At 39.6% G+C, this 144,179-nt stretch overlaps 7 protein-coding genes across 13 annotated transcripts; 3 read left to right on the forward strand and 4 right to left on the reverse strand.

Annotated features, from left to right (window-relative positions):
• Nucleotides 1-5,024: 5,024 nt before the first annotated feature.
• On the reverse strand, nucleotides 5,025-27,399 carry LOC124275082. Its single transcript, XM_046710560.1, is given in 18 exon segments — nucleotides 5,025-6,563; nucleotides 7,642-7,846; nucleotides 8,696-8,844; nucleotides 10,118-10,400; nucleotides 11,334-11,538; nucleotides 12,680-12,890; nucleotides 14,354-14,505; nucleotides 15,046-15,211; nucleotides 20,076-20,123; nucleotides 20,126-20,197; nucleotides 21,749-21,822; nucleotides 22,455-22,722; nucleotides 23,617-23,823; nucleotides 24,074-24,239; nucleotides 24,551-24,678; nucleotides 24,680-24,747; nucleotides 25,497-25,645; nucleotides 26,512-27,399. Coding segments are annotated over 17 exon segments (2,778 nt in total). The 5' UTR covers nucleotides 25,621-25,645; nucleotides 26,512-27,399; the 3' UTR covers nucleotides 5,025-6,311.
• A 5,619-nt stretch (nucleotides 27,400-33,018) lies between these two features.
• Nucleotides 33,019-42,605, forward strand: LOC124275086 (heterogeneous nuclear ribonucleoprotein D-like). 4 transcript variants are annotated; one of them, XM_046710567.1, is made up of 10 exons: nucleotides 33,019-33,288; nucleotides 35,350-35,390; nucleotides 35,557-35,684; nucleotides 37,693-37,845; nucleotides 38,515-38,646; nucleotides 39,401-39,500; nucleotides 40,577-40,768; nucleotides 41,444-41,482; nucleotides 42,135-42,228; nucleotides 42,431-42,605. In XM_046710567.1, the coding sequence occupies exons 1-9, from the start codon at nucleotides 33,110-33,112 to the stop codon at nucleotides 42,203-42,205; spliced, it is 1,035 nt and encodes a 344-aa protein (XP_046566523.1). In that variant the 5' UTR covers nucleotides 33,019-33,109; the 3' UTR covers nucleotides 42,206-42,228; nucleotides 42,431-42,605. The 4 variants fall into 4 exon arrangements, with proteins under 4 accessions (XP_046566523.1, XP_046566525.1, XP_046566524.1 ...); XM_046710568.1 differs by having other exon boundaries at nucleotides 33,021-33,288; nucleotides 39,401-39,464; XM_046710569.1 differs by lacking the exon at nucleotides 41,444-41,482 and having other exon boundaries at nucleotides 33,020-33,288.
• A 2,923-nt stretch (nucleotides 42,606-45,528) lies between these two features.
• LOC124275059 (E3 ubiquitin-protein ligase RNF181-like) lies at nucleotides 45,529-55,315 on the reverse strand. The gene is made up of 6 exons (XM_046710532.1): nucleotides 55,303-55,315; nucleotides 50,427-50,547; nucleotides 49,786-49,874; nucleotides 49,257-49,372; nucleotides 47,195-47,269; nucleotides 45,529-45,818 (listed from the first exon to the last, which is right to left on the reverse strand). Exons 1-6 carry the CDS (start codon nucleotides 55,313-55,315, stop codon nucleotides 45,759-45,761), a joined length of 474 nt encoding a protein of 157 aa, XP_046566488.1. The 3' UTR covers nucleotides 45,529-45,758.
• Nucleotides 55,316-57,825: 2,510 nt separating this feature from the next.
• Nucleotides 57,826-61,485, forward strand: LOC124275087 (biogenesis of lysosome-related organelles complex 1 subunit 2-like). The gene is made up of 4 exons (XM_046710571.1): nucleotides 57,826-57,960; nucleotides 58,129-58,248; nucleotides 58,816-58,920; nucleotides 60,938-61,485. Exons 1-4 carry the CDS (start codon nucleotides 57,849-57,851, stop codon nucleotides 60,967-60,969), a joined length of 369 nt encoding a protein of 122 aa, XP_046566527.1. The 5' UTR covers nucleotides 57,826-57,848; the 3' UTR covers nucleotides 60,970-61,485.
• Nucleotides 61,486-64,625: 3,140 nt separating this feature from the next.
• Nucleotides 64,626-85,717, reverse strand: LOC124275088 (core histone macro-H2A.1-like). 3 transcript variants are annotated; one of them, XR_006898201.1, is made up of 9 exons: nucleotides 85,459-85,717; nucleotides 83,979-84,085; nucleotides 82,007-82,267; nucleotides 81,437-81,532; nucleotides 78,984-79,074; nucleotides 77,478-77,567; nucleotides 75,153-75,327; nucleotides 71,511-73,078; nucleotides 64,626-71,453 (listed from the first exon to the last, which is right to left on the reverse strand). XR_006898201.1 is itself a non-coding variant. In XM_046710574.1 (8 exons), the coding sequence occupies exons 1-8, from the start codon at nucleotides 85,628-85,630 to the stop codon at nucleotides 72,916-72,918; spliced, it is 1,155 nt and encodes a 384-aa protein (XP_046566530.1). In that variant the 5' UTR covers nucleotides 85,631-85,717; the 3' UTR covers nucleotides 64,626-72,915. The 3 variants fall into 3 exon arrangements, 2 of the variants coding, with proteins under 2 accessions (XP_046566530.1, XP_046566531.1); XM_046710574.1 differs by having other exon boundaries at nucleotides 64,626-73,078; XM_046710575.1 differs by lacking the exon at nucleotides 75,153-75,327 and adding an exon at nucleotides 75,797-75,971 and having other exon boundaries at nucleotides 64,626-73,078.
• A 17,716-nt stretch (nucleotides 85,718-103,433) lies between these two features.
• On the reverse strand, nucleotides 103,434-113,554 carry LOC124275089 (pre-mRNA-splicing factor RBM22-like). The gene is made up of 9 exons (XM_046710576.1): nucleotides 113,479-113,554; nucleotides 112,672-112,725; nucleotides 111,828-111,990; nucleotides 111,038-111,138; nucleotides 109,477-109,652; nucleotides 108,836-109,036; nucleotides 107,495-107,739; nucleotides 106,737-106,892; nucleotides 103,434-105,495 (listed from the first exon to the last, which is right to left on the reverse strand). Exons 1-9 carry the CDS (start codon nucleotides 113,530-113,532, stop codon nucleotides 105,314-105,316), a joined length of 1,332 nt encoding a protein of 443 aa, XP_046566532.1. The 5' UTR covers nucleotides 113,533-113,554; the 3' UTR covers nucleotides 103,434-105,313.
• Nucleotides 113,555-113,780: 226 nt separating this feature from the next.
• LOC124275090 (WD repeat domain phosphoinositide-interacting protein 4-like) lies at nucleotides 113,781-133,484 on the forward strand. Of its 2 annotated transcripts, none has more exons than XM_046710578.1 (12): nucleotides 113,781-114,021; nucleotides 115,951-116,045; nucleotides 116,958-117,032; nucleotides 118,259-118,363; nucleotides 119,686-119,785; nucleotides 120,675-120,769; nucleotides 121,240-121,313; nucleotides 123,097-123,219; nucleotides 123,983-124,068; nucleotides 124,408-124,509; nucleotides 125,488-125,606; nucleotides 133,159-133,484. In XM_046710578.1, exons 2-12 carry the CDS (start codon nucleotides 115,994-115,996, stop codon nucleotides 133,263-133,265), a joined length of 1,038 nt encoding a protein of 345 aa, XP_046566534.1. In that variant the 5' UTR covers nucleotides 113,781-114,021; nucleotides 115,951-115,993; the 3' UTR covers nucleotides 133,266-133,484. The 2 variants fall into 2 exon arrangements, with proteins under 2 accessions (XP_046566534.1, XP_046566533.1); XM_046710577.1 differs by having other exon boundaries at nucleotides 115,965-116,045; nucleotides 133,159-133,483.
• Nucleotides 133,485-144,179: the final 10,695 nt, after the last annotated feature.

Genomic DNA, 144,179 nt, shown 5'->3' on the forward strand with positions numbered 1-144,179 from the left:
GTCTTTGCGTATGTGCCTTTGATGCCTCGCCTGAAATCATTTAGGCATCTATATCTGTGTTTGGCTTAGATATTTTACCACACGAACTTTGAAACTTTCCAACCTTTTTGGATTTTTTTTACAGCGAACTTCAGCCAAATATGGAATCATGTCCAATTTATTATATACCTAAACAAATTGTTATTAAACGTGACCCATGGTGGCACACAGATGTCATTTTTACTCTGTACCTTATTATGTCAAACCAGGGATAATCTACAACAATCCTTATATAGTCTCCCTGGTCAAACGTATTTTCTGGCTGCAACTGTCACCACGACACACACGAAAAACATATTATCTATAATTAGAGAATAATGTTATCTATTTGTTTGTTGTTTGTGTTGCAGTATTCCATCTATGTGTATCTGACGGCAGTCTGTAAATAATAAGCGAGCCAAAAGGGACAATCATGCGTATTGATCTATAGTCTGCGTGACTGGGATACAGTGCTATGCATCAGCCAAGTCAACGAGCCCAAGCCCGTTTGTCGCTTCTTTAAGAAGAGCATGGGTTGTTGAAACCCAGTTATAGGCCTGATGCCCACTGGGGTAATGATGAACCTGAAATACACTCAGGATGGCCATCGATAAGGACACTAAAGTACTGTCGGAGAAAAAGACAAAAAAATGTTTTTAGGCTGGTACACTGTATCCCTAAAATTTGCACAATTGCAAATAGCATATGTCGAAATAACCCACATCGGCCTAACTGGGCGTTCAGGGGGATGCGTAATAGGATATCATGAAAAAGCATGTTTACTCGTAAATTCGGGCAAATCATAGAAAAAAATACGAATAGCTGCTGAAAACAATAGATGAGACTATAGATGGCAATTAGGTCGCTCAACCAGATATGACGACGGACCATCGACTCACCTGGCATGGAATGCGCGTGCTGCTTACAGGTACAAGGGGTCATCGCAAAGATATTTTATGCTTTTTCTTGTGTGTTGAATATGTCTCATCTATTGATTAACATCTTACGTGTCTTTCATTAAGTTTATGTTCAGATGTGTAAAAGAGTATGATACCCGTAGAAAAGCATAATCAGTCATCGTATTAAATGTCTCAAAATATATAGGTGGCATGACCACCCGAAGATCGACAGGACTGGATATTATTTGTAAATTGTTATGGCATGCCGTTTACTTCCCCAGTTTAATTCCCCTGAAGAATTATCTTATCTTAGCTGATATCTCCCTTTTTACACGTGTCAGCTATTGTTTAGAATGAAGCCAAGTCTAATTTCAAAATGGGTGTTTAAAAAGTGTCCTTTGGTATACAATATCATCGCCCTCTAATTTGCATAAAGCCATGGTCTGTTCCAAAAAAGTCGATTTGGACTAGAAAAAAACGCATGCTCATTTGTGCAGTAATCTCTCCTCGGTAAAGTCCAATTTTAACGTTTCCATTCTCCGACTGAGACTATAGTTAGGCTGAACTTAGTTTAACAAATATTTCACCTTTTCACATATTATCTACAAAAATTATAGATATAAATGTGAAATAACAGTTGTTGTTTTTTTTCTATTCCCGACAGTACTTTAGTGCATGTTCTCTAAGTTCTGATAGATTCCCCTGCGGCGTCGGATGTTCATCATGGCATCAACCAGTGGTATTCTGGTTCGTTATATACAGGTAGTTGTCCAAAATATGATATAGTGCTAAGAGTAAAGCCAACTATAACTCATTCTGTTTCTGGAAGAGAATGCATATAATCTATGATTTTATGCTTGTGGCCTGGCTGGCTGACCATCTATCACCCGAAATGAACATATATTACATATTTCCTCAGTTCGTCGTCGTCATCATCATCATCATCATCATCATCATCATCATCATCATCATCACCTTTATTTCCCCCAAGTGTGGAAATGTATGTATGTGTGTGTGTGTATATATATATATATATATATATATATGTGTGTGTGTGTGTGTGTGTGTGTGTGTGTGTGTCTATGTGTGTGTATGTGTGTGTATCAGTTTATGAGGTTATAGGTAAGGTTATAGGTAAGGTTATATGTTATGGAAGTAACAGTCTTTTACAAGACATCACATGAGGTCTGGTATACTGTATCACAGTCTGTTGTACACAGAGGCAGAGGCCATCAGGAAGCTGGATGTGAGCTTCAGGAACTCACTACGGCAGGATGAGTCTAGGTCGGTGGGCAGTGGCGTCCCCATCATGTGGATGAAGTTGGTTTAACACTGGGGACACTTTGTCATAACCAGGATGAAGTTGGTCTAACACAGGTAACACCCTGCCATTACAAGGATGAGGTTGGTTTGACTCTGGTGACACCCAGCAGTGGCGCCGCTTTCAAAATGGTAACATCTCCTCGTGCAGGAAGTAGATGAAGCGTGCTTAAACCCCCATAGAGCATTCAACCAAGACTGGTGCCTTTTTTAACCAAACATTTGTCATTACTTCCTTGAGAGATCTTCTCACTTGATCAAAGAGATGGTCATGAAAGAAGATCCTGCACTGAATGGGTTAAAAAGCGTGTTGCAATGTTAACACGTAGAGACTATTTTATGTTTTATTTACACAGCATGTACGTTAAAGAGTGTCATAAATCATTCGGGAACTTTGAAGGATACATACATGCTCATAAACAACATTTGTACTGACGGTACTGACAACATGCATTGGTACATACAGCCTTCGTAGGGCCTAACTGCGAGCCGGGGCGGTGGGGTAGCCTAGTGGTGAAAGCGTTCGCTCGTCATGCCGAAGATCCGGGTTCGATTCCCCACGTGGGTACAATGTGTGAAACCAATTTCTGGCTTTCCCCGCCGTGATATTGCTGGAATATTGCTAAAAGCGACATAAAACCCAACTCACTCACTTAAACGCGAGCTGGGGCGGTGGGGTAGCCTGGTGGTTAAAGCGTCTGTGATGACGGACAACTCCTGCTCCTCGTCATAGCAGGGTGTCACCAGTGTTAAACCTACTTCATCCTCGTCATAGCAAGGTGTCACCAGTGTTAAACCAACTTCATCCTCGTCATGGCATGGTGTCACCAGTGTTAAACCAACTTCATCCTTGTCATGGCAGAGTGTCACCACTTTTAAACCAACTTCATCCTCGTCATGGCATGTCTTACCAGTGTTAAACCTACTTCATCCTCGTCATAGCAGGGTGTTACCAGTGTTAAACCAACCTCATCCTTGTCATGGCAAGGTGTCACCAGTGTTTAACCAACTTCATCCTCGTCATGGCATGGTGTCACCAGTGTTAAACCAACTTCATCCTTGTCATGGCAGAGTGTCACCAGTGTTAAACCAACTTCATCCTCATCATGGCAAGGTGTCACCAGTGTTAAACCAACTTCATCCTCGTCATGGCATGGTGTCACCAGTGTTAAACCAACTTCATCCTCATCATGGCAGGGTGTCACCAGTGGCATCCTTGGGTGTCACCAGTGTTAAACCAACTTCATCCCTCATCATGGCAGGGTGTCACCAGTGTTAAACCAACTTCATCCTCGTCATGGCAGGGTGTCACCAGTGTTAAACCAACTTCATCCTTGTCATGGCAGGGTGTCACCAGTGTTAAACCAACTTCATCCTCATCATGGCAGGGTGTCACCAGTGTTAAATCAACATCATTCCCATCATGGCAGGGTGTCACCAGTGTTAAACCAACTTCATCCTCGTCATGGCAGGGTGTCACCAGTGTTAAACCAACTTCATCCTCGTCATGGCAGGGTGTCACCAGTGTTAAACCAACTTCATCCTTGTCATGGCATGGTGTCACCAGTGTTAAATCAACATCATTCCCATCATGGCATGGTGTCACCAATGTTAAACCAACTTCATCCTTGTCATGGCAGGGTGTCACCAGTGTTAAACCAACTTCATCCTCGTCATGGCATGGTGTCACCAGTGTTAAACCAACTTCATCCTCGTCATGGCATGGTGTCACCAGTGTTAAACCAACTTCATCCTCATCATGGCAGGGTGTCACCAGTGTTAAACCAACTTCATCCTCATCATGGCATGGTGTCACCAGTGTTAAACCAACTTCATCCTTGTCATGGCAGGGTGTCACCAGTGTTAAACCAACTTCATCCTCATCATGGCAGGGTGTCACCAGTGTTAAACCAACTTCATCCTTGTCATGGCATGGTGTCACCAGTGTTAAACCAACTTCATCCTTGTCATGGCAGGGTGTCACCAGTGTTAAACCAACTTCATCCTCGCCATGGCAGGGTGTCACCAGTGTTAAACCAACTTCATCCTTGTCATGGCAGGGTGTCACCAGTGTTAAACCAACTTCATCCTTGTCATGGCAGGGTGTCACCAGTGTTAAACCAACTTTATCCTCGTCATGGCAGGGTGTCACCAGTGTTAAACCAACTTCATCCTTGTCATGGCAGGGTGTCACCAGTGTTAAACCAACTTCATCCTTGTCATGGCATGGTGTCACCAGTGTTAAACCAACTTCATTCCCATCATGGCAGGGAGTCACCAGTGTTAAACCAACCTCATCCTTGTCATGGCAGGGTGTCACCAGTGTTAAACCAACTTCATCCTTGTCATGGCAAGGTGTCACCAGTGTTAAACCAACTTCATTCCCATCATGGCAGGGTGTCATGAGTGTTTTACAAACTTCATATTCCACATGCCAATGTGTTACAACCGTTTACAACAGCTTCACAACAAGGAGTTACCAGTGTTTCAGCTGCATGTATATGTTCTATGGCATGGTGTTATTGCTGTTAACTTATGTATATGACAAGGTGTTATGGATGTTTCAGCCAATTTCTCAATGTGTTTAAGAAAGTGATTGAACAATAGTACACTTATATTCAGATGTGTCCTCAATGTGGAAGGAAGCACAGCATGTTCCAGGTCTCAGATATTTCTTCAACTTCCTCTAGTCAATGGCACAGTGTTACCAGTGTCTGTTTGCAGATTACTCTTCTCCATGGCAAAGCAGTACAAATGTTAAACACAAAACATTAACCAGTTTGGCAGTACATTTGTATATTAAAATTTATTTTAAACCATGTATGTGAAATATGTACATCTCTATATCTCTGTAGTAATCATCAGTTTTAAAGCAAACCAGTAACGGGGTAGAGCACTACTCAGCAGTTCATTCTAATACTGTATGTTCTGAACAAAGGGCTGTGCACCTCTTCCAAGGTTCTGGAGATGCATACTGGACCACAAGCACAAGCCTCATGTCAATAACTTTATTATTGTGCAGCATATTTTAACTGCTGTCGGCAAGTTTATCCATGTTCAAACTGTACCCACTGTGATTGAACAACGGAATATTGACATTAATGCTGAAATGATTTATAAAAATAATTAATTATTGAAACACCATAACAATTAATACTTCCGCTGGAATATAGATAAAACATCTCTGGAACATCAATCACAGGCATATCATATGTAAAATAATGTGTAAAATGAGACATGTATTATGTTTAATAAAATAATTTAACACAATGTATTAAAATATTTAGAATATCAACCTTGCAGTCAAGCAACATTTTCATAATGCTCTTTGTGATAAATGGTGTGGAAAATAATTTGTAGAAACTTCACACTGAAATATCTCATATTGGTTTTGGTTTGATAAATACTGAATGTCAGACAAATTTACAAACTCTGACATTCTTCTGGCTTCATGTTTATAATACTGTTCACAGAATATTAAACAAGCAGAAGAACCGGGTCTTGGCAACATGTTTTAAATACTGTTGAAGGACATAAAGTAAACCCTATCAATGTCTGTGTATTTTAAACACTGGTGCATGATAAAATATCTAAAATATTGTCAATATTTAAATACTATGCAAGAACTAAAATAATATACAGGTAAGTGATCGGAATGTGACATTAAAATCATACTTCCTGTACTGTCTGGAAGGCAAAATACTCCAAAGAATTTATAAAATGTATTTACATCTGAATACTGTGTACAAATGAGACGACATCCTGAGACATGAGATAAACTTATTAATGTCAGCAAATCCTGAATACTGAGACAATAAAGTATTTAGAATACTGGATAGTTAGTGAGACAAAAAGCCTTAAAACTGGCGGCAGCAGTAATTACTATGTAAGGAATGAGACAACAGCATACATGAGATGTATGGATAGTATCCCTGATACTCAAACATCACATCTCCATGGTTATATACAAACATAGTTCATCTCCTGACCATCATTAGATAGTCAATAAATAATACTTCTTTCCTTGTGAAAAACAATCACATGTAAAAGTTTCCTTTGTAAATTGATGTCACTCTAGGGTTTTCTTGGTTCGAAGCCGGCGAGTTTGTAGATGAAGTCACAGAATGCAATGTAGTTGACATCATCCTTGCCGCCTATCTTGATGTCAAACTTCTGCCACAGAAGCTGGAACTCCTCCTGACTGACCATGCTGCCCAGCTCCAGTTCTGTGAGAACTCGGCGGAACTGGGATCGGGAAACGGCTCCATTGTGAACACGGTCGTAGTCCTCAAACAAGGGAAACAGCTGCATCCTGTGCTTGCGTACCTAACACAGATAATGTTCCTTGTTCAATATTTGCTCTTACAGAATTAAAAGGCAGATAATATTCATGATGCTACACCATCCTCGATTATCCAGGGCATTATGTCTACATGTGAATCATCCTCGATTATCCAGGGCATTATATCTACATGTGAATCATCCTCGATTATCAAGGGCATTACATTTCCATGTGAATCATCCTCAATTATCATGGGCATAATATCTACAGGTGCACCATCCTTGATTATCAAGGGCATTATATCTACATGTGAATCATCCTCGATTATCAAGGGCATAATATCTACAGGTGCACCATCCTCGATTATCAAGGGCATTACATCTACATGTGAATCATCCTTGATTATCAAGGGCATAATAATCTACATGTGAATCATCCTCGATGATCAAGGGCACAATAACTACATGTGCACCATCCTTGATTATCAAGGGCATTATATCTACATGTGAATCATCCTCGATGATCAAGGGCATAATATCTAAATGTGAATCATCCTCGATTATCAAGGGCATAATATCTACAGAATTACAGTTATGTCACCACATGTCAGCTTCGAGGAAAGCCAGAAGTGTTGCTTGTCTCGGACATTTACTACTTTGGTGAAACGCACGAGCATAGGTCTGTTGTCAGCAAAACTAAACTGTAATCAGGATTCATACCTGTAAGCAGATGTTTCTGACATACCTACATCTCTACAAAGCAAATTGGGGTGCTTCAGACCACTGGGCTAATCACACACACCCCCACCCCCCTTCAAGGGATGACTCAAAAGCCTGTAAATTAAGCCACCAGCTGATGTTCCAAATGGCTCTGGAAGGCTCTGAGACCACTATAGAATCCCCCTGTAGATTAACGCTTAGTTTCTGAATATATATATAATTTTGATAGAAACAAATCCTTTAAAATTGAAAAGGGGGGAGATTCTGAACCTGAGGAAATCTAGACTTTTTCATTTAAGGCTTTAGCACAACAGAAAGGGCTGGGAAGAAGGGGAAAAAATGCTGTTCAGGGACTGCAAGACAGACTCAACCCCCCTGCTGTCTATGTCAGCCTCCAACCTACCTTCTCTGCCACCTTGGCCATGCAAGCCTGAAACTTGGCCTCGCTGTCTGCTGGGAGAGAGTTGAGCTCCCACTCCACTGGTGGCTGGAACTGGACTGTTTCTTGCAGTGGAGCCTTCTCCAGGTTCTTTACAGTGAAGATGGACTCCAGTTCATCCGAGAATGCCAGGTAGTCAATGTAGTCAGGATCACGTCGGCTCTCGTACCTGAACAAACATGTAAACATGAGCTGTTGTTTCTTAGTAAGTGGAAACTATTAGTCAGTGTCTCAGAAACTGAATGACAATTTGTAATTTTGTAAATTCAGTTGATTTACCATGTCTTATCACAGGCATTCCGTTATATATACTATTCACTTTGCTTTGGGATCAAATCATAGATTCAACAGAAAACTATGATGTGGGGTCAAATTTGGTTTAAATATCTAAGCTTATTGTAAGCATGGATCCTAGGTTTCAGTATGTCACTGCATCTTGTGGATCCCATACCTGGTATTGACATGGGTTGTTTATTTGTCAATGACTCATTCCATGATTTGCAAAATGGTTGATTGGTGCCATGAAAACCATTTTTATGGTTACTTGTGTATCAAGTGCATAAGGTCATCTTAAAGTGACTATTTGCCTAAAGAGGGGTTACCATAATATTAATCATCCAGTTTTAAATGGATACAATTTCAAATTATAAATCTAATTTTAAGTAAAGTTGTGAATTTTTGTGATCCTTAGCAAAGTGTGAGTAGTATATACAGGATATATTTTTCTCTGTTTGTGTGTCTGTGTGAGGCTGTGTGTCTGTGACTTCTGCCTTTCATTGTCTCCCCCCCAATATCAACCGATTGCAGTGATGTCATCAAAAGTATGCATCTGGGACTCTATTTGACCAAGACAGCAAGACTGACCACCTGATCCTGTTAGATGTCTTTTACGACAAGCATGGTTTGATGACATTAACTCTAAGGCAGATCTTCTCAGGCCTCGCTATGTTAGTATATCTAAAGGTTGACGTGATAAGGACGATGGACTTATTTGAGTTTCTACCACTGCTGTACTTACTTGTCTTCCAACATGGACACTTCAGACTCCTTCAACTCAAACCCAGCAAGGTCCAGAGCACGGCGGAATGACGTCTTCAACATCCGCCCTGACCGTAGCTTGTCATAGTCTTTCAAGAAGTCCAACACCCTGAGTCTGGCTTTGAACACCTGTAATGTAAAGGAACTGACTCAACACACAAGTCAAGAGAAAGTATCAGCTGTAGAGACTGACCATATCATGAGAGAATCATTCTGATTTTTAAACAAGTGTCAGAATTGTTGTAGTTCCTGAGCTTGTCAGAAGATAATACAATAAGTTCATAAATGCACTGTGAAGCTTATATGTCATAAAGATTTATTATGAATATTTCATGATCATTTCAAGTCAGCAGGAATGTTTCTATGTTGTAAACTTTATCATTAAGCCAAGAGTTTCAAATAGTTATCCTGGCATCATTACAATGTCATATATGTCATGTCTACCGTGTATTGTCATCAGTGGTGTAGTGTTGGGAATTGGTTAACATCTCATAATTGATGATCAGTCATCAGAAATAATTGGTTAGCGTCATTTATGAATTTTTCCTGGTTATTTTTGTTAATGCACAAGAACATAAAGAAAAAAACATGTAGGTCTTTGGGTTTTTCTTGGCAATTTTCAGATCTTAAAAGGATGACTAGTAAGTTAGGAACATAAATGTCCTGAAGTCTTTAAGATAAATTCAATCATGACTTGGAACGAGCTTTTAGTGCTTATGAAATGTAACTGACAAAACCAACCTTGTGAAAAATATGTTTAATGCAAAAAGTGTTCCAGAATTGTTTGTGTTCGATTATGAGAAAACATGACCGATTGCTTGGTCGTTTAGTCACTGCGACCAATCTTCGATTATTTCAATTAATCGGACCACCACTACAGTGGTGTCACAAAGTTGAAGGGCCATGATTACATGAGTACTATGGGTTTTTTTCATGCCACTTAACTTTAACAAATATTTAGACAATAAAAAATTGTTGTTCCTTTCACCAAAAATGGAAACCAGTCCGGTAAAAATAGCTAATAACAGTCCAATTACTAACTTTAAAATCTACTAAAAATTAGACGTTTGGTCCTTTAACTTGATGGGACTACAATATTGATAAGCTAATGATTAATTATGTAGCAATGATGGCTGGTAACACTGCAAATGCTTTTTGGATCAGGACCTAGACTGATAACACAAAGTATGTCCTGAAAGGAGAACTGAATACTGTGTATCACTGTTTTTCCAGCTCTGTCACAGTGGCCTCTATATAATAAAGTCTCGAGAACAGCAGTGACAGAAGGCCTGAACAAGAGTCTACATAATTAATACATGATGACATCCACTTATGCAAAAACTGACCACTGGGGACAGTGGTACCTGTGAAATTCCTGGGGTCACATGAAAGAACCACTGACCTTTGTCTTGAGTTTGAGTAGGACCTCCTCCAAGTCTCCAGCAGGATTGAGTTCGGGGAGTTTGCCCTTCTCGTTGGTGAGTCGTAGTGTCTTCAGTCTCTCCACGTACATGAGCTGTGGCGGTACTGGGGGCTGCAGCTCATCCAGGAATGCCTGGTAGTTGAATCCCACATCATTACAGAACCTGGCCTCCAGAGCTGCAACCTCGGCCTCTGTGGTGTGGAGTTCCAGCATGGTGAGGCACTGTCGGAACTGCGAGCGGGTCACGTGGTTGTTGTTGTGCCTGGATGGATTAAGTTGGTTTAGTCACACATGGGTCTTTGAGCACAGTTTGGAAACCTTCCTTCACTGTCAACTGGGATAGATTGTCCTTTGTTCAAAATTGTTATTTTTAAAAAGTCCTTATTTCTCAAATGCAGGGTATTTTGACATTGAATTTGCTTTTACTCAAAATCATGTACAACTAATTGAAGCCTCCTCCTCTATGTTGATCCTGTTATCAATGAAATACAAGTTACCTCTGAAAATCCATAACATCAGTTATCACTGTGACAGCCAACTTTAGGAATGTTCAAAATGTTTGATTTTTACTGACTTAATCCTGACATTTGCTGCAGATTTGGGGCTGAATATTGGCAGGTGCACCATATACAAAACTATGTGGTATTGTCAATGCAGGTATAATGACAAACAAACTGTAGGAATTATCAACACTCACTACAGTATTGGTCTACCCCAAACACTGACGTTCTGTCTTCAAGAGAGTATTTGCTTTGTTATCAGGGAATACAAAGATGTGACCTTTTTCCGCACTATATAATAAAACACACACAAGCAAAGTATAACCATTCTCCCACGTCACATGGTGCCTTATATTTCCCAGTATTATGGTGTTCAGAATATTCAACATAACCTTGTAAATAATGTTACCATGGCAGACGCAATGGTGGCTTCATGGGGTTTGAACAAATTTTGAAAATCATCTACTGACCCCAATGACATGACCTCAAAGTAATATATTCATGCCACTGGAATACAGACAACTTTAACAGAATCCAATTGTCTCTGTTGAACCCCCTTCATTGAAGCTAAGAATTTACACTTTAACACAGGTTAACTGCTAAGAACTCTCCCCAAGCCATGCCCACTTTAAATAATCCCATACTAATAGCTCCCTATATTCCCTCCGTTTTGTGTTTTCACAATGCTGTCCTACCTGTCAAAATCCTGGAACACTGGTTTAGCCAGGAGCCTGCGCTGCCCAGCTCTCTGTCTCAATCTCTCCATGGTTTCTTCATACAAGCTCTTGTGGTCATCGCTGGCAGTCTCCCAACTGATGCTGCCTGGCTTGGGTACCCGGAATGTCTCTGAGGGCGGAACTTTATACGTGGGGCTCTTTTCCAGATTCGGTTCTGTGAAAACTGCAAATACAGTGATTAGATAAATAGATGATGCATCGTGAGTATATCTTATAAGTAGTGCAACCATGTCTATATGTTACTGGTGACGAAACAATGTTTTTGCATTACAGGTGGTGCAACCATGTGTATACATGTACAACAGGTGATGAAACCATTTATTTATCTTTTAGGTGGTGCAGCCATGTCTACATCTTTCAGGTGTGCAACAATGTCTATATGTTACAGGTGATGAAATCGTGTGTATATCTTACAGGTAGTGCAAACATGTCTACATGTTACTGGTGATGAAACAACGGCTATGTGTTACAGGTGGTGCAACCATGTCTACATCTTTTAGGTGTGCAACAATGTCTATATGTTACAGGTGATGAAATCGTGTGTATATCTTACAGGTAGTGCAACCATGTCAACATGTTACTGGTGATGAAACAACGGCTATGTGTTACAGGTGGTGCAACCATGTCTACATCTTTTAGGTGTGCAACAATGTCTATATGTTACTGGTGATCTTACAGGTGGTGCAACCATGTCTACATCTTTTAGGTGTGCAACAATGTCTATATGTTACTGGTGATGAAACAACGGCTATGTGTTACAGGTGGTGCAACCATGTCTACATCTTTTAGGAGTGCAACAAAGTCTATATGTTACAGGTCATGAAACTGTGTATATCTTACAGGTAGTGCAACCATGTCTACATGTTACTGGTGACGAAAAAACGGCTATGTGCAACCATGTATATATCTTTTAGGTGTGCAACCATGGCTGTATGTTACAGATGAAACTATGCATATATATTGTAGGTGTGCAACCATACCTATATGTTACAGGTGCATCCCTGTATATATATTGTTGGTGTGCAACAATGCCTAAATGTTACAGGTGGTGCAACCATGTATATACCTTTTAGGTGTGCAGCCATGCCTATATTAGAGGTGGTGCAACCATGTATGTATGTTTTAGGTGTGCAACAATGTCTTTTAGTTACAGGAGATGAAACTATGCATATTTCTTTCAGGTGGTGGAACTATGACTACATGTTACAGGTGGTGGAACAATGCCTTTATATTAAGTTGATGAAGCCATGTATGGAAGCATGTACCTTAATTGAAACCCAAAGCATGTGTATATGTTTACTGACCACTCTCCACATCGTCCATGAAGCGTGTCCAGTACACCTGGTCTGTCTTGGCAGGGTTCTGGTAGATGTCGCACAACAACTTAAACTGGCCATCTATCAGGTCATGAGCCCCAAGCTTGCTCAACCCCAGCAGGCCGAGGCCCCGTCGGAACTGACTCTTGCTAATGCAGTTGCTCTGGAGAGGGTCGTAGTCCTCAAAGTACTCTTTCACCTGGCAGGAACAAAACAGGGAACTGGTAAAAAATGTACTATGAACTTTGATACAGACAAGTGAGTGAGTTAGTTTGGCTGAAGGGATCGTTGTCAGCACGGGTACTACAGATATGTACCCCAGGTACATTTCTGTATACAGATACGTACCCTGGCCATAATGAGAATACAGAAACGTACCCTAGGACAATTCCATTCTCATTGTGTCGTATTCTTGATCGGAACTGTCATGCTGTTGTATTAGATACATTTGATTGCGTTATGTAAGTAATGAGAATACACAGTAACAGATATTTCACAATGCATATGAATACCACTTGCAATCAGTTGAACAGGAACACCTAAATGCGGTTTCGGTTTGGGATTGCGGAATATGGACTCGTCCGCCTTTTAGGGTAGCGGGTACGTTTCTGTATTTTGACTTTGTTTAGGGTACATATCTGTATACAGAAACGTACCTGGGGTACGTATCTGTAGTACCTGTGCCGACAATGACCCCTTCAGTGTTAGTTTGGGTTAACACTGCTTTTAATAGTATCCTTGTCATGTCCCAGTGTGTCAGCTCATTGTCAAGCCAGGTATCCACTGTAAAAGTTGTAAAAGCAGTTGTTGGATGTTGTTGTAAATGATGATGGCAGATACTTTTGAAATTGACAATACAAGTCTGTCTCCAGGTCCACATGGTTTTATTGTGAACTCCCTGCTCCCAGTTTCAACGTGATATACAGAATACTGCACTTGATATACTGTACATTGCATGTGATAAATGATGCAGGTCTCTACCATTTCAGTCAAAACCTACAAGCATGGGTATGGTGCTTAACAAATGAAGAAATACCTGGGCGAATGCTGATTCAAACCAACACAAAGCAAAGGGACACAACTCTGGACAACAAATTGAAGCACCTTAGACAACTAGGCCACTAGTGGTCCACCCAAACCCAAATACAGAAAAGAACTGAAGAATGGTGACAATTTTTATGGATATGCAACTTCTTTTATTCTGTAAGGGTGACGTTTCGACATAGATTCTAATGTCGTTGTCAAGCTTGTTTAAGCAAAGACCATATGATATGGTCTCTGGTTTAGTGCTTGTTTAAGTGCTTGACAATGACATTAGAATCTATGTCGAAACGTCGCCCTTCACAGAATAAAAGAAGTTGTATATCCATACAAATTGTCATCATTCTTCATCAACTCAAATTCTAAAATGCCCATCAAAGAAGCAGAAAAGAACTATTAAGTGTGTAGGCGAATGTCCACAATATTACATATCTGACAAATGAATTCCTGTCTTTGTAGGTTCTTAAGACAAGCATAAGATACTGAGGGCATAATTAATCCAGAATCCCTGAAAAGGATTTGATTACATTACAAGTCATTATTACTTAATTGTTTTGGATACAGTAAGAACAAGTTATATTTCAAAATTTCTGAGACTGATGACCATGAGGGACAACCTACCCTCAGCCTGTTGGTGAGAACATGGTGTCTGATGCGAGCCATCAGGTCCTCGAAGCTGACCTCACTTTCCTGCACAGGTTGATCAGGGACAGGCTGGTTGGTACGCTCCTCATCCTGGAGATTCACGTTCTCCAGGGTGTGTCCCACAAACTCTGAAACACACACACACACACATGGTCAAGCCAGACACTTAAGGGACTGTTCATGATTTATGGCCTCGGGGATGATGATGATTTTTATGGAGAAGCATGTACAAAGTGACCCCTATGCATGTCATGCACAAAATCAATGATATACTTGTACTTGAAATGAAAATCACCATCACTCGAGTCATTAAACGTGGAAATCTATATAAAGACAATAATTAACAAATTCTTTGACCAAGAGAATACACAGTTAGAGGTTCAATAGATGTTGGGAGTGGGATGGGGAACCTATTCATCATCATCATCATCGTCATCATCATCGTCATTGTAGTCAATATCATCATCGTCATCATCATCGTCATTGTAGTCAATATCACTATCATCACATGATGCCCTACGTTACTTCATTAGAACACTTACCTGGCCAAAACATGTCTTTCATAAATGCATAAATACCCTTCAAACACCTTTAAATATGCAACATGACTTGACATGGTATTTTACAATCAACATAATAAATAAACATCATTATTCAGGAACACCAACCTTGATCCACTGCCTGCACAAAAGCAGGGTAGTTGACATCCCCACTGGTGGGATCTTCAAACTTGCAACACAACAGCTTGAGATCTTCAGGCGCCACATTGAGACTTAGGAAGTGCAGGATACGCCCAAACTGTGTCTTGGTCACGACTCGAGTGTAGGCAATGCCCTATGAACAAGAAACACGACAGTAATCTCATGCTGTACTTTGTAATAAATCACAGATTAATTTGTTTCGCCTACAGGTAACAATCAGTATGATGATTGAGTATGTGACACTCACCAGCCCAACCCATCATCAGTGTTCTGTTTACAGTTAACTTAGGGGCGGTGGGGTAGCCTAGTGGTTAAAGCACTCGCTCGTCACACCGAAGACCTGGGTTCGATTCCCACATGGGTACAATGTGTCAAGCCCATTTCTGGTTTCTCTCCCCCCCCAAAAAAAACCCCCAACAACCTTACTCACTCATTTACTTTTAGTAACTAAACAGAATGTTTTGTAAATATGTGTTGGTGGAGATTGCAAATGCTCATATTGGATCTTTGCATGCCTTTGATATCAGTTGCATACACAATTTCCCAACCATGTATATTTCACTAGTTGATATTTTTGAGATGCAGAAAGAAGAATACCATTATCATGATATTGAACAATTTCAGAGGGAAGAATCTATAGAGACATTGTTTGATGTTCAGTGACAAACTTGAACACTTTTCCAACCACAATATTAGAAATATCATTCAAAACATCCAGGCTGGATATTCAACCTATATTTTTTAGCACATGTATTTTCTTTAACATCATAATTTGTAAAATGTACCCAAATTTCAATGCAAATTATTGAAATATAGGATAAGATAAATCAATGAAAAGTTTCAGATGTTCAGTAATATGCCTACTAATGTTAAGATATATCAATGAAATAATTTGAGATGTTCAGTAATATCAGTATTAGTTTTAAGACTAATCAATAAAACAGTTTCAGATGTTCAGTAATATGCCTACTAATTTTAAGATATATCAATATAATAATTTTTAGATGTTCTGTAATATCAGTACTATTTATAAGACAAAACAATGAAAATGTTTCAGATGTTCAGTAAAACCAGTGATAATTTTAAGACAAATCAATGAAATGTTTCAGATGTTCAGTAAAATCAGTGATAATTTTTAGACAAATCAATGAAAATGTTTCAGATGTTCAGTAAAACCAGTGATAATTTTAAGACAAATCAATGAAAAGTTTCAGATATTAAGTTTAATGTGAATTTTTTTTAGCTCTTCTAAATGAAGAATCTAATCCACAGGTTACTGGGACTTGTAATTATATATCAATGAAATCAGTGTTTAAGAAGTTTAATTCTAAGAATAGCCTTCTAAATAAGAATCTAATCCACAGGTTACTACTTGTAATTATATATACGAAATCAGTGGTTTAAGAATATTCTAAGAATACCTTCTAGTGACAATGGGCACAGTATTTACATCAAAGTCCACACCAATGATACATTAAACTGACACAAAGCATGTGGTGACCTGCTAGTTGCCCCAACTCATCCTTGTCTATGTACCCCACACGTAAACACATGTTCCCTGTTACATCACACACAACAACCACGCAAGCCCAAGGAGGGGACAGGATACCCTTCATCTCAGCATCAAAAGATGCAAACAGACATGCATTTATGGCTGACAGTAATTGCTGGCTTAAAAGCATAATAAATGTTTTGCAACAAAGTACAAATGTTACATCATGTTATGTCCCCCACACATGCCATTGTTGAAAGCTAACACTTGAATGGCTGACCCTAACAGCCTGGCTGATTGCAGTGAGACCCCCTTGGGGAAATAGGTTGTTGTGTCAATGAACTGTTACATCACAACCAGCAGTTTCCCCACCCTAACCTCCCTCTAGAACCCACCTTAACCCCCCTCTACATCCCCACCCTAATCCCGCACCCACATTTGTCTATCCAGGAGATACGCTTCAGTACTCACATACCCTCAGTTGGGGTGTTGGTAAAGGTGCATATGCACTATACCTGTTCAAGGGTGACATATTATCACACATGTCACAATCTCCATGATAAAGAAAATAACGAGGACACTATGCACTAAAGGTTCTAAAAGCACAGAGGATAGTTATAAGGACTTCTTTTCCCTCTGACAATGGTTTTCATTTCCCTCAGATAAAAAAGCAATATTAACAAAACAAAGTTAAATTGGACAGCCTCATATTATTAAACTTTGTCAAGATAAAGACTGGTGTGAAGTCAATTGTTGGAATTAAATTCAGTAATCAGCTTGATCACTGGCTCACAAACGCAAACATGACCAAATAAATAAAGTTACCCAACTTAAGAAAAAGATATTAAACTTTAATGAAAATATTACTTAAACAAATAATAAACCAATGTTTTCTTTATAAATGCTCTGATCTATGTGACTATCCAGCTAAAATTTAATGGGTTTCAAGAAGTATCTTATTATATAAGCATGATGATCATTTGAACTTATAATACTGCTTGTGTCCTCAAGATATATCCTTTGATTCCTTAAATGAGTTGTAATTTTATATCATGCAATACACCCTGTAATTATAACATTATATGGCCATTGACATGAATAAATAGAAATCTGAACAATATCTGTACATTTCACTTGTACAAGGTTGACATAGTCTGTCTCACAGTCCCTGAACCACATTATTTTCCCTACTGCCAAGCCCTATCTGCAGTGCTAAAGCCCTTAATAAAGCAAGTCGAGATTTCCTGAGGTTCTGGTCTCCCTGGGGCTCCTTTTCTTTTTAAATGGGCTTGTTTGTTACTATCAAAATTATATATATTCAGAGACTAAGCTTTAGTCTAAAGGGTGACATTGACAGGTTTCACTCATGTGCCTTATCTGAACTTGTAGGTAGTTTGATAATATTTCTGCAGTTTCATCTGCTACCACTTAACTCATTATTTTGTTGGAAATGAGAATAAAGTCATCTTTCCTCATTCTTGTTTATTTATTATCTAAATTCAATTATCTAAATATGTTTTTCAAAATGCAATATGGGGTCAGTGAATGAAATATAAATACAAGTTGAAAACACATTATATTCTTAAATCTAATATTCTGAAATAGTATTTACATGAAGGAAACACGTAATTGGTAATGATTCATTAATTTAAAAGTAATAAGCCTTGGTTAGTGTACTACTCCCAAGTGTTCATTTATTGCTACATTATATAACTAGACACAGAGACCATGATTTGTATAAGGATTTAAATTATAAGGAAAGGTTTTGGCGAGGGGAAGGGAGTGTCTCTCAGCTGAGTAATGGTAACCTCAGCCATACATAACAAACTATCCTCCTGCTAATACACATGAAAGCTACCAGTAATATAACAATTCTAAACATTTTCTACAAAATATATGATAAGTTCAGGAAAATTGTTTCTAAAAGTTTGTTTCTTCAAGCCAGACATTCACCCCTACTCATAACAATACCCACATTTATTGAAACCTAAGATTAAACAAAATAACAATGGTGACCTTTTAAGACAGAAATACTTGTCTTTGTGTAAGCATTTGGCATCAGAACAATGAGTGAATTCGTCACATGGCATCCACATGTCAGAGTCAGCACCACCTAGGTCAACATGGGAAAGTAGGTCATCCCAATCAGCAGTTTGCCCTGTACAGTGCTATCTAGCAGGCCTACATCAGCACACAGTGGCCCAGCTAGCTTATCTCACAGTCCCTGAACCACATTATTTTCCCCACTGTCTAGCCCTCCCTGCAATGCTGAAGCCCTAAATGAAGAAATTGTAGATTTCCTCAGGTTCTGAATTTCCCATTTGACTGGGGCTACTTGTCAATGTAAATGAGTTTAATTGTTTCTATCAAAGTTATATATATTCAGAGACTAAGTGTTAGTGTATGGCCCAGCTATCTCAACAGCTTGGAGACGCAGTAACCTACATAGCCAATGTTCACAAGACTATATAACCATTCTGAACTTGACTTGACCCATTCTGTTTACAAAATACAGTACAATACATATGTTTACCAAGTTAATATCGGGAATTATAAGCAATGATACTGCTGGTGATATAACAAATATATCTGAAAAACCATGAAATTATGAAACAACAAAATTGAACAGACTATCATGTAACAGTAGAACAAAATGCAACACCATCCCGTCTTTCCAAGTTTGTTATTTCAGAATATTCAAGAATACTGTATTTTTATGTCATGGATGGCAATGGGAAAATCTATTTTTAGCTGAAAATTTAATATTGTGTCATCGAGTTGAGTGTTTCTCAAAGAATTTAGACGATTTACAATTGAACAATTTGAAATAAAATCTGCGGATCAGCAGAAATTTGCCATCCCTGTTATCTTGAATTTTTACTTCACCTACAGACTTTTATGCATTTATCTCTTCTATATTTGTCATTATATGAGTGCTTTTCAAAGTAATGATGTTATGTACAAGATTTATATTTTAAAGAACAGGCTCCTGTCTTTCAAAATATTCATGTAACCACTTAGTGTCATTCCTAATTATGTCATGGGCTCAAAAATACCTGACTGATTCCTTTTTGCTCTACACATGTGAAAAAATGATACAACCTGAAAACTACCAAATTTGAAGAGATTGTGTTTATTGATTGCATGTAGACATAATATTAACAATAACTCTCCTGCAGTGAATAATGCACAAAGCTGCAACATCCTGTCCATTGTAACTATGACATGCATATTGCTGTTGTGAGCACTTGAGGCAGAACATGAACAGATGCAAATTATCGTAAATGCATTTTAAGCAGAACTTTAAGAAAAGATGGTACTGGAAAATGCCCCAAAAGAGTAAAATATACTGAATACCCATAGAAAACTATCTATACACACTGTGAATGATAAATAATCACTGGCCCATGGTCGTGTGGACCCATCTTGAACAAACAGCTTTGATGTGACAAGAATCACATGACCATGAACTGGGCTACCCATGATTGTGGGGTGAGACACTCACCCTGTCGTAGTCCTTGAAGTAGGGGTACATCATTAGACGTCGGCTCGCCTCACGTTGTCCGACAGTTCACGCAACACCATTTCCACACGTTGGTCTTCCTTCTCACTCAGTGCCTTCAAACCCTGGTTACACAGAAACATAATGATTTAATATCAATGTCATGTTATAAAAAAATACCTTTAGTGGGGTCACCCATACTGGCAACCTTCAGTGGTCCTTACAACATGGTCAACACCACCTAGCCTACCAACCCACAGTGGGGTCATCAATACTGGCAACCTTCAGTGGTCCTTACAACATAACCAACACCACCTAGCCTGCCAACCCACAGTGGGGTCATCAATACTGGCAACCTTCAGTGGTCCTTCAGTGGTCCACCACCTAGCCTGCCAACCCACAGTGGGGTCATCAATACTGGCAACCTTCAGTGGTCCAACATAACGTTCAACACCCTAGCCTGCTGCCAGTGGGGTCATCCATACTGGCAACCTTCAGTGGGTAGCCTGCCAGCCCCCACAGTGGGGTCATCAATACTGGCAACCTTCAGTGGTCCTTCAGTGGTCCACCACCTAGCCTGCCAGCCCACAGTGGGGTCATCAATACTGGCAACCTTCAGTGGTCCTTCAGTGGTCCACCACCTAGCCTGCCAACCAACAGTGGGGTCATCAATACTGGCAACCTTCAGTGGTCCTTATAATATAACGAACACCACCTAGCCTGCCAACCCACAGTGGGGTCATCAATACTGGCAACCTTCAGTGGTCCTTCAGTGGTCCACCACCTAGCCTGCCAGCCCACAGTGGGGTCATCAATACTGGCAACCTTCAGTGGTCCACCACCTAGCCTGCCAGCCCACAGTGGGGTCATCCATACTGGCAACCTTCAGTGGTCCTTCAGTGGTCCACCACCTAGCCTGCCAACCAACAGTGGGGTCATCAATACTGGCAACCTTCAGTGGTCCTTATAATATAACGAACACCACCTAGCCTGCCAACCCACAGTGGGGTCATCCACACAGGCAACCTTCAGTGGTCCTTACAACATGATGAACACCACCTAGCCTGCCAACCCACAGTGGGGTCATCCACACTGGCAACCTTCAGTGGTCCTTACAACATAACCAACACCACCTAGCCTGCCAACCCACAGTGGGGTCATCCACACAGGCAACCTTCAGTGGTCCTTACAACATAACCAACACCACCTAGCCTGCCAACCCACAGTGGGGTCATCAATACTGGCAACCTTCAGTGGTCCTTACAACATAACCAACACCACCTAGCCTGCCAACCCACAGTGGGGTCATCCACACAGGCAACCAACAGTGGTCCTTACAACACAACCAACACCACCTAGCCTGCCAACCCACAGTGGGGTCATCCACACAGGCAACCTTCAGTGGTCCTTACAACATAACCAACACCACCTAGCCTGCCAACCCACAGTGGGGTCATCAATACTGGCAACCTTCAGTGGTCCTTCAGTGGTCCACCACCTAGCCTGCCAACCCACAGTGGGGTCATCCACACAGGCAATCAACAGTGGTCCTTCAGTGGTCCACCACCCAGCCACAACCGGGTCCTTCGTATACAGCCAGCCAGACCTTTACCCCAGGACACTGAACTTCTTATCCATTTCTTGTAATTTGTCTCTCCATGGACCATAAAACCTACCCTGGACAAGGCTCCCTTTGGTGGTCTCACAGCTTCTTGGGTCGGCTTTTTGTCCAGATCAGGAATGTTAAATGCTGAAAGAAATACCAGCATACAATTATGTTACCATTCACATATGCTACAACGAAGATTCAAAGATACATATTGTCGTGATGTTATGATAGAATTATTTCATTAATCAACTCATCTTGAGATATGTGTCAGGCAATGAACAATCTCTCACAATACTCAATTTCTACTGAATGTAACCAGAGACAAAGAGATCTTCAATTTTACTGTATTGTGTTACCTACTTGCGCTACTGGTTATTTCTAATTAGTTATGCATTCCAATTACGCATTTTGCTTCATGATATGTGGTAAGATAATACTAGCTATCTGGCTATGTTATTACAAATGTTGCACACAGTAACACTTTATTTGATAATGCTAACAGAGTAATGACATGAATTGATAATGAAATGTATTGTGTATTGTATGATCAGGTATAAAGTGGTCTCAAGGGGAGACTACTCTAAATATCATCATACTGATGGATGAAAACCTCCTTCATATGTACTGTAGACAATCAGTCTCAAATCTCTAAAGTGTAATACAAATTAATCATAAAGTGACAAAAGTAATATTATCATTATAGTTATATGTATCAAATTTTCACATATATGTTAAATATCTGTAGCAACATAATCTCCAAATAAGAACTGTACCATTTTCCATGATATCACAGAATTCCTTGTACTTGATCCTTCCATCAGGCTGGCGGTAGAACTCAACCACCTTCTGTATCTCGGGGCGAGACAGCTGGGCTTCCTTTCCCACTGCCAGTGCCAATCCACAAACAAACTGATTCTCTGTGATCACCCCGCTCCGCAGCTTGTCATGGTCTTTGAAGAACTCTATAGTTCTGATGCCGCTCTTGTACACAGCGACACGGATCCTGTCAAATATCTGGTTCAGAGTGGGGTCAGCACTCACCTGGGGAAGGAAAAAAATGAAGGTCAACAGTTGATTTCCTTTCCCCATAGATCTTAATGGATTCCATTACAGATCCCAAGGCTTGCTCCACTGGCCGTAATGGCTCTTCTTGTCATCTTCTTTACTTGCCTAATGGGCCTCAAAGACCTCCTGTTGACCTTATGGGTTTCCTGATGGGCCTAAAAGACTTTCTCTTTTGGCCTTACTGCCTGCACCTATTAGCCACATTGGCTTCCCCTGTTGGCTGCATGACTTCCCCAGTTGACCTTATGGGTTTCCCTATTGTCTTCACAGGCTTCCTGTATTGGCCTTAAGGCCTTGCTCTATTGGCCTCAAAGGGCTTCCTCTACTGGCCTTATGGTCTTCCGCATCTGTTGTTTGGAATTTCCCTATTGGCCTCAAAGAGTTCCCCTATAGGCCTTAAAGTCTTCCCCTGTTGGTCTTAAGGACTTCTGTTTGCCTCAAGGATCTCCTCTTTTTACCTCAAGGATACAATCTCATAATATTCAAAGCATTTACTCCTATACGGTTCAGCTGTACATGAAGCTCTTGCATGGATTTCTTATGAGAAGAACCTTCTCACCAACACCAGTGAACAGAAAATTTATTCCAGTATATCTGATGTCTGTTTTGAAAACAAACCCCAAATCACTATTTCTGAGTGTAAATAGAACAAGACCATGTCATAATATGTTGACACTTTACAGATCCTGTCACATAAAGCTGTTAACATCTGATTGACTGAGGATCCTTCACAAACATTAGGCAGGGAAATTTAGTTCAGGATTCCTCTGACTTGACATTTTATGGAGGTGCTGACAGATCTTCACGTAGAGACATATATTGGATTAAAGATGTGATTTCAATGAGATTGTCTTCAATAGCCATCCCTACCGTAAGTGGAGTGAAATCAATGAAAGACATCTGGGGCATTGGAGGAAGCTGGGTCTCCTGTGCTTGCACCTGCTGTAGGGAAGTGATGTCCTTGTGGAGGTTGAGGTAGTTGATGACGCCGGGACGCTCAGGGTCACGGTATTTTGTTGCCAGTAAGTTCATGTCTGCTTCCGACACATCAGGGGGGCCCGGAAAGCTGCGATAAAACTGTGTACCACAGGAAACATAATGTCAGGACAATGTAGCTACACTTGCATAAAACATAACATTTCTTGTATTCATGAATTTGATCACCAGGCTCTGCACAAATAATAAGTTCAGCATTTCCTTTTCTTACACATTCATGCTCTTATAAAATAATCTTGCTGAAAATGTGCTATGATGGAGATAAATTTTGGCCAAGCTTACAGGAAGACATTTTACAGTGACTTAGCTAGTGTCTAACACATTAGTGTACCTGGCTCTCTGTGATGACTCCGATGTGATGGCGGTCAAAATCCTCGAAACATGTTCTCAAGTTGATGCCATGGTATTCATAGAATTTCATCATGTGCTTCAAGACCTCCACTAGTCGTGTCTCGGAATCGGTGCTCAATGGTCTCACTGACCGGATAGTGCCGAGACTGTGGATGTAAACGTTTCGGACAATGTACACGAGAAAGGTCACCTCTGTTTTTGTCTCATAAATTTGCATTTTATTACCTAACAAAGTAAGAAGGTTGAGATTTTTCTCGTTTTTAAGTCCCTTTCAGCAGTAGCCAAGGTATACAACATTGGCCTTTAATAAGGGGTCAACATAAATGAAAACGGGAGTATGTCATCAGGGTACTATGATATCAAGCACACAAATCTGAGTCTTAACAACAAACCAATAAAACAGTGAAACAGTGGAGAGAACCTTTAGAAGCCTCCCATGGTAGCTTGTTAGACTTACAACTCCAGTGGCTGCTGGGGGGCTGGCCTCTGTGTCAAGTCCCCTGGGTTGAATGTGCCATCAATCTCCTGACAGAAGTGCTTGTAGTTGACCCGCCCACTTCGATAGAGGTCATACTTCTCCCCTAAGAGCTACTTCTTCATCAGGGTTTAGCTGAACACCCAATGTCTGCCACAGGCAGCGGAAAAACTGTGGTTCTACAATAGTTGGAAGCAACAATGTTATGAAGAATATTACAAATTTGTTTTGTCACCCCAGGTAGGGTTAGCATAGTGGCATAAAGTGTGGCATCCAAGGGGAATACACATGTTACATGCGCCCTCAGTCAATCCTGTTTGTAACTTAGATATCATGTGATTGCAAGCCTTTTTCAAATATCTGAATTTGTCATCATGGCATAGCATGATTTGCAGAGTTATGTCCCTTAGCCATGCCACTCTGGTGGTTATGTGCCCTGATAAGGATCCATGATCTGCCAGCACCAAACATGAATTGAAGGGTTTGAAAATAATGGTAATTAATGTTGATTAACATCTTACACCTGCTTTCTGTCTTCCTTTCAGTTTCCCTGTCATACCACAAAATGAAGAGAGTGAGTGAATGTTCTGGTGAGGTTAAGTTAGAGGCACAATCGGCTACATACCAGAATAATAATAATGTCTGGACAGGGGAAACTACTGACTGAAAGCATGAGCAGTGTGCAATGCTATCAGTGCACAATGACACACACTCTGCTGAGTCACTGATAACGCCATCCATGTCCATCAACTCTACAATAAGCATAGACTCCAGCTGAATTTTTAACAGGAAAAATTCAGTAGAATCTGTTTATAATACTCTTTGAACCAAATCCAGCTGGCTGTGTTGAAAGCTATTCATTCTGTTAACTTTCAAATGCATAAAATGTCTAAGAGTGAATGAGAATTTTCCTTTGAATACTATGTACCTGTAATGTACCCCGAACGCAGTTTGTCAAAGTCCTGAAAGAATTCTGTAACCCGGATACGCTTTGTCTGTGCCAATGTTCGGAGGTTGTCTTCAACTCTCTGTGACACACTTGCTGCAGCCATTGTGATATTTGGGCTATATCACTACCTAAAGACAATGTACAATTGTATAATATGAAATATTTGCAGAACCTTTGAAGTTCATAATTGTATATTTGGTCTGGGTTTAAAGACACATGATAAAAACTATAAAATAACATTCTTAAATACATGAAATAATATTAAAAAATACATCATAGCAAACCAGTGGTTGACAGTGTGAACAATGATTAAAAAAAATGAATCTTCATTTGTCTACCCAAATGCATTTGTTATGACAGAATATTATTTATATGGTCCCAAACAACTTATTATGGAATATTAGTTACATCGTCTAGAACATGGTAATATAAATTACATCTAGCAAATGTATTAGAGTATAGAACGTTAGTTACCTATGCTGTTACACTTACAGTACCATGTGATAATATATATGAGAGGGAAAACACAAACATAAAGTTGAACGAAAGCAATGGGAAAATATCAACACTACCCAAGAGATTCTCTAAAACTCTTGTACAGATTCAGTTATATTTCGTTTGATACTACTGACCGAGAAAAGGATGATTTTTAAAATCTCAAGACGACTCTGGCAGAATGATCGCATGTTAGTCGGTGTTAAGATCGTGTTTGGAAAAGCAGCTTATACACTTATGGGCAAATAAACAGCAACGAAGGATACCTGCTTGGTTTACTGATGAACCTACATTTATAATTACAGCATATTCATAAGAAAAGAAGTAAGTCCTCAATCAAAAATACAAAAAATGTCGACAACGAAAAAAGTATACAATATTTTTCCAGGGAAGACGATGGATTCAACGCATCAAATACACAGATCTGAACTGACAATTCGCTGCCTACATTGCAAACAACTGAATAAATCATACAGTATAATAGCGGTGAAGTTACTACCTTTCAGGTGTTGCTGCTTAGCCTTGTAGCCAAACTTTTCCCAAGTCACACAATCAAGTGACAGCAAATTGTTGAAACGTTGCTATGGCTCGGGGTCGTGTTTGCGCACGCGTATTGAAAACTTCCGTGTCATAAATGGACTGGTTACGTCCTCCTGCTTTGCGTACTATAGACAGAACACAGTCAAGGCAAGGCGCATTTCATGTGATGAGATTATGTGGCGCGTTAGACAGGTTTAAGTACTGAGAAATAAATTACTGCCACCATCCACACTTACACACACCATTCCATCACATATAAGGTGTCTTATACGCGTTATCCGGAAGGAGTTTCAAATAGTCAATAATGTTACCCTCGTACAAAATAAAATTGCACTGCAAACAATTCATACTTACCATTGCTTAATAAAGGTCACAAGATAAATATGTTGGATTCGTTACTTTATGGTGAGATTTAAACGCTTCCTATACACGCTACAAGTTATATAAGCTAAAAGGCAAGAGGCATGCACACATGCCTATCAACATGCACACACATTGTGTGTAATCAACAGTCGTGGCACAGCTAGATTTGAATGTAAACATATTCCATGTATTACCCAGATTACGTAATGACCTCTCGCTATCAATTCCAATATATAGTCCACTTATATACACCATAAAACGAAATATTGTCAAGTAACATTCGATTGTAGGACATAAACGAAATGTTGATTTCATAAATAGCTACTGATATAAAACATTCGAATTCATGATGCTAGTAATTATTTTTTCATGATAAACAATGTGTTTTGGGATCTCTCTCTATATATAGTATCACAATATTAAAAGCGAATTTATGATACGAGCGAAATTAAGTATTTTTATACGCAAATCGGATCTGTTGACGGGTTATCAAATGGCAACCCGTGAAGATCCGGGTTAGAATTGATCTTCAGCAACCCATGCTTGTCGTAAGAGGCGACTAACGGGATCGGGTTGTCAGGCTAGCTGAATTGGTTGATATATGTCATCATATCTCAGTTGCGTAGATCGATGCTCATGCTGTTGATCACTTGATTGTCTGGTCCAGACTCGATTATTTACAGACCGCCGCCATATAGCTGGAATATTGCTGAGTGCGGCGTTAAACAACAACCAACCAATTAAATGGCAAAGTATCTTCAAAGGTAAAATCAATTTTGTTCACACATCCACAAAAAATATTTCCATACATAGCAATGCGTGATAGTCGTCCCAGAAAACTAAATTGTGTACCTGTAACTTGTATAATTTGTTATGACCCATTAATGAATGTATCGATGTAACAAATTCGGTATTTAGATATCAAGAATTGCTTTTATGATAGAAAAAATATGAAGGTGTGTGTATATACGTCATATTTTGAGATCACTAGTCTTTTTACATACACCTTTAAATAATTCCAACAAGGTCGTTTGTGATTTCAGTGAGAAACCGACCATTCGCAAACAATATTGAGCCAGAAATACTAGAGAAAAGTCAATGCTTTTTTAAAGAATGCCTGGATGTCTTTACCAAGGTCATACAGTGCGAGTTATGGTGGTTGTTTTGGTTGTTAATATTTAGACTCATGGTTATACTGTATTTTTTTAAAATATGGTATTGTAGCTGTCTGAAAACACATTCCGTGGTTAGTTCCTGTCCCTAAGTAGATTTGGTATATAATCTCACTGCAGCGTCTTCTAACATAAATTACATTGTATATCAAAACGGGTTGATAAAAGCAGAGGTCATATAATAGATATGGTCTCTGATAAAAGATACAAATATCTTAGGCTTTGTATCAACGAATGTCGGTGGATTTGTGCTTGGAAGGTATGAGTTTCAGATTCAATTTACCACCCACGTTTATCCAACTTTCTCAGTTTTGTAAGTCAGTGCCATCAGTTGCAGTGAGATTAGGGATGTTATACTATTGTGACGTCATGGTAACGATTACGTCACAATGGCTTGCGAAGCAATGTGATGCAATGAGAATCTCATGATGAAGGTGGTCTCATCCAAGCCTTATCTCCGTTGAAGGTTTTGTGTGGTGGAATAGCTTGATGTGGAAGCAAATTGTATTTAAGTTGACCTTGTAAAATACCCAAATAGCTAGTTATGAAGGTATGTGTTTATCATGTTTTAGAAATATACATATATTGACAGAATTTCCTCGTTATAAATGTTTACCGATTGACCCTAAACTCTACAACTGGAAAGAAGTTGAACCAAATCCGATTCCTTCATATTGCTATAAAAAAATCTGTCATGACATGGTAAAGAAAAGAGGTGGAAAGGATTGAGATGGGAGAGTCAGAGAATGATAATATCTGCATTGGGGCTACACGTGCTGGGGGTCAGGGTTCAGGGAGTGTGGTAAAATAGTCTCGTAATATAGATAATTTTGATAGTAACAAATTTAATCCCATTTAAATTGAAAAGGAGCCCCAGTGAGATTGGAGAACCTGAGGAAATCTAGACTTACTTAAGTCAGGGCTTTAGCATTGCAGGGGAGGACTAGGCAGATGGGAAAATAATGCGGTTCAGGGACTGTGAGACAGACTAGGAGTGTGACACAGACTCCCCACCCAGGCATATTTGCCCAGGACAATGTCCGGCAACGACTAGAGAAAATATGAAGAGAACCAAGCAGGCACTCGACCGCCATCCGACATATTTCTCAGTGTTGTGTTTTGACTGGATGCCACAGGGCTTCTGGAGGCAAAGTCTCCGAAATAGAAGGAGAAAGAAAGTTGATTAAATATAGTGCGATTGGAACGCTGGTCTATCTTAACTGTACTACTGTATGTTAAGAGTACGGGAGTTAGATTATCGTAGCACTAAGATAGCTTCATGCAATAGACATACTTTGAATATACATTATTTTGTTAAAAACAAATAATTCCATGTACATTTCAAAAGGACTCCCAGTGAGATACCTGAACCTGGGGAAAATCTAGGCTTGCTTCATTTAGACAGGGACCCGTGAAGGTCCGGGTTAGAATATTGGCCTTCAGTAACCCATGCTTGTCGTAAGTGGCGACTAACGGGATCGGGTGGTCAGGCTCGCTGACTTGGTTGACACATGTCATCGGTTCCCAATTGCGCAGATCGATGCTCATGCTGTTGATCATTGGATTGTCTGGTCCAGACTCGATTATTTACAGACCGCTGCCACATTGCTGGAATATTACTGAGTGCGGCGTAACACTAAACTCACTCACTCATTTAGACAGGGTGGGGGAAAGGGAACATAATGTGGTTCATGGATTATGGGTCAGACAAGTGGCACCGGGGCTACTGAACCTGGACAAACTGGGTCAGCATGATAGTATGTCGTGATCGCCGTATACACTCCCAGTTCCAACAAGAGCCTCATATAACCAATTTTAAGACCAGTCTGTCATTAATTTTCTTTTGCATCTTAGAAGGGTTATACATAACCGTGTGTAGTAACTTTTTCAACTACAAAGCTTTAATAACACTAACATTTGAACTAAATTTGACCTGAACCATTCGATTCCTGTCATTTTTTGGCGTGCTTATTGTTTAAAGCCGCACTCAGCAGTTTTCAAGCTATATGTCAGGACCAGACATTCCATAGATCGATATCCTGCATGAGTATCGATCTACGCAAATCAGATACGATGACATGTGTCAACCAAGTCAATAAGTCTGACCACCTGATCCCGTTAGTCGCCTCTTACGACAAGCATGGATTACTGAAGACCAATTCTAACCTGGACCTTCAAGGGTATCTGATAACAACTTCAGCTAGTTCACAGAAATCTTTGCGAGTATACTTTGCTTATCCGCTTTCTTGAGTATTACCAGTGTATGAAATAAGGCCCGTCCGACCGCCCCAGACGGTCTAGTGAAACTTTTAGATGTTCCATACATCTGCGTAAATTCATCATATTTGGTGTGGATAAATCCATTTTGGGCGGGTAACATTTTGAAGTTACCGGCCCTGGTGTCTGGCTGGACTTTTGGCTTATTTCATACACTGGTATTACATGCTAAATATAAAGCACAAAAAATATTAGCAGGTATACTAAGGTATACCAATATACTTGGATGAATAAGCTAGGCTTCTTTCTTCAAAAATATTGGAGTGAAGCAATACCTTTATATGAAGCAGAAATATTGACACTTATGTCGTTTTAAGACAAACACAAAGAGTACACTTATTTGACTGACTGACTGACTGACTGAGTTAAGTTTTACGCCGCTTTTAGCAATATTCCAGCAATATCACGGCGGGGGACACCAGAAATGGGCTTAACACATTGTGCCCATGTGGGGAATCGAACCCGGGTCTTCGGCGTGACGAGCCAACGCTTTAACCACTAGGCTACCCCACCGCCCCACACTTATTTGAATGTAAGACAAGCATTGATGTAAAGCATTACACCTAACACCATGATATAGGTTGATTATATAACCTAACATCATGATCTATTTGATTATATAACCTAACATCATGATCTATTTGATTATATAACCTAACATCATGATATAGGTGAATCAGATAATCTAACAAATGATATATGTGAATCAAATAATATATCATCATGATATATATGTAAAGCAGATAACCTATTAGCATGATATATGTGAAGCAGGTAATCCAACATCATGACATATGTGAGGCCTAATATCATAATATATGTGAAGGTGGTTAAGATGACAAAAATATATCTGTTGTGAAAGAAGTGTTGTAATATGAAGTTACTGATTGGTCTACAAGTGTACAAGACTTTTGGGTAAATTTGGCAAAGGACAGACTATTGAATTCCACGCAGAAATATATTTAAAATACTGTGATATTGATCAATATTACACTAAGACTAAAGTACACATGTCTACAAAACTGGAAAAAGCACCCGCTTCAAGTAAATATACTAACAATATAATACAGTTATATATGCACAAAGCTCTAGAAGTGAATATAAAGAAATTAAGTGTAAGTTTATGTTTTCTATATATGTTTATTCCATATAACCTATTAGCATGGTATATGTGAAGCAGGTAATCTAACATCATGACATATGTGAGGCCTAATATCATAATATATGTGAAGAGTAAAGATAGAAACATGTTGGAGAAAAAGGCATTCTGTTTTTATTTATCTATGTAATATTTATGACTGAACACCTGTACTATTTTGGACATTTTGTGCGTATATATACATATATATACATATATATATATATATATATATATATACATACATATATATACATACATACATACATACATACATACATACATACATACATACATATATATATATATATATAAAGGATGAATATAAATTTAAAGGATCGGTGAATTTGTCTTTCTCCTTGTTTATCCAGCTCTCACAATGTTAACTATTAGCTACATCAAACAGTCCTATTATGTTTATCGAATGTTTAAACACTGTAGAATTGGTCTACGTTTATTTGGCATGCAGGTTTCATAAAAAGAGATAAAGCACTATAGTAAATATACAACTGTTATGTCTTAATGTTTGTTTTTTAATCTATCAATATCTATTAACAATCGACCCAGTTTGCCATTTTCTAGATTCCCCGGGTAGCGTTTTACAAAGCAAACTCGGTACTATCGAAACTTGTTCTGAAAACCTACCGTATTAGAACAAAATATGTCAACTTTGTAATGTAAGATAATTTTATGTTACTTCCGTATGTGTGACCAGTTATCTTGTGAGATTATCACCAGATTTTATGCAGACGTGTGATGTTATAATTTGCAATGTGATGAATAGTTTATGTTATGTAGTAAAAATAATATTGTTAAACTTATGATGTGTCAGGAGTGTGATCAAGTGAGGTGAAAGATGAGTTTATCCAAGGGGTTGCATTACTGCACTTATTACAGTAAATGTGCAATATGTAAACTAAAACATTATGAATATCAAGAGGAGTATCATAGTAGTGTTTTCAACTTCGTATTAGCCCAGAGAACGTAATTCGGGATGGTCGTTTGGCATTAAAGATCTTGGCAACACAATGGATTGCACGAAGCCGCTTCACACATTAAAAAACAGTTCTCTTTGTGTTGTCTGTTAACTCGGCAGGCGAGTCCAGTTTCTCGTGATCGGAATTCAAAGAGGGGTGCAGTAAAGTGTATATCACTGTTTTACATTACTCATCTGTTTGAATTATTATTCCTTTGAAATGTAGTAGTGACAGTGGTAGCCATTCAGTTTGGAGTGACTCATAGTCATTGTAAAAAGATTCAATATAAATTATGCTGTATGTCATCCGGGTACTACTTTCAGCTCATGCTAAGTCACGTTTAATAGTGCAGACGTGCAGGAATAATATGCAATAAGCAAAAACTGAATAAGTTGGTTGCCTCGATCTCTATGTATGTCATTCCTGGCTGTGACATTTGTGATAACATTTCTGCGGCCCGGCTAAAAGCAAGTTCCACGGGGGAGCGAGTTAGATTGTGATCATGTGATTACACCAACCAATCGGAGCCAGATACACAAGTCACGTGGACATGACCTTGGACAAAGCCTTGCGCGCTTGTCTGCTGCCTTTTCTGTACAGGAGCTTGTAGTGTTAAACTCATTCGACACAATGGCAGAAGGAGACGCATATTCGCAGGCGGATTATTCGAATTTTGATGGTCAAAATGGGAACGATTTTGAAGAAAATTCAGGGGCATATGTACAAGAAAAAATGGAAGGCCAGGAAACAACAGAAGATGCAGGCTCCGGTGACGATGAATCTAAAGACGATGGAAACGAAGACGCAAGGTTCGTTGTATATATGAATTTACCGCAGTATCAATGCTTAAAAATACGCTATAACCAATTTAACGTTATTAAGGTGTGATACTTTGTATCAGCTAGCCTGATCGCGTCTTTTTTTTGCATCTTAACGACCGGTGTCGGGCCGATCTAGCATTTGGAAATTGGCGTCCAATATGGCGGCCGGCTTGCCATGTGCTTTCATTGTCGCTAGCTGATGACCCACTTTTGAAATTCCAATTACCAGCAGTAAATGATCAGTGATGTCGTGCAGCGATAATAACTCTTGATGGAAGGACAACATCGGAGTAAGGAGATACGTAATATTGTCTTTAAAAGAATGCAGATCTTCATTTAGGCCCGAGTGTGCAAAAGGCAGAGAGTAATTGCGTTGTACTACCTACCGGGGCGATTTTTTCATACTCTTTATACAAGCATAATGGCTTCCTATGCTACCAAGAAGTGGCGTTATATTTTCCCCGTATTCGGCTCGGGCCATATGGCGACATAGATTTGAATCAAAGGGACATTTTGCAGATAAGCGAAGGGATCTGATCACAATGGAGTACGTACGTCTTATCTCATAGTGTCGTACTGCCTGTATACTATGAAAAGCGGATTTTCGGTTGTTAGGTGTGTGATCAAAACACATAAGAGTTCCGTCCGTTTGTTAATAATCTTAGTGTATATAAATTTATTAAAACTGTTAGGGATGGGGGAACTCTTACCATGGAATGTTCAAATTTTCTGTGGTCAAGTTGTATTGAATAGGTGACCTTTTTCAATTTTTTCAAATGGTAGTTTTTCCCAACCTAAAATACTCCTTATAGGGAAAGTGTAACTGGTATCAGAATCCAAAGGAGATTATTGTGGCAAAAAAAGGCTTTGTGCACACGGTGCTCTGATCATTTAAGATCTTATACTGGTAGTGTTATACTAGTATTAATGAAGAAAAACATCAAGATTATAAAGGTTTGATCTCCAGTGGTCCATTTTCAGTCGGTTGCAGCGTGGAGGCATTTGATAACATGACAATTATGATCAAAGTATGCCATTAGTGATCAAATACCGATTCTCAGACATTTTAGAATTCAATCAGGAGGTCAGTTGTATCATACCAGTCAGATTATGTGTAAATCATGGTGAATAGTGCGATCTGCCAAATATAATGAACTAAATGAGTTGACCACTTGGGAAAGATTTCCGCCCGTTACCCCGGTATTGTTTAAAATCATATGCCTAAGAATATACGCCTATGTTTTTTTTATAAACAGTCTATGCTAAACCATAACCCTAACCCTAAACCCTTGAAATAATCCTAATAAATAGAATACATTTCAAGCGGGGTTACAGGCGGAACTCTTACCAATAACTTGTATGGCTCACATCTCCTGAAATTAGCAGTTTAACTCCAAGGTGAATTCCACAACAAAATGTTATGGACATGATAATCATATTTTGAATATTCTAACAAGCAAGTGGATTTATAAACTTTTGAACAAATGTCACACTTCACATCATTGCAAATTACTTTAAATTAGTTTAAAGGGATCTGAGCTGGTGCCCTCGAACATATGGATAATAGTCCATGCGGGTTACTTTTGAAAGTAAATCAAAATCTGTTGTTAAAAGAAAATTTAAGAATGGCAGACATATTCCATGCATTGTATGTTATTATTTGAAATGGATTTTATTAAAATAAAAAAGGTATGTTTTGGCTACCTGCTCAAGTGATTGTTTTTACTACTGGTTACCTGAAATGCTTTTTTAGCCATTTATAAGGGTACTATAGTATTTATATTGTGACTCAACGTGCCTGTTCTATTGTCCTTTTTGCACCTTTGAAGCCAAAACTTCCCACTGTGGGAAGATTTGATTCTGTCTTAAATATAATATTGACAGCCATATCTAACAGTCATCATTCATGTGGCATTTACTCAGGTGTTTTTTGTTTGAAAAGAATGGTATGTCTTAAGTAGGCATGCACGTCCCTTTCATGACATTTTGGTCAGGTTAAGTTTTTACATTATTTATGCAGAAAGTATTCACTTTCTTTTTTGTTTTCAGAAAAATATTTGTGGGCGGATTGAGTTGGGAAACCACATCAAGTAAGTTACCAGTGAAAGTTTAACAATTTTTTCATATAATTCAAGTTTCAAGAAAACATCCTGCACCATATTTAACATAATTATTACATGTTACATCTAATTAAGTTTGCAATGTTAGGAATCATGTTCTATAGCCTGGACTATATCTTTAAATTTTCTCTTGCAGAGGATTTGAAAGATTATTTTACAAAATTCGGTGAAGTCGTCAGCTGCACATTGAAGACAGATCTAGAAACAAAACGATCCAGAGGTTTTGGATTTGTTGTGTTCAAGGATGTAGAGTGTTTAGAAAAGGTAAGTTTGTTAAATGGGCATAGGTAAATTGTTATAAATGCAAGAAAAAATAACTTTCAAAATACTAAGTAAACTTTTGTAAGTGTTTGCTTAGCCATACTCTTTGAAACCAGTTACATATTCTTTGAAACCACATGCACGCGCAAACACACACACATTTGGGATTGTCTTATATGCAGAGATTATGATCAGCATGTGTAATTTGCCAAAAGAGCAATCAGCTGTGCACATTTCCTCCCAAGACTGACGATGCAGTCAAAATATACCTAATGAATAACTTCAAACAAGTTAATGCAAAAGGTCACAAGTTAAATAAACTACATATGTGTATATGGATTTTCCAGTGTTGCAAAATTCATTAAAGATAGCTAAAATGTCAGTTTGCACCACACTTTCATCAAATTAGCAGATATTTTTTACAAATGGTATTGTTAAAGTCAGTGGTTATCTCAGTCTGAAAATTCGTTGACATTATAGTCAAACTGCAACTGATTTAAATCGGGTCAAATTTCGGCATTTGTATCAAATGCATCAATAACGGTAATCTGATCAGGTATGCTGCCAAAAAACCTTCAGACTATTTCTCTGTATTTTATGTGAGCATTATGGAATGGAATTTTGATAAAAGCAATATACTAAGCCCAGATATTTAGTAAGCACTATTTTTAATCAGGCAGTAAAGTTGCCTGATGATTTAGTGGATTTGTTAGCATGGTATTTCCAGTGTTCCATGCACTTGGTAATGACTAAGTTTCGTGATGCCGATTGACATCAAAATGTTGTTCACTTGTCCACCATTGGTGTTTTTATACATCTAAGCAGAACCCACTTGGTCCAGATGTTTGAATCTGATTTTCATATTGTCGTCATGTCAGTTATTTTGTAACACTTAATTGGATTCTGTTTAGTAGAGTTGACTCTATGGACTGTTTTGATAGTGTTATGCCACCTCTAGGGCTTAATAATTATGTGACATTGCCAAAGTGAGTTATTTCTCTGTTGCCACTCCAAACAAGTTGCTTTCTAGCCTCAAAATGCAACTGTGAAAATGGAATTATCTGACACATTGCTATTATTTAGGTTATTTTGACTGTTGAGTCTCCCCACATGGGTACATTGTGTGAAGCCCATTTCTGATGTCCCCACCCTGATATTGCTGGAATGGTGCTAAAAGCGATGTAAAACTGAACTAGCCTTTGAGTCTCAACTGAGAAGGCTGGTAATAATTTTAGACGGTAACAGCTAGTGCAGGAGCGATTGACCTAATAATTGGTAAAATGGTAGATATTGGTTGCATCAACGATTATTGGGCATGTAAGATTAATCAATATTCATAAAAATGGAAACTATGTTGAAGGATGTTTAGTATTATGTTTGAATCGGTTAATGTCTGTATTTGAGTTTCCTCATAAAACTGCCGTGTAAACCGCTTACTTGCACGTGCGTGAGCAGGAAGTATCCTCAATCATTGTGTTTGTAGTATTAATCGGTGCCTGTTATGTTTACACAATGTTATGACTGTCCAGTTATTGCCCATATGAATTTTTTGATGCACTCAATAATAGTTAATTATTGATGGATTACAGCATTCCGATTATCAATCTGCATATTGTAATTTATTATCAGCACTGGCTACGGCAAAGTGTACATATGTATGTATTGAGAGATATGCCATTGCACTCTTTTTAGAAGTAATGCTTTATGAAGTAATTCTGAATTCTTATCAACATGTGAATTGTCAAATAGTGGTGTTCTGATTAATTTGAAGACTGATTGGATGGTTAAAACAATCACATTATAGAACTCAATTTTCTGTAATTGGAACAAGTGATTATTTCTCTCTTAGCCCTGATAGTGTTGTTTCTTTGAAGGTTTATATTAACTTGCTACAGAAAAGTTTGACAAAAGTTTTGAAAGAAATATAATACTACAAACATGTTCATATGTTGTGCATGTAGCCATGATATTTTTAGATATTTTGATGTCATATTATTTTTCTTTTCTACAGGCACTACTGGAACCAGAACACAAACTTCATGGGAGAAATATCGACCCAAAGAAAGCAAATCCAAGAGCAAAGGCAAATAAAATATTTGTGGGCAGATTAGATCCAGTCGTGAAAGAGGAAGACATCAAAACATACTTTTCAAAGTTCGGAGAAGTAAGTTCATAATCACTGAAAATATGATAACCCACCTGAAATATCTGCTTTGTCAGTGGTATCTTTGTTGGTGGAAACTTCATTCTTGGTTTAGGTGATGCGAGTTTTGACTGTACAGTTATCATGAAACCATGGAGTTTGTATATCATATCCAGAATTTCTAGTGCAATGTCAATCTCTATCTCAATGTGTACTTTTGTCTTTCAGAATTTTTTTTATAGATTGCATATAGTCACAAATATTTTGGCATGTCTATGCCCTAATTTCAATGAGGTAAAAAGGCAAACCTGGGTGACATTGCATCTGCAAATGCTAAAAAGTCAACGAGTGTCGGATAAGTCAATTGTTGTGTAATATTGATGTAGGTACATCTTTATGGCTTAATTTGTTTTGAGGTGTAACTGAATTTCATGGGACTTATAATTTAAGATAATTTTGCATAAGGTGCATGTTTTTCATACACAAGGGGAATACCAATTTCAAAAGTGCTTATAAGTAGACAAGGTAACCTGGGAGCAAACTGCACTGCATTTCAAATTTTAAATAAACAATTCTGAACATTGGTAGGTATTAGTGAGGTCAAGGAAAATGATAGACCTGCTTTAGTTTTCTTGTCATTCAAACACCTGTCTAGTTTTAGATATGACGAAGAAATAATCTTTTTTATAGGTTGCAAAATTGGATCTGCCATATGACAAGATCAAAGAACAGAGAAGAGCCTTCTGCTTTGTAGAGTTTGAAACAGAAGAGGGCCTCAAGAATTGCTTAGAGACAAATAAACACAAGATTGGAGATCAAGAGGTAAGGGTTTTGAAAAATTCCATTTTCATGTCTCAATTACTCTTTAATAAAGTCTATTTTCTATTACAGGTAAATGGCAAATTCATCTTAGATCTTCATTTCATCTTTCCTCCCATTGTTCATTAGAATTTTAAAAAAAGGGAAGACAATGGTATCGAGTTCCGGTTGGATGAAAACGATCAAGTAACAGATTTACCTTGCCTTCAGTTTTATGTCTAAAGGGTAAGACTGCTGCTTGGCAGTGTGTGTAATAGTAAGTGGTAAAGGCTCAAATAGTGATAGAGGTACCCAAATCTGATGATACCACTAAATGATCCTCGTTTTGTTCCGCTTTCCTGCAGGCGATGGAATTGGTGGGACAAAGGAGCCGAAATATTGCCAGTTGAGGTCTGATTCAGAGAGGTACCTCCGCATGTAACTCTCGCGGCAATGATAAATGTAAACTTGTTAAGCTGATTTTAGTTTACATTTATCGCCAGTTAAATATAGTTTAACCGCCCATCATCTGTGTTAAATTAAATATTTAACTGCATATTTTCCTTAATTTTTCAACAGGCTTCTTGACAGGGAAGTAATCTACAGTTTCATTTGCAGTATATTTGCTGGTTTTCAGGTTTGATAATTGAGTTTAATTTCATCTTTAATGATGGGCTTTTTCATTCCCCATCCCCCTTTTGTCTTTAATCCTAACTGGTTAGCTGTGTTGGGGACTCTGGAGTATGTATGTGTTGTAAGCCGTAAGATTCTTTTTCAGGTGGACATCAAACGTGCAACACCAACTGCTGGCAGGGGTCGAGGAGGCAGAGGCGGCTACGGAGGTGGGTGGGGATTTGGAGGCCGCGGAGGTGGCAGAGGTAGGGGACGATGTGAGCTGCATGGCCTGATAAAATAGTGGCTCCAGTAAAGGCACTACACTTTCATCCATTCATTGTACTCATTTCCAAGTGAAACGCCTTAGAAATATATTTTGTAAAATCCACATTTTTGTTTCTAAAAGTGTAACATGCATTAATTTCCCTTAATAATTAGCAAGCTGCTGCAAAATTGTCAAAAGTTCAATAATGCCCTTTCGGGTACTTTCTACCCCACACGAGTACAAACATGGCATGGATAAGTGTTGAGTTCCTGTTATTTGATGGGCAATTTTGGATCAAATGCATGATAAAACGGAAGGTGACATCAGATCTTTTTTAAATTGAGGAAATTTTGCATGTGCTGTTTGTGCAAAAAAGACCCCCGAAACATTGAAACAAACTGAAGTTTCTGTTGTGAAATTGTTTGCCATGTCAGGCCATTGTCTGCTCTTTGTCGTGTCTTGCCTTGTCATTGAGTGTCTGAATGTTCCCAATATTTACTTGAGCATGGTGCACAATAGGTAAATGTGCTGCCATTCAAACAGCTCAGACAAGCCAAACCTGTGGAATGTTTGCAGCATCACTGAATTGAAGCTGAGTATGGTACATTGTATTTAAGTTTTTTATTTGCCTTTGTGATTCTACACCATTATTGTAACTAGCTCTGTTTTAATTATTATTACTAGTTTAAATATGTATCTAGTTTAAATTCATAAGTAGTTTAAGTACAGTCAAGGGAAGTATTGCTATCAACAATCCCCTTATTTAAGGCTTTTGCCTTGCTTTCATAGATAGCCTTGGTAGGACAATAACATTCATTGCAGTGTCGTTGAGCAGTTTTTATTGTACTTGCAACTTTTAAAAGATAATGTTGATTTTGCTCTAATAATGTGATGAAATTATTTATTCAATTGGGCTTATGGTATATGTGAGGTCTCCAAACCTTGATACTATTTTCAGATATGTACATAATGAATGTAATGTGCAAGTCAAGCTGAGCAAACCGTTATGTTAACTGTGCCAACTGCATGTTATATCTTTTGAGTTATACCTTCATGATTGCATTGAATCTGCAGGTGGCTGGGGACAAGGCTGGCATCAGGCCTACAATCAGAACTACAACAACTACAATAACTACTACGGTAGTGGATATGGTAGTGGATATGGAGGCTACGGTGGCTATGGTGGCTACCAGGGATATGATTACAACCAGGGATATGGCCCATGGGGAGGATATGATCAGTATGGTGGATATGGAGGATACGGTGGTAAGTCTGAAATCGGCTTTCATTGAAGCAGCGTGTCCAATGATCTGACGGAATCCATGCCATCGATCTGGTAGCCCTGTTTTTGCAACCTTAATTTGTGAAAAGGTGACCCTAAGAAATATGAAACTTGGCATATTTAATTGTGATCTATCTCATATACAGTGTCATTTAGTAAAAGTTTCTTTGATTTGCAGCTTTAAGTGCCACTTCGAATTGTTCAATCTACAGAATTTGATTTAAAAAAAATTGTGCGTGGAAAGTTCAATGCCCATCTGAATTTTGTCTGGCAACATGGTGGAGGTCATAAGTGAAATTATTAGGACTAGGCATGGTACCATGGCATGTTAGTGTGCTTTTAGGCAATTGCAATATCTACATCTCCGGTTACAACTAATACTGCTTATTGGAGTTGGGGAAAACATTTGAACTCCATGAATGTTACATCTTATGAAATCTACAGTTATGACAAATACATGCAAAACAAATATTAACCCCTGCATAACACAGGACATGTTACATCCTCACATATGATGCCAATTATTCATGTGGATTATGAATTTTGGTTGAATGTGAAATATTTACCAACTTTTGAATGTTTTCTGACACACTGAGGAAATAGTATTGTTAAGGTTATCTGCACCTTGGTAGTAATGCTAGTTTTCTGTAATTTTGAAGGTTATGATTACGGAGGCTGGGGCTATAACCAGGACCAAGGTGAGTTGACTGCTGACTGGTTGTAGGCTAGGAGGAGACATGCTCGATTGTTTGACTGCTGTGTTGATAGCCAGCCAGGCACTTGCTCTGTCTCAATCCTCTTTCCATGATGGATCTCGGGGATGCTTCTCTAAAACCCCTTGCTTGTTTGTAGATACATCTAACACACATGTAGGAGCCAGGTTGTGTTATGTATTTATTTTTGTTATTTACCCCCTGCGACAGGTTCATATGCAGTGTAGAATTGAATAGTGGACTGTAGTTGTCATGTGGTGTTTGTCACTTTTGTGTTGGTGGATCAGTGTACAAGGAACACTCTTCTCTACATCTGTACTACACAGGGTTTAAATCTTGTAGTGTCACTTGCATGGTAGTGAATGGGATAGTAGATGTGCACTTGATGTATACAAAAGGTCCAGTGAAAACTCTGATGGGCATTGACGTGTCGGTTTGAATTGTTTTGGAACTTTGAGATGCCCAGCCCAGAAAGGAGTGTTTGGTTGTTTGACAGTATGCACTTTTTGTTGCTTTTGTTCTGTGGCACATTTTTTCAGTTTCTATGTCGAGAGTGCATGCTCCTGGTTTTTTCAACTCCCAAGTTGGCAACACTTGTTTCTCGTAAGCAACTCAATACCCTCTGTTTCTTTATCAGGCCAGCAGAGTAACTATGGAAAGGCACCAAAGAGAGGGGGTGGGGGCTACCACCCATACAACCGATCATAAGCCGCATCAGAGTAAAATTCATGGTAGGTCTCTAGAGAAGTCATAGTTGTTGACATTTGGCTGATAATTCATTTGACAAATTTACATGATGTCTTCAAAAAATGATCAAAATTTTAGTGAATGCACCTAGATTTAGCAGCTCACGACGTTCAAAATCCATTTTGAAAAATGACAGATTGACCAATATGAAGTAAAAGTAAAAGCAGTCTTTTGTCTCTTTCACAGGGTCTCTTCAGTCTGCAAAGATGTCATCGTGCTCGTGTGTATCATAAGACAGTCATTCAAGCTTTTTATTTCATTCTCACTAATTGTCATGGCCTTGATTATTTTTTTTCTCATTCCATGTATGTGAATAGATTTTACATGTCATCACAAATAAACAAAAACTCAATTTTAAAAAGTAGTTTTGTGATATGTTAATTGACAAAGACTGCTCCCTGTCTGGTAAAACTATCGTGGTTTCTCATCTGAGCTGCTTTCTCTAAGTTATCCAAGCTACGTAAGACCTCGGCAATGTATGGGTGGTATCTTGACTCCCTCTCGTGTCTAGGGTCGGAGTAGGTTAATCTTTTTTTTCTTGCATATGGGATTCTACAGGCTCTTGATGAGTATCCACGTCTTTTCCTATCGACGACTGGGAAATGTTTTACAGCAGGAGAGCAGTTTGCAAAGTTGGTCAGCTGCAGTAAACTTCCTCTGAAGGAAAAAGCATGTGGATTTATATATGCTCTCAAAATTAAGATCCATTAGTTTACTGCAGTTTCTTCCATAGACTTGCTTCATGTTGAAATGGAGACTCCGGACAGGTGCAGATTTCTTTCATTGACATTTGGGACTTTTCAGACGGACCCTCGCACTTCTGTATATGAACAGAAGTGATCTATTGGACTTACTCCTGGATGTGTAACATGGGTTTTCACAAGTTAATTATAGTTTTCTTTAAAAATCCTAAAAACAATATCTAATGTAGTTATTGCTGAAGTGTGATCCTTGTCATCTTTTTAAGAAGTAACAAATGATATTTAACTTTTGGAAACCCTGTTGACACAAGGAACAAAGCAACAAATGGTGCGACTTTGTCATTCATACTGGGCATATTGGACTTGGGAGTTTTCACGTACCTTTTGCATGCATCTTGTGCACAAACATTCAATAAATGTAGGTTGCAACAAAAAGTGCTTGAGACACCGACACTTATCATTTATGGTTCCTCTCAACAATATACCAACCAATGCAGCTTAATGTCCTTGAAATGTGTGTTTAAGATTCCTGAAAGAAATTGGCATGCTATGACCACAGGTCCATGCATGAAATAAATTAATGGTGAATATCTAGACCTTGTGACTTAATGACTGTGGTTTTCCATATATATTACGAGTCAATTCATCAAATATTTTGTCGGTCCATACTTCCAAGCAAGGATTTAGAAAAGGGGTAACAAAAATATAAAAGTGAAAGATTGATTGAAATTTTCATTTCTCTGTTGGCATATTTGGCCCTTGTGAGTATTCGGATGAATAACTAAGTGTGCTATGCATCAAGGTTAGATGATGGTGCAGAAAGGAAATTTTAGTTATTTGGACTACGTATTCCTTGCATAAGAGTAGAAAACAGATTGTTTGGGTTACACTTTTAACAATTTTATACTTTCCATAAATGAGAAATACTCTATTTTCATGGGGTTTGCTGGCTTTCCACAAGCTATTTAGCCCTTTCATTGTCATTATTTTACTGTTTACAATGGTGATCTTTAGAGCTTGAAAATAACTGTTCACAATCATTGTCATTTCATTTAACATAAAAATGCCTTTTCATGCAGAATAGCCTTCAGTAATAATATGCTTCACATGTTAAAATCATTTCTGGAGTAATCAGCAAACTTGAGTAATAGACTTCTTAGTTTAACTAATAATGATTTTTGAGCAGTTTTGTGGTATGGGAGTGGGGATGCTTAAGGTTCCCAAAATGCCATCTCGACCATGTGCAATTTATGGATAGTGGAGACCCCAATCCTGATATGCCTCGGTTGGTCACTTGGTATTACTATGAGCAAGGAATCAAAGGTTGGTGAACACAATAAGTATTTATGAAGTTTGCTGAAGGATGTTATTGGAAGGTCAGGGTTATTCGATGTTAATAATGCATTAGAGGTCAAAATAACCTTTAAAATTGTGTGACCTTTTTCATCTAATAAGTATGAAAGTAATACAAATAACCAGTTTATTTGTTGAGACAAATGCCATGAGGACATTTTGATTGACTGTCAATGCCACAGAAAATGAACCAGTTAAATGTTTAAATTTGTTTTATTCAAGTCACTATTCATGTATAATCCAACAACACATCAACATTTCGGTTCTTGCACAACATTTTAGGGAAATAGACAATGTTCATTGACAATTCAACCCCCATACTGCTTGACCTGGTGAAATGAGGGGGGAGAAAATTGTTACAGATCTGATGTTACGTAGACTCATTTTTGGGCTAACACTTATACATAAGGGTTAAAACTCTCCGTTCACATATGAACACCCTGCATGCATAAACAAAAGCTGCATTTGATAGGTCCTTCATTCATCTGACCGTACAAGATGACAAAGTCTGTTCTGTGCTTTGTGTTGGTACAAAGTAAGTTCTTAAAATTGAATAATTACCCATCCACACACCACATTCATGAATTGTCTATGCTCCCAAAGTGCTTATAACATGGCTTTGCAAAACATTCATATCTTATTTGAACAAATAAATATCATTTTTCATTACCAATTGTCTTTTAATTCCATTATCTGAAATATTCTACTTTGTTCATTTGGTGCTCAGTTTAGCTTTTTATACAGATTAAATATGACAGCTAAAACATGCTGTCTTATCCAGGGTTTTACATGACGCATGGTTCCTGCGTATTTGATGTAACAATTTTGTAAACGACTCTCAAAATATTATCATACGCGTCAAGCTTGAGACAAGTTTTATGGGTGGCCCTCACAATTCAATTCAATAACATTGATTTGATAAGCAAAAAATGATATTGTTCGATGATAGTTGACTTTTACAGACCTGTCAGATTGTATCCTGACTGTTTGAATTGAACAATGCTGTAGTTACATTTGGTGGTGTGACATACAGTTACATACTGAGAATGATTAACACAAAGAAATATTTAAATTTTCATGACTCCCCAAAATAACTTGCGAGTCACCATGACTCCCATTTTCAAAAGTCTGTGTAAAACCCTGGTCTTATCCACAACCAGTCCCTTCATTCCTGCCACCTTGCATTTGCTTGTTGACTCAGTCTTCTTGGATAAACTAAAAACAAATATAAATGGCAAAAGTTTTATTACACGAAGATGGTGTGATAATGGGGAAATACAGTGATGAAGCCCCTTCTGCATGAAAATGGTGAGTGTTATGGGAATATGTGCAGATCCAACCCAAACGGAATTGTTAATATTCTTCCAACAAATTAATTCCAGCAAAGTATTTCCCATTCCACATTGATAGATCCTCTTCATGCTACTATTCTTGATTAATCACAGTATTTAGATGTTGCATCATCCAAACATGGAGTTGTGTAAAGATTCCAGCTCATATTCACGTTGTTTGGCTCGAGCCTGGAATGAAAGAGTTGCTGTTACCATTGGTAGTCACAAGAAGGGTCAAGAGAAGCAGCCTAGAGAGACATGTGCTTGTGTATTGACTACTGTTCTAGCAATTTGAGTTAACATCAGAATACAACCACTGTGTTTATATTGTTTGTAAATATCATGTTTGTTAGATTAAACTTGCTCTCTGGTAACTGCAAAAATTTCTAATGTGATTGTCGCCATATAGCTGGAATATTGTTGAGTGCGGCTTAAAACTCGTTCGCTCTAATGGGATCGGGTGGATCATGCTCGCTGACTTAGTTAACACATGTCATCGCATCCCACTTAAGTGAGTCGCTTGTGCTGTTGGTCACTGGGTTGTCAGTCCAGACTAGATTATTTACAGTCCGCCGCCATATAGCTGGAATATTGCTGAGTGTAGCCTTAAACAACGACCATCCCAAGCTATCCGTATTCTAAGACCAATATGAGTCCAATTATTTTTAAGGTTCTACATATTTTTGTTACTTGGCAAAGTATTTTATAGGTTACTGTAACGTCGTCATATGAGCGAAATATTCTCAAACACGATGTTAAACCCAATTTCACCTCACCTAGGTTACTATATGAGTATACATTTCTTCAATGTTGCTTCCCTTGATCGTAGAGTGAGCTGTTGCTTACTACAAGCTGAAGGTTGACGAGAATGTGTCAAGTATCAACCATGAAGAGTAAGCCTGGCCTACCAGTGAGATTGTGGAAAACCAACCATGTGGACTGACTGTGTTGTCTGGCTCATAGACGTCATCACCCAGACACACCACAGACCTGCCCGCCCGCCCGCCTGCTGCAAGCTGCAGCCGACGATGATATGCTAATTCATTTTAAGGTGTTCTGCATCTCTTAACCGTAATTTGAATTCTCAGAACACTTACACATTGATGGCAAATTTAATCATTTGATGACTATGATAATAATAAGAATAATCTTGTTTGCTTTCATTAGCCACTGTATTGTAAAAATGAAAACTGAATGTAATTATTAAGAAACATTACTGTGCAAGTTGTAATATCAATGTTGAGATATAAGGTTCATTCCATATATAATCTTGTCAAGCAAGGTAATTGTCAGTGGCTCTAGATAGTTTCTCGAATGTCAACAGCTGACTACGCTGTGTGAAATTAACTTGTGGTATGTGGTCAAGGACATGTCTCCACAGAAGTATAGAGCCAACAAGCTACATATCCATGCCAAACTCCGGGCAATAGCCTATGGAGAACCAATTGAGCAGCGCTCCTTACATCTGAATGCGTAATGTAGCAACAAGACGATCGCTTCGAGCTGGTTGATAAGCTCAAGCTCTGGAAGTTGGGAAAGTCCCACAGAACCAAACCCACTCTTACCTTGTGCTTCCTGTATTCCTCGTAATCGGGGTCATCTGTCGGCAGTTCATGTCGACACACAGGGCAGGAATTAACCTGCAAAACAAGGGCAGCATGTGATAATAAACACATCTGTTGAAAACAAATGATTAGAAGCTCGCTCTGTGACCCATCACTGTTTGGTTTATAAAGGCCTACAAAGTATGATAGAAACAAAAATGCAGAAATTAACAGAATTTGAACTATAGTGGCCTACTTCAGGAAATACTGCAAAATTTGAATTCCGATTTAAATGTGTAAAGCCAAGCAGTGATGGGTCACATCCAAACATTGACAGACATTCTGTTCTCAAATGTTTGTACTGTGTTGTAATTTGTTAAGAGGAATGTTCCAAGGTTCATATTTAACAAACGGTGCACTTTTCAACGAGTTCAGTAATTAAACTTCAGCTTTCTTTACAGTGAGTACTCTAGTCGGAAACTAAGATTTACAAGATATGCAGTAATGACGTTTGTGCTTTACTTGGAAGTAAACTTTCTATACAGGGAGTACTCTAGTCGGAAATAACAAACAAGATATATTAACATACAGTAAGGATGCTTAACTAAGCACTGCAAAGTTGTTTTAATAATTATTTTGTAATTTGTCATTTATGTAAAAAGATCATTAATTTTCTATTGTAGCATATTAGTTTGGTGAAGGTATCACATTACATAAATGCAAATTATGTTAAGTTGTCATTTTTTTGTGTATATTTGTCAGTTAATCATAAAGGGATTTTAAAAATGAGAAATGGTTTTCTACATCTCAACTAAGTAAGATTGTGTTTTCCATCAGTAAAGTCAGGCTACAATTAAATCTTAACTAATGTTGGATCTTGTACTACATTCCTGTCATGATTTTGTAATAAAGAACTTAAGTATCTTCAAAATGCTAGCTTTTTGTTGTTATTGTTTGAGGCAGTGGTGAAAAAGCTGTTTCTGCCTCAACCTTGTTAAGTTCAGTAGTTTGATAGATAGAAGCTATTGTATGGATTAAAACTTCCTATATATCTAGATGTTTCGCTTTAGATCCCTAGACCACATCACATCTATCTAGATATTTAAGAAGTTGTAATCTATACAATTGGTCGAGTTCTTAGGCACTGCAGAAGCCACATCTATCTCGATGGGGTTTTTTTCTACCACAGAATTTTATTTTGACTTCAATTTGACTGCTGCTGGTGCCTTGGGGATGGGGATCCAATTAGCTACAGGTTTCCTTGTTTAGGGTTGGCAGAGAAGATTGAAGTGGCATGTATTGAATGGGTTGTCCAACTGAATCCAGGTAGTCGTCTTCAAATAAGAAATCTTTCTATATATGAGCATTGAAAATGTGCCTAACATCAAATGGCCCTAAAGGAGAAGAGAAAAGATTTCCAGCATTCATTTCTAGCTTTATTTTTTAGTTGATTGTGTGACAATACATCTTGTGAACTTGTGCATGTACATACTTTCAGGATTGCATTTTCAAACTTCAACACAATGCCGATATAATAAAAATTGGCTTTGGTGAATGTTGATCAGTTCGGGTTACAGTAATTTGAAACATGTACATCATGCCCATTGACCCAACAGAACCAAATGCAGGAAATCACTGCATAGTTTACAAGGAAAACTGAAACCCTTGGATAAAGATTGTCAGTTATTTATACGGTTGTAAAATATGTTGGTTAAATGGCAAAACCATACTATTTCAATGACTTGGCCAAGCAATTACACAATCCCACCACCTGGCTATATTGCCATCAACCTTCCTGAAAAGAGATAATCTCATTCTTTGTGTGTGCATATTGCATCATGTCGAATGTGATGTTTCATTTCAGAATAAAAACATGGTACAGATATTTTTAGCAGTTAAATGGGTTTGATATCGCTATTATCAATTACCTGGTAGTTGACAACAGAAACTTGTACCCATGTGGAGAATCGAACCCAGGTTTTCTGCGTGATGAGCAAACACTTTAACCCACTGCCCCTTTGTTATAATGGAACTGAAGCATTAAATGCCCATACTCTAAACATTAAACGCGACAATAACTTACTCGCTGCAGCCAAGGTACAATGCATTTTGAGTGGAATTGGTGTTGGCATGGCATTGTCTTTGTTTCGTCCTCTTCATCAAATTCCGCAAGACACACAGAACACTTGATACATTGAGCTGAGATAGAAAAACAGAGCATGTTATTAAATGGCTTACTGAACTGAAATGCATTGATAATATCCCATTCAAGAACACTTTGACTGCCTGAACTCCACATCTTCTACCACCATTGTAACGTGTGGCTGAGCGGTCTGACTTTGTGTGCTGGCGATTAGGTGCCTGACTCTGAGGGTGTTGGTTTCGAATCCTGGATGGGACTCAACCCCAAAAGGTACTACAATCTGTACTTTACTAAGAAAGTGCAATCCCAAATATAAGGTGTTACATTTAACCACTTTAAGAAATGGCATCGTGTATTTCATCTCTACCACCATTGTGTACTAATTTGATAACTTAATAAGTGAAAGCACAATGTTCCCAAAGGCCACAGAAAGCTGAAATCAACACATGTGAGCCACAAATCCATCTACCTGCTTGTGTTGGTCCTATGAGTTTAGTTGGAAGATCTTCAACAACTTTCTTAGCAGCTGGAGGAACCTTTCGCTCTCCTCCAAAAATTCTAGAACAAAGTCAAATCATTTACTGGTGCTTTATATGTGCCAAATATTAGCTTAAGTAAACTTCCTGGGAATGTCACAATATGCTTTGGTAACACTACCATTCACAATACTAGAGTCATAATACATTACTCCATTTGCATCATTTGTTGCCACCACTGTGATACTGCTGAAATATTGCTAAAAGTGGCGTAAAACTACACTTACTCACTCATTTTTTGCCATCATTTTCTAACTAGTTTGCTGATGGAATTGAATATGGGAACACATGAAAGTTCAAGTGTTCCCTTATTCATAAGCAAGTTTTCACCCACAGTGCAATACAAAGCAAGCAAAAGAAACCTGGGTAAGGAAATTGGAACAATTGCACTTATTTGTTTTCATCAGTATATTCAGCATTTAATTCTGATGACACAGTAAGTTAACACAACCAAGTCTTTAAAGTAAAGTAACCACAAGCAGCAATCATAACCAGCAATTATACAATTAATACTACTATCTGCCAAAGGAAACTAGTTTGGAATCCCTCTATAAACTAGAATGCTGCTATTCACCTGTTGAAGTCCTCGTCTGCTGCATAGCCTGTGTCAAGCAGCAGTCTGGAAACAAAAGGGAAGCAACTTTCATACAATACCAGATTAATCTTGTTGCACGCAGCATTATACAATATGATGTCTATACGTTATCGAGTCTGGATCAGACAGTCCAGTGATTGATGATGTGAACCTTGATCTACACTATTAACTATAGAAAGATGTGATAAATTGATAATATTCATCAATTCTCACAACATGGGTTGCAGAAAAATATTAATGCATTTTGACAACTATGTTGACCAAGAAGGGAGTTAAAACAGACATGCCAACATTAATGAATACTTTCTGTCGAGGTATATATTAATCATTTTACCTGTTTTTCTTAAGGCATCTACAAAAATCAAATGTTCATGAAATCCAATCTAAAACATCAGACCTTTTAATCCAATACAGAAGTGAGTGAGTTTAATTTTACACGCAGTTAGCAATATTCAAGTTATATGGTGGTGGTCTGTAAAATAATCGATTCTGGACCAGACAATCCAGTGATTAACAGAATCAGCATCAATCTACGCAAATGGGATACGATGACATTCCAATACAGAAAGATCTGTGAACCATCAGTAACCTCTGGCTGCCCTGTCTAAATGAAGGTTCTTGAGCAAATGTAATGTCAGCTTTCTTGAATTATTTTGCTTCCTTTTCTATCATAGAGACTCACAGAGACTCAATATATACATATGAACACACACACAACACAAATATTTCTTCACTGGTATACTGGTATTCACTGGAGATGCCATGACACCAAAAAGCTGCAATATCTACTACAACATAATGATCTGAAACAGACCAACATAATATCTACTACAACATAATCTGAAATTTCTCTCGAGTTTAAACACGAAACCTCACACAAAGTGAAATTGGCTTCTACTGTGATGTGAAAACAGCCCCTAATAATTTTACTTTTTTTGCATTATACATTGTTTTAAAAACAACAAATGAAATAAAGTTTGATAGGACAGGATCTTTGAAATTTGGAAGGGTTTTAGGAATAGATATCTTTCTCAAGCATGCTATGTGGCAAGGACCTATAAAGGTTCTACCTCATATTTCTACTTCGTTGAGGGACAGAGAGGAGATAAAATGGGGTTTCAGATCAGAAACTTCAGCAGTGATATAGTCGAGGCCATTCCACAACAGTAAACTGACATTCTGACCCGTGAAGATCCGGGATAGAATTGATCATCAGTAACCCACTCTTAAAGAGGCACTGACACAGAGCAATTAATGTTTCGCCCCAACAATCTAATTATGGGGACTGGGCAGCTGTCCACCATGGCAGAATTTCTTTAACCTTAACTAGTCATACAATGAGAAGGGTGGATGCCCATCAGATGCTGTTATTTGAACATATCTCTGGTAGCTCTTGTTCTTGCTGGTGGCGCAGCAGAGATTGCAACCCAGTCAAGAATTCTGGGATATCATCCAGGTAGTCACGGGGGGAAAATGATAACAAAAGCAGCAATCAGTCCCAGAGAATTGCTCTGGATCAGTGTCCCTTTAAATAACAGTGCATGCACGTATGTTTGCTGGGACTAGACAGGACTTATGTTTACATTTCATGACACGTTTTATGGATAACAACATTTTATTCTTTTCACGACGTTTCAGAGCAAATTCTAGCTCCTTCATCAGGTGAATGCTGAGGTGGTGAGGTGAAATTGGGTTTAACGTCGTGCTTGAGAATATTTCACTCATATGATGACGTGCATGCATGTGTATGTGCGGCTGCTTGTACTAGCCCAGACTGAAGCTGGTTTTATAGTGCTAGGCCACTGAGATATATCAGTGTGAAGCATGAATACCCCACTCAGACACATTATACTGACTCCGAGCCAACCAGTCCTTGCCCATTAATGCCGAGCGCCAGGCAGGGACCAACAAGTACCATATTTTAACGTCCGGGGATCGAACCCGCGACCTTCCGCTCTCCGGGCGGACGCTTTAAACACTACACCACGGAGGCGGTCGTGAATGCTGAGGACTGAGGACTAATGTTGGTCTTAGAGGAGTAGCACACTGATGATATGCCACGCTGTAGTTCTAAGCTGACTAGTTCTTGTTTCATCCCCTTATTGCCAAACACAAGGAAGGGTAATAACAAGTGCCATCTCTTAACATTGTCTGGCATGATGCAGCTAAGGTTTAAACCACCATCCTTTCACTTTCAGTAGATGCTATATACACTAGACATAGGAATCGGACTTGAGATACAGGAATCAGGTTTGCTGGTTTGAATGATTCTCTCATGTACATGTCTTCTGTTGAGGTATCATATCAAAGCACAAGGAGCCGCGATGCGGTCCTATACAGTCAAGACATGACCCTGCATCACGGCCGAGAACACCACCTTCATCATAAATCCTATTCAGGTTCTAGTGGCCGATTACCCCTCGTATTTTCTGATCATTTTTTAAAAATATTTCCCGTGGGTTTTTGACTGAAAAGTCGATATCGATGTACTCCCAGATAATTTCCCTACACATACACGTAACTGTCATGTTTTCATAACCATATATTTAGATACTAATAGGCCTGAAACCCGTTGAGTTCTTGTTTCAACGATAGCGAGCTGACATGTTGACATGTTGTGCGCATGCGCCAAATTTCTATAGTCCGTATCGGAGGACGTTCTACCTTAGCGGTACGCAATACTCACTCTCGCCTCCGTTTCGCGCGCTCGTGATTTGGGTGAATCACACTTAATGTATATTATATTTATCTGCTTTTTGTCATAATTTACAGATTTTCCTTGCAGAGAGGATTCCATTCATATCTCTACAAAAAGATATGTCCATGGGACCCAGCAGATTTATTAATGTACAACGTAGTGCACAGAAGACTTAACCCCCTGGAAGCAGAGGTTTATTTTCTCTGAAGTTCTGAAAAATGAACGTTGAGCGAGAATTGCGTTAGTGATGCACTGCTTCTAGCTACGGCTATAACACAGATATGTAGAGTATTAAATTTCCTATCCGATGATGTAAATTTGAAGCGCAAATACACAGGCGATTTGGAAAGTAGACTTTGTTAAAGGTTGTCCGCAATTTTATTATGCGTTGAAAAGCAGTAAATGTCTCCGCTTACAACGTGATGATTTCTTTATTTGGAATCTTTAATGAATCTTTGTGCGAATAAAATACTTCGTGGTATCTGAACGACATAACAATATATGAAATTGATTTGTATGCTTATGTATAACTTTCTACGTTCAATGTGAAAAATGGCTTATTGACGAAAGTTGATTTTCCTCTGACGTCAAGCGACAACAGAGAGGACACACGCACGCACGTACGAAAGCGCACGCACACACACACACACACAAACATATACACGATGAGCCAATCTGTTTCAATACAAAAATCCACATTGTAACCGGATACGTTTTGGTAGTATCACAAATTATAATGAATTAGGAAATCGCTCATGAGAAAGGAGGTAATAGCTAAATGGATGGTGCTATCTACCTAGAAATTAGTTCTTAGATTCCCAAACTCTATTGATTTTGGAGATGTATTTTGACTAACGTTTCATCATTATTAACAGAGATCGAGCCTTATTTTCAAATGTAATGAAATTACTGAAAATACGACACCACATTAGTTGCATGTTGTACATATTTGGCAACCCCGGAGAAAGATAACATCTGTATGTTGTTTAGTATATATCTCACCTAATTTCCGTTCCAGGTTATCTGATGGAGATGAAGTGAGTGTGTATTGTTTTACGCCACTTTTAGCAATATTCCAGCAATATCACGGCGAGGGACACCAGAAATGGAGGGAGTGATAAATGAATTGTTTTAGTCACGATATGGCTAAAATATTGCCGGTGTGACTATAATCTCAACTCACTCGCTTTCCATTTGAATAATGTCCTGGATAGATAAACAATTGGATAGTTTACCATGTATCTTACTGTGTACAACGCGAGCACCTGTTTCGCGAAAATCAAATGTAATATTTATGCTCGAATATTATGCCCGGATCTGGCTTCTGATTGTTCATTATCATGTGGCTATTTTCTTCATAATTATACGAAGAAAGGTGAACTTAAAAATACCCTTTTGGTACGGAACTGTCAGAGGGATGCTTGCGATTGGTCAAAAGGAGGACATGTCATGGTTTTTTTTACGTTTTTTTGGTACAGTTCTTGCAGAAATAAAGTGAACAGTTTAATATCATGTCATGGGATTATTGGCAATATATATATAGTGATTACGTCGTGTATATTATAAGCAAGAGTCATCAGAATATGACATATCCCCCCGGCCCCCACATATTTGAAAGAACAAATCATCTGACAGTTACTTAAAGTCCAGCTTTATTTTTTTTAAGACTAAGTCCAAATCGTTTCCTTGGAAATCATGAGTAACATAAATGGCAAAAATCTGTAAATGGCAAAAGGCACCATTTCAAAATTTGCCTAATATATCTGCCAAGTTATTTTGAAAGATACTGAATGCTTTTCAAGTTGTGCTCCGGAAATGAAGCTCACCCCTCCCCTTTTGGGACTAAGTACGAATCGTTTCCATAGAAACCGAGAAAATAATAAATCACAAAATTCTGCAAATAGCAAAAGGCACCACTTAACGTACACCTAGTGAATCATTAAACGCCTTTGTCAATAAATAGATATAATACAAATTTCATAACCAGGATAATTCCTAATAAATATGTGTGTATATACATCTAAAAATATATTAATAACTTTCCTAAAGTGAAACATTCAGTTGTACTAATATATCCTCTAAAGTATTTTTCTTTGAGAACTTACAGATCTTATCAAATCTATAAAAAATCTATGGAAAGAATCTCAGATTCTGTACCATTGGATAGCATATTGGAAGAACCATTCGATCCATGTAACCTCAGAACTTTATACATGGAGGGAAAAGTATGCAGATTAATCTATGCTGCAGTGTAAAGGATATTGCCTTAAAAGAAAACATAGTCAATAACAATGGCAAAATGATATTTATACAGAAATATCGAAATATAGTTGGATGGAAAACTATTTACCGTTAAGAACAACGTATAAGACAAAGTTAAGATAATTCCAACACCATACTGTTCATAGAATGCTGAAACAGATAAAAACATTTTCCAATATAAAATTGTAGCATATTCTCTGTATTCTTTCTGCAATGCTGAAACTGAAAATGTCATTCATTTGTTATTTGAATGTACACAGGTAAAACTATTGAGCCACAACCTTATAAAATAGATAGAAAATAAATCCGGTACTAAACTAAATGTAGAATAGAATCACCTCATTTTTGGATTTAAAGAAAAATGTAATGACGTCTGAATTTGATATACCTTGCAACAAACATTACGTCTACACAAAAAAATATCTCCATAATACTACCGAGCTAAAACACACCTCCTGAAATCTATATCATTCAGAAAAATATATCTCATACACAGTCTGTGAATACGACAAATTTGTGACCTTGTTTTACATAACCAGACTATATTGTACAGCTATGTCTACCCCGCATGTTTAACAATAATTTACAATAGATTAACTTCAAACATTCATATTGTCCAGCGAAATGTAATTTATGACTGTAATAACTAATAACATTCTAATCTTAAACTAAAGTCTGCTTGGATCTTTTTTAACAACACAGAAACGAAAATTTGGAGAATACTTGAAATTCTCGGCCAGGCGTTGAACTGGAAAAATCGTGGTCCCGGAGAGTGAAAGTGACAAGATCGTGCCCCCTTAAGTGTCCTGTGCACTACGTTGTACATTAATAAATCTGCTGGATCCCATGGACATATCTTTTTGTAGAGATATGAATGGAATCCTCTCTGCAAGGAAAATCTGTAAATTATGACAAAAAGCAGATAAATATAATATACATTAAGTGTGATTCACCCAAATCACGAGCGCGCGAAACGGGAGGCGAGAGAGAGTATTGCCTACCGCTAATGAAGAACGTCCTCCGATACGGACTATAGAAATTTGGCGCATGCGCACAACATGTCAACATGTCAGCTCGCTATCGTTGAAACAAGAACTCAACGGGTTTCAGGCCCATTAATATCTAAATGTATGATCACCAAAATATGACAGTTACGTGTATGTATAGGGAAATTATCTGGGAGTACATCGATATCGACTTTTCAGTCAAAAACCCACAGGAAATATATTTAAAAATCTCAAGAAAATACGAGGGGTAATCGGCCACTTGAATCTGAATAGGATTTATGAAGGTGGTGTTCTCGGCCGTGATGCAGGGTCATGTCTTGACTGTATAGGACCGCATCGCGGCTCTCGGCTATAAATAATATTGCTACAGTAGACAGTTCAAGTACAGCTGCGGTGCTTCGAATTAACCACTCCCCTCCCTTACACAAAACAGGGAAAGTGAAGGCTTAAAAGTACAATAAAAGGGAATATGTATGTTTGGTTCGTGATTCAAAAGACCGATTATTATATGCATTTGTGCATTTAAACAAATATGTGTTTCATTGACAAAGGAAGTGTATTGATCATTGTGAGTTTCCGGGAAAGTAAGGAGGGTATGGTGTCTTTGGTAGAAATTGAAACTTGTAAATAGGCTTACAATTACTCAAGGAATGTATCAATGATATAAGTTTGTCGTCATCAAATTACACAATTGACACAGAGCTCCAGATAAGATTTAGCTCATGTGGGTACTGTACCCACTGTATTATTTTGGAGTGGGTATTATGAATGTTGAGTGGGTATTTCATTTTCCGTTACCCACTGCTTTCAAATATGTGCGTATTTCAGTCATTTTACTCACCTAAGTATATGTCATTGAGTAAGTTTACTAAGCAGGTATGTTCTGCCTTATGTCATACCTAATCAAAACCAACTTAAATATAATGGACATGATTTCATAAAAAATCACTCATCCTGTACTGACAGTACAACACTTGTCCTATACTAACAGTACAACTTGATAGCAATCTATGTCTTTTTCATTACACAAGCAATTTTTTATAAATATATTCTGTACGCATTTGTTTTAAACTTTTTGCGTATCTAACATTTTAAATGCGTAACTGGTACGCAACAATTATTTTTTCAATGCGTAATTGGAAATTTTCTCTGCGTATTTTACCCGGATACGCAGCTTATCTGGGCCTCTGTGACAATAACCATGGTCAACCATTTCCATTTACCCCATTTTGGCAAATGCATATTGTTTTGTTTTTTGTTGCTTTGGTTTGTTTCGATTGTGCTGACTGATCTGCAACTGTACAACACAGCAACACTGAATATGCCAATACATTTCTAGGCCTTCTTTTAAAATTCAACACAACAAACTTTACAAACACATCACAACAATGTATGATGTACATAGGAAATGCATGTGTAAACTGTGTTGCAGTTATGCAGCAGGAGAGTGTACAAGATGGACAAGATGCACCTCCATCCGATGTTGTAAAACTGTGTGAGGAGACATTTCAAAAGACAGCAGAATATCTCAGAGGTGAATTAGAAGGTAAGTGATCTTAGCACTGATTTATTCCAACTGGAGATAATTATATATGACATATATTGAACAAGGCATATGGCACTACTTGTTTATGGTGAAATGTTTTGAACATTATTATGAGTCTTGGATTTGGTGTGAGGTATATGTCAGGCTATGTCTTTTGTTTGTTTGAAGGAACTGTGGAAGACTACAAGCTCCTGGAAAAGATGAACAAAGTTACCATCTGCAAATATTCAGAAATGAAAAACATTGCTGTCAGCATTGGCTCATCACTTACAGAGCTGAATGACAAATGTGAGAATAACAGATTGTTTTGAACTCATTGTATATCATGGGGAAATGAGTGGATAACACAAATGACCACTCTTTGAAGAGTTATGTCCCTTACCTTTGCCAGGATCCTATGTTCATGGGTTTGTTTTGTTAGCACCATAAAATGCTCATGAGTTGCGCCAAGGTGATTAACATCTGTAACCTGAGATTACCATCCATATTAAAAGGATTGTGCTGACATGCTCTGATATAACTCAAATAAACATGATAAAGCTCAAGATGGTGCCTGACCCAAGGCAGTGAGTCCAATGGGTTAGTATGAAGCAGAAAGGCTACACTTGTAACATGCAAACATGTCTAATACACTGGAATCAGCTGGGTACATTGTATTTGGACTCCTAAATCCTCTCAAAATTCATTTACATGCATTGCAAACATCATTTTCTCAGAAACCACTGGACCATTGAAGCTGTAACTTCACATTCTTGTTCCCACCAATTATGAGACTGAAATATGTTCGCAAAGTGTATATCCTATATCCTGCTGCTGTGCGATATGTTTTTATATGTTTCATGTTTTCTTTGTCAGACAAAAGTCTTCAGCCCTACCTTGACCAGGTGGATGAGATTGAGGAAAGTGTTGTGGCTCTGGAACAGGCAGCATACAACCTTGACCAGTATTCCAAGAGATTAGGTAAGTACAAGTCACACGTATATAGTTATTTAGTTTTACTGGTTCAGTTAGATACTGCTAATTACTAGCACATTACTAGCAAAGCTCATTGGAAGGAAGAATTTTTATGGATAGACAAGTTCTTTATTGAAGAATGAGGACGAAACAGGGAATGTACTCTATCCACTTCTCCACAAAAGACACTCTGTGGAATTCAATGAACTTACACATGGGCTTTCTTGGGACTCTAATGGTGTGCATCTCATATTTTGTTTTTGTATTTTTTTTTTTTTGTAAGTTTAGAGACATTTGAACTTTGGTACATTTTGCTGAATTTCTCTATGATGATAGTGTAATAGTGGATGAAGTCTATCCACGTCTCCACAAAAACTGCTTAACAGAATTGAATGAACTTCTACATGTCTTTCGTAGAGACTCTAAAGGTGTGCATTTCATATTTTTGTATGCAAATTCTTAATTCTTGATGTTTCTGTCTACATATGTAGAGAATATTATCTGAGTGTCTCCTGAGAGCTAATTGATAAAAGTTGATAAACACTTTTGTCGATGAGTATTCATATAGTTGATATCAAAGAAGGAGCTTCAGTTTTTAATGTGACATTATTCTTCCAACCACAGGGGCGTGTCAGGCTTAGAAACAGCGTTAGAAAGACATATAGGTATATAGACCCTACCCTAGTACTATATAAAAGGAAAGGGATGTAACGATGGAACCACCCCCTCCTCAATCTAAGTTAGATTTCACCACGTAAACTATTTTTAAGGCCCTGTCGAGGCCTACGGATCAAAAGAGAGGTGATTTCCCTACAAAATGAGCTATAAATGGTCACAATCGGATCATTATTTCAAAAGTTATACGCCACGACTCACCGAAAACAGCAACCTCCGCAATTCCAAGCCAAAATCAATGATCACCCAAGACAGCGAAAACTCACCTTTTAAATTCGTTTATTAATTCCAGCCACGTTGACAGCACCTATGTAGGGCTAGATTCGATCGGCAGCGCCATTCCACGGGTCTAAAATCTTATTGCAACATCTACCAATCATTTCTTCGACAGTAAGCAGACATGTTCTCCAAAACCATCGGCAATCATACTCACTTGTCGGCCATAGATGGCCTTGACATTTAAGTGACATGAGCAGTAAATTGGTAAGAATAATTTTAGAAGTTAAATATTTATAAATATAATTTCCTAAAAATGAATCAATATCGAATGCATTTTTACAACCTCTAAAACTATTCTTAACAATTTACTGTTCCGTACATCATCCAAAATATAGGATTATTGCAAAGTTCATATTTCGCGCCCATTAGCAACAGTCAAAATCTTGCAGTATATTATATTTTCCACCAATCGGATGGCCCAATTTCGTTTCTGCGAATCTGCTCAGATCACTTGAATGTCAAGGCCATCTATGGCCGACAAGTGAGTATGATTGCCGAGGGGTTTTGGAGAAAATGTCTGCTTACTGTCGAGGAAATGATTGGTAGATGTTGCAATAAGTTTTTAGACCTGTGGAATGGCGCTGCCGATCGAATCTAGCCCTACATAGGTGCTGTCAACGTGGCTGGAATTAGTTTACGTGGTGAAATCTAACTTAGATTGAGGAGGGGGTGGACCCGTCGTTACATCCCTTTCCTTTTATATAGTACTAGGGTAGGGTCTATATACCTATATGTCTTTCTAACGCTGTTTCTTAGCGTGACACGCCCCTGTGCTTCCGACTGTAAACAGTAAACTTAAAATAGTGAGGACCAGCATCATTTGATTGTGATGTTATGGTAACATGTGCCATTGCATTGGTCTGCCCAACATATTGTGATGTTATGGTAACATGTGACATTGCACTGGTCTGCCCAACATTGTGATGTTAAGGTAACATGTGACATTGTTTCTAATAAATAGATATCATGTCAAGAAGTAGTTTTTTATGTGTCTTCAGTGTTATAACCATAAGAGATTTTGTTGTCCACATTAAAGACCCATACTGAGGTTTTGTGATTTAATCTGCAGAGGAGAAGTTCAAGGCCTTGGAAAAAAGGTGATTAAGAGTCATCTGGAGCAGGACTGGCACTGTCTGACTGTCATGCAGTTTGGGACCATGGTACCATAGCAAGGGAGTTAACCATGGAGATATTCTGCTTTGCTGACCACAAGATAAACATGTGATAGAGTGAATTTGTGATTTCATGACGTTGGATGTTGCTTAATGATATAAACATTTTTCTTACTTGCAAAGGGGAGAAGATATTGTGAATTCAGTAGGAGTAGTAGCTTGTGATTTGAAACTGTTAGTTGTTGCGTTGTACTGAATGAGGTGATAGAGAGAAGAAATGCTGTCAACAACTTAAATCATGTTTATATGTACATTTACTGTGTGTTTTTCATTGTAGGAACAAGGTACATTTTGTATTTCTTCATGAATACATGAAAAGTATATATTTGTTTTCTAGAAAAACAATTTGTTTTCATCGAAGAATGATTTATCTCAACAGTGTGTCTACACTTACTAAAGCAATTCAAACAAAGTTCTATTGAACCATTTCAATACAAGAAATTTCGAAAATTAATACTAATTTTCAGTTCAAATTCATAAACAAAGACAATCTTTATCTCAAATGAGCTATGATTTAAATGTATTGAGTTTTCATGCATAAAAAATGTTTTCTTTCTTAAAAAGTATTTGGTTCATAACTTTTCTACAGTCAACTGTCAAGCCAGAAAAACACATTAAACATGTCAAAGAAAACTATTAATATACCTTCAATTCCTGTAGGTCAAGTCAGTATGTGATGTAGTGTCTATTTTAACTGGCAAATCAATACACAGCCTGGTTCCAGTGAAGGGGAAGTAAGTGAGTGTTGAGACAAATATTAGCCCAGCTCACAGCATACAGCGGTCAAGATGTGACAGCATATGGACTGTGACCAAGCCTTGTGGTATCTGCTCTATACATTTTGTGTTGTTGCACTAAGTTCCGAGTAGAGTAGGGTTCATTAGAATTGTGTGGCTTATCAATTGACCTGTTTTCTCACTGGTGGAAATAACTTTAATATTGCTAGTGTACTCCGGTACAGTGGCACATAATTTTTCCACTATACCGGCCTTTTTTCTTGTTGATTTTTTAAATAAACAACATAATTAACATTGGAATATCAACTGGACACCGGTACAGTGTGATATACAAATTTGCTTGCCCAACAGGAAAAAACACTGGACTCGGGCGTCGGGCAATGGGTTATTTCCACCCGTTTCTTTGGCTTATAAGAAAGAGACATACATCCCTATGAAACCGAATCATGACCATTTGAATTCACAGGTGTGTTGCATTTATTACACATGCCATATTGATGATGAATAAAATAAGTTTTGAAAAACTATTTGAATGCAAGTAAATGAGGAACTGACTGACCTAGATTAGTTCTGTTTTAGATAAAGTTATCAATATCTGTCAGGGGGTGACTTGTGCTGAAGTAGAAATATGTTAACTAAATGCTATAGAGGTATAACAAAACTGGTATGTTCCACATTGTTACAATAGTGCAATATTTTACCTTGTTCTCAGCTGAGAAATAACACAATAAACATTTAAAACAAGTCAAGTGTTTATTTCTCCACAGAAGAGATGCTGAAACTGCCAATTTGAAAACTTATAGTTACTTGCCTTTGAAACAACAAATAACATGTACTTGTATTGTGCAAGCCTCCATACACAAGGTGTTCATTAACATTATTACTCTATTCAGTGGATCAGTGTGCATTCCATGTTCATTCTCCACTCCCTGGGGAGAATACACCCCATGCTTCCTTGTTAGGTACTGATTAATTTTCATTTACATTTCCTCCTACCGGGTACCCATTTTACTATGTACTTCAGTATGGGGCAGGGCCAAGGCTATATAATAAGTGAGTGAGTTTAGTTTTACACCGCACTCAGCAATATTCCAGCTGTATGATGGCGGTCTGTAAATAACTGAGTCTGGACCAGACAATCCACTGATCAACAGCATGAGCATCAATCTACCCAAATGGGATACGATTACATGTGTCAACCAAGTCAGCAAGCCTGACCACCTGATCCCGTTAGTCACTTTTTATGACAAGCATGGGTTACTGAAGATTAGTTCTAACCCGGATCTTCAAGGGTCCAAAGCTATATAAACTCTCGGGAGTCAACTGCTGTCACCCATCCAACTACCTCCTGTGACCGACATTGCTTAACTGCCTGATATGCGACCCTGAGCTGTTCACAGGACCACAGTGTAAGTGTCCAGTGTTTAGTCATACTCTGTCGCTTGTGACAAGTCATACGAGGCTTATTATTTTGGGGGATATGATGGATAATCATGACCCAGGGGTTCAATTGTTTTTTAAGACTTTAAGAAAGTAACTTGTCCTGACTAATTTTCCACTTGCCCTGATTTTAGGAAATAATCATGATGATGTAATTATGAAAGAATAAATCAACATTGTATTTGAAGTAAATGTTTACTGGACTATTTATTGAAAAGTGATAAATAGCAAAGAAAGATAACTCTACTTTATTATCATTGAGAAATTTAATAGCTACATTTTGAGCAGATATGAAATTAAATCAAAGTTTATTTGCAGTTTGAAACCATAAGTGGAAATTATCTAGTAGCCCACGGACAAGTAAGATACCATTATTTGATTGCCCGAAATGAATACTGACCTGTCCCGGCGTCGGGCAATGGGATTTTTGAACCCCTGTGACCACCTTACTCAGTGGAGGAATCAACTTTTATTCTTTAGTACCAGACTTGTCAGTATTTCAAATATGATAACAGTGTGTAGAAATTTGGACCAGACAATCCAGTGACTGATATTGTTAACAACAATCTACCATCTGACATGCAGTAAGCTACCTTGCCTGACCACATGAGCCATTGGGTCACTTCTTGCAACAGGCCGTATCGATGTTGGTGCTAGAAGCCCTTAGTTACCATTCCATATTGTTTCTCCTGCAAGTTTTTGATAGGGACAATGTTTGGCCAGATATGACACACCTCTCCGGACCCTTTTGTTGTGTGGAGTGACTGAGTGTGTGAATTTACAATTTGCAATATTTCTGAAAAATTGTGTTGGGGGACACCAGAAATGGCCTCACGCATTGTACTCATGTTTCAAATTGAACCCGAGTCATGATGAGTGAACACTTTAACCACTAGGCTACCCCACGTTCCTTGTTATGAGGAAATACTTCCCACAATACATTTGTGTATACTCAACAAAACAAATTTAAGAACCACCCCAATATTCAATATTTAGTGTGAGCGAGTGAGTTTAGTTTTACGCCACACTCAGTAATATTCCAGCTATATGGCGGTTTGTAAATAATCGAGTCTGGACCAGACAATCCAGTGATCAACAGCATGAGCATCGATCTACGCAATTGGGAACCGATGACATGTGTCAACCAAGTCAGCAAGCCTGACCACCCGATCCCATTAGTTGCCTCTTCGATAAGCATGGGTTACTGAAGATCAATATTCTAACCCGGATCTTCACGGGTTATTCAATATTTAAGTATTATATGGATCATAATATGAACCATTAAATACTTTAATATTGAAAATTAGGGTGGTCCTGAACTTTTTTTGTTGAGTATATTTTTGCCCCCACTGTTCTGTTTCTAGATGTTGTTATGAGCAACAAGAAAGAGTAACCAGCAACACGCAAGAGATGTTACCATTTTATTCCACCATACACAATCCATCCAAGCGGAGTCTGCACATCGAGACTGAAGGCTCAATCAACGACTAATGTAACAATACCACTCTTGAAACGATTCTCACTAAACAATACTGTATCCACACTGAAACAAGGCAGGATAATCAACAGTAGATCAACTCATTCGAGTGAAAACGTTATCATTACTTATTGCCACTGAAGAAGAAATATTTTCTCACACTACTAAACATACTTAACTGTATGTGAACACTGCGTTCTGAGACAACAGGTGTTCCACATGCAATGGAAGAATCCATTTCAACTGCATAGGGTCTGCGGTGGCATGTGACATAAGAGCACACGCAGTTCATGCTCTATGTGTATTTGTCAATGTGCGATATCTACAAACAGGTCAGCAGTGAGTGATGACGTCACAGACTGGCCCCTGGTCAAATCTTCCACCTGCCGATATTAACCGCACCCTGCAGATCCATGAATTCAACTGTCAGGCAGTATTTTTGTTTTTAACTTATTTTCTAAGCAGTAACTGGTTCAAAAAAGGAATTAGTTCTATTTCAGCAGAATCTTAAAACACCCTTTTTTATTTAACAATAATTGTTATTTTTAAATAAACCTATTGCTTCTGAAGCAAAATATCTCAATTAATATGTATTGACTAAACTGGGAAATGTTATTTCAATAATTTCTCCCTTCATTGATTAAGCAAAGAGCAGTAACATCTGACAGACATCCAAATCATTCCCATCAACATTTGAAACTTGAACAACAAACTAAAACTTAACACTTCCATGTTAGAGGGTTCTTTTCATTTGTTTAAAATGACTTGAAAAGGATAAATATCCAATAATATTATGCATAACAATTAACTTTGACTGTAGTGTTCAGTTCAAACAGAACCTGCGCAGACTATGGATTAATCACACAGAAAAATAGTCTAACAATATATTTCACACGATAAATATACCAAGCTTGTAATTCTCAATTTATAACAAAACACTAAAACTAATTAATATCTACGATTATAACAAATTGGCTAAAGGATAAATCACAGATGAAATCAACAAGATCAAATATATTAATTTCAAAACAAAAGGATTATTTCCTATAAATATCAACAAGAACATTGCTTTTTATGCTGTTAACTGTTTGTAGCCCATTGTTGTCATTCTGATTATTTAAACAGTAACGAGTCCATACTGTACAACACTCTCTCTACTGGTAATGAGAGACGAGAATACAATTCAAACACAGATATATGTTTTGTGAAATATCTTGTACTTTTGTCTGTCTGACCAACTTTCACATGACTCATGGTCTAGTCAGTACTCTGAGGGGTAAGAACTATAACTGCCACACAGCTGTAGCTCATCTACATGTCGCAAACAGTTTCGAGTGTGAACAAAAACAGACCTTTAAAATCATTCTTCTGTCTAAACGGATGTTAAAAACACATCTGCTCAAATACCGAAAAACTAAAAACTTACACTTTAATGGCTTGAACAAAATATGATCCCTTCATAAGGCAAAACATGCTTAAGTTCAGCTCCCACATAAAATGTGCCCTTTGAGAGAATTTTAAAAGCAAGGTAAAATGGAGGTCAAAATTACATTTCAACACAAGAAGAGTTTTCAAAATGGTTGCTGTTGCAGATTATTTGAGTCATCATTTGTGAAAACAAGAATGTGAAATTTCAGCTTCATTGGTCCAGTGGTATCTGATGAAAATTATGATGGATGACAAACAGGCCAACAGGAGCTCAGATGATTTTCTGTTAGGTGAGCTGAAAAACTGTGGTCCATTTTGTTGGTGGTTAAGATGCATGTTCTCAAGATATTTCCCAAATTCCTGTTGATCCTTATTTGAGAGGTTGAAAAAACATGAAATAATAATAGATGCAACAAATCTACAATCTTCTGTATCTTCAGGGCTCACATTTTGGTAAAAACACCGGGTCCGGATTCACAAAGAGTTTGTAATGTTATGACCTATCGTAGCTCTATGCTACATCATTGGCTTATGTGTGGTAGTGCTATGAAAGCTTTCTGGATAGGGTCCCTGGATTCATTCATGTGGTTCGTCCAATCTCAAATTATCTGCCCTTGATTTTCATAAACATTTTACCGACCAATCAATCATTAAGACCAGCAAGGACATGGTAAGGCACTTCCCACTGCCAAATTAAATGGACACAAATTCATCCTTCCCATCGAAACCTTTTTAAGGCTTTCTATAGCATGTCGCTCAGGTTTTCAGTTCAATTTATCTAATTCACACTTTTCCAATTAATGGGATTGGCCTCCATGACGTTGATATTGACAATAAAAAATAAAGGCTGGTTTGTATCTTGCACTCTGATTGGTTGGTAGAGAGGAGATTAGCATATTGGATACTGAAAATATAGGTAATTTGAGATTAGAGAATATCAGGAGTGGATCAGAGTTTGGTGCAGATTAGCAAAATGTAAACCGTGCATAATGAAGATGCAAATCTACCAGCAACAAAAGGTTTAGATAAGTATATAAACTGGAAATAATGTTGTACAACATTTTGTTCTTATGTAAAATTAAAGTGAAAATTGATAAATGAATGAAAGACCAAATCATCTATTATATAAAAGAACACTACTGAACACGTTATTTGCTAACTCATCTCGTGTGCAATTAATTCATCAATCTTTGACTTGATTAGTCAGATGCATTAATCATGTTAATATCAGTATCTTGCAGTCGGAAAACACAAACCTTATCATGTAACTGGTGGTCCAATAAAACCATGGCCCCCATAAAACTTGCTCATGTGTATAGTTAATGTACAAGTTTTTTGCCATCCTGTTGCCAATGTAGACTACAAATGCGGCACTCCACTGAAGTCGGATTATTTACTCCAACATGATACCTTAGGGTGAAGGTCAGACAACCCTTCCACAGATTGAGTGAGTGAGTGAGTTTAGTTTTACGCCGCTTTTAGCAATATTCCAGCAATATCTCAGCAGGGGGACACCAGAAATCCCGTGACGAGCGAACGCTTTAACCACTAGGGTACCTGACCGCCCCCTTCCACAGATTGTCAGATGAAGGCTGAGTCGCTATCACCTCCCAATCTAAATGAAGGATGGTTCTTCAGCCGAACATTTTTTAATCCATAACTTTATTCATAATTTCAATTCTCTACCATTTTGATTCAGAAATTTTGGTCATGTAACCAACAGAAATTTTCATTAGCTGGTGTAGATGCCATGGCATCAGAAAAGACAGAGAATATATATATCCACAACCGCAATTTTACAGCCACTATTATTTGAAACTGGATGTTTATATTCATTTTCAAAATACAGACATCAAATATTTCGTCTGAATGATTTGTTTACCAAGAATTTAGAAGCTTTGATGCTGTAGGACGGTTTAGTTCTTGGGAGTCTGATCTTCATGTAGAGGTATCATTTGAAGTAAAGATGTAATTATAAAGAGAGTGCACATCTTCATCTTACATTGGCACAACAGTGTTTGTCAGGACTGGGCTAGGATGACGGGGGCAACGAGACAGCTTCTGTATCCAACACACTGCCAATAGTCGTCGCACACCAACACAATCCAAACCTTTTTAATCAGGATGGTCAAAATTTCTGAAATACCATCTCCAGGGAAACTAGTCTCGGAGAATACTCCTTAAATTATACAGAGACATTGGTAACAGTCACAATCTGGAAAATGGATTTGCCAGATTGAGTGTCCAGATTAACCAGGGTCCAAAATATTAAATTTAAATCATTAAAGAAACTTAAACCATCTGACGTATTGATCCTGCAGTGATACTGACGTACAGCTTTGGCAAGTGTGGAGGATGAAGTCGCTGAGTCGGCGCCCCATAGAGGATAATGCATGGATATATATATGTTAATGTGGCACATGATTATCGCCTTGCATGGAGTAATGATTGACGATGGTAGATATGGGTGATATACAACATGTGGGATGGAATACACATTCGTGCCGCTCGGTCACTAGATTGTTCATTCACCTCAACAAATAAATAAAGACACATGCAGTCCTCTACAGTAGACACTATCGTAACACAGTCATTAAATACAAGACTATCTCAATATTGGAGTTCAGGAACCATTCATTCCATATCCTGGGGAGCTATGGGATTTGAAAAAAAAAAATACTGGATAAAAATAATTTTGATAATCAATAATTTTGTTAATTATTTGCTCGCATGGCATTTTGCTGTCCTAATGTGTTATCAAAAAGTTGTTTGCCCCATCCTTCCACAGCAAACTATTTTTGATGGCAAAATATTTTGTCTGAAACATACCTCACAGTCTTCCCAGATTATAAAATGGTCGGTTCCTTCACTGAACAGAGGTGACTAATTACACTGATAATTGTTGCACAATTATAGCATACAGCTGCTCATAATACACTATAAGCTATTTTAGCGATACACCAGTAGAAAGGATGGTCTGAAGCAGAACAGTTCCAGTTCCAGTTCTGATTTTAGATTTACCGAAACTTTTGTCCATTTCCGCTTACTTATGCCAAACAAACAAATATGCCTGGAAATGTAAAATTCTACTGACATGGATAACCAATTTTAATAAAAAAGAACGAAACATGGTCATGGGTTGTGAACATTTTGAAAAACTATTTATCACTTATTTTGATTCATTCAATTAAAGCAATTACACACTAATCTAGATAACTGATGACATATGAGTAGTGTTTTACACTGCTTAATAATCCTTCAATATCAGTAGACACCAGAAATATAAACTTTACATATTGTACCCATGTGGGAACTGAACCTGGACTTTTGGCATGACAAGCAAACACTCTTACCACTGTCTGCCTCCACCCCTCCATAATGATAAGACATAGGAAATATTTATCCAGGAATTTTGTAACTTGTCATTCATGTAAACCTAATATGAAACTGGAAGCTGTTCAGCAATATGGTTGTAGGGCAAAGGACCTATACAGCAAATATGGACCTGAGAACTGTATGGGAAAATCTCAAGCTCGACATAATAACGTCTCGTCTGATTCTAGATACGCGATACAAAATACAGCCATCCAATAAAATTTCATCTGCGAGCATTGTGAGAAGAACTCTGCGCAAAGTTATTGAACACTGACGACGTCACTTCTTAAATAAAGCTAGCGAGGGTTCCCGGGCATGACTGACAATAGACTGGAGGTATACCCTGGAAGGTCGAGGATGACAACTCAGATGAAGGTCGTAAGAACCAAATAGTCAGCAGCATTGGGACAAAACAAACCCTGATGACGTAAAAGGTTTCACCTGATTACTAAGCCCTTAATGAAAGTTACATAATGTGTAATGTGATAGTTTTGCTGCATGTATTGGCAGTGGTGGTGTTCACGGAAACAAAATTGCACCTAAAATGAAGAAATAATGTCCACATTGCGTTATCCTGACAACAAGTGACATCTCAAAATATTAAATAATTAGCATATGGCTTTCGATACCTTAATTTGTCTTAATTCCTTATAAAATCTTTAACCGATACAATCTCAAAAATTATTTAAGACATACATGTATTGGAAACTATAAAAAGTAGAAATTGTTATTTTTGAGTTTTATCTTTTTTCAGAAAGAAAATTTTGAATATTTTGATATTTTGGATATCTTACTGAAAAAAGATAAGGGAACTGATGAAATGATAGGGAACATGTAATGATGACAAATGTGGGTGAAATATATTTCAGGCATGTAGATCAATATCTGGTTTGTCCATTATGTTGGGCAATACTTGAATGAAACAGTGTAAGAAATAAGGCCCATCTGACCGCCCGAGACAGTCTAGATTTCTGATGGACGGTCAAAATTTACAGCTAGCCAGCCCGATGGTCTGGTCAAATTTTTTAGATGTTCCATACATCTGAGTAAATTCACCATATTTGGTCTGGTTATATTCCATTTTTGGCTGGATTTTTGGCTTATTTCATACACTAAATGAAATCTTAATGGCATGCTGTTGGTTGCCTATGGTTGCCTATGGTTGCCCTGGGTATAACACGCCTCCCTGCCTGAAGAGCTTCCCGAAGTTGGACCATGTCAATGGATTCTGAATCTCCAGGAAACAGATTTGCCTCTAAACAAAGGTGTGGCCCTAACAGCTTACCATAGTTGGATTGGGATGGGCTTGGCACTCTCTGCTTGAAGAGCAGATGCCCTATTGGGGGAATGTGACGAGACTTAGAGGGCCAGTTTAATGTCCAAATACCTAGATAATCAGTTGCAGTTCAAAATTTCTGTTAATAATTTCAGCGAATGGAACAGACGCAGCAAGATTTTCTGTTATCTTCGTATCAGAAACAAAACCCTGATTCATCTGAAAACATGGTTAAACACATGGCACATCCCTGGTGATGCCAAACCCACCTTTGCCAACTATGGTAGCCTGTAAGGGCCACATCCTTACTCGTAGACATTCTTCATCATGGGCAAAGTTCAAATGCATAAGTGACTGTGATTTCCTCTATAAGCACACAGTCTGGCTTCTGTATGTATCATACACTGTTAATGCAGGATGTGAAATCTGATTGTGATTAGATGTTGCATTCAGATGCTACGACAGTTTCGTAAATGTTTACCTCGATAAAAGCTACGTTCAAATCATTAGTTCCCTCGCTTCATGTTTGTAGCATGTTAAAAAACTCATTAGATATATGATAAAGACAATCTTTCAGTAAAACAGGAAATCTTGAACACATTATCAGAAATCTGATACAAAAACGATCTTAAGACACCCCCCCCTAAAATAATAACAACCCCCAACAACAGTGACATACCCTAAAAAGTGAAAGCAGTACCTCTTGATTACACCCTCAAATGAGCAAATTAGCAAACTAGAATGTTCGAATGCAAGATCAATGTTAAAATAACAGTTGTACTGGGCAATCGCATGACAATGATGCATTTGTTTTCATGATAATGTGAAACACTGACAACATATGTGTGGAACTAAAGCTAGCACATGGCTATGCCATGGTTTGCAGTGCGTGAGAGGAAGCAGCCACCAAGTGCATGAATTATTACACTGATATTAGTACAGGGTAAATATAAAACATCAACGCCAGACAATAACCAGTCTCAATCATTCGCCAAAACAGATTACATTGGGCGTAAAATGAACTAAATGAGTCTCCCTCTCAAAGAACCTAACTAACAGGCTGCCCTTCAGAAAATTGTCGAAAGCACAGAAACAGCTCGATAAATCCACATTTAGATGATCAAGGTCACATTAAACATAGATAAAGATTTCTTAAGACAATCAAAATATTTTCCTCTTAATAATCTTATTAAGACATAAATAACATAATTATTTGTATATAATAAATTCGTAAAAATAAACTTCACATATTTAGGTCTTCATATATAACTCAAACTAATTGTTCACTTTTCTCTCACGTAAATACATCATTAATATCCTCCACTGAATAACCCAATCTTTAATTTGTTTTATGTCTTTAACTGGAATAAGTTGTATGAAAGTGCAACAGGAACTTCAAATATTTTATAATGACCTTGACCTTGCAAGTGTGGCCTCAATTTCACTCACACAAATTTTACATGAACACAGTCTGAGGACAGATCTGCTTGCCTGGATAGAGATCTTTAGAAGATGAGTGCTTGGATTGACTACATACAGTATGGCGTATGTCATGATGATGATGATGATGACACACAGTCCCTGTGATCGAACACAAATGCATAAAATTTGTTGATATATACCAAACAAAAATAATTCAGGATCATATACTGTTCGGGGATATGTTTTAGTAGAGGAGTGTGTGTGAGTTTAGTTTTACGCTGCTTTTGGCAATATTCCAGCAATATCATGGTAGGGGATACCAGAAATCGGCTTCACACATTGTACATATGTGGGAAATCGAACCCAGGTCTTCGGCGTGGTGAGCGAATGCTTTAACCACTTGGCTACCCCACCACCCCGTTGTAGTTGAGGAAAGTGAGCCCACAATTAACTAAAGATGAAATTCATGATCCCTAATTTTTTTGTTCAGTATATTAAGCAGATGTTTAAAATGAAAAACTTGAATGTGAGAATTGTGATCTGCATAGTCATTGAAAAAGCACATTAACAGTGTGTACACTGTATCGTTTCATCAACAACCAAACAGCATGTAGCTTCAGCTATTTGTTGTGGAGATGTAAATATGTTAATGATCTATCCAGGCAAACAGGTCAGATGATTCATTCAAGAAGATGAAGAAATGAAGACATGACTGGCACATTAGGAGTCTAGTCGCGCCAATTCACTGGTGTATATGCCAATGCTCTCCATGTCATAGAGTACGAAGTAGATCTGCTTCAGCGAGCTCGTCATCACTGTCATGAAGTAGTTGCTGATAGCACGGAGGATGATCTGAGCTGCCGTCTGTTTCGGGAAGCCAGCACTAGGATGCAAGAACACATACAGTGAGAAGTAACGTATCTGTGGTTTGTGAGTGTAGCAGGACAACACAAAAGTCATGCATTCATATGAGGAGCTCTACAAGATGTTTTAGTTTTAGGTGAGGTGAAATTGGGTTTAATGTCGTGCTTGAGAATATTTCGCTCATATGACGACGTGCATGCGTTTGTGTATGTGTGGCTGCTTGTACTAGCCCAGACGTAAGCTGGTTTTATAGTGCTAGCCTACTGAGATACCATGCCGCAGTGAAGCATGGATACCCCACTCAGACACATTATACTGACTCCGAGCCGACCAGTCCTTGTTGTACCCATTAATGCCGAGCGCCAGGCAGGGACCAACAAGTACCATATTTTAAGATCTTTTGGTATGACGCGGTCGGGGATCGAACCCGTGACCTTCCACTCTCCGGGCGGACGCTTTTTAGTTTTAGTGTCAGAACACTAGGACAACTGGTAACTTTAGTGATAGATGTTAAATTTGACACTGTTTGCTTGCTGACAGTTTAACGCCACTCACAGCAATATTCCAGCTATATAATGGTGGTCTGAATATAATCAAGTCTGGACCAGACAATCCAGTGCTTTACATCATGGGCATCAAGCTACACAACTTGGATCAAATGGCAGGCATCAAGTATTGATTGATTTTTGTTGTTTTACGCCGCAGTCAGCAATATTCCAGCTATATGGCGACGGTCTGTAAATAATTGAGTCTGGACCACACAATCCAGTGATCAACATCATGAGCATTGTTTTACGCAATTGGGATACGATGACATGTCAACCAAGTCAGCAAGCCTTTCCGCCCAATCCCGTTTATCGCCTCTTACGACAAGCATGGGTTGCTGAAGAGAGATTCTGACCTGGATTTTCACGGGTCAGCATCAAGTAAGTTAGAGCCAAACCACATGATTCTATTTGTTGCCCTTTACAACAAATATAGTTGAATTCTAAACATAAGCATGATATAGTGGATCTTCACAGGAGAACTATTTTATTATGGCAAAGTCATAACTGTGAGTGAGCTATTAACAGCATGTCAGTTAAATCATGAAATGTAATGAAAGTTCAATGTGGAAGAAAAGCTTGGAGGTATTAACTACTTTGGTAAAACCAAAAGACATGGGTGTGGTGCTGACAAAACAAGGAATCAGAATCCAAGGTTATATGGGATACAATCCCATGATTACTGGATTCTGGCAAAGCTAAGGGAGGCAAATAAGCAACAATAAATTGACTGATAAATACATTTGCTTTAGGAAATGAAATTGTTTGATGTAAATGAGCAAAATGTAACCATGCAGCTGCAATGAAAAGAAATCTGTTCAGCTGTGATCAGTCAAAAAATCAAAAATAGCAAAAAAATATTTCCCATTGTCCTACATTGGAAGGTATTTGGAGAGACCATCGGCACTGACAGGTGTTTAAGGAGGCCAACATCAGAGGGTTTAGGAAGGCCAACAGCAGGCGGGGTCCAGAGAGGCTAACAGCAGAAAGGGTTCAGAGAGACCTACAGCAGGCATGATCCAGAGAGACCATCAACGTTTATTGAGTTCAGAGAGGCCAATAGTGGAAGGGATTTAGATAGGCCTTCTTAACATAATGTGTTCATTCCAGTCATCAGCAGAGTTATATTGTGAAAGTTCACCACAAAGCCAGGATGTTCGGCAAGATAATCAATACCAGAATGATTTCAGGGATGTTTTGCACACAAGCAGGGCTAAAGTAGGTCACTTGCCATCATAGGGTGGTTTCAGAGATTTCATCATCATTAGGTGTTTGGGGAAGTCATCATCATTAGGTGTTCGGGAAGGTCATAATCATCAAAGTGGTTATGAGAGGTCATCAACAACAGGTGTTCAGAGAGGTGTTAGTGCTTGCTAGGTACCAACCAATTAGTAGTTGTCCAAACACGTCATCAACATCAGAAAGGGATCAGATGAGAAGTTGTCTGCACCAGAAGGTAGGGGAGCGGCAGGTGTTAGTGCAAGTCAAGAACCAACTAAACAATGTTAACAGTCTACGCTACAGGTATAGGTAACGGATGTGCCTTACCGTCCACTTCCAACAGAAGGGAACGCCAGACTTTTCAGGTTTTTCTCATCAGCCAAAGTTAGACAGTTCTTGACTGCTTTTTCCAGCAATTGCTGCGGGTTATCCATTTTCCACGTGGGGCCGTTACAATGGATAACATACTTTGCTGGGAAGTGGAAGCCTTGACTGATCACAGCTGGACAAACAAACAACTAAAGTCAATCCATGTCAACAACACAACACAGACGGCAGCATCAAGTTCTGCAGCTGACTCTGGCATTGTCCATGGAGCGTAAACATCATGGATTACAATTTGGATTCTCTATACCACCTCCAAGATGCAGAACTAGAGGCATTACCTGTGTTGAGTATTTCTAGGTTCACGTATAGACAATGACAACAGTGGTATGAAAAACCTATGGGTACCCAATAACAGTACTTTTCGATACCTGACATTAAATGACAAATCTCAAAAACAGGTTCTAAACATTGATTGCATCTCCAAGGATGGACTTTGTTCATATTGAGTTGAAGCATATGTCTCAATGGACATGTTATTATAAATTCTATGAAAAGATATATGATCTGAAGACAATGACATATTCAGTGCTGTGAGCATCATCCACTGTTGTCAGCCTATAACACGACCAGTAACGGAAACTCACTTCCCACTCCCGATGGAAGGTATAGCTAAAGACTTGAGGTTTTTCTCATCAGCGAGAGTAAGAATATTCTTGACAGCTTTCTCTAGCTGCTGCTGCGAGTTGGCCGAGCCCCAAGATGGGCTGTTCACATGGACAACATACTTGGCAGGGAAATTACGCCCTGGGCACATGGCCGCTGAAATGTATAATGTTATTATGCTGACAATAGTACTTGGTTTAAGATTCACATTTAATACCACATGGAGTTAATGCTTGTGTTAAGGTTTGACAATAATCAACTCAAGGTGTATCAAAGGAAGGAATAGGTAGTATTGTCTTCAGATATTAGATCTGCACAACAGATAACCCAGGTCACCAGTATGACAATACTAAGGTCACCAGTATGATAATACTAACCCCCTGCAGTGTCAATGGGTCTAAGCCAGGTCACCAGTATGACACTACTAAGGTCACTGGTATGACAATACTAAGGTCACCACTATGACAATCCTAACCCCCTACTGTATCAATGGGTCTAAGCCAGGTCACCAGTATGACAATACTATTACTAAGGTCACTGGTATGACAATACTAAGGTCACCAGTATGATAATACTAACCCCCTGCAGTGTCAATGGGTCTAAGCCAGGTCACCAGTATGACAATACTATTACTAAGGTCACTGGTATGGCAATATTAAGGTCACTGGTATGACAATACTAAGGTCACCACTATGATAATACTAAGGTCCCAGTATGATAATACTAACCCCCCGGCAGTATCAATGGGTCTAACGGAGGTCACCAGTATGACAATCCTAAACCCCTACTGTATCAATGGATCTAACCCAGGCCACCAGTATGACAATACTAAGGTCACCACTATGAAAATACTAAGGTCCCAGTATGACAATACTAACCCTCTGCAGTATCAATGGGTCTAACCCAGGCCACCAGTATGACAATACTAAGGTCACCACTATGATAATACTAATAATGATACTAAGGTCAATACTAAGGTCACTGTATGACAATACTAACCCTCTGCAGTATCAATGGGTCTAACGTAGGCCACCAGTATGACAATACTAAGGTCACCACTATGACAATACTAAGGTCACCAGTATGACAATCCTAACCCCCTACTGTATCAATGGATCTAACCCAGGTAACCAGTATGACAATACTAAGGTCACCAATAAGACAATACTAAGATCACAAGCATGACAATACTAAGGTCACAAGTATGAGAAATACTAACCCCCTACTGTAGCAATGGATCTAACCCAGGCCACCAGTATGACAATACTAAGGTCACCACTATGACAATACTAAGGTCACCAGTATGACAATCCTAACCCCCTACTGTATCAATGGATCTAACCCAGGTCACCAGTATGACAATACTAAGGTCACCAATAAGGTCACAATACTAAGATCACTGTATCATCAATGGATCTAACCCAGGTAACCAGTATGACAATACTAAGGTCACCAATAAGTCAATACTAAGATAACAAGTATGACAATACTAAGGTCACCACTATGACAATACTAAGGTCACCAGTATGACAATCCTAACCCCCTACTGCATCAATGGATCTAACCCAGGTAACCAGTATGACAATACTAAGGTCACCAATAAGACAATACTAAGATCACCAATAAGACAATACTAAGGTCACAAGTATGAGAAATACTTACCCCCTGCAGTATCAATGGGTCCGTGGGCTGTTTGAAGGTTGTCTATCTCCTGACGGAATTCCTTTCCTCCAGCCTTCTCCATTGCCTGACCTGAACACAGCAGACATATTGTGTCAAGTATGACAGACACATGTACATTACCCATGCATGTTTGTAGATAATACAGCGCAACAGATACCTAACCCAACAGGGAGTTATCACACCCTCTCACACAGACAGATGGACAGACAGACACCTCATTCCTCCACTAAACCTAACCCAACAGAGAGTTATCACACCCTCTCACACAGACAGATGGACAGACAGACACCTCATTCCTCCACTAAACCTAACCCAACAGGGAGTTATCACACCCTCTCACACAGACAGATGGACAGACAGACACCTCATTCCTCCACTAAACCTAACCCAACAGAGAGTTATCACACCCTCTCACACAGACAGATGGACAGACAGACACCTCATTCCTCCACTAAACCTAACCCAACAGGGAGCTATCACACCCTCTCACACAGACAGATGGACAGACAGACACCTCATTCCTCCACTTCCTAACCCAACAGGAGTTATCACACCCTCTCACACAGACAGATGGACAGACAGACACCTCATTCCTCCACTAAACCTAACCCAACAGGGAGTTATCACACCCTCTCACACAGACAGATGGACAGACAGATTCTTCCACAGACCAGACACCTCACACAGACATGGACAGACAGACACCTCATTCCTCCACTAAACCTAACCCAACAGGGAGTTATCACACCCTCTCACACAGACAGATAGACAGACAGACAGACAGACACCTCATTCCTCCACTAAACCTAACCCAACAGGGAGTTATCACACCCTCTCACACAGACAGATGGACAGACAGACAGACACCTCATTCCTCCACTAAACCTAACCCAACAGGGATTCCTCCACTAAACCTCAAATGGATATACAGTCAAATCCCGTTGAGTCGAAACGCTGGGGACCAAGTAATAAATTCGACGTTTCCATGTTTTCAAGACATAGGTATGTCTATGAGGGTAGAAAAAAAGATGATCCAGTCCTAATTCCTCCGCCTAAGCATTTGTTTATCTAATGATATCCATATCACTAATAGGGGCACCTTATCAGTTCCAGTCTGATTAGCACAGACAGTGATTTCCGTAAAATCACTAATCTGCCTTTTGAACTCACCCGTCAATGGCGGAAAGGTGTGAGCCTCGCTGGTTTGTTAATTGGATCAGTTTGCTACACCAATCAACTTCTCATTGACTGACTTCGAGCTTATGTATACAAGATTGCTGTTGTTTGAATCTCATGGGGCCAAATTTCCTTCTCGAGTCATCGTGTGTATTTATGAGACGAATTCGTGTAACCGGAAGTCAAATGATGACAACTATAACAGGGAATGGTCGGGACTGACAGGTACTTCGAGTTATGCATAATATTCGAGACACCGGCATTCGACTCATCGGGATTTGACTGTATGTAATTTCTGATTGTACTTGCCTACTTCCCCACCCATGTGGTATGTGGAGTTGGTGGGGTGGACAATGGCATCAGCAGTCATCTTTACGATGTCGCCCTGGAGCACGGTCATCTACAAACAGACAATTGTTTCTTGTTTAACGGAACACTCAGTTACTTTTCATCTACTGTAAACGTAGTATATTTCGCGCAGGTTTTATTTTCGCGCAAAACATTTTAGCGCGAAAATTTATACACCGCGAATAAACCTGTCATTCATTCAGTCTAGCCACGCTCGCCCCTGAGTAGTTACCATAACACATCAAGTTTGAAGACAGAAATCTACGGGAATCTTAAAATGACGACTGATAGTAGCATAAAGAATCATACTTTAACTGTCGCTGTAATGGATTTCCAAAACATAATTAAATAATGAGTCAAATCCCATCGCCGAATTAGCTTAAAACAGCAATGTATGTTGTGGCCGCCATGGAAATTGGTCACATGACAAATGGTTTGATACAAAACAGATTACCACTACTCGGAAAGAAATAATACAGCAGTATTTTATTTATTCATTTAGATACAAACGTATCATCATGAACGAATAGTCATTAACACTCAGTCATTCACACAACAACCCGGCTTGTTTGAAATCACAAAGAGCTTCATATACAGTATAAGTTGATTAGTCAGATCGTCCAGAATTCGAACATAATACTGATGTGTTTTTCATCTCTTCTGGGAGTAAACGGGTTACTGTGTACTAGTATATCGCACAGATAGGGATTTCCTGTGAGTAAGTAATAAATGCCGCCTGACAGGTTAAGCCACTCTGTTTGTTTTCACTGCTATTAGTGGCGGCCAAAGAGACAGCTGGCAGTTCCGGCAATTACTGATTGCGCGAAAAATTGACCGCGCGATGTAGTCTAAACTGTCAATTCCGCGAAAATTGCACCACGCGAAAATAAGTACGTTTACAGTATATGAGAGCTTCGTCTAAATAATAAAGTTTGGAGCAAACAAATCAGTGGTTGATACTAAAAGCAATGTCTCACACTGTTGGGGCCCAGTTACCATGAGGTATGGTCAGCAAACCAGCCAATCTATCAAGTCAAATAGCATGACAAGCACAGGTATGTGACAAGAAGGGGAGTATGTTGCTACCTAGAGCAGCACAGGTGGACATGGTGACCGGCTAGCATTTCAAATACCTATCATTTGTAAATTATACCGGTCAAGTGATCACGCTTTTCATTGTGCGCAACCTTGCACCCTAACAACCAATCAGAAATGTTGAAGGTATCGAAATGTGTCAATGCCACTATTCTTAGCCTTGGGTTTTCCATAAAACTGCTACTTTTATTTGACAACACCTCGATGTCGTGAAAAATCTTTTTCGAGGAGAAATACAATTGACAGAGGTAATTAGAAAATTGATTTTAAAATTTGATGGATACAATGACCGACAGCTTTTGAAATTACCAGACATTGTTACTTTGTACTGGTCAAAGTCTGGTATATACCGAATAAAGGAAACACTGTACAGTCCTCAAAGGAATCAGGAGACAGAAAAACTGTCACCTACTGTCTACGTTGTATGTCAGAGAGTCAGTTACTGCTTTGAACATGGTTAATCAATGAGTGAAGAAAGCCCAGAAGTGAGCGGGTGAGTTCAGTTTTACACCACTTTTAGCAACATTCCAGCAATATCATGGTGGGGACACCAGAAATGGGCTTCACACATGTGGGAAATGGAAAGCCATGACTTCGGCATGACGGGCAAACATCTAACCATGAGTTGTTAAACTCATGACACTATATGCTTGTTGTCTAACACGCTCCCAGCAATATCCCTGCTTTATGACTGACCGATGGACTGAGTTAGGTTTTACGCCGCTTTTAGCAATATTCCAGCAACATCACGGCGGGGGACACCAGAAATGGGAGTCACACATTGTACCCATGTCATTGATGTGACGAGCGAACGCTTTAACCATTAGGCTACCCCACCGCACCCCCCTGCTTTATGACAGCAACCTGTAATTTATTTTGGAACAACTAAAGATGGATATTATGAGCACTGAACAAATCACACGAGGAGGGTACGACGTCACTGAGTCTGATGTCCTGATCCATTCCATGTCCTTTATGACCAGCACAGTTTGATGTATTCTAATCTAGAATCACCACAGAGAATTTCAGACTGTCAGCAGATCCTAACACAGTCAAGGGACTTAACTATGCACAACCATTATGGACTCCTCAACTGTGTAAACGAATGGTAGTAATGTAGAGTACATTTAAGCAATATTTCAGCCAAATCCTAATTATAGCTGTGATGAGTGAACCCTTGAACCATTTGGCTACCATACAGCTCATTAATCGAACAAGTTGATATGCAACAGCAGATCTACTACAAATCTTAGGACTTTGTTTGAGTGTATTTGACAGTGGAGTTTGCTGTCACTACAACACAATGGGTTCAATCTTACCTTCTGTCCCAGGAAGAGTTTCTTCTCAGACAGGATGGTAAATCCGCTGGCGTCAGTGGTGCCGATCTTGGTGTTGGTGCTGTCCCCTGCATTCACCTGTCAATACATGTCACCAGCAGTTAAACATTGAATACATTCCACACATGATGTCAACAGTTGCTGATGCTCTACCATTCAATGGACAATTTTAAATTCAACAGGTTCATAGCAAATGGAAAACATTTTCAAAAATAGACATTCAGTAGAGTGAAATGTCATTTTACAATATGGCTGCCATATGGTGCACAAGTCAGCAGAGCAAATGACTTTTGTTTTTTTGTTTGTTGCTTAATGCAGCACTCAACAATATTCCAGCTACACGGCTGTGGTCTGCAAGTAACCGAATCTGAACCAGACAATCCTGTATTCAACAGCATGACCACTGATCTAAGCAATTGGGATACAATGACATGTGCCTGACCACTCGATCCCGTCAGTCGCCTCCTACGACAAGCATGGGTTACTGAAGACCAATTCTAACCCAGATCTTCATGGATGCATAGCAAATGAGAAAGGCTGAATAATACTAACCTTGACCTTTCCTCCCTTGACCTTGCTTGGCTTGCCTTTGACTGACACAACACTAACTTTCTTTGGTGAAGGTTTCTTCACCACTTTGGCACTGGGGGAGGAACTTGGGCTGTTGACTACTTTCTTGGGTTTGGGAGGAGCTGCTGCGACAGGTTTGGAGAGGAGGGTGTTGGGGAACTTGTTGCCCTTCTTCCTCCCTATCAACTCGGGAAGTATCTTTGGTAAAACGCCTCCTGCGGCAATAGTCACGTGCTTCAGCAACTGCAAGGAGTCAGTCATCGATAAAGTCAGCAGTCAGAAGAATTACAGACACACAAAACAGTTAAATTTCAATGTCATAAGCTTTTTTCCAGAATCTCATCCTCAGTCTGACCTTCATAATATACCCTGGGTGGGATATAAGTCACATGTACCATGATTCTCAATCCCTAGAACACTGCTATGTAAATAGTCTTCCAGATTCTGACTTTATAACTTCAGTGAGTGAGTGAGTGAGTGAGTGAGTGAGTGAGTGAGTGAGTGAGTGAGTGAGTGAGTGAGTGAGGGAGTGAGTGAGTGAGTGAGTGAGTGAGTGAGTGAGTGAGTGAGTTTAATTTTACGCCACACTCAGCAATATTCCAGCCATATGGCTGCGGTCTGTAAATAATCAAGTCTGGACCAGACGATCCAGTGATCAGCAGAATGAGCATCAATCTGCGTAATTGGGAACCGATGACATGTGTCAACCAAGTCAGCGAGCCTGACCACCCGATCCCGTTAGTCACCTCTTACAACAAGCATGGGTTACTGAAGATCAATTCTAACCCGGACCTTCACAGGTACTTCAGTAAGAGGGTACAGGCGCTGTGTGGGTATAACAATAATCTATGCTGGCCTGAAATCCCATGGGTATTGGCAACATTTCAGTCACAGAACCTTATCTGAGGCACTATGTCTGTATTTGGAGCCCATTCAAAGTTGATCAATAATGTGCATGTTTATAATATAATGAGGGGGCATATGTTGATGTACGTACTCCTTATTTTTTCAATATAGGAGTACTGGAAAAACTTAAGAGTACATTTAGAGTACTGAATGGAAATTAGTAATCAGTATTCTTGTGTTTCGTTTGGTATATGCACCACAACATTGCTACTCTTGTGTAAACAGGTCAATAAACAATACTTTTTCATATAAATACGTCTGTAAATGATTCGTACACCATTGCTGTGGTGCGTATCTGCTACGTTTTCCAAATTATTTCCTATCGTATCATGCATATTTTTTATCCGTACATACGTTGATACGGCCCTTATCTGGAGCCCTGTTTATGTTCCTGAGCCTGAACAAACATAGAGGGTACATCAACCCATGGTCCCTGAGGGACCAGTGAACAACGTATTTATCTTACCGAACACCTCAATGTTAATTTTGAAGTGTTTGAAGCACGGGTATTGGATCATAATAAGGAGCACCAGAGTTAGGCAACGATCGAAACAAATTCCCAAAGTTCGGCATTTCCAGCGGGTAACATAGAATATGTTATTCACTTGTAAGCGGGGTACATTGATTGGTTCAGCCAATCAGAAAACAACATTTATGTGTGAGGTAAGATAATGTGTCATATACACGCCCTTAAGAATGCTCAGGTCACCACATTATTATACTGGTGAAAGGAACACCCCAAGCCCCCAAGGTTAACATTTACTTATAACATACTACCGGGTGCCCATTCACTGCTGGGTGAGCATAGGCACATTTCCAACAGTCACTTGCTAAGACTAAGGAGGCAACACATGTGCTTAACTGCAGGGTAGGACTGAAGTCCAAGACACTCAGATGTCAAGCTGTCCCATGTGGTCACACTTCCAACAACACTCCGTGATCAATGCTGCTCAATTTCGCCTGATTTGTGACCTGTGCACTGTAGACCAGGTGCCACTACAGTCAACCAAGCTTGTGCTGAATATCACTGACGGCCGTAACAACTCACCTGGTGCAGTTCTTCATCATTGGCAACTGCCAAGAGGATATGTCGGGGAGTTACCCGCCCTTTCCTGTTGTCTCGTGCCGCGTTGCCAGCCAACTCCAGGATTTCAGCTGCAAGCAAGAATCCAGGTAGATATATTGTGTGGAGGAGGAATATAGAGATTACTACACAAGCAATACCATTAACCTTACAAATTGTTTCAAAATGTATCAAGTGAAAGATGAAAGTGAGTGAGTTTTATACCGCTTTCAGAAATATTCCAGCAATCTCACAGCATTGGACACCAGAAATCGGCTTCACATATTGTACCCAAGTAGATCTTTGGTATGATTATCAAATGCTTCAACCACTGGGTTACCCGCCCACCCCTATATGGAAAGTTTAAATTCGTCATCTCAAATAGATTTCAAACCTGTGGACGTGTATAAAAACACAAGTAATGGTAAAAAGATGACTTGCAGGCTGCTTGGGGATAGATTTTTAGGAGTAGCGGGCCTTACTTATCAACATCAATGATACAGTCCCAGATTTATGTGAACATTGATGCTCTGTTACCACCATACCAGTCAGCATGATTTGATTGCAACTGTCATATCTCATCTACGGTAACTGCTTTGTTTCCAGGGGCGGATCCAGGAATTTGGAAAAGGCAAGGGGTTCGAACCCCCTGAACCCCCCATTGGCTCCGCCAACACAAAAAAAATCTTCCATGTGGTCTTAAGTCAATTTCAGGGGGTGGGTGGTGGTGTTCGAACCCCCTGAACCCCCCTCTGGATCCGCCAATGTTTTCCTAAAATGTACAATGAGGCACAGATGCAAGTCAGCTAAATTTTTTCATTTATTAAATGGCTGAAATATCTGAGGGAAATGCTATTTACATCCCCTTTGACATTTTGCACCGGCATCATGTAGAGTCATAATATATTTATGATTGCATTGTGGTAATAAAATTCGTAAATGTCTGAGAATCTAGTACTTACTTCCATAATAAGCTTATTATATGCCACGTTCTGATATAAAGCAGCAGTGAAATTAATCCATTTGGTGGTGTTGGCTAGTTCGGTTGTTCAGTCTATGACAGCTACAATATCACCATAAAACATACTGTTCCCGTTAGGTTTTATACATTTTCACTCTCTTAATAATATAAAGTTTATTTCTTCATAAATATATATCACTATAATTCTATACCAGTGAAAACTGTTCGATAATGATTTCTAGCAACTGATCTGGCGAGTGAAAAGGTTGAACGCAATGGTCTAAGGGAGATAACTCACACTTCCACAGGTCATGACGATGTGTAACACTTTGGTGAAATTGTAATACATTTCAATCAACAAGTATCAATATGTATTAATTAATAGATTAACCGATGCATTATGGAGGCATATATTATGTCTCAACTGTGTGTTAAGATTGATAACTGCACATGCATTCAGTGACCAACACGGTGTGCGATATTGTGTGTTCTGTTGCTATTTACCAGTGAGATACTCGATGACGGCAGCCATGTAAACGGGGGCTCCGGCCCCGATACGGAAGTGATGAGTGTCTCGCTTCAAGTAGCGGAGCATTCGGGCAACTGGGAAAAGAACCCCGGATCGAGCAGATCTCGACATTATCTTCTGTTTCTTTTTACCACCACGACCCGACATGTTGTCTGCTCGGCGAACCTCTCCCTGCGATGCACACACTAAGTCACTATTATTAGCCGATTGTAGGGCAGGCACGGACACAGCTGGGAGCTCGGTGCCGTTATGTGCTCTCACTCCCTCCGAAACAGTCGTTTAGTCGTGTATTTTTGTCTTTGGTATTAAAACCCCAAATCCTATATCTGAAATCATAATACATCTCATCCATTGATATTGGTAATTGCCTATCAGAAGTAAAATGCTTCTTTTTATATGTATGATATAATTTATATTTCTATAAACGAGGAGGAGCGATGTCAAATGTAACAGCCGGTTGCGATTACTCGGTCACAGAAAGTGGGCGTGTCTCGACATGATCGGGAAGGGAAGCAACTTCTAACCGCATCAGCTATTTTGACAATGCATATTTCATATGGCATTCAAAGTGTTTCCTACATCTCTGAAACTACAAAATGATACGAATTTCCTTTCAACGTACGCCATTACAAACTCACAAATAAAAGGTTACAGGGAGCATGTAACGGTAGAAAAGAAATATGTTTCATTACTCAAGTTGACAATTACGAAACATTTTCTTTGCTATTTTAAATCAACTTAATAAAGATCACAAAGATGGTTGTAAGTTTGAATAAACAAATACGAGGTTATGTTCTGGTGATTTGAACACAATTTTACCGGTATCAAGCTATTTGGTGTACAAAGTAATTCTAGCAACAGGACAATTGGACAACCTTACCTCGTGCTTTAACTATAATAGTTCAGGGCGAAAGTGTGCTTTATTACACTATACATGGCGGTAGAGCCAACTGTATTTCGAACCTCCCCTTTGAACATGACTTCAGTCCACATTGAAGATTTTCTATGGCGTTGGGGGAGCCAATGGGGGAAGAAAAAGGAATTGGAATCCCTCCCCTCTTCTCTCTCTCTTCAAAATTCCTGGATCCGCCCATGATTTAGGTCACCGACACCGTCGGTTTTCTCTTAGTTTTCTGCCTTAGAGTTATCGTCGGTTAGTATTAATGTTGGCATCAAGTCTTAGAAACTGTTCAGTGCGATAGTGTGCTTTATTACACTATACATGGTGGTAGAGCCAACTGTATTTCTTAAATATCGATGCTCATGCTGTTGATCACTGGATTGTCTGGTCCAGACTCGATCATTTACAGACCGCAGCCGTGTAGTTGGAATATTGCCGAGTGTAGCGTTAAGCACCAACTAAACATATAATTTAGAAGTATGCCTCGGAGGAATAAAGAATGCATGCTTAGCTTAAACAAATGACAAATATAAACGATTCATAAATATGACCTATTCTCTTCCCTAAAAGATGTCTCCATGCTAGATCAATTAATATAGTATGCTTTTATCAGTTCACAGTTTGGTGTGTTTTTAAAAAAATCATTTACTATTTCATTCGTTTCCATGACAACTGGTGATGTGGCAGCTGGGGCTAAACACGCGTGTTATCCAATCACAACATGTTTGATTATACGCGCGTATGCAACATATTGCTAAACGGAGGCGTCAGTAACATTATCGGGTCCTGTAAATACAAACACATTGTTACGTGTTACTTCTACGACGGCTGTCACTACATGACCAAAGTTTCAATCAAAGACGTGCCGTGTATCATCAATGGGGCACAATTGTCACACGCGCTTGTAATTGATTGGTTTGCAGTTTCTTATGATCCTGCATAGTCAGTATGCAGTATTCGACACCTCATTCACAATGTTAAGCTTCCGTGGCCAACCGGTCATACTTAGTCAAGGTAAATTACACACACACACACACACACGCACGCACGCACGCACGCACGCACGCACGCACCCCACACACCCCCAACCCCCAAAAAACAACAACAAACAAACAACAACAACAAAAAAACAACAAACAAACAAAACAAACAACAACCCCAACAACAACAAAACAAACAAAACAACAAAACAAAACAAAAACAACAACAACAAACAAACGCTTTAACCACTAGGCTACCCCACCGCCTCAGTGGCATTTAGAACCAAATCTTCTTCAACATACCGTTTATAATGCTATTTTCCTTTCTTGATAAGCAATCGCCATTCTTACAAACCTTCAGAGATCGAATTCCCACCAAACAGTATTTCAAATCTCACGCCTGGCACCTAGTGGTTAAAGCGTCTGCCCATCATGTCGAAGACCCGGGTTCGATTCCCCACATGGGTACAATGTGTGAAGCCTATTTGTGGTGTCCCCCGCCGTGATGTTGCTAAAAGCGGCGTAAAACCCAATTCACTCACTCACTCATAAATAGGGATAATGAGAAAAAGGGTTCAACCTGTCTGTTTGGTGTCAGTGGACGTGCAGTAGGTATACCATTTCCTCTTGACCAGTGGGCACCAAGGGTCAGAGACGTGTTTCGTCATGGTTGTCGGTTGGCGGATGTTTTTTTTGTCTTGGACGTGTTCATCAATGCATTTCGGAGGTCCTCTTAATCATGAGAGAACTGACTCGATCACGTGGAGTTGTTTTGCTCTCTCTGTTGCCTTCTTCCAGGAGAAATCAGTTCTATATTCCTGATTAAATGTTTTCGTCTTGGGCATGTTCATCATACAGGGAGAGATGTACAGATAAGCTGCGTATCTGCGTAAATTACGCAAATATTTATGTGAAAACTCAATTCCTATTAGGTCTATTGCGTACAAGTACGCTTGAATTTTTGTAAATACTCAATAAATGTGATCTTACTTGCGTACACACAAAAATGTCAAATTTTAGCTTGCGTACCGGTGGATAGATAAAATAAGTGATGTATATTGAGAGGTTCTATTTCAGGACATGAACCTGGCAACTTGCAGTCTTTCTTATCGTTTCTAATACTACAGATCAAATAGAAATTACAAACACTAACATTTAAACTTTATTATATTTTTAAAAATAATAGAAAATGGCAAAATACCCAATTGAGTTTGAGTGAGGTGAGTACAATTTATTTGGTTACTCAAAGGAATATTAGGATACCCAATTGAGATGAACACAAGCGAGTACATAATTCAATGACCCAAAAAGTTATCTGTAGCTCTGCAGGGGTCCTCTTGATCATGACGGAACTGAGTTGTTCTGTGATCCCTTCCATTTTCTACCCTTCAGGAACAGATACAGACTTCCCCTGCCAAGCGTTGCTGATGCTGTCACCATTTCTAAGAATGCATTCACTTAGCACCATACATGAAGTTCAATGTCTTCATGTAAAGCGAGTACTCTTATTTTTCCTTTCAGTTCGATGCCCATAACATGTTCCAGTGCCTCGGTCTAGACATAAAGAAGGACTCCACAATTCTCAAGGACACTGGCAATTCCATCGACCCTCACAATCAATCTATGTGGACACTCGTCCTCACTTCCGGACAGACTGGAACTGGAACTCTCTCTGCGACTGACCAGAATACCAATATTCTGCCTTCCAAACCTTTTTATCTCTTTTGTGTTTTCAAGGGTAACTCAGAACAGAAACAGGTCAGTGTAGGCTAAGTTCAAGGCATGGCGGTAACAAACATGTACATAACTCAAGCGTTTGATGTCACGGCTTTTCAAATTTGTTTGTTTTTGTTTTTGTTTCCAGGTATCAGTCAGAAGGTGATATCTGACAAGCGTCGCGGTCCCCTCAGTCTGATGGAGTGCAGTTTATAAGGACCAATCTCCATCATTCATCACGTTCTGTGGCCAGAAGCGTAGCAAGCCATGTTTTTCGTGTAAGTCAGATAGGTTGAAAAGCTTTATATTTGGATAGTATTGAGGGCTTGCCTAACTTTCATAGCAAAAATCATGTGTAAGCCCGGGCTTTTGTTTTTTTATAATGGTAGGTACGCCCCTGGTGGCCCGAAGGCCCACAGGTAAGAAGGTACAATACCTGATGACTTTTGATGCCACGGTTGCCAGACCAAGCATTATGCCTGCAACGGCAGGTCGTATCGTAGCAGGGGCTGTTACTTGCTGGACATTGAGATTCAGACGCCTGAACGCATCTTCAGTTGCTTTGAAAACACATTTAGGGTGTCAGCTATCTCATTAGATCACAAGAATTCACCACCTGCTTCAAAATGACCATCCACTCTGAGGATGCAGTTAGCAGATGATATAATCATGCTTCCCTTCGGGCTTACCATTTTGGGGCAATTCAGGATCTGAGTTAGACTAATGCTTAATCTCTGAATATATAAATTTTGATAGAAACAAATAATTCCATTTGAATTGAAAAGGACGTGAAATCCTGAATCTGAGGAAATCTAGACTTGCTTCATTTAGGGCTTTAGCATTGCAGGATGGGCTGGACAGAAGGGTAAACAGTGCGGTTCAGGGACTGAGACAGTAAATCTGAGTGTGCTTCCTAGATCAGTTGGATAAAGGGAACATGCTTTGTCTCTGCTTTACGGGTATGTCTACCTTTGCATTACTATATTAATGTCGGTGTGAGATATGATTTGACAGTGTTCACCTATTTGTCGTGAATCGAGAGTTTTGAATGTTCGTATAGAATATTCTTGATTGTATTTGGTCTAGAGTGCCCGTCTGTGATAGCTTGTATTGCACTTAGCGGGTCTGATAGCATGATTGCCTTTACTTCCGGTAGTTCCGGTATGAATCGATGAATTACCTCTCGTTCAGCAGGATAGTGACTGACTGTCACGTGGACGGATCAAATATGTTTGGGGTTGGAGCCGTTCATGAGCCGTTTCTAGAGACGAATAATTAATGCCCGTAATGCAATCATGTGTTTATGATATCTGTTATAAACATAATCTACATGTATGTTGCTCCACGCGAGGTGTTGATTTAGGTCCACAGTAAACAAATTTACAGTACTGTAATAAACAAAGCCTAGCACACATTCATAGGACACTTCTGATTACATTCAATGATATTTTATTTCGCAAAGTAATTACGGAGAGACGGTTGTACGACATATATGAAGGCACATTTTGACGGTATAAAATATCCGGTTCCATTGCTCCACCTTAGAATTAAGCAACATTTTCTTTGCTATTTTTCAAATAAGAAATTATCTGAAAAAAGATCCACAAATATGGCTTCACTTAAGTTCGAATCAACAAATAAGTATTTTGCCACTGTGGGGGATATTGATGACTTTGGCTGCTTGTTAAATTCAGTTCGTATACATTCTTATGTCTATCACACTGTTACATCCAGGTAACACACACACACACACACACACACACACACACACACACACACACACACACACACACACACACACACACACACACACACACACACACACACACACACACACACACACACACACACACACGCCTGTGTCTGTTTTTTGTACGTACATGTGTGAACTGCAAGGTTTGGTTTCATTACTTACACTTTACGTTCTTAGTAAAGTACAGATTCTAGTACTTTTGTCGGGTTGAGTCCCATCCGGGATTCGAACCCGCACTCTCAGAATCAGGCACCTAATCGCCAGCACAACCCTGTCAATGATGCAACATTTTCTTTGCTATTTTTATAATTAGAAATCATGTATGTAAAGATCACATGGTTGTACTGAAGTTCGGATCAACAGTTCAACAGATCAACAGTTGTGACGTGACGTCAATATGTGGGGTCATTCATTTTATCCCCAGCAACGTCCGTGTGTCCCTCCTTCCAACCGTGTGTCCCTCCTTCCGTCCGTGTGTCCCTCCTTCCGTCCGTGTGTCCCTCCTTCCGTCCGTGTGTCCGTCCTTCCATCCGTGTGTCCCTCCTTTCGTCCGTGTGTCCCTCCTTCCGTCCGTGTGTCCGTCCTTCCATCCGTGCGTTCTTCGATCCATGCAAATTCATCTTTCCCGGAGCAGAACTTTAAAGCTGTTCGATGTTTCTTCACCAAACTTGGCACATAGATAGGTCTGGTGTTGAACTGGAGCGTTTTGATAGTTTTGGATTTCTGAATAAAATAGTTTTTTGCATTTCCATGGCAACAAATTTGACTTCTACTGGAAATGGTGTTGGTTCTCTTTTCTGGAGCAGAACTTGAAACAATTCAATACTCTCCTTCCACTTTGAGGGTATTAAAGAACCTAATGACATAAATCAACAGTACCACTCTATTTCCAGTATCAACATTACTGAGGTACATCAAAACGTGGAAGTACTCAGGCAGTCTGTTGTTGATACAAGCATGCTGGTATATGAATAGTTTACATATTTATGAAAACATAAATATGTAAACTATTCATATACTAGCATGCTTGTTCTTAGTTTTCATATAGATCATTGTGAAGAACAATGTAACATTTGACATAGTCATAACTAGTTGACATATTCATGAAGAGTATTTCACCATTGCGGGGGGGATATTGATGGCTTTGTCTTCTTGTTAGTTTCTCGTTGCGCCATACACCCGGCAATTACATGTTAGACTTTCACATTCCCCAGACGTGAACCCGATCGAACACATCCAGGATGAGCTAGGATGAAGAATACGACAGCAGATGAATCAACCTCGGACTTAGCCAGCCCTCGTTGACAAATGACACGACTTCCGGTTATAGTTCCGACAGCTTCTCCTGTCCATGAGGAGACGATGCCGCCCTAGGAGGTCACACTTGTTATTGACGTCTTCTGTTTCAACAGTTTTATCAGTTGACAAGACGTGACGACGACTTGGACGAGCTGGGATAATAATATAGATCGGTTACTTGGCCAGTTCAAGACGAGCGAAGAAAAAGAAATGCTTTAGATGAGATTTAAAACCAGATTTAATGTATGTAGGAGAGAGTCCACAAGAAAGCAGCTGAATGTTTGAAGGGTCTATGACGACGACAGCAGATGAATCAACCTCAGGAGGTGGCACGACGGTTATAGTTCCGACAGCTTTTCCTGTTGACTTGTTATTGACGTCTTCTGTTTCAACAGTTTTATCAGTGTGAAGTTCCAGGTGGGGTGTCATGCATTATTTTTCCAACACAAAATGCTGCGAACCACTGCTCATCCTCTGTATCGTTACCTGGATGTAACAGTGTGATCGACATAGAAATGTATACGTACTTCCATATATTGTGGGACTGGATTTAACTAGGAAAGCCATCAATATCCCCCGCAATGGCAAAATACTTGTCATGATTATGTCAAAATGTTTTGTCGTGTAAACAGCAAAGTGGTAGGAGATTATTGAAGGGTTTTAAAGTTCTGCTCCAGAAACGAGCACTACCACTGAATTCACTCGAAGCCAAACTTGTTGCAATGGAAACGCAAAAAACGCAAAAAAATGTTTTATTCAGAAAACCAAAACTACCAAAAGGCACCAGCTCACCACTAGATCTATCTATGTGCCAAGTTTGGTGAACGGTTTTAAAGTTCTGCCCCGGCAAAGACGAATGTGCACGGACAGAGGCACGGACGGAATTCATTTTAATAGCCCCCCCCGTAAAGCGTGTTGCGGGGGATAAAAAGTGTCATTTTTTAACATGGTTGAATATATCATCACAGACGATTGCTCACAGAGGGATTTTTGCTGCAGGTATAGCGGTAAACAGTGTTTTAACAAGACGTGAGTAATTAACAAAACCTCTAGACATTGCAGTGAAGCCTTCCGCTGTTTGAGGAATAAGACACAATGGTTACGATGTGTGTAGCCAAATTCAGGTGTCTCCCGCCGTGGTATTGCTGGGATATTTCTAAATGCGCCGTAAACCATACTCGCTCGCTCGCTCCCTCACTCACTCACTCAGGAATAAGACCTAGGCTTTGATTACTACACTACTTAGATGTTTAGCCGACGTAACAACACTTAACGTTCACATTACGATACGCTATTATAGAAGGAATGTTTAGACATTTGAACATGAGCTAAATCCCAAGGAAAGTAGATAGGGGTAGTACAAAAATTGGGTGGAAACAGAAAAAACAACAACAATGTAATTAGTTCATTTTCATACAGGCAAGTTACGCTTTAGAAATAATGCTATTGACTTCAATAGATGTGCATTTGTTCTTGTTAAAAGTTGTTTAAATTTTAATCTTGATGGAAACGTATGGTAATAACTAGGTCAGTACAGTTTTCTTTGTACAGAATAGAATGGACACACAAGTAAAAAATGAAATTCATCCTGTGTAACATTAAAATCACATTTGTCACATATCAATACTTTGGAATTTATGTTATTATTATAACGTTGTTGTTGAACATTTAACTTATGGCTTAAACAGCGGAATTTGCATAAAATGCGTATAAGGTCCTTGTTATGACAAAGTTCCAATATGTATTTTTCAGGTTCGAGGGCGGACTTGATTGCTCCATCGTCTTTTAGAAAAGATGATGTTATCCTAGAGTGCCAAATTTGAATTGCATAGTATAGTATTGCATAGTATTCTATAGAAGCGTATTAGTGACACAGTCTAAACTGTTAATATATTTCGTATATCTACGTTGATAATACTTACATTATGTATATATGATATCATCATTTATTCAGATGGTATAATCTAGTGGCCCTAAAACGTTTCCATAGAATTTGATCATGTAAGAAGTAAAACCACTTGTACGTGTATGATGGGACTGACTGACTGACTGAGTTTGGTTTTACGCCGCTTTTAGCAATATTCCAACTACATCACGGCAGGGGACACCAGAAATGGGCTTCACACATTGTACCCATGTGGGGATTCGAACCCGGGTCTTCGGCGTGACGAGCCAACGCTTTAACCACTAGACTACCCCACCGTCCCGTGTATGATGGGAAGATGGCTATAGTTGTTAACCATTTCAACGTGTTTTATGCGTTTACCGTTTACATTTTCACATTCTAGTGGTTTCGAATACAATCCATATTGGGCTTCGTCCGTTTACGTGTAAACAATGTTCTATGGAAGGCTTATCGTTTGTATTGTAAGACTTTCAGGACAACCCACAAGAGGGGTTGCGGGGTAGCAGGGTGGTTGCGTGCGCTCAATTCTCAACATTGGTACAATGTGTGAAGCCCATTGCTGGTGTCCCCCGCCGTGATATTGCTGGAATATTGCTAAAAGCGGCGTAAAACCATACTCACTCACTCAACCCACAAGACAACCCATGGTGAGCGCATAACATCTGGACCAGTGAAGGTCCGGGTTAGAATTGGTCTTCAGTCATCCATGCTTGTCGTAAGAGGCGACTAACGGGATCACATTTCATCGTATCATGCTGCTGATCACTGGATTGTCTTGTCCAGACTCGATTATTTACAGACCGCCGTCATATACCTGGAATGTTGTTCAGTGCGGCGTTAAACAACAAACAAACCAAACAAACAAACAAACAAACAAAAGCATAACACCTGCATCACACTATGGACTTTGGATCACGCTGTGACGTAAATGAAATACTGTTCAAAGCGGAGTAAAATCATTCTAAGTTACACCACGCATCTAACAAAAGATACATTTGTCGTACGACATAAACATGATTAGGTCGGGGACGAAGCTCTACGCACAGATCACAAATAAGGTTAAGAAAGCGACCTTGGGACGCAGATAGTAGATTACGAGTGACCGAGGTCGACTGGCAGCATGACTTTGGACTTCGGTCATGCCATAAACTGAAGCACACCGGGTGTCTCCTTGGGAATATACCTACGTTCACCCAGCAGTAACTGGGTACCCGGTAGGAGCAGTTGCTAACTGGTAAGCTTGGGTTGTATACTCCCCGGTGAGCTGAGAATGAAAATGAAGACAACGGTGTACTAGACGTAGCGACTGGTGTAATAAATTCATAGCACCAAACTGACTTAACCTCTCCTTATTGGCACCTTGCTGCATGAAATACGTGGGAACTGTATTATTTGCTACGATGACAGAAGTACCAAAGCTTTAATTTCTAGGATAATATTTAACTGATACGATGCATTAACCAACATGAAAAGAATTAAACGGAGTGGTTATTTAACCTTCTAGTTATGTACTGATCCAGTCAAATTTATTAAATGGTTAACTAACGTGTCATTAACGGCTGTCTACGAGTTACTCTGAGATAAAAAATTATCCAGGTTTTCAACAGCTGGGCCATAACACCACCCAATCTCCGAAACTCTACTGGAAACACTGCGGACCTGATTTCTTCTCCAATGCCCACGCCATTACATCATTACATCACAAGAACTCGCTGTCTGTATAAGGCATACACGTAATGTTGTAACACAGTACTGTTGTGTAAATTCACATTATTTTCAAGCTGGAGAAACATGTGCATGTTGCATTGGGTTAATATTCCATAAAAAGGCAGATGGTATGCATCTAGACAGACGTAATGACCGTACCATAACATCCTTGGCGACTATTGCAACTAGACGTCCGTAATGACCATATCATAACCTCCCTGGAGGCTTATGCAACTAGACAGCCGTAATGGCTGTACCATAACCTCCTTGGACAACTATAGTAAACAGACGTCCGTAATAACCGTACCATAACCTCCTTGGCGACTACTGCAGCTAGACGTAATAACCGTACAATAACCTCCTTTTAGGCTTATGCAACTAAACAGACGTAATGACCGTGCCATAACATCCTCGGAGGCTTATGCAACTAGACAGACGTAATGACCGTACCATAACATCCTCGGAGGCTTATGCAACTCGACAGCCGTAATGACCGTACCATAACCTCCTTGGAGGCTACTGCAACTAGACAGCCGTAATGACCGTACCATAACATCCTCGGAGGCTTATGCAACTAGACAGACGTAATGACCGTACCATAACATCCTCGGAGGCTTATGCAACTAGACAGACGTACTGACCGTACCATAACCTCCTTAGGGGCTACTGCAACTAGACAGACGTAATGACCGTACCATAACCTCCTTTTAGGCTTATGCAACTAGACGTCCGTAATGACCGTACCATAACATCCTCAGAGGCTTATGCAACTAGACGTCCGTAATGACCGTACCATAACATCCTCGGAGGCTTATGCAACTCGACAGACGTACTGACCGTACCATAACCTCCTTGGGGGCTACTGCAACTAGACAGACGTAATGACCGTACCATAACATCCTCGGAGGCTTATGCAAGTAGACAGACGTAATGACCGTACCATAACATCCTCAGAGGCTTATGCAACTAGACAGACGTACCGACCGTACCATAACCTCCTTGGAGGCTTATGCAACTAGACAGACGTAATGACCGTACCATAACATCCTCGGAGGCTTATGCAACTAGACAGACGTAATGACCGTACCATAACCTCCTTTTAGGCTTATGCAACTAGACAGACGTAATGACAGTATCGGAACCTCCCTGGCGGCTTATGCAACGAGACAGACGTAATGACCGTACCATAACCTCCTTGGCGACTACTGCAGCTAGACGTAATGACCGTACCATAACATCCTTGGAGGCTTATGCAACTAGACAGCCGTAATGACCGTACCATAACCTCATTGCCGACTACTGCAGCTAGACGTAATGACCGTACCATAACCTCCTTGGAGGCTTATGCAAGTAGACAGCCGTAATGACCGCACCATAACCTCCTTGGAGGCTACTGCAACTAGACAGACGTAATGACCGTACCATAACATCCTCGGAGGCTTATGCAACTAGATAGACGTAATGACCGTACCATAACATCCTTGGAGGCTTATGCAACTAGACAGACGTAATGACCGTACCATAACCTCCTTGGAGGCTACTGCAACTAGACAGACGTAATGACCGTACCATAACATCCTCGGAGGCTTATGCAACTAGACGTCCGTAATGACAGTATCGGAACCTCCCTGGCGGCTTATGCAACGAGACAGACGTAATGAGCGTACCATAACCTCCTTGGCGACTACTGCAGCTAGACGTACTGACCGTACCATAACCTCCTTGGAGGCTTATGCAACTAGACAGCCGTAATGACCGTACCATAACCTCCTTGGAGACTGCTGCAACTAGACATCCGTAATGACCGTACCATAACCTCCTTGGAGACCACTGCAACTAGACAGCCGTAATGACCGTACCATAACCTCCTTGGAGGCTTATGCAACTAGACAGACGTACTGACCGTACCATAACCTCCTTGGAGACTTATACAACTAGACAGACGTAATGACCGTACCATAACATCCTTAGAGACCACTGCAACTAGACAGACGTAATGACCGTACCATAACCTCCTTTTAGGCTTATGCAACTATAGACATCCGTAATGACCGTACCATAACCACCTTGGCGACTTATGCAACTAGACGTCCGTAATGACAGTATCGGAACCTCCCTGGCTGCTTATGCAACGAGACAGACGTAATGACCGTACCATAACATCCTCGGAGGCTTATGCAACTCGACAGACGTACTGCCCGTACCATAACCTCCTTGGGGGCTACTGCAACTAGACAGACGTAATGACCGTACCATAACATCCTCAGAGGCTTATGCAACTAGACAGACGTAATGACCGTACCATAACATCCTCGGAGGCTTATGCAAGTAGACAGACGTACTGACCGTACCATAACCTCCTTTTAGGCTTATGCAACTAGACGTCCGTAATGACAGTATCGGAACCTCCCTGGCGGTTTATGCAACGAGACAGACGTAATGACCGTACCATAACCTCCTTGGCGACTACTGCAGCTAGACGTAATGACCGTACCATAACATCCTTGGAGGCTTATGCAAGTAGACAGCCGTAATGACCGTACCATAACCTCATTGCCGACTACTGCAGCTAGACGTAATGACCGTACCATAACCTCCTTGGAGGCTTATGCAAGTAGACAGCCGTAATGGCCGCGCCATAACCTCCTTGGAGGCTACTGCAACTAGACAGACGTAATGACCGTACCATAACATCCTCGGAGACTTATGCAACTAGACAGACGTAATGACCGTACCATAACATCCTCGGAGGCTTATGCTACTAGACAGACGTAATGACCGTACCATAACATCCTCGGAGGCTTATGCAACTCGACAGACGTACCGACCGTACCATAACCTCCTTGGAGGCTACTCCAACTAGACAGACGTAATGACCGTACCATAACATCCTCGGAGGCTTATGCAACTAGACGTCCAGTATCGGAACCTCCCTAATGACTAGTATCGTAATGACCGTACCATAACCTCCTGGCGGCTTATGCAACCTCCTTGAGGCTTAGACAGCCGTAATGACCGTACCATAACCTCCTTGGAGACTGTTGCAACTAGACAGCCGTAATGACCGTACCATAACCTCCTTGGAGACCACTGCAACTAGACAGCCGTAATGACCATACCATAACCTCCTTGGAGGCTTATGCAACTAGACAGACGTAATGACCGTACCATAACCTCCTTAGAGGCTTATGCAACTAGACATCCGGAATGACCGTACCATAACCTCCTTTTAGGCTACTGCAACTAGACATCCGGAATGACCGTACGGTAAGCTCCTTGGCAGCTTATGCAACTAGACAGCCATAATGACCGTACCATACCCTCCTTGGAGGCTTATGTAACTAGACAGCCGTAATGATCGTACCATAACCTCCCTGGCGGCTTATGCAACGAGACAGACGTAATGACCGTACCATAACCTCTTTGGCAACTACTGCAGCTAGACGTACTGACCGTACCATAACCTCCTTGGAGGCTTATGCAACTAGACAGCCGTAATGACCGTACCATAACCTCCTTGGAGACTGTTGCAACTAGACAGCCGTAATGACCGTACCATAACCTCCTTGGAGACCACTGCAACTAGACAGCCGTAATGACCATATCATAACCTCCTTGGAGGCTTATGCAACTAGACAGACGTAATGACCGTACCATAACCTCCTTGTAGGCTTATGCAACTAGACATCCGGAATGACCGTACCATAACCTCCTTTTAGGCTACTGCAACTAGACATCCGGAATGACCGTACGGTAAGCTCCTTGGCAGCTTATGCAACTAGACAGCCGTAATGACCGTACCATACCCTCCTTGGAGGCTTATGTAACTAGACAGCCGTAGTGATCGTACCATAACCTCCCTGGCCGCTTATGCAACTAGACAGACGTAATGACCGTACCATAACCTCCTTGGAGGCTTATGCAACTAAACAGACGTAATGACCGTACCATAACCTCCTTGGAGGCTTATGCAACTAGACAGACGTAATGACCGTACCATAACATCCTTAGAGACCACTGCAACTAGACAGACGTAATGACCGTACCATGACCTCCTCGGAGGCTTATGCAACTAGACAGACGTAATGACGGTACCATAACCTCCTTGGGGGCTTATGCAACTACACAGACGTAATGACCGTACCATAACTTCCTTGGAGGCTTATGCAACTAGACAGACGTAATGACCGTACCATAACTTCCTTGGCGACTACTGCAGCTAGACGTAATGACCATACCATAACCTCCTTGGAGGCTTATGCAACTAGACAGACGTAAAGACCGTACCATAACTTCCTTGGGGGCTTATGTAACTAGACAACCGTAATGACCGTACCATAACCTCCTTGGAGGCTGATGCAACTAGACAGCCGTTCAATGACCGTACAATAGCTTCCTTGGGGGCTTATGCAACTAGACAGCCGTAATGACCGTACCATCACTTCCTTGGAGGCTTATGCAACTAGACAGACGTAATGACCGTACCATAACTTTCTTGGAGGCTACTGCAACTAGACAGACGTAATGACAGTACCATAACCTCCTTGGAGGCTTATGCAACTAGACAGCCGTAATGACCGTACCATAACCTCCTTGGAGACTGCTGCAACTAGACAGACGTAATGACCGTACCATAACCTCCTTTGAGGCTTATGTAACTAGACAGCCGTAATGATCGTACCATAACCTCCTTGGAGGCTTATGCAACTAGACAGACGTAATGACCGTACCATAATTTCCTTGGAGACTGCTGCAAGTAGACAGACGTAATGACCGTACCATAACTTCCTTGGAGGCTTATGCAACTAGACATCCGGAATGACCGTACAATAACCTCCTTTTAGGCTACTGCAACTAGACATCCGGAATGGCCGTACGGTAAGCTCCTTGGCAGCTTATGCAACTAGACAGCCGTAATGACCGTACCATAACCTCCTTGGAGGCTACTGCAACTAGACAGACGTAATGACTGCACCATAACTTCCTTGGCAGCTTATGCAACTAGACATCCGGAATGACCGTACCATAACCTCCTTTTAGGCTACTGCAACTATAAGACATCAGGAATGACCGTACGGTAAGCTCCTTGGCAGCTTATGCAACTAGACAGCCGTAATGACCGTACCATAACCTCCTTGGAGGCTACTGCAACTAGACAGACGTAATGACTGCACCATAACATCCTTGGCAGCTTATAACTAGACATCCGGAATGACCGTACCATCTGTATTTTTAGGCTACTGCAACTATAAGACATCCAAATGACCGTACGGTAAGCTCCTGGCAGGTTATGCAACTAGTTGCCGTAATGACCGTACCATAACCTCCTTGGAGGCTACTGCAACTAGACAGACGTAATGACTGCACCATAAACTTTGACAGCTTATGCAACTAGACAGCCGTAATGACCGTACCATAATCATTGCAGCTGCAACTAGACGTAATTGCTGCCATAACTTCCTTGGCAGCTTATGCAACTAGACATCCGGAATGACCGTACCATAACCTCCTTTTAGGCTACTGCAACTATAAGACATCCGGAATGACCGTACGGATTTTTTCTTTGTTTACATTTCAAACTACAGTAGCGCAGTCTTCCGAGCACAGCGTTTGTTTTCACACCCAATATCCTGTTGATATTGGTAACAAAGACCAACTGTGATTTGATTTTAAAATGTATGGGGAATTCAGTGATGCATTTGTCGCAGCTGACTATGTGAAATATCCGTGATGTAATAGGCGTCACAATACCGGCCTTCGCGAGACGTGATTTTGTAAACACTATCCAATATGGCGGAAAGCGCACTTCGGCGTTCGTGTTAGATAGTATATTTTCGAAAATATCCAAACCGATTCTAGGTTCGTCGGCAGCGTTTCAGATTATCATTAGTGATATCATGAAAAACTGATTTCAGTGATCATTAATATGTTATTTTTGAAATTCAGTACTCCCAGTAATTATCCGATTTTCACATTTGAAAACATACTGTCTACACTGTACAGCAAATGATGCTGTGAATCGTGATTTCGTATTGTGTATAAAATGGCGACATTTACGATGAAGCCTATTTTGAAAGGTTATTTAAGCACTTTAGCTTTGTATGAGATTTTAGTGGATGGTATCAAGAAACAGGGAATTTCCCGCAGAATACAAAACTGTGAAGTATATTTGTGTGCGTGACATATTTAGAATTTTATTGGACTTCAAAGTGAGGGTTGAAGAGGAAGGACATATGTCCCTGTGGCACCCAGGGTTTTTTAATCAAGTCCAGATACATGGCCAGAGCACTAGCGGTGTTGCGGAGTATTCTTGACACACTAGCTCGGGATACTCCATGGAGATCCCCGATTTCACTGAGGAAAACCCCTTTTGCCAAATACCTCTGTGTACACAACACTTGCAGGGAGGTCGGAATAGCATGTGAACGCCTTGTAGGTTTGTTCAGTTGAGGCTCTAACTTTCTGCACAGTTAGATAACAACATGAGTGTCGAGCACGTTCGACCTGTCTCAAAATTTCTCAGGTCTTCTTTGTTAGCGCGTTTTAATCACTTGCAGTGCCATAATCGTTGACGCCATCGTTGTAGTGCTTACGACCTCCTAAAGCATTTACGACAGGTCAGTCGGGGTCCTAAATTTTGGGCTGTTTACGACACAGTGTAAATATACGAGGTCTTTGTGAAACAGGGTAAAAAAGTAAGAGGTGGTCTACGACCTGCTTTACGAGGTCGTACCGGTAAGAGGGCTCTGTTGACGGGTTATCAAATGGCAGCCCGTGAAGGTCCGGGTTAGAATTGATCTTCAGTAACCCATGCTAGTCGTAAGAGGCGACTAACGGGATCGGGTGGTCAGGCTCGCTGACGTGGTCGACACATGTCATCGGTTCCCAATTGCGCAGATCGATGCTCATGCTGTTGATCACTGGATTGTCTGGTCCCGACTAGATTATTTACAGACTGCCGCCATGTAGCTTGAATATTGCTGAGTGCGGCGTAAAACTAAACTCACTCACTCCCTCGCTCACCATCAGAAGCAGGCTGCTGGTCTGATGACACTTCGTCCGATTACGTCGTCGGGATGTGTCATCACGGGATGTTGCGTATGGAGAAGTCGTAACGAGGCATATAACCAGGAGATGATCCATGCAGCTGAACCCTATGGTGGTGGCTCAGTGATGGTGTTGGGTTGCGTTTCATATGACTGTAAGTTGGTTCTCATTACAGTACCTGGGACTCTCAGTGGTCAACGTTATCAACAGGAAGTACTGGATAACACCATCACATTTTTGTAACCATCACCCGGGTTCTATTCCCCACATGGGTACAATGTGTAAAGCCCATTTCAGGTGTCCCCCCCCATGATCTTTCCATGATTAATACTCATGTGAACATATTTTGTGAGGTGTGTGATAAATGGCTTTACAAACAAGATCAAACGTAAACACCAACAACAATCAGGGACACACGTTCCCTGTTTTGTGATGAACAATTGACTTGCCTTTGCATGTGTTTGAGATATTAGCAATATGACGTACAGGAACCATTCACCTTTTTGCAAACACCTGGTGTCATTACTATTTGATAGTGACTCAATAACACAAGTTTCTTTATATAGTCTGGATCATAAAAATGAAGGATTTTATTCCACATATTGACACGATGTTGGTTATATCATAACAGAAAGTACAAGGACGTTTTCCAGTTTTATTTTTCAGTATTTACAAGAAATGATTCCAGGTTTTTGTATCTCCTCTGATACAAAGTGTACGATGTTTAAAAACAATGTGCATGAATAAAATGGTCGAAACATAATGAGACACAAGTTTCGGTTGCCATGTTCAACATCCCCCCTTATATATATGATGGCACAGCAGTCTGAATATACTGGGAAACATTTTGTTACAAAAACAAACCAGTCTAAGTACTCAATAGCACAGGTTTGGAAACAATACAATTTTGCAATCACTTATAAATACATACAGCTACCTTGTAGTGTTGGGACGATTCTTCACCCAAGTCTGGTTCCAGTGAGGAGAAGCCAGTGGTTAGACTACGAGATTTCTTGTGAAACATGCACCTGGGGCCCGATCCACAAAGTGTTCGTAACATTATGACCTGTCGTATCTCTATAGTTTATCATGGGCTTACGAATGTCGAATGTCGTAGCGCTACGAACGTTTTGTGGATTGGGACCGAGTCTTGCAACATCCAACCTGTATTAACATTGATGGTGGAAACCGATGAAGCCTATACTATATCATTGAAACATGGTGATAAAACACTTGTAATGTGTATGAAGGTTCAAAACTCACAACTAGGTACAGGAATGAACCAACAGTGTGGATTGAACACAGAAGACATGAGTACATGGGTGAGTGAGTGAGTTTAGTTATACACCGCTTTTAGCAATATTCCTGCAATATCACTACCAGGACACGAGAACATGAACTCAACCGACTACATCACTTTTCAATAGAGAAAACACATGCCATTCCAAGTGCTCAATGACTTATCATTGTCAATACATGGAATAGTTTGACTAGGAGGAACAGAACCGTATTCATATTAAAATCTGATCTTTCATTCCCATATGATACCTGTGTGTGTGAAGATCTGACAGGATTTCCGTGGGAGTTCACACCATGTAAACTTTCTAATCAGTCGGTAAGAAAGGTTTCCAAATTCTTGATACAAGTGTACCTTGCATTATGACTAGCAGCTGAAGTCCTTATACACGTATCTTAAAGTCAAAATTAAGACGTCAATTCTCATGGCAGCACCATTATATTTTTGTAGATATTTTATACACTGTCACCTCGAACAGCCACAGCTACTTAGCCCCACAAATTCAGATCTTCACACACACAAGTATAGCAGAGGAGCAAGAGATCCCACTTGAATGTCACTGATTGTACCTGCACTCAACAAAATGGCACCCCACAAGAAGGGGAATAACTCTATACCATCACCACTGTCAATTTGGGAACTCATGATTGAAACGTCCACTTATAAAGAAAAACAACTATGACAAAACTACTTTGTTGCTGCCGTGTGTATTGTTTCCCAACCATTCTTCAACTGTCCTGTTTCTTGTAGTGTTGTTGAGTTGCAGCCGAAGTCCAGATAAAATAAAATATATTTGACTACAACTCTGTGTTGTGGTCTCATCTACAAACACACATGGATTCAAAACAAACTTTGTCCCCCAGGAAGCACATTTATCAAATTAAGGAAAACAGAGAGGCAGGTTGCTTGCACCATTTTGTAAAGTATGTTAATATATTCAGCGTTGTTCTTTTCAGCCTACATTTATTTTCATCCTCAGTCCCATCTCCCATCTTTTGAATATCAATAATTTGACAATGTTTCCGAATTAAGAAAGTTAATTAAAAAAACCTCATTGCATTGTTTATACTTTAAGTACAGAAAAATTGGGGGGGTAATTTTAAGTTCACAATGACATCTAACAAACAAGAATAGATATGAAAAAAGACAACCGTGTGATGTTTGCTCTTACAAATGCATTACAATATTCACATATTAATGATTCCAGCCCCATGAAATAGACTGCTAAGTCTGTTGTTGTTGTTGCTGTGGTGGGGGCTGCTGCTGCTGCTGTGGCTGTTTCCCTGACGACACTGCCCCCATCCGTGTGGGGTCTTGTGATGGATAGTGCACCATATGCCTCATGTGTACCCCAGGGGGAGGCCTGATGGGCATGATGCCCGGAGGAGGGGGAGGCATGCGCATACCTGCAACAGTCAGAAGGGTTATTTACATTAAGAACAGAGGTGAGGTGAGGTGAAATTGGGTTACCAATGCCGCAGTGAAGCAGGAATACCCCACTCAGACACATTATACTGACTCTGAGCCGACCAGTCCTTGTTGTACCCATTAATGCCGAGCACCAGGCAGGGACCAACAAGTACCATATTTTAACGTCTGTTGGTATGACGCGGTCGGGGATCGAACCCGCGACCTTACGCTCTCCAGGCGGACGCTCTAACCACTACACCACGGAGGCGGTCCCATTAAGAACAGAAATAATGATGATAACGATGATGATGATGATGATGAGTGAGTGAGTGAGTTTAGTTTTATGCCGCTTAAAGCAATATTCCAGCAATATCACGACGTGGGACACCAGAAATGGGCTTAACACAATGTACCCACGTGGGGAATTCAACCCGGGTCTTCGGTGTGACGAGTGAACGCTTTAACCACTAGGCTACCCCACCGCCTCTGATGATGATGTGGACACAGTGAAATTCAAATACTGTGAAAATATCCGAATAAAAGACTCGGTCATTTCCAGACTGCCCCATATAGCTGGAATATTGCTGAGAGCGTTGTTAAAACCAACCCAAACCAATCCATAAACAGTCTAACAGACACAGTCTCCAGGCAGACACTCTGCCTACTACACCATGCTCTCTTATGAAGGGTTCACGATGGATCAAACCAGAGGTACAGATAAGCTGCGTATCTGCGTAAATTACACAAATATTTATGTGAAAACTCAATTACTATTAAGTCAATTGCGTACAAGTACGCTTGAATTTTTGTAAATACTCAATAAATGTGATCTCACATGCGTACACACAAAAATGTCAACTCTTAGCTTGCGTACCGGTGGATAGATAAAATAACTGAGGTATATTGAGAGGTTCTATTTCAGGACATGAACCTGGCAACTTGCAGTCTTTCTTATCGTTTCTGATATTACAGATCAAATATAAATTACAAACACTAACATTTAAAGTTTATTATATTTTTAAAATTAATAGAAAATGGCAAAATACCCAATTGAGTTTAGGTGAGGTGAGTACAATTTATTTGGTTACTCAAAGGAAAATTTGGATACCCAATTGAGATGAACACAAGCGAGTACATAACTCAATGACCCAAAAAGTTATCTGTAGCTCTGATCAAACCTACATATATCAATTCATTATCCTACAAAAGAGTGATGAAAAGACTGATGCAAACTTACCCATAGGTGGTGGCCCTCTTGGCATGATGCCAAACGGAGGCATAGGTGGGGGCCCACGGGGCATCATCCCCCTGGGTGGAAGGGGCGGCAAAGCTGGGGGAGGGCCCTGGAGGTTGAAGAAGTTGTTGCCCAGTTCCTCGGGTTGGGGTGGTAGTGCTGAAATACACAGCATCAGTATTAGGTAACACAGACATTAGAGCCAGAACAGACAATTTACAAACTTAACATAATGCACACATCAACTGTAAAAGTATTCCACCCACACATTCTTCTTACAGTAACACTTTGGTTTATCCTTATACCTATAAGCAATGGTGTTGCACCCCTCGACCCAAAGTACAACCCTTTTACTTCAGTGTTTTAACAACTGCAATCATGATGTCCTCCCACACAACCCAAAGACTTCAGCATGTACCTATTGCAATGATGCTCTACCCCCACACAGCCCTACTAATGGGGTGACAACTGCTATAGCACTGCCCTGTAGTGAAGCTGATGAAGATCTGTGTTAGAATGGGTATTCAGCAACCCATGAGGCGACTTACGGGATTGGGTGGTCAGGCTCGCCAACTTTGGTTGACACATGTTATCGTATCCCAATTACGAATATTGATGTTAATGATGTTGATCACTGGATTGTCTGGTAAGGACTTGATTATTTACAGACCGCTGCCATATAGCTGGAATATTGCTGAGTGCGGCATTAAACAACAAAAACAACCCCCAAAAAACAACAACTGAAACTGATGCCCACACACCTCCTGGAAGACCAGGCACTGGCTCCAGCATCTGACCATCTTCCTCCTTCTTGCCGGTCAGCTGTTGCTGGCCCTGTGACCGACCCCACTTAATGTTCAGCCGACGGCCATTGATGATGAGCTTATTAAATGACCTCTCAGCTGCAGTCTCTGATGATGGCCTTTCCGTAAACTGGACAAATGCACACTGCTGTTTTGAGACAACATTCACAGACCTAATCTCACCGAACTGGTAGAAGTGATCTCTGAAATAGACAACAATATAATTTCTGAGCAAAAATATGAAATTATTTTTCCATGAAAGTATATGAAACAAATATGTGTTCACACTGATATAACAACTACATTAACCAGCAACTCTAATAACGAGTGAGTGATTGAGTTTAGTTTTACGCCGCACTCAGCAATATTCCAGCTATGTTGCGGCAGTCTGTAAATAATCGAGTCTGGACCAGACAATCCAGGGATCAACAGCATGAACATCGATCTACGCAATTGGGATACGATGACATGTGTCAACCAAGTCAGCGAGCATGACCACCCGATCCCGTTAGTCACCTTTTACGAAAAGCATGGGTTGCTGAAGATCAATTTTAACCCAGACCTTCACAGGTCTCGTATAACAGTGTAACCTGCACTAACATCATCCTCTACTTAAGCATCTCATCACAGTTTATTGCCATACATACAGTCCAAGTATATAAACATCCATATATCGAAATACTTCAACATATACAACTAAAAATGTAGTCCATGACCACCAGATTCCTGCTCATACTGCTACAGTTTATCTGTCTTGCAATGCTACATATGGAACTGTATCATTACTTCCTTTCCATTCAGCACTTTCAACCCAGAATCAAGACATGGACTAATTTGAACAAAGAAAGTGAATAAGAGACTTCAGCACTTTTACATCTGAATCAAGACATGGATCAACTGCAACAAACACAATCAAGACTTCAGCACTTATTACTCTGAACTATGTCATTAGTAATGTGAAACAAAGGAATCAAGACTTCAGCTATTTTTCTCCAAATCATGACATGGGTTACTTGAAACACAGAAAACTGAATCAAGACTTCAGCTATTTTTCCTCTGAATCATAACATGGGTTACTTGAAACACAGAAAACTGAATCAAGACTTCAGCTATTTTCCCTCCGAATCATGACATGGGTTACTTGAAACACAGAAAACTGAATCAAGACTTCAGCTATTTTTCCTCTGAATCAAGACATGGGTTACTTCAAACAAAGAAACTGAATGATGACTTCAGCTTGTTTTACGCTGAATCAAGACATGGGTTACTTGAAACAAAGAAAGCAGATGCCCCACTGACCTGAGATCCTGCTCCGTCACCTTGTCGCCAAGGTTACCCACATACAAGGTTGTGATAGTCTTGTCCTCCGGAGGTTCCAGTTTTGGCATGTTGGAGTATCTGTTCATCAGCTTGTCTGCCACAGGGTCGTTCATGCCGTAGAACCGGTCCTTAATGTTCTGATCAGCCAGAGGATCATCGGGATCAGTGGGTTTCTCATGACTGTGGAAACAAACGCAACGGTCATCACAAGCTCAACATGGGCAACCAATCTGCCTTCACATACAGTAGTTCTGTAGTTGAATGAAACACTGAGACACGTATGCATGGTAAATACAATTCTCATACTACAAACCAGCTTGAAGAGAGGAAAAGCGTGTGAGGTTCAAAATCCTTTTTGATATTTTAGAACCCAATTTGTTTCCACTGTTGAACAATATTACTTGTAGAATTCACATGAAAGAATCAACAGCAAAACATGCAGTAGCCGTAATCAGTTGTCTTAATCTGAGGTAGATTATTGTGTTTTGAATTCCTTGAATAGTACAACAGCCATTTACTGAACACAAGACCTCAAAACCTATCCCACATATATGTATTTTTCAAATATTTCTGTTGTTTGTTAACAGACAAATGTATCAAATTTACTGGCACCCACTGACCGGTATGGACACTCCTCTCCTCTCTTGCACTCCCCCTTGACCCAGAATGAGCAGATGTGTGGCCTATTCCTCTTGTAGTATGGCGTGGTCCTGGCCAGCTTCAGCAGCATGTCGCTTGCCGCCTGGGCCTTCCCTGCAAGTGCCCCCACTGGGCTGGTGCCATCACTGTTGGCAATCTGAACCAAGGGAGATTAACATTAAATCCATGACGAAGCATGTGAGAAAGAAAGGAGTGAGTGAGATATTTTGAGAGGATTGAGTGAGGTTGTGAGGGAGAAGAGAGTGAACAAGCCAGTTAGTTGGTGAGGGAGAAGAGGGAGGGGTGAGTGAGAGTGAGTGGGGAGGGGAGGGTGAGAGTTGTGGGGAGGATGAGAGCTGAGGGGAAGGTGAGAGTTGTGGGGAGGATGAGAGTTGTGGGGAGGATGAGAGTTTTGGAAGGATGAGAGCTGAGGGGGAGTGTGAGGGTTGTGGGGAGGGTGAGAGCTGTGGGGAGGGTGAGAGCTGTGGGGAGGATGAGAGCTGAGGGGAGGTTGAGGGTTGTGGGGAGGGTGAGGGTTGTGGGGAGTGTGAGGGTTGTGGGAGGGTGAGAGCTGTGGGGGAGGGTGAGAGTTGTGGGGAGGATGAGAGCTGAGGGTGAGAGTTTTGGGAGGATGAGAGCTGAGGGAGGGTGAGGGTTGTGGGGAGGGTGAGAGCTGTGGGGAGGATGAGAGAGTTTTGGGAGGATGAGAGCTGAGGGAGGGTGAGGGCTGTGGGAGGGTGAGAGTTGTGGGGAGGGGTGAGAGTTGTGGGGAGCGAGAGTTTGGGGAGGATGAGAGTTTTGGGAGGATGAGAGCTGAGGGGAGGGTGAGGGTTGTGGGGGGAGGGTGAGAGCTGTGGGAGGGTGAGAGTTGTGGGGAGGGTGGAGCTGTAGGGAGGGTGAGAGCTGTGGGGGGATGAGGCTGAGGGGAGGGTGATGGTTGTGGGGAGCGTGAGGGTTGTAGGGAGGGTGAGAGTTGTGGGGAGGGTTATGGGTTAAGTGAGGTTTCGAAGGAAGAAAGAAGAAGTAATGGGGGGGTGTGTACCAAGACTGAGGGGTGAGAGATGATTGGGTGAAAGCAGTGAAGAAGAGCGAGTGAGGAGAAATGAGTGAAGTTGGAAATGAGGAAGGAATGATGTTGGGAGGAAGGAAGAAAGGAGAGGGCAGTGAAGAACATACAAATGGAGGAAGGATACTAGAAGGAAGGAAGGAGTGAATGACTAAAGAAGGGACAAATGTGTGAGAGAATGAACTAGTGAATTGAAGATGTCATGACAGTTGGAAATCTCATCCAAGCAACATAAACTTTATAAAATATATCCTGAAATACCACAATGCTGAGTGAATAAAGTAGTTGAACAAGTTGGTGAGTGCTGAAAGGAGGTAGTTTGGAACAATCTTTTTCAGTTATATCACACCTGGACTAAGTTCTATCGTCTGATCAATACCACAGGTGCATTGTGGGACATTATCAATTCATTACCTTCTTATTTAAATAGATTTGGAACTGGTAGTTTGACATGAATCAAAACGCCAAAGACTCACTTCTCGTTCCATATTCTGTGTGTAGTATTCCTTGTTGACGTCCGACTTGGGCATGTTGTCATAAGCTTTAAGAGCTGCATCTCTAACCTGGACGGGAAGACCTGAAACAACATAGATGTTGAACTTGAAAACAATGGGCAAAAAACAACAAGAAGGTGAATCACAAACCTAGTGCAAACATACATAACCTGGTACATCTTTCAAAGGAAAGATTTGATTGCTAGTTCATATCTGATAACTTTATCATTGTACAGTTTTGTGTGCAGAACTTGGATTGGTTCCTATTTTGGCATTAAAATATACTGAAAATGATGGCCATTGACAATTTGGGGTTACAAGAGTCTGACACTGCTATAGCCATGAAAGAGGGAAGCGCGCAGTTCATGTTTTTGATGAATTCTTTGATACACATGAGTGAGTGAATTTAGTTTTACGCCGCTTTTAGCAATATCCCAGAAATATCACGATGGGAACACCAGAAATAAGTTTCACACATTGTACCAATGTGGGGAATCGAACCTGGGTTCTCGGCGTGATGAGCGAACACTTAACCACTAGACTACCCCACCGCCCCTTGATACATATGAAGTGATACACATAAAAGGTGAAAAATTATGGAAGGATTAATGAAGGAGTAATGAAAGAGTAAGAATATACTCCGAAACATCATGTTCCTCAAAATAAGGTTGACATTATGACAACCATAGATTCTCACCCTTTTACTGTTCTTCATTAATGCAGTACAAGTTGTCTACAACAATGTTACAAGGTTTATGAAGGATTTCCATACCATATTCCAAGTCCAGGAGACATGTCTGGCAGACATTCTTTATTTTGCTACAGGTCTGACAGACTTCTGTCTTCTTGAAACGCATACGAGCACCAGGACACCATCGAAACACGGTGAAAGGTCGGGCACAGATCTTACATTCCTTGCCATACTTTTCTTTGGTCTGTGGAATGACGATGAAAATATAACATAATTTTAGAAACTAGTAAACAGTATAATAAGTAAAAAGAATGCATTAAGCGATGAAAACCGCTACAAAAATGTATCTCCACTTGCGCCAGGTTTGTTCCCAGTACAGGCTTTTTGGGTGGACATCAAAGTCAAATATACTTGTCAGCAAACATGGTGGCATAGTTTGGGCAAGGAAGGACACCTCTATTAAAATCTTGACATCTCTAAAACTAATAACCAACAATTCCTGACCAGTCTGACTTTACATGTCTTAAATGACCTGCATGCTGATGAGAATGAGTGAGTTTAGTTCATGCCGCTTTTAGCAATATCAATCAGCAATGCATATTATATGTCAGGGGACACAAGAAATGGGCCTAGTTTATACATTGTGCCCATGTCAGCAAACATGGGAATCAAACCCGGTCTTCATGTCTTAAATGACCTGCATCAGTGTGACAAGTGTGAATGCTTTAACACACACACACCACTGCTGATGAGAATGACTTGGGTTTAGCATCCCTTTGATCAGTATTCCAGTTATATAACAGCATTGCAGCTTTATGTTGGAAGAAAGCCCAAAGTGATGACGTCTCACATGTTTACCACTTTCGTGACACCCACAAGCATGGGTATGTTGCTGACAAAGGAAAAAACCTTAATCAAAGCTTACCATTCGAATATATGGATTGTCCCCAAGACATGTTTGACATAAGATTGGAAATTCCTGCAAAAGAAAAGCACTTGAATTAATGTTTACATACCCATATAGCCAACATATTGCTGACAAACAATAACTCACCATAAAAGAGTTGAAATGGGTTTTTGAAACCTTGACCTTAAACTCATATCTATAACTCCTTAGATACCTCATTGAAGGAGGTCGTAAATAGGCTAATGATAGTATCAGAGTAACATATGTCAATGGTATTTCAAGGTAAAGAAAGCATGTAAAACAAATCAAACACTGTAAATAAGTGGTAATTATGGAATAGCCTACTGATATCTAGATACATCTCACGAAAATCTGTGTATAAGATATTTATTTACGTATATTATGGGTGGAGTTAGGGTTAAGGTAGACTACCTCTGACTCTAACCTGCTAACCTGAGCTGTTGGATCTTTGAATGAATATTGAGGCTCATATATTCCATAGCGGCTCTGGATTCGTGAACCTACGATTAGGTATGTGGCTCAATACAACTGAATACTGAACTCCCAAACAGATAGTCCATAACATCATCAAAGAATTCTAACTGACAAACGCTTAATTAATATGTGACATGTCTTTTGGGTATAGTCACTACTAGCCACACTGGGATTAGAGCTGTGAGAATCCACGCGTGCATAAGCTCCTTCGTACACCTATCGTTTTAAATGGATGACCCGCCGTGGGCACTTGATTCACTCATGAAAATAACAGAAGCTCTTTCTATGCCGTAAATGGTCAGTGGAATCCATTAGAATGAGTAAACTTACAGCATCTTCCCAATTTTGACGATTGTACGTATTTGCTCCCTTGGACGTCGCCATTTTTCAAAGGAGCTTACAAAAAGAATGATAACTTCCGGATGAAACAAATAAATTAATCATCCATTTTAATATGAGTCATTGAATAAACAATTGATATAAAATATCCACATATGCGTGTTAATGATACAACTTATTTTTAAACTTTAGTCGCTTCATAAAATCTATCTATAACTTCCTCTCATTCATAGTTACAAATCAATGTCCTGAAATATTTTCCGTGCCAACTTTTATGCATACCGTCATGAAAACAAAAACAAGTTGAGGAAATCTAGTCCTGTTGATACAAATTTCGACATCTCGTTGTTATTGTGTCGTCCTAGATCGACACAAATGTAACATTGTTAAGTATGTGACAGCATCGAAAGTAGCTGCTTTACAGTACCAGGTCAATACTGGAAAGTCTCTGGAACCATTTTATATTTTGAAACTGTCGAAGGTGTTCACTGGTATTTACATCAGCTGGTCTGTTGCTTATGTCACTGTGATCAGGTAAATCTTTCCAGAATACAGCGCCTCTTCTAATTTCTTAACGGGATTGATAAATGTGTTAATACATCGTGTCTTAACTGTCATTTACACATTATTGGAATAAATTTAATTCCATGATCACTCTTTTTTCCCCTCGCATGCGTGATTCTCCCTGGTTGTTTTTACGACCTTATCTGTGTCAGCAAATCACCAATGTGAAACTTCGTATAACTTCGGAAATTCATTCCATATCAAACTGACACACTTTGATAGAACTGTAATGCTGTTCATCCTGGATGATTAAAAGTCAATTAATTCTTTTTCTCAGAAGAAAGTCAGCAGAAAGGAGTGTCATCCTCATGAAATTAATCCATTGTTATTTTATCTTCATTCTTATATGATGTCAGTGGTAGGGTACAGTGTGTCATAAAACTATACATGAACTGAAACAGTGCTTAATTTGAGTGGCATGGTATGGTAAATATCGAAATGGCAAGGATGAACTATTTTCATTGTGCCCTGGTGGCTTGACTAATACTCACTGTCATTCATTACATGGATATTGCGATAAATTTGACAAACTTAAAAGATTCAAATCCTGCTTTTTGCACCTGATGAAACTGTTTATCGATGGCACTCTCAATCTTACAACTTGGGTGTGGCCATTTTGAATGCCAGTGCACGTAACAGGAAATTCTGTTTTGAATGATAGCATTGTTTGTGGGTTTGTTTATGGATCCTGGACAAAGGAAGATGAACTATTCTTGCACTTAAGTTTACAGGTCCACTGATGTTTACTGATTTATTAAACAGTAAATTGAAATGACAAAATTGTTGTGATGTTTTAAGTTTAACTGGATCATCAGAAGGTACAGGGACACATATTTTCACAAAAGCACTCCTATTATATCTGTCTGGTGCCCAATGGCTAACTTAAAACAACTGCATCCCCATCCCTGCTATAGTAGCAGATGGCCTGAGTTTATTTATCGTAATAATGGTAACTGAATGAAGAACACTGAATGATGCCATGCTAACAGTGCCAGTCAATTAAACTACACATAAATTTACAGAACAGAGTGACTGGTTTTATAACCGTGTTATTTGCTGGAAGTCTGAGGAAATGAAGGCAGCAGTTAAGAAAGTGTTTTTACTATATTATAATATCCAAGTAGGACTCCACGTTGTTACATTGCAAACTATCACTGAAAATAGTAGAACAAGTTCATCTCCAGTTTGATTCCATGTTTAAAGATTGTACGCTTGAAATGCAAACAAAATCAGTTTTTGAGAAACAGAGACCAGGGTTTTACATGATGCGTAAATGTGAGTCCAGAATGCACAAATGTGGAGAATGGACACAGAAAAACAATTCACTGCATCCAGAGGGCTGCAAAATATTATTCATAGTACTCACAACGCATCTATGACTTTGCTAAGTGTTTGATTGTTTCTTTCAGAGCAGTCACATGCATTATTTCACCCATCAGTCCACATGCTCAATGATTCATTCCAGGCTCCAAAGAAATGATCCAAATGTACACTTCTCTACACTGTTACTTCACACTGCCCTCCTACTGTCCACAAGGACTCTTGAAACTAATGATTGGGCATCCCCCGATACGTCCACGTTTGTGAGTCATTGCGTGATGTTCATCAACCTGGTCAAACTCATAAACTCAGGAACACATTCATGGTGCTGACAAACCCAGTAACTGCTCTGATGCCAGTAACTGCTCTGAAAGAAACAACCAAACACTTAGCAAAGGCATGTGTTGTCGGTACTATGAATGAAATTATGTGGCCCTCAGGATGCAGTGAATTTTTTTTCTGCGTCCATTCTCTACATTTGTGCATGCTAGACGCATATTCGCATGCCGCGTTAAACCCTGCAATGGTGTATCTAAAAGGCATCAAGACTTAACCCAACAAACTCATTGAAATATGAAGTTTTCACCTTTCAGTTCGTGCTGTGAAGACCACTTTTGACTGCATGAAGATGTCTAATAGAGGAGTGCTGAGTCTGCGCTTTAACCAGGACTATGGTATGGTCATGTTGATCATAAATCATTATCTAATGTCATGTTTACAAGATTCACAGCATTCAGTTTGACGAGAGGTTGGTGATATGACCATAAAACATATGCTCATAACTGAATGAACAACAAATTTTGAGGGACAGTGTATACTTGTTTTTATCAAGCCTCTCATAAATTAAGACTGTTTCCATGTTTGGGGTAAAACCTGATCATTTCTACTCTGAAGTGTAAACACATGTCTGTGTTGTTTTTTAAAGTGTGAACACATGTCTGTGTCTTGTTTTAAAGTGTGAACACTTGTCTGTGTCTTGTTTTAAAGTGTGAACACTTGTCTGTGTCTTGTTTTAAAGTGTGAACACATGTCTGTGTCTTGTTTTAAAGTGTGAACACATGTCTGTGTCTTGTTTTAAAGTGTGAACACATGTCTGTGTCTTGTTTTAAAGTGTGAACACATGTCTGTGTCTTGTTTTAAAGTGTGAACACTTGTCTGTGTCTTGTTTTAAAGTGTGAACACATGTCTGTGTCTTGTTTTAAAGTGTGAACACTTGTCTGTGTCTTGTTTTAAAGTGTGAACACATGTCTAAAGTGTCTTGTTTTAAAGTGTGAACACTTGTCTGTGTCTTGTTTTAAAGTGTGAACACTTGTCTGTGTCTTGTTTTAAAGTGTGAACACATGTCTGTGTCTTGTTTTAAAGTGTGAACACTTGTCTGTGTCTTGTTTTAAAGTGTGAACACATGTCTGTGTCTTGTTTTAAAGTGTAAACACATGTCTGTGTCTTGTTTTAAAGTGTGAACACATGTCTGTGTCTTGTTTTAAAGTGTGAACACATGTCTGTGTTTTGTTTCAAATGCTGCAAATTGTCAACTTGAGTCAGCTCCATGTTTCTGTGGCGTGTAAACACTCATCTGTGTGTTGCAGGCTGCTTCACATGTGCCACAGAGTCAGGGCTCCGCATTTACAATGTGGATCCTCTCACCCAGAAGCTGTCACAAGGTAGGTATCCATGGCAACCCGATCATCCCATCTCATTAGACGATAGCTGCAGAAACCCATACAAGTTGGTAAACTGGATACATGTACTATGCCGGAGAGGGGAAGGTCGTGGGTTCGATCCCAGACGCGTCATACCAAAAGACGTTAAAATATGGTACTTGTTGGTCCCTGCCTGGCGCTCGGCATTAATGGGCACATCAAGGACTGGTCGGCTCGGAGTCAGTATAATGTGTCTGTGTGGGGTATTCATGCTTCACTGCGGCATGGTATCACGGTGGGCTAGCACTATAAAACCAGCTTCAGTTTTGGCTAGTACAAGCAGCCGCACATACACATACACATGCATGCACGTCGTCATATGAGCGAAATATTCTTAAGCACGACGTTAAACCCACTTTCACCTCACCTCACATGTACTATGTATTTCAATGTCATAATGAGATGGCACTTGTTGGTCTCACTAGTAGGGTGAGTCCATTCAGCTCCTATCATCTTGTGCACCTGTTTGTGACTGATAAAAGATCCAGAGGCCTAGTCAGCTCATTGAGAAAGTCATTACAAAATTTGTCTATCTGATTGGGTGAAAAGAAAGGGCAACTACCAAACTGCCAAATTTAATCACTAACGGGCACAGAGGGGTTTGAGTAAGATGAAGACTTAAGCACATGCACAATCTTATGCCAAGGTGTACAACACCACCGTGATTGTGGTAACTTTAAACGATACTCTTTGTTAGCACAAAATAAGAACAGAAATTAAAATGTTTGTAAAAAAACAACTCTGAGATTTCTAAATGCATCATACCCTGACACCAAGGAAAAACCCAGATTAGCCGCAATCACAATAATTCTTATTCAAGGTAGGTTACCATGGTTACAGAAAGGCAGTGTGCATATATTGTTATGAGTTGACCCGATATTGAAACGAAAGATATAAACTGAGATTTGGTAGCATTTACAGTACACTGTCAATACATACATTTGGCTTCTTGCCCAGTCACTGTCATCATCTCTGATCAATGTTTATATCTGGTAATACTTGACTAACAACTAGTTCATTTGAAAATAATCCCAGTTGAACAACCCTGCTGTAATCAGTTATGAACAGAGATGTTTTTACATTTAACACTTCCTTATAAAAAAACAGCCACTTCTTGCTTCTGTAAAACTGATTGTCTAGTAAATGAAAGCTATGATTGTAGAGAACACTGTGATGTTTTGTTCCAGGGGTAGAATGTGTGGGCAGCGTGGCTATGGCGGAGATGCTGTTCCGAACAAATATCCTGGCTCTTGTTGGTGGTGGAAGTCTTCCCAAATTTGATGAAAAAGCAGGTTAGTGACCTTTTGTGTTAACAGTATTATGGGGGATAGCCAGACATGATGGCTTGCTTAGTGAAAGCCATGAATTCTCTCTTATTCAACCAGGTGAATTGTGGAACAGTAATAATGTCTTCCTGAAACCCAACAATGTAAAGTCAGTGTATAAAATAGTTTTGAAATGTGGCCTGTCCAAGGACTGACTGTCCAAACAAGTGACCAGTCCTAAAGAAACACAGCCAGTCCCAAAAACTAAAACAATAAAATATCACAAATATTGATGTGATCACAATATTTATTATCGTCTCTCCAAACTTCCAATTTCATATGAATATATAAGTTAATACAGAGGTAAAAGGGTCTAATTTGATGGATATGTGTCATATAATGTGATCTATCAAGTTAAAACCCAGTTAAATATATTTTTTCAAATATTTCCCCAGACCAAAGGAGGGCCTTATTTATTTAATAGACCGTCCTTCACAAAAATAGACCGGCGAGGAAGGTGGCACGGGCTTTAATTTATACACTGGTCAAGTGCATATTTTTTATTAGTATACTTACTCCTGTTTTCTGAATGAAATCTGATTGAATTAAAGGAAATGTTAAACCCAAGTTTGGAACACATTTTGTCTGACTTGTTTAATTTTAGCTGATGAGATATTTAAATGCCTGGCCAGGGTTTGTTTTTAATGTAGAACATGTTGATGTGATTAAATATTGTAAAAGGGTCTTATATTGCTTCACTTGTAAAATAATTGGTTGATGGAAATTAAAATTTTTCTGTGTACACGGTGTCACTGATGTAAGGCTGGAAAACATAATACCAGGGTATACCCTGTATTGGCAACAAACACGTTTGCTCATCTCTGTAATCTCTGCAATTGAAGCTCTTTACAGTGAAGACCCGTGAAGGTCCGGGTTAGAATTGGTCTTCAGCAACCCATTCTTGTTGTAAGAGGCGACTAACGGGATGGGTGGTCAGGCTCTCTGATTTGGTTGACACATGTTACCGGATCCCAGTTGTGTAGGTCTATGCTCATGCTGTTGATCACTGGATTGTCTGTTCCGGACTTGATTCTTTACAGACCGCCTCCATATAGCGGGAAAATTTCTGAGAGGTGCGGCGTTAAAACTAAACTCACTCACTTTGTCCACTTGGCAGACCTGTAATAAATACTGCTTTTTAAGATGTCTTGGGAAGATGATTGTGCTTGTTATTTTTATTGTTAGTAGTTTTGATCTTTTCGCTCGTGCATTGAAGTTAAAAACAATGTACCTCATCCTTCCTAATGGAATGGTGTTCTGACTCAACTAAATGAGTGTGTTTCTGTCAGTGCTGGTATGGGATGAGTCACAGAAGGACCCAGAACAGAAGATCCTAATGGACATCACCTTTGCCCAACCTGTTGTTGCAGTCCGCTTACAGAGAGACAGGTAGGATGTTGCAGTAGTTTTCCTAGATCTAGAAGTTTGACTGTTATACTTTTGAGACTATCAAATAATAACTTTGGTGACCAGTGTAAGGGCTCCAAGTTCATATTTTAACTAATTTGTCATTATCTAACTGAAAATCAAAATTTACTTGCCAAAATTTAATGTTACTTGCCACATAGATTTTCAGTTATTGTTCTGCTATTGCCAGATTTTACTAAGTTCCACTATTAGAGATAACTATAAATACACATTTTGTAAATAGTTCACTGTTTTTTGCTGTTTGATATCCACAACCTAAAGATTCTTCAGTTCGACTAAGTTCATAGATAACAGAAGCCATTGAATGCAGTTTTAAAACAAGTCTCCCTCAAATGTCAAAAGAGTCCCAACCGTTCACGTTTCCTTCCTTAAAATTTGAATCAAGAGTTCGTTTCTTAACTTTTGCGTTTGCCATCGCAACTTTTGCCGCATCGGCAACTGTTGATGCTGACATATCGGTTTCATAGATGCGACTGGCATCATGTTTATATGGGCTTCAACTCTTAGCGAAATGTAGTGATTGCGTATCTAAGACAGCCCAGTTAATTGTTTATCACGCAAAGCATTATAGGTATAGGCGAAACATTGGTCTCTAGGTGATCGGTAAGTCTCTCGTTGCTAAACTTGAAAATCATCAATAAATTTTTAAATAAATCGAAGTCAGAAATATTTATGATGAAAACTGGAGTAACTGCCTTAATTTCATTGAATTTTTACCTCACATGCCAAAGGCAAAGTGTTCCATATTATTTTGTTGCATTTTTCAAATTTTACTCGCAAATGTGACGTCATTTGCAACTTGGAGCCATGAGTGTTCTGTGTAGTGACTTTTATGTTCTGTCTCAACCAGGCTGATCGTTGTTCTGAGGAACCAGGTCCATGTGTTCTCATTCCCAAACAACCCACAGAAACTCTGCAGTTTTGACACCAGGGACAACCCCAGAGGTAGGCAAAGTCTCAGTTGTATCTGGCCTTGAAGTTTGACAGATTTGTCAAGTTCATGAAATATTTTGCTTTTTTATACCGCCATTATGTATTTGTAGAAGTTTATCATGCTCACATACCTCAGAAATCTTGAAACAGATACATATTCAAGGATTCACTGAAATATTTAGTTATCATAATACATTTGTATGAATCATCTCAGTAACCATATGAAACGTTGGAAGAATTTGTAGCAACACACTATCTCTGGAGGTCGTTTGATTCTGGTGTTGTCTCCAGTATCTTGACGTCTGCTTGAGGTGTTGTGTCGAGTCCTGCTCTGTGATTTAAGCAAAGTATGATTGTATCATTGCATGTGTATTAGTTTATCCTTATTATAGGATATTTATATAACACATACCCACACAACTAGTACATGCTCAAGGTGCTGTTTACAAGATCATATAGTGTTTGTTTATGTTTGTGTTCAGGATTGGTAGAAGTGAGTCCATTCGGTCGGACGCTGGTGTTCCCGGGCCACAAGTGTGGTAGTGTGCAGGTTGTGGTAAGTAGATGTCCACTTGTTGGTTGTATGTGATCCATGAAGATCTGGGTTAGAATTGGTCTTCAGTAACTCCTGGTTGTCATAAGAGGCGACTAACGGGATCGAGTGGTTAGGCTAACTGACTTAGTTGATGCATATCATTGTATCCCAACTGCTGAGATCAGTGCGTATTGCTGGACTGACGTCTTGTGTCTGTTTAAGATAAAGCTGATGCAGTGTGACTGTTTGTTAGCCATAGAAATCAAATAACTGCTACTCTGTCGATGAAATTTTCTTGACATCTAAGAAATGCAATGTATGCTGAGCACTCACTGGTCTGAGCTTCTGTGGGGAAACCCAACCTTTGCTAGATTAATTGGTTAAACAAAGACTACACCAAAATGTGGCTCTAGATATTCAAAGGTGGTAGAAAAAGACACAGTATAAGTGAAGCCAATGACATTTTGATGACGTATCCGAGATGGATTTTGCAATTATAAGATACAGGGACCATGTTCCACAACCCGAAGACAATGTCCAGTTTACAAGTTGGAACGTTTGTGGAATAAAAGACACATTGTACCTCTATAAAAAGAGGATCCACACTGGCTGGATTGAATGGCATCGTAAAGTCAAATAAAGTGGCTTCTGGTTGACTTGGATCAAATTTGCACTGATTGATGGGCATCCAGATCCTTTCGCCATGTGCCAGTGTTGCAGGACTCAGACGTTCGTCTTATTGGCGAAACCCAATCCTATTCTCGCGGTACTTATGGATATCAGCTGAAAAAATAGCACAAACACATGAATGCTTTTTTTTTATAAATGAAAGGCCTTCTCCTCTAACATCTGCATCTATTAGCTGCTAGATCCATCTGGTGAATTACCATTTGTGAGCCCGGTGATAAACAATGCCATCTGCCACTGACAAAATGAGGCTTCTCCCATTCTTGCAGTATAACGAGGAAGTAACGTTATGGCAAGTATGGAAGACCAATCCTGCCAGAAAGGGCAGGAAAAAGTTACGATACGTCCAAGATGGTATAAACGCACAAATATTCGCGACATTGTAAGATTTTGATCACTCGCAGACTTGGGCCTCTTCCTACTTACCGGTCGGAAAGGTTAACAACTGCTCGGTGTCGCGCATCGGCGATATCAGCAGAAGACGTGTTTACCGCGAGAATAGGAGACGGAACTATACTGACAACCCCAGAAACGTAACAGAGGTGAAGCAGGATTTGAACCCACAGTCACAGGTGTCTGGTGTGCCCTAATGACACAATCCTGAACAGAGGATTACTGTGCCCGAGGTGACAGGGTCACTTGTTCCCCCTGTGCATCTTGTAATCAAATGAAAGCATTGAAATCAGTGTTATTGTACATCAGACAGACAGACAGACAGACAGACAGACAGACAGACAGACAGACAGACAGACAGACAGACATGTTTTTAATCCGTAAAGAGGCCATCGGCCCATAATGCAATCAGATGACATTGTACATTAGATCCTAGTTGTGAATATTGGAAATAATAAACTAATTGTTATGGTTACACTATCATGTCTGTTCTGTGTAAAGAGTTGAGTCCCTTAGTTGTGTCAGGAACCTGTAATCCTGATTACTCACTTATTAGCCTTGATTATAGTCTTGATCTTGCAGCACCAGGCACATGCTCATGGTAAACATCAAATGGCACCACTGCTGGTTTTCTTCACGCATGAAGCTGACACACCATGATTTAACTGAATCCCACCCAAAGTAGCATGAATCTGAATTCATTCATTTACTGTTGAGCATCTAGGACCTGGAGATGACACAGCCGGAACACACCGTGTCTCCTGTCACCATCAATACCCACCAGAGTGAGCTGGCCTGTCTAGCACTGGACCAAAAGGGCAAGCTCCTGGCAACAGCCTCACGGAAGGTCAGCATGCTTACTTGGTGATGTCTTTAGTTTCAGGGCTTACTTTAGGACAGGGCTATTTTTTTGTGTGTTCGCAGAGTTTTTAGTCAAAAGTATTTGTAAATAGTGGGGAATGAAATAAAATATTAAAGTTTTTTTCAGATTTGTTTTGGTTCCGAAAGATAAATCAAAGTATGTTTCCATGTGCTTGGGGTTTATTTTCAGATTTAACAGTATATACACTAGTTTTAATGTTCTGCAAAGGGACATTACTTTTACAGTTTGTTAGTTCATGACAATTGTTCCATTATTATCACTGTGTGTAAAGAGGCCGGGGCATAGCAATGTGTTGTCAAAGGGTTGTAAATGATTAAAGAGGATGCGATTTGTTGTTCACAATACCACCAGCAACTTTTTGTGGCAGCATTCCAAAACAGCTGATGTCTCAACTCGAGATGAGGAAACGGTTTTCCTACATTTTTCTATAAAACAGTTCTGGGTAATATCAAGACTAATCTACTCATGCCTTGGACTTACAGATTATCTGTTCCTGTTAAACTGCCGTTGAAAGTTCCTTGCCAAGACTTGGAACAAAATTGACCACTCAGGACAGACAGTGTAGCGATCCTTGTAGCTTGGAGGCATATTGTGACTATGAGATATGAAATTTTTAATAATAAGTATACAAATATATAAAATATTTAGATTTTATTAATATGAGTGTTTCATCAAAACAAACAATCGCCCTATGTCTACTATACCGGTATGTGTTATATGTATTCAGGGGACCCTGATCCGAGTATTTGATGTAGCTACCAAGAAGCTTGTGGTTGAGCTGCGGCGAGGTGCGGACCCAGCTGTCTTATACTGGTTAGTTGGTGCTTGGAAATTAAATCCCTAGTGTACATAATGATTTAGATGTATATTTTTGCCAAATCTTTAGAGTTGTCAGATTAAAAGTAAAATGTTTGTATCTTGTTAATTGTCATGTTAATTGGATTAAATAAATAAAAATTAGTTACAAGAAGGTACGTTTCTTGGATTGACAAGTCAGTAACTTACTTCTATCTCTTTTTTGCTTAGACTTAATCTTTTAGTGTAATTAACATACAAACACTCTTGGCTAGAAGATAATAGAGACTTATCATTTTTATATTGAGAGTCACTGGACCCTTATCTACACTTAAATATTTGTATGTATGTTTTCAGCATCTCCTTCAGTGCTGACTCAGCGTTCCTATGTGCTTCAAGTGACAAGGGGACTGTACATATATTTGCTGTGAAAGACACAAAACTCAACAGGACATCAACGTGAGTACAGGCCCTGTTTTGTATACAACTCAACATAGAATTAATAGCATCACAGAAAAGGGGATACTGTTATACCATTAATCAGAGAAATCATTCACTGGTCAATAGTCTGCTGACTTCAGTTGGAGGAATGGGTAGTACCTGGAGTGATGGCCAACCAACAGGGGCTCAGATGTCCCTTAAATTCCATGTGAGAATCTGAATGTGGGTTTGGTCTGTCAGCACCCAACCTGTGCTTAAAGGTTCTACCAAACTGCTAATTTGCTTTGGCTGTCTTTCTAACATTAAGCTGCTACACTATGACAATTCAGAAGCTTTAGATCAGTTTTAGCTGGAAAAGATGTTTCGATATTTTAGACAGAAGAAAGGAATGTCATTGTACTACAAGATGCTCTAGTGGCATTGAGGACTTCACACAATAGTTTACATGAGTACTGGTCAGCCATGGAAGAACAGTAAACATGGCTGTCTATTTTAGAGTTGTTCATTCAAATCAGTTTTAGATTGTGACTTAAATGAAGCTGTGGCAGTGACCAGGCCCCCGATTTCTCGAAACAACCTCAAGTCTGAGTTTTTAGTTTTACTCAAATTTGAGAAAACGCAGGAAAATGCATTTCCCAGAATAAACTGAAATCAATATTAAACGCAAACATAGTACACATTTTGAGTTTGGTGGATAGATTACTGAAGTTGTTTGTGCTTTTGTATTTTTAAAAATGCAGTTGAGTTAAAAATTCAGCTGTTTCAAATTGTCAAACTCAATTTTAGATATGAGTAAAAACTTAAGTTTGTTTCGAGAAATTGGGGCCTGATCCAAGTTATCTATCATAACAGAACTGAGATTCCATACACTGGGTAATCAAAGATCCAGGCAACATTCCTTTGCAGTAGTAAGTCTGAGGGGAGTTGGAAAGCCCATTTATGCTCTTGAACATAGGTTGGTTGTCTCTGACCGCTTGAGATTCATTTCTGTTTCAGATTCAAGAAGATGGGCTTCCTTGGTCCCTATGTGGAATCTCAGTGGGGTTTGGCCAGTTTCACCGTAGCTGCTGAGTGTGCCTGTATCTGCGCCTTCGGTTCCTCCAGTTCTGTTATAGGTAAGAACACTGTTGTCAGTAGTGGTGATCCGATTAATTGAAATAATCGTAGATTGGTCGCAGTGACTAAACAACCAAGCAATCGATCATGTTTTCTCATAATCGAACACAAACAATTCTGGAACACTTGTTTTCATCAACAATATATTTTTCCTTATCCTGACTCATGCTTATTGCTTGTCTTCTTCTTCTTGCGAACATAGTGGAACACGTGTATCTCCCAATTGAAGTTCCCTTCAATTAAAAAATCACTAATTAGCACTCACTACGAGTTACCTCCCTTACACAAGCGCGGGAACGAGGGCGCCACCTCAACCCATGTGCCTCACTCTCTCCTTCTTCGCCCAGTGAGCTGGACGCGTGAGAGCACCTGTGTCTCCCGACACACTATATCCTTTATTTATATTTAGTTTAGTACCTCTTATATTCATTTATAGAGGTGTAACTAGTATCCTTATTCAACTTGCATTGATTATTAGTCGTGTTTCTGCTGTTTTATTCACGGTTCGCCGTGTTTGTTCAGCAGTTTACGTTAATGAGAATCTGCACAGGTTGTAAACTACGTTATTCCGCTACCGATCCACATTTAAAATGCCCTAGTTGCATTACTCCATGTTCTATTGTTTCTCGTTGTAAATTATGTATTAATTTACCAATTTCTGCCTTTGATAAATATTTATGTTCCGTTTTGAGACGGAAGGCAGATAAATCTCGGAAACAATCTTCAGTCATGGCTAATAGATCAGAGTCAGATATATCCTGGGTTACCTTCGGGGGATAAGCGTGGGACGCAGTCCGCTATATCCTAGAAGCGACCTGCATCCCAGGACGTTCCTTCATCACAGTCTAAGACTAGAAGAGCTTCCACGTCGTCTCAACGTACGCTCCGAACCCCCAGGTCTACAGCTTCGTCAAAAGGGAAATCCACGAAGGCTACTAAAAAAAACAAAAAACCCCAAAAAACTTTGCTTCTGATATTCAGAATTATGTTTATATGATGATGACATTCCGATTATTATTCCAGATGTACGTCATAAGAAGTGACTAGTATCGGCTACCGTCACTTCAGCGCAGATCAACATGCAACCAGAGATGCCTACGCTGACGCCGGAGATTATAACTGAGGGTCCCGTCACTATCACAGAGAGGACACCCTCAACGCCAGCGCAGACCATCTCAGACGACCTGGTCAACCAAATCATGAGACTGATGGAGGACCGTTACGGTTTACAGAGGCCCCAGAGCCACGGGCCCCAGAGCCCAACCCATAATAAGTCATACAGGGCCCCAGAGCCCATAATAAGTCAGATACAGGGCCCCAGCAACCATGCCCGTAGCTTAACACTTCGCTATGGAAGTCCCAGGTCAGCCAGCGAGGCCCCAGAGCCTAGAGCCTCGCTAGTTGGGCGAGGGAAAATCGCGGAGAAGGAGCGGCCGCCGAGCCCACACCCTGTGAACACAGAGGTCGCGAACACTTCATATATTATCGGAAGTTCGCTAAGGAAGTCCCAGCCCGCCCGAAGGAGCTAGAGCCTCACCAGTTGCGCGTAGGGACATCGCGGAGAAGGAGCGCCGGCCGAGCCCACACCCTGTAGAACACAGAGGTCGATTCATGAAGCAAGCTCATATATTGATCGGACTCTGACTCGATACTTTCGCGAAAGGTCGCTAAGGCTAAGTGGCTCCAAGCCTACTTCACCCAGAAGATCTAGAAGGGATACTTCGAGATCTTCGCGAAGTCCCCGGGCGTCAGCCGTGAAGTCTTCTCCAAGGTCTCCATATACTAGCCACTCGTCATATATAGCCACTCGTCAGTCCGTTCAAGACATCGCATGAGTTGTCTATCAACTGTATGCCATAGGCCGTCTACAAGCCTACGCGAAGACAATTGCACAGGCTATTTACAACACCGAAAGTCGCTGTATTATTTTATCAACAGATGAAGAGCCTAATTAAGGATCTTCAAGCCGACTACCTACATCAAGGGCATCAACGACGTTTTGTAGACCTTCACAGGTATCAACAATTCCGTATAGATTGCTAGGTATGCAATCCCGGACTACGATACGATTATCTACATGCGTGACCATTACGCAGATCTGCAGACAATTCAATAACGAAATTGAACAGCAGCCTTGTTACAGTGAGTAAAACTCATAATCGTCAACGATTTCCTGAGAAGAAATATGTACAACAAGTTCAGCTTTAACAGTCTACAAGCTGACAACTTGCAAGTTTTATTGAACCTTATATAAGAAAGTCGGAATTATCTTCAAGACTGAAGTTACTTTCACGACAGCCTGGAAAATAACCTACCCAGCATTAATATTACAGAGCGAGGTATTTCACGCCGGAGGTTTCGCGCGTTTACCATTAACCCTCGAAACACGTGGTCTTTTCGGGTAACTTCGAAGTTACGGGAAGACCGACGATTGTTGTAATATCAACGTCGGCACTATATTATACAAGGTTCCTTTTCCTGCTACACCGGTGACATCACAGCGCGGGTACTCTACAGAATCAGAATGCCTTGTTCTGATTGGACCGAGATGGACAACGCCCTACGCAGAGGTCGATCATAGTTCACAGTTCAAGACATAGGTTGCAAGTGACAACAATATATCAGTGAACGAGCAAGCCTCCTTACAGTCCAGCTAATCTGAACCTTCATGATTGGGCTGCCTTCTTGAGGTTAGAGACCTCCCCTGTCAAGTAAGGACGAGGGCACGGCAGTCAGGCGGGTTTTTTACATAAAGTTCAACGATGGCAGTCACCCTTGGTTGTGCACCTACATCGTCAAGGACTTTGCAGCGAATTTACCTCGACGACGGGATACAAGTGGATCCAAATCCATAACGTCTCAGACTACAGTTGAATTCATCATCAAGCTACTAACACAACTAGATGGTTAGTAAACCTACTTAAGTTGGACCTAGAACATTCGCAACATCTGCTAATTCTAGGTTTTTGATTTGTAACGGCGAAGAATCGTATAATTGTACCGGAGGACCATGGATCAAGATCCAACAGTCAATCCCACAAGCCTTACTATCTCCGCTACCACTACGACAGTGGCAGAGCCTGTTCGGGTTACGCACTTCAGCTCAAGGCAGACAGGCAGACTACAATTACATCCGTTACAAGTCATCATCAATTAGCATCTAGACGAATCTCTACCGTTCAATTTATCGGTTCAGGTCAAACCTCATCTACTATGGTGGACCAAGAGATCGAATGTTTGAATAGGCTGCCTCGTTAATAGAGCTGGAATCGATAACACTTCTCTACGTAGATGTGTCACTACAAGGTTGGGGAGCCCATCTTGCCAACAGGACGGCATCAGGGCTATGAGCAATCAAGAGAGCAAATTACACATAAATCTGCTAGAGATGCAAGCAGTAATAAACGCCTTAATGCACTGGAGCAACTTACTACAGTATACCCAGTGGATGATTCACACAGTCAATTCGACAGTGGCGTTTTATGTGAACAAACTAAGCTCAACCAGGTCCCCGAACCTATCGACTCTATGTTTTCAATTGTTCGATTTAATCGACAATCTCAACATACATGTCAGAGCATATCACATTCCAGGAGCAAAGAATGTGATAGCAGACGCTCTCTCTCGGCCACACATACCATCGCTGACAGAATGAATGCTCATACAGCGATATTCACTCAAATTATCAAGGAAATAGGAACTACACTACACAACATTCGTATCGCCAGTTCCAGACCCACTAGCATTGGCAACAGACGCACTAAGCATATCGTGGGAAGGACTCAACGCGTACGCTTTTCCGCCACCAGCGTTAATCTCACAAGTTTACTCAAAATCAGTCAAACGCAGAGCCTCCATCTGAATTTGGTCGCGGCCTACTGACCAGCGAGAACGTGGTTTCCAACTCTTATTCAAGAAATCGGACAACCAATACTACATCTTACAGAGTGCTCGAATCTGTTAATACATCTGCACACCAAACAAGCGCACGGAAAGCCAGATATATTCCAACTTCACGTATGGATTGTATCATAAGTGTGTCTGAATAACAAGTTATTCAGCCAGAGCCGCAAAGCAGTCTAGCTTGCCCTGCGTAACTCAACTTGCAACTTATACGATGACAAATGGCACAGTTTTGTCAATTATGCTGCAAAGGAAGGATTTACAGCTAGATATGCTACTCATCCTCAAGTGGCTGACTACTTATGTTATCTACGTCAGACTAAGATTTTATAAGGCTCAACTTGTCCACCTATCTTGCAGCAATAGCTCTGTCATAACTGAGAACAGGCGTCAAGTTAACCTAAACCCAGTTACTCGCCTTGCTACGATCTTTCCGATTGGAGGATTAAAACGGAAGTTTCACGCTCCAACTTGGGATCTGAATATAGTGCTCCAACACCTCACAAGTGAGGTTTATGAACACGCTTTGATGATATACTTGGACCCCATGATACAATGAATCTATCACGATGGCCAGTAAGAGCACTGAAAATATATCTCCACCGAGCCAAACAGGAGGGAAAAATTCAAGAGATTTATTTCCTCTATCAACAAGCTACGCAGACTGAAGTCTCACGTACTACTATCTCCTTTTGGATCAGAACTGTCATACTACGTGCCTACATACAAGACTGCAGGACTCGACCCTCCAAGAGCTTCTAATCCTCATGATAATAGAGCGCTAACATCTACACTTGCTCTACACGACAAGTGCTATTGAAATACCATAATGGAGGGTTAATTCTGGAGATCCGATATGGTGTTTGCCAACCACTATCTGAGAGATATCACCACCGAGGACGTCTCAGGTATCCACCAATTCGGTCCCATGGTCCTCGCACAACAGTTGACAGTTCCTCGGAGAAGATAAGTCCATCTTACAGATTTCTACTTATCTTATAACAGTACTAAATAGCTACATGCTATATATATTTTGCTTAAGTTCTTTTATTATCTTAAGCTCAGTACTATGGTTATTATATCATACAATATATAAGCTAACAACTCTACGGAGTTTGTTATTATATATTTAGCTTAAGTTAATCATATCTTAAGCTCAGTACTATGGTTACATTATAAATGTATTAGCTAACAAACTCTACAGAGTTTTTGCTATTATATATGTAGCTTAAGTTAATTATATCTTAAGCACAGTACTATACTCATATCATAAAAATATATTAGCTAACAAACTCTACAGAGTTTTTTGCTATTATATATGTAGCTTAAGTTTCATCATATCGTATGCATTATGGTTACATTATAACATGTATTAGCTAACAAACTCTACGGAGTTTTGGCTATTATATATGTAGCTTAAGTTTATTCATATCTTAAGCTCAGTACTATGTTTATATCATATAAGTATATTAGCTAACAAACTCTAAAGAGTTTTTGCTATTATATATTTAGCTTAAGTTTCATCATATCTTAAGCATTATGGCTACATTATAAAATGTAATAGCTATCAAACTGTACGGAGTTTTTGGGCTATTTAGGTAGCTTAAGTTAATTATATCTTAAGCACAGTACTATACTCATATCATAAAATATATTAGCTAACAAACTCTACGAAGTTTTGCTATTATATATATAGCTTAAGTTTTATTCATATCTTAAGCTTAGTACTATGTTTACTTCATAAAAGTATATTAGCTAATAAACTCTAAGGAGTTTTTGCTATTATATATTTAGCTTAAGTTTAATCATATCTTAAGCTCAGTACTATGTTTATATCATAAAAGTATTTTAGCTAACAAACTCTAAGGAGTTTATGCTATCATATTAACAAGCTTAAGTCTATTAGTCTTAAGCATTGTATTAATGTTATATATACTTTTATCATAATAAGTAAATTGTAATAACCTTTATATGGCAGCTGATAAGTTAGCAGCAGGAATTCATCAGTTCAGTGCCTTTATGAAGTTCCCATAGGGTTATTACAATCATCACAGTTCAAATCACTAATTATTAAAATCCAAAGTATTATATATTCCCACCTCCTTTTCCGTCGGATTCTACAAGCAATAAGCATGAGTCAGGATAAGGAAAAATATGTAATTTTTTGAGTAAAATTGATATTTTATACTTATCCTGACTCATGAGGTAAGCCCTCCCATCCTCCCCACATAACACTTTGGATTTCCCTGGAAATTCAAGTGTTGGGCTCAGTATATGAGGAGAGAGTGAGGCACATGGGTTGAGGTGGCGCCCTCGTTCCCGCGCTTGTGTAAGGGAGGTAACTCGTAGTGAGTGCTAATTAGTGATTTTTTAATTGAAGGGAACTTCAATTGGGAGATACACGTGTTCCACTATGTTCGCAAGAAGAAGAAGACAAGCAATAAGCATGAGTCAGGATAAGTATAAAATATCAATTTTACTCTAAAAATTACATTTTTCACAAGGTTGGTTTTGTCTGTTACATTTCATAAGCACTACAAGCTTGTTCCAAGTCATCAATGAATTTATCTTAAAGACTCTAAGAAATTTATGTTCCTTACATACTAGTCATCCTTTAAAGATGTGAAATTTTGCCCCCAAAAACCCCAAAATAATTACATGTTTTTTCCATACATTTTTGTGCATTAACAAATTTCATAAATGACGCTAACCAATTATTTTCGATGATTGATCGGTGGTAATGAACCAATCATCAATTATGACATTTTAACCAATTCCCAACACTAGTTGTCAGTCAGAAATCTCACTGAGACTCACTGACTTGGTTTGTGCATGGTAATTATTCCAAATACATAGATTGCCAGATTAACATATTGTAGTTTCAGTTTAGAGCTAGGGAACCATCAGCTTGACTTAACTAATCTCCATTCCACCATGGCAGCTGTTATTGTACAGATTACTACTTGAATTGCTGTCCAGCAATGACTGGGAATGAAGTACTTACCTATAAACATTAGCATTAGCAGAATGCAAATTGGCTGTTTCAACCAGAGGTCATTATGGTGGTTTGAAACCTCTGATTGATGAATCTGAACAGACTACCAGTATTTTCCAAATTAATGGTAGATTATTGATGGGATTAGATGCTTATTATGTGGCTGATTAAGTGTCACTGAGCCCTTATGGCATGGAATGTTGCTCATTTTCCTGATCCAGACTGAATTACTTACAGGCTGACATGATAATACTTAATACCACTAACAGCTGCATTTGCTCACATGATCCCAAAAGAAATGGTCACCTGAACTTGAAACTTCAATCCATCAATCCATATATTGGACTTTGGTCTTTCTCTTCTGTGCTTACCCTTTAATTAAGACTTTTACGACTTAATCACTTATTATCTATGCCTGGTTGAGGTTTGTACCTGTGAAAGTTATAATTGCAAAATAAATACTGGCGGTATTTCCATTGGTTGATTATGATTAGATAAACATATGGTTTAATCTTTAATCTAATATTTCAAATTGTATTGTTTTCAAGTGTATATGACAGTCCATTCTCATCCTTGAAAGTAAACATTGTTTCTTACATTTGAAATATGTACATGTTGACTCTAATGAGTTATCTGCCCTTGATTAATTTCAGCTGTGTGTGTTGACGGAACATTCCACAAATACGTGTTTACATCTGATGGCAACTGTAACCGCGAGGCGTATGATGTCTACCTTGACATGGGAGAAGATATGGAGTGAAAACCCAGGTGCTACCGTTTTCACTGGATCATTACATAGTGTTACTTCATGGAATGTCTGTGGAATATGACAAACTACAGAACAGAGGCGCTACCATTATTACCTTTGTAGTTATACATTATTACTCCATGGACTAAGCAGGAGAGTGGCTACAGAACAGAGGCACTACCATTATTACCTTGGTAGTTATACATTATTACTCCATGGACTAAGCAGGAGAGCGGCTACAGAACAGAGGCTACCATTATTACCTTGGTAGTTATACATTATTACTCCATGGACTAATCAGGAGAGTGGCTACAGAACAGAGGCACTACCATTATTACCTTGGTAGTTATACATTATTACTCCATGGACTAAGCAGGAGAGCGGCTACAGAACAGAGGCACTACCATTATTACCTTGGTAGACATTATTACTCCATGGACTTATCAGGGAGTGGCTACAGAACAGAGGCACTACTATTATTACCTTGGTAGTTATACATTATTACTCCATGGACTTATCAGGGGAGTGGCTACAGAACAGAGGCGCTACCATTATTACCTTGGTAGTTATACATTATTACTCCATGGACTAATCAGGAGAGTGGCTACAGAACAGAGGCACTACCATTATTACCTTGGTAGTTATACATTATTACTCCATGGACTAAGCAGGAGAGTGGCTACAGAACAGAGGCACTACCATTATTACCTTGGTAGTTATACATTATTACTCCATGGACTTATCAGGGGAGTGGCTACAGAACAGAGGCACTACTATTATTACCTTGGTAGTTATACATTATTACTCCATGGACTTATCAGGGGAGAGGCTACAGAACAGAGGAGCTACCATTATTACCTTGGTAGTTATACATTATTACTCCATGGACTAATCAGGAGAGTGGCTACAGAACAGAGGCACTACCATTATTACCTTGGTAGTTATACATTATTACTCCATGGACTAATCAGGAGAGCGGCTACAGAACAGAGGCACTACCATTATTACCTTGGTAGTTATACATTATTACTCCATGGACTTATCAGGGGAGTGGCTACAGAACAGAGGCACTACCATTATTACCTGGGTAGTTATACATTATTACTCCATGGACTTATCAGGGGAGTGGCTACAGAACAGAGGCACTACCATTATTACCTTGGTAGTTATACATTATTACTCCATGGACTTATCAGGGGAGTGGCTACAGAACAGGGGCGCTACCATTATTACCTTGGTAGTTATACATTACTACTCCATGGACTAATCAGGAGAGTGGCTACAGAACAGAGGCACTACCATTATTACCTTGGTAGTTATACATTATTACTCCATGGACTAATCAGGAGAGTGGCTACAGAACAGAGGCGCTACCATTATTACCTTGGTAGTTATACATTATTACTCCATGGACTAATCAGGGGAGTGGCTACAGAACAGAGGCGCTACCATTATTACCTTGGTAGTTATACATTATTACTCCATGGACAATCAGGACATTTTGGCAGCACAGGTCTGAGGGTCAAGTGGTGTTCATCTGGATGACAGGACAGGCTTTTGCAACATTGTTGTTGCAAGTGATTTTGGTTTTATCATCTGATATTTGTGATTAATGAAAGAACAGACCCTTTTGCAATTGTTATTGTGATCAAGTTTGTTCTTTTAATTGAGAAATAACTATTGCATCTTTCAACACTTGTGTATTGTGGATTTAAACCATTGTAAACAACACCAAATGTACAAATACATGGAGCTAAGATATGTCAGAATACTGATTTGGGGTTTTCTTGGCATGTTATGGAATTATTAAACATGAGCAAGTCTTTGACTCAACACACTTTCATAGATGTAGTACACAGAACTGACATGGAGTCAAGTTATTTGCCCATGGTAACAACATCAGGTGTGAGTTGTCAGCTGTCTGTGGTCATGCAATACATGAAAACTACATTCAGAACAGACAAATCTGTCTAGAAATCAGAATAGGGATCTGATTGGTCCTTGAGTATTCAAGCAAGGGTCAGATTTGATGGATTAGAGTCCTGTGCCAAGGTTTCATGAAACCAGATAGGGGAGATCACTCCCATTGTCACTTCAAGAAGAAGCATATTGAATGTATTGAAACATTTCAGTGTATGATATTTTGACATAGATAATGCTAAGAAAGGTGATAAAATGTGTGTTATGTGGCATATTAGTGTCGAAATGGTGTCCAGGATGGATTTATGACAGATACTTGACTTAAAGGTTTTTCTACTAGTCAAGTCCTAATTCAGTTCACAAACTGATGTCGGAGAATGATACTGACTTGATATTGTCACTGATGATGGATGTCTGTTTAAGTTTCACCTTCATTTCATCTTCCTGTCTTTTTCTTAGAGGCTTCTTTTTACTTTTTTGTCCAATATTACATTTACTTAATCGAATGGCATATCTGTTTGTTCCCCTCACGGCTGCTTACTGTTCCTAAATCCCCCAGCTGAGCGCCAATCATTTACAGCTTGTTCAGCTTGACCTGAGGTTAGGGTGCACCTTTGTCAGTTGATTGTCAACATGTCCCAACAGCCAAAACAAGGAGCGCGTTTGACATCTCATTTGAGAAATCTTCACCAATGTCCTAACTTTCTTAGCTACAGATGGTTTAATGTCATGTACATTTCTGCTCCCTTATTTAATGAAGTTAACTCGGCCTGCTGTTTGTGCCATTTGTCGGGTCATGCATATGTAGAATCCAAGCTGAACAAACTGCAAATCCAAGACAACTGCTTAAGGCCTAAAGCCCGATTTTTATGAGGATAGTACATTGAGTGACCCCCATTTTGCCATGTTACTCCCATATTACAGCTAAAATCAGCTCAGAATCTTACAGTCATTTAATCAGCTCATTGCTCTGTATTTTATATTCCTGTTTCAACAACTTTATCTTCAATACTGTTAGGTTTGTATATGCTACGTTCCTTCCTCACTCGCACCACGAGGTGTAATTGTGGAACTGTTTCTGTTTAAGTAATGAACTACTGGCAAACAAGGATAAGTTGGACCGGCGCAGAGAACGCGTTTACGAGAAGTAGGCAGTGCACGGCAATGAGCAAACCCATTTGGTTTGTGAAAGGTAGAGCAGATGTAGGCTAGTGCACGTGCATTGCATGACGATGAAATTGATTCCGCGCGTAGCTGCACACGCCTTGCTCATAAGCTCCTCACGTCGGTGTAGCAAGTCGCACTACACTTGATCGCGGACAACCTGGGGCCCCTTCGCTAACAATGGCAAGCGCCAGAAGGAGGCACTCATACATGCTAATACGGGTCAATTGTCAGGTTGGTGCTCAACTTATCCTTGTTTGCCAGTAAGACCATGCAGAATTCACAGAATGAAATGGTCAGGATCTGTGCCTGAACGTGGTTTGAACCCGAACAATGCCTGAAACTGAAACAATGTGTGGATCAGATACTGCTAGGCTATTGTACAAGTTGCAGGAAATATTGCCAGTATGATCTGAGTGCTTCTTACCCCAAGTTCTCCTCTCTGTCGGTGATGGAGGAATGTATTGTGTAGAGAAGATGCATGAACTATATCTACAAACATCATGTGGTATCATGTCCTTGTTATAGTATCTTCGGAGGTCAAGGAGATTGGGGGGAAAATATGTCACAACGTTTGTAAACTGCACTGTTTTTTAACACACAACATGAATGGCTGTTTATATACTGTTACCAGATGTTTTGTTTGAAAGACGTATGGGTTTGCTGTTTCTCTAGTTAGAGGTTCCATTTTAGCTTTGACTCTATATATATTCCTGGTTGCCCACATTCTATGGACCGATGGACTTGAGATAAACAATGAGTATTGTCCTTAAAAACTCTGTACCGAGGATAATGTTTTTCCATTTGATGGTGTACAGGGTTTTCCTAACCAATGACATGGGTAGGATGAAATAATTTGTGTAACTCACATGCTACGAATGTTTGTTTGGCATTTAAGTTTTTCATTTGTTTTTGCAGTAGAATATATGAAGTGCTAATGCTCTGCATGATACATGTATTTGATATGTATTAAGTAATATGTTTATGTCGTTACTATGTCAGAGAAGGCTTTGTTCTCTTCATACGTTGTGTAATGAAGTAATGAGTGAGTTGGTTTGTATGCCGCTTTAAAGCAATATTCCAGCAATATTATGGCAGGGAGCGCTAGAAAGTGGCTTGACACATTGTGGTGTATTGAGGGAGAAGTCTTCATTTTCTCAAAAGTTATGTTTTGTAGTCCATCTTGACCATCTTAAATTGTGTTTGTGAAAGAATAGAAGTAACTATTCCTAGTCATTTTCATATTATGATATTAGCCGTTATATATAATCCATAAACTGCAAAATCACAGGAGTGTTATGTTTTGAGTTTGTAAAACTGTATGCCTTTTAACTACATATTTTTATATGGAATTTGGTGTTTGATGGTGAAAGTTTCATGATTTCAACTTGAATGGAAAAATGTGTTGCCCAAATTTGAAACGGTTTCAGATAATATTTTTAAAGGCATGGTGTAATTACTAGTATGGGAACTTATTTGATTCAGAAATGCTTTCATTTCTCCTTGACTACAGGCTTGCATGTCCGATGCTGTTTGAAATCAGCATTTTGATATGTCAGTTTGATAATGAGTGGCACCTGTGGCAGGATCAAGGAAGTGTTACAGAAGTCTGTATTTCACCCTGCATTCTGTGATAAACTGCATTGTGATACACATTGTAAAATACTGAATTCCTGTTGTACATATTCCAATAGAACTTCTTGTTTAGATCTATAATTTGTTATCTAAAGCATGTATTACTGATAGTGTATTAATGAACTATTGTACTTGGGCCACACTGCAGATATAGTCCTGGTTATGTAAATAGGATTATTATCAATGAAAGATTATCGTGGTGGAAGGTTAAAGACTTGCAATGTGAATAAACCTAATGAATGTGTGTGTTCTTTCATGTCTGTATGTGTCCAATTGATCTGAAAGGCTTCAGTACAGCCTTACACTCCAGTACAAGACCTGGGGAGGTCATCTCCAGGACACAAGCAGGAGCTGAAACAAGACCTTACAATGGTGGTTAGTTGGTTTGTTGTTTTTAACGCCACACTCAGCATTATTCCAACTATATGACGGTGGCCTGTTAATAATGGAGTCTGGACCAGACAATCCAGTGATCAACAGCATGAGCATCGATCTATGCAGTTGGGATACGATGTCAACCAAGTCAGCAAGCCTGACCACCCGATCCCGTTACTCGCCTCTTACGACAAGCATGGGTTATTGAAGATAAATTCTAACACAGGGTACCCTACAATGATGGATAAAGAGATACCTGAAGGGACACAAGAACCCTATGAATTTAGCAGTGTCTTAAACAGCAAGATGCTGTGCCCCAAGAACACTGAAAAACAATGTGTGATGACTGAACACATTCAAAAACAAATACAATTACATTAATTTAAAGTTTATTTACAAAGTGAAGTTTGTACATCTTACACACTCCACCAAATACATCTCTCAAACAATCCAGTGTATACAAACAGTTCTTGTGTTGGAGCAACCTCCAGAAAATTACACATAGAAGGAAATGAAACTAAAAGGTGCCAGTTTGAATCTGAAAGAGTGATCTGAAAGAATGGGAAATGCCAACATGACTGCTGTCTGAAATCAGTTAACATATTCTTATGTGTGGTAAGCTTCATGCTGTATGGGATTGAGGATCACTCTAAGGGTTGGGTTTACTTTAGAGGGTAGACTAACTGAGGGGTGGGGGTAGACTAACCTGGGGTAGGTTGTGTGGGGGGGGGAGGGGTGGAGGTCACATTGGGGTATAAAATAACACCTGTGGTAGGGTTTACCTGAGGGGTTTGAGTAACACTGGGGGTGGAGTTACCTCAGGCATAGGAGTAACATTGGGGTGGGGTGGGAGTTATCTGGGGGGTCAGATTAACACTGGGGAGGGGTTGATATTGGGGATAGGATTCATATATTGTTGCAGTGGGGTTCACATTGTCAGGGTAGGGAACACTATAGGAGTGGATTCAAATCACGTGTTTTAGTCCACATTGCAGGGGTAAATTCCCACTGTTGGGGAAGGGATCACATTTTGGAGTTCACAATGTAGGGGTGTACAGAATTCTGGAGCTTTGGTGGCACAATGTAGGGGTGTAAAGAAATCTGGAGCCATGGTGGCACAATGTAGGGGTGTAAAGAAATCTGGAGCCTTGGCTAATCTGGACCAAACATCACTTTGTTGGTTCATGTACAGATACACATTATTTCATTCACACAACACAGGACAAAATAAAATCATCAAGTTTAGCTTTATCGGCGCCCTCTTACTTGGCGATCACAGTTAGGAAACAAATTAATGACTTGCACTCAGACAGCTACTATCAATAATACAGCCATATATTATGATTTATATATCACAATCTATAGTTCACAATGACACTGGTTGTAAATGTGTAAGTCTCCAGTTGCCCTGCTCCAACCATCACTTTCATCTGGGGACGCTGTGAATGGTCTAAATAACAAAATGAACACTGCACGCTAAGTCTATAATACTACATAAGAGAAGCTGATTAATTGATGTCTACGACAGTGTTATCATCAACACTACACAGGTTTGTACACACTGTTTATAAATTAACTGTGAATCGAGATGAATCCTTTGCAGGTATTGGAGATAAAACTGCTAACAGATGCCCTGAAAGGGTACCCGGTAGGATGACAATTTTAACTTTTCAGCATCTCACAGGCAGCTTGGGTTGCATACTCCCCAGAGAGCTGAGACATAAATGTCATTGTTATTTTATAGGTTAACTTGGTGATGTACAAACCTGAGAAACATTGATGATGCAAGTGTCTATGTCAAATTGGCCGTAAGACCGTGATAAGACTTACTCTGTATTTACACTATGGTGTGTTAATGTTGAGACAGGAATTATACTACTTTCATAACAAAAATCTACACAACACCACTAATGTCTTTGTCTCTTAGCTTGTCACAATAGGGCTGAAATATTGCTGAAGTGACGTTAAATTTATAATTCTAACTCACTTTGTCTCTTATTCTCTCCATATTACCCAGCTGTCCTGCAGCCCTTAGAAAAAATATGAAAAGATAAGACTTTTAGATATAAAAACTCTAATAACTCAGTTCTCACCTGTGATCCTAACTTGGCATTATACTTATGAAATGGGGCTTTTGAACAAACTATTATTTGCTTTGGACAAACTGGATGTCTTATTCACATGAACATTGTACATGTAATTCATTAGTGAACATCACACAATCACAGACTGAGAAACAGGTAGTATCCTGTGTTTTCAACACAATCTTATTTAAGTCAGATCTTTTACTTCACTATGATACCTCACAGCATGTAAATAAGATAATCCCTCCACAGAAGGTTGCACCAAGAACTAATTCAGTATCCTTGTGATCTTGAGCTGAACAGATTTATAAAATGATTTGGCTTTGTATCTTTACCACCTCAATCTGGAAATTCCAATTTAAACAAAAGTAAACTGCAATTAACACAAATATTCTGTCAATGATACCGTATATTACCATAGATAAGCAGACACCCTAACTTGACCCTTAAAATCAGTGTCAAAATGGTGTTTCGTACATAAGCTGACCTCCCGCGATGGGGTCCTTTTCGATGTAAACGTCCTGTGCTAGGAAATAATTTGCTGAGAGTTTATAAAATATCAGAATGGCATTTCTCTGTGAGTTAAATTGAGAGCTGATGGATTAAGTTCATTTTCATTTTTGTTGAGATAGAGATCACATTACTGCTCATGGGAATGCTCACTCAAGAGGCCTCAAAGCTGATTAGCTCTGAAAAAGTTCACCTTCCAAACCATCTGGAGACAGGTCATCCAGTTTTTATGCATTGAGGTATCACAGTGAAAGATCTAATTGTAATGAAACACTGGATTATCACTGTTCATCAACACCAGAATGGACACAACAAATCAGATTAATTCTTGTTTTTATAGTTCCGTTCAGTGAACATTCCATATTATTTTTGGACGACACAATTCACAATTTGATTTTTTTAGTCATTTTTGTTCAATATTTATCAAGATCTAAGATCAACCTTAAGATCTAGGAAATAAGAAAACATATCTGGTTACTGATGAAAAATACATTGTATGCTTGAATAAATAAACAAGAATGAAAAAAGCAACATCTGGTCTTCATATACAAATATTATTGCCGGACTCCCACCCACGAAAACACAGTCACACTAACATTCAATGGACAGAGTTCATCCTCAACAATCTCCAGGCAATACGTTCTGATAAATCTCCACTAGTACTCTGGATGCATCTACGGCTAGGCCCGCCTTCTCACAGTAGCCAATCAGATAAGCCGTTACAACCAAACTTGCCAGTGTCAACAAAGATGGCTGCCGCAGCTGCGAATGTTTGCTCGCTGTGCGACTCAGATTTAGGGAAAAAGTCATACAGACAAATTGACAGGTCTGCAAACTTAACAAAAATAAACTCCTACCTCGTTCAGGGTACCTCTGAAACAATTGTCTTGCCAAGTTTAATCGGTTAGATAAAAGAAGCAGAAGTGAGTTATGATAGAAGCCTTGTGATTGGTACGCTCAACTTCCAAGCATAGACACCTGATTGGATAAAAAGCCAGCAAAGGGAGGTAAAACATTTCTCTGGACAAGCCGTAGATGCATCCAGGGTACTAGTGGAGATTTATCGGAAAGTATACCCTGGAGATTATCCAGGACGGACAGAGTAATGATCATCGTGATCCACCATATGATCACGTACAGTTTTCATCACTCTAAATAACATGAGTCTATATACAGATGACTAATCCAAATAGTCAGTACACATACAAGCTTGAATATAAGTCAATTCTTTTTCACCCTCACTGTAAACAAATAAATGACACATATTGTGCTGTTGATAGAAAATTGATTGAAATGAACTGATGTCATAAAATTGTGTCGTGTCACACAACATTTACATATACAATCTAACCTGTACAATCTTGATAGTATTTACATATTAAACATGTATTGTATATACATCAAGATAAATAAAAACACCAGGCCAAAGCAAGCTAAGAAATATTTGCCAAGATTTCGTGTCAAGCTTACAACTCAGGAAAGTAATTGTGTTCAACTCAATGGTTGAGATGTCATAGGAGATACCTGTCCTTAATAACTAAATGTGACAATGGGGAATACTGCTACTGTCCCAAGACCTCCTCCCCTAATAATACGATAAATGGCAGTGTATGAAATAAGGCCCATCCGGCCGCCCGAGACGGTCTAGATTTCTGACAGACAGTCTAAATTTACAGCTAGCCAGCCCGATGGTCTGGTAATTTTTAGATGTTCCATACATCTGAGTAAATTCACCATATTTGATCTGGTTAAATCCATTTTGGGCTGATAACATTTTGAAGTTACCAGCCCTGATGTCTGGCTAGGTTTTTGGCTTATTTCATACACTGTAAATGGCGCTGTTTTTCAAAAATCAGATGAAAATGAATCCTATTTTTAAGTTTTACAATTCTGCAACCATGACATTAGATATGTATCAGCTGAAACAGCAATCCCTATTGAGCTGACCCATGCTGAATGTGTAAACAACTGGTAGATGTATTCAGCAGATTTGAACATTTTTAAAACCCAAGATAAAAACACCAACATCTTCTTCCCCAGACAATTTCAACTGATGGCTGCCTAGAACATCAATGGCGCAACAATGATCTTGTGTAAACATCTCACTTTGGAGCTCCAAGTGTTATTTAACAGTTGGTTAACTTGGTTTGGCCTGTTCAGGGCGCTTCAACCTGGCAGGGACAGTGTGGAGAGTGAGGGAAATGGTATCACCATGACAACTGCCGTCACCCCCAGTGGGTCACACATCCCACAGCGATGAGGAAACAATGGAAAATACATCAAAAGTGTCGCTCTAATTTTGTAACCAACATCTAAATAGAAGTACCACTGAATATTGAAATAAAATATAATAACAAAAAAAAGAAAATCTTGATGTAACAATAAGTTGACAACCTCAAATGTCACGTTGGGAGGGAGATGTATTTGAAGCAGGAAACTTGTTCTAGGAGCGTTTCCTCACCAGGATAAAAAAGGAAGATTAAATGCATAGTGTGATAAAAGAAGTTTAAAACATGAAGCTATGACTCTTCCTCTGTGCAGGTTTAATGGAGAAAGTGATGAAATGACACCAATTTATTGAAAACAGCCAGGTGGAAATGAGATACACATTACTGTCTCATTTAGGTCTCGTCTTGCAGCACTAACGTTCTGTTTCCATACTGTTTCATGACAGAAAATAATGACAAACCATCCAGCAACATCAGGATTGGACATGGCCACTTGTCTCAAGAACATCTACAAGACCTATCTGTTTTTTCTATATATCTTGTATGCTATATTTATCAAAAGAAGCTGTGGACAAGAAGGATGTAAGCTATGGATGGAGTTCATAATTTGTGCCCTTGGTGATGAATCTTTCTGATTCTAACCATGTTTTCTTGAGCATAGTGCATACTCAATACTCAAGCATACCAAGGTACTGCTTGCCACACAGTTATAAGTTGTTTTCTGTCTTTGCCAGCATAAACAAAGCCTTACATTGATGATATTGCACAATCTCGGGTAGGCAAGGAAATGGGTCAACGGCATCAGCTGGGATTTAACTAGGGCTCCAAATGAAGCACCTTTTGGGGCAATTTCAGGAAAATGATAATGCTGTTCATCAGTGACACTTTTTCAAACTCTTATTTTGCATTCAAGGCCATAATGATAAATTAAACATTAAATCCTGTTTTGTGGTCCTGTTATAACTGAGACAGTATCACCTTCCACCAAGCCATTACCCTGCAAGTTCTCC

Source organism: Haliotis rubra, unplaced genomic scaffold (assembly GCF_003918875.1).
Source record: "Haliotis rubra isolate DU_JTF1 unplaced genomic scaffold, ASM391887v1 Scf198, whole genome shotgun sequence".
Taxonomy (NCBI): Eukaryota; Metazoa; Mollusca; class Gastropoda; order Lepetellida; family Haliotidae; genus Haliotis; species Haliotis rubra.

Bases quoted from the DNA above. Each gene is read 5' to 3' on its own strand.
- LOC124275086 (XM_046710567.1), top strand. From the start codon at position 33,110: ATGGCAGAAGGAGACGCATATTCGCAGGCGGATTATTCGAATTTTGAT. The intron at 33,289-35,349 runs GTTCGTTGTATA...TTTTGTTTTCAG, and splicing joins GATGGAAACGAAGACGCAAG to AAAAATATTTGTGGGCGGAT. The intron at 35,391-35,556 runs GTAAGTTACCAG...TTTCTCTTGCAG, and splicing joins GAGTTGGGAAACCACATCAA to AGGATTTGAAAGATTATTTT.
- LOC124275059 (XM_046710532.1), bottom strand. The intron at 47,270-49,256 runs GTAAGTTATTGT...CTTGTTTTGCAG, and splicing joins TTGTACCTTGGCTGCAGCGA to GTTAATTCCTGCCCTGTGTG. The intron at 45,819-47,194 runs GTAAGAGTGGGT...CTTTCATTCCAG, and splicing joins AGGAATACAGGAAGCACAAG to GCTCGAGCCAAACAACGTGA.
- LOC124275087 (XM_046710571.1), top strand. From the start codon at position 57,849: ATGCAGCAGGAGAGTGTACAAGATGGACAAGATGCACCTCCATCCGAT. The intron at 57,961-58,128 runs GTAAGTGATCTT...GTTTGTTTGAAG, and splicing joins TCTCAGAGGTGAATTAGAAG to GAACTGTGGAAGACTACAAG. The intron at 58,921-60,937 runs GTAAGTACAAGT...TTTAATCTGCAG, and splicing joins CCAGTATTCCAAGAGATTAG to AGGAGAAGTTCAAGGCCTTG.
- LOC124275088 (XM_046710574.1), bottom strand. From the start codon at position 85,630: ATGTCGGGTCGTGGTGGTAAAAAGAAACAGAAGATAATGTCGAGATCT. The intron at 79,075-81,436 runs GTAAGATTGAAC...GTCTGTTTGTAG, and splicing joins AACTCTTCCTGGGACAGAAG to ATGACCGTGCTCCAGGGCGA. The intron at 77,568-78,983 runs GCAAGTACAATC...TGCTGTGTTCAG, and splicing joins CCACATGGGTGGGGAAGTAG to GTCAGGCAATGGAGAAGGCT.
- LOC124275089 (XM_046710576.1), bottom strand. From the start codon at position 113,532: ATGGCGACGTCCAAGGGAGCAAATACGTACAATCGTCAAAATTGGGAA. The intron at 111,139-111,827 runs GTATGGAAATCC...ATGTTGTTTCAG, and splicing joins TCTCCTGGACTTGGAATATG to GTCTTCCCGTCCAGGTTAGA. The intron at 106,893-107,494 runs GTGTGTGGGCAT...TGTGTATTTCAG, and splicing joins AGTGCCTGGTCTTCCAGGAG to CACTACCACCCCAACCCGAG.
- LOC124275090 (XM_046710578.1), top strand. From the start codon at position 115,994: ATGAAGATGTCTAATAGAGGAGTGCTGAGTCTGCGCTTTAACCAGGAC. The intron at 117,033-118,258 runs GTAGGTATCCAT...GTTTTGTTCCAG, and splicing joins CACCCAGAAGCTGTCACAAG to GGGTAGAATGTGTGGGCAGC. The intron at 123,220-123,982 runs GTCAGCATGCTT...ATATGTATTCAG, and splicing joins TGGCAACAGCCTCACGGAAG to GGGACCCTGATCCGAGTATT.